The sequence below is a fragment of the Lupinus angustifolius genome, chromosome LG01 (assembly GCF_001865875.1).
Source record: "Lupinus angustifolius cultivar Tanjil chromosome LG01, LupAngTanjil_v1.0, whole genome shotgun sequence".
Taxonomy (NCBI): domain Eukaryota; kingdom Viridiplantae; phylum Streptophyta; class Magnoliopsida; order Fabales; family Fabaceae; genus Lupinus; species Lupinus angustifolius.
The window spans coordinates 18,640,744-18,747,195 of NC_032009.1; the positions used below are offsets into that span (position 1 = coordinate 18,640,744).

At 31.5% G+C, this 106,452-nt stretch overlaps 11 protein-coding genes and 1 pseudogene across 15 annotated transcripts; 4 read left to right on the plus strand and 8 right to left on the minus strand.

Annotated features, from left to right (window-relative positions):
• Positions 7,714-9,088, plus strand: LOC109342454 (glutathione S-transferase F9-like). Its single transcript, XM_019580437.1, has 3 exons — positions 7,714-7,920; positions 8,204-8,252; positions 8,499-9,088. The coding sequence occupies exons 1-3, from the start codon at positions 7,774-7,776 to the stop codon at positions 8,951-8,953; spliced, it is 651 nt and encodes a 216-aa protein (XP_019435982.1). The 5' UTR covers positions 7,714-7,773; the 3' UTR covers positions 8,954-9,088.
• On the plus strand, positions 14,329-19,743 carry LOC109350858 (O-acyltransferase WSD1-like). Of its 2 annotated transcripts, none has more exons than XM_019592178.1 (8): positions 14,329-14,362; positions 14,866-15,115; positions 15,776-16,369; positions 16,574-16,640; positions 16,943-17,049; positions 17,714-17,923; positions 18,491-18,628; positions 19,428-19,563. In XM_019592178.1, exons 2-8 carry the CDS (start codon positions 14,942-14,944, stop codon positions 19,473-19,475), a joined length of 1,338 nt encoding a protein of 445 aa, XP_019447723.1. In that variant the 5' UTR covers positions 14,329-14,362; positions 14,866-14,941; the 3' UTR covers positions 19,476-19,563. The 2 variants fall into 2 exon arrangements, with proteins under 2 accessions (XP_019447723.1, XP_019447715.1); XM_019592170.1 differs by having other exon boundaries at positions 14,331-14,362; positions 19,373-19,743.
• LOC109350875 (dihydroceramide fatty acyl 2-hydroxylase FAH1-like) lies at positions 20,679-24,793 on the minus strand. Of its 3 annotated transcripts, none has more exons than XM_019592187.1 (7): positions 24,759-24,793; positions 24,295-24,352; positions 23,340-23,432; positions 22,673-22,869; positions 22,196-22,301; positions 21,769-21,915; positions 20,679-20,971 (listed from the first exon to the last, which is right to left on the minus strand). In XM_019592187.1, exons 1-7 carry the CDS (start codon positions 24,779-24,781, stop codon positions 20,849-20,851), a joined length of 747 nt encoding a protein of 248 aa, XP_019447732.1. In that variant the 5' UTR covers positions 24,782-24,793; the 3' UTR covers positions 20,679-20,848. The 3 variants fall into 3 exon arrangements, with proteins under 3 accessions (XP_019447732.1, XP_019447739.1, XP_019447745.1); XM_019592194.1 differs by lacking the exon at positions 24,759-24,793 and adding an exon at positions 24,535-24,663; XM_019592200.1 differs by lacking the exon at positions 24,759-24,793 and adding an exon at positions 24,571-24,634 and having other exon boundaries at positions 24,295-24,377.
• LOC109350924 (probable N-acetylglucosaminyl-phosphatidylinositol de-N-acetylase) lies at positions 26,563-34,014 on the minus strand. Of its 2 annotated transcripts, XR_002108153.1 has the most exons (12): positions 33,926-34,014; positions 33,737-33,845; positions 33,057-33,117; positions 31,929-31,999; positions 31,226-31,290; positions 30,911-30,955; positions 30,727-30,807; positions 30,517-30,584; positions 28,329-28,377; positions 28,059-28,219; positions 27,763-27,886; positions 26,563-26,960 (listed from the first exon to the last, which is right to left on the minus strand). XR_002108153.1 is itself a non-coding variant. In XM_019592240.1 (11 exons), exons 2-11 carry the CDS (start codon positions 33,843-33,845, stop codon positions 27,820-27,822), a joined length of 777 nt encoding a protein of 258 aa, XP_019447785.1. In that variant the 5' UTR covers positions 33,926-34,014; the 3' UTR covers positions 27,387-27,819. The 2 variants fall into 2 exon arrangements, 1 of the variants encoding a protein (XP_019447785.1); XM_019592240.1 differs by lacking the exon at positions 26,563-26,960 and having other exon boundaries at positions 27,387-27,886.
• LOC109350905 (tryptophan synthase beta chain 2, chloroplastic) lies at positions 35,686-40,041 on the minus strand. The gene is made up of 5 exons (XM_019592218.1): positions 39,865-40,041; positions 38,722-39,078; positions 37,620-38,062; positions 37,435-37,529; positions 35,686-36,020 (listed from the first exon to the last, which is right to left on the minus strand). The coding sequence occupies exons 1-5, from the start codon at positions 40,039-40,041 to the stop codon at positions 35,845-35,847; spliced, it is 1,248 nt and encodes a 415-aa protein (XP_019447763.1). The 3' UTR covers positions 35,686-35,844.
• On the minus strand, positions 45,626-47,689 carry LOC109350895. Its single transcript, XM_019592209.1, has 3 exons — positions 46,882-47,689; positions 46,607-46,765; positions 45,626-45,947 (listed from the first exon to the last, which is right to left on the minus strand). Exons 1-3 carry the CDS (start codon positions 47,680-47,682, stop codon positions 45,654-45,656), a joined length of 1,254 nt encoding a protein of 417 aa, XP_019447754.1. The 5' UTR covers positions 47,683-47,689; the 3' UTR covers positions 45,626-45,653.
• LOC109350916 lies at positions 50,906-53,442 on the minus strand. Its single transcript, XM_019592228.1, has 3 exons — positions 52,633-53,442; positions 52,352-52,510; positions 50,906-51,193 (listed from the first exon to the last, which is right to left on the minus strand). The coding sequence occupies exons 1-3, from the start codon at positions 53,440-53,442 to the stop codon at positions 50,906-50,908; spliced, it is 1,257 nt and encodes a 418-aa protein (XP_019447773.1).
• On the minus strand, positions 57,765-61,377 carry LOC109350938 (26S proteasome non-ATPase regulatory subunit 8 homolog A-like). Its single transcript, XM_019592253.1, has 6 exons — positions 61,161-61,377; positions 60,378-60,456; positions 59,653-59,755; positions 59,159-59,422; positions 58,543-58,654; positions 57,765-58,174 (listed from the first exon to the last, which is right to left on the minus strand). Exons 1-6 carry the CDS (start codon positions 61,263-61,265, stop codon positions 58,034-58,036), a joined length of 804 nt encoding a protein of 267 aa, XP_019447798.1. The 5' UTR covers positions 61,266-61,377; the 3' UTR covers positions 57,765-58,033.
• LOC109350949 (DNA-binding protein DDB_G0278111-like) lies at positions 64,065-68,201 on the plus strand. Its single transcript, XM_019592261.1, has 7 exons — positions 64,065-64,202; positions 64,672-64,737; positions 64,862-64,911; positions 65,256-65,320; positions 66,939-67,030; positions 67,770-67,841; positions 67,923-68,201. Exons 1-7 carry the CDS (start codon positions 64,200-64,202, stop codon positions 67,959-67,961), a joined length of 387 nt encoding a protein of 128 aa, XP_019447806.1. The 5' UTR covers positions 64,065-64,199; the 3' UTR covers positions 67,962-68,201.
• Positions 79,090-87,269, plus strand: LOC109350955 (annotated as a pseudogene).
• On the minus strand, positions 94,781-96,750 carry LOC109350966 (two-pore potassium channel 3-like). Its single transcript, XM_019592279.1, has 2 exons — positions 95,609-96,750; positions 94,781-95,012 (listed from the first exon to the last, which is right to left on the minus strand). Exons 1-2 carry the CDS (start codon positions 96,676-96,678, stop codon positions 94,862-94,864), a joined length of 1,221 nt encoding a protein of 406 aa, XP_019447824.1. The 5' UTR covers positions 96,679-96,750; the 3' UTR covers positions 94,781-94,861.
• Positions 99,164-99,544, minus strand: LOC109358584. Its single transcript, XM_019602937.1, has one exon. The coding sequence runs from the start codon at positions 99,542-99,544 to the stop codon at positions 99,164-99,166; it is 381 nt and encodes a 126-aa protein (XP_019458482.1).

Consider the following 106,452-nt stretch of genomic DNA (forward strand, 5'->3'; position numbering starts at 1 on the left):
GTTCAAGAACATCACTATTTTCGGTTTTGAGAAGAAAATGAGTTAGAAAGCGTTTTAGAAAATTTCAACTGTTGAATATGTTCTCGACATGCTCATGAACAACATACTTAAATCTCATCAACATCCATTGGTTGAATGTTGAGAGATCTAGGATTGAAGATGGAAGAAGCAAATGAGAAAATGAGAGAAAAATGAAGAGAGATTCACCTTCTCCTTGCAAATTTGAAAATGAGAGAGTGTGAGAGTGAAGTGTGAAGTGTGGAGTGTTTAATGAGGGAAGGGAAATCAGATTTCCCTCTAGGAAATCATTACAACATCTCATAGGGTGGCTAATGATGATCTCATAAGAGATTTGGGTGATTGATGTGAGGTTTGCTTTATGGAAAAGCAAATTTCGCATCCCAATGCGGAATGACCACTTCACGGACACGTGCGATAAACACGTCCGAGTATTATCGGCCAATACTCGATCGAGCATTATAAATCGCCCGATCTTAATATCCGATTAAAATTTCGGATTTCGGCATTCCGAGCGAAAAATATTTAGAAAATAGGTATCGGTGCACTCAGGGTCTATATTGACTCGAAATGAAATTACGAAGCCAACGGCGCAATCGGAATTCAATTCCGAGTTACGGAACTCAAAAGCCACTTTTTGAGCCGTACCGGGTGAGATTCGGCCTCGACAGCGGTCCGAAACCGACTGTCTCCGAAAATCATGAAAATTTTCCACCAAATTGGAAATATAATTACAAGACTAAAACTCAACTAGAGTTTCGTCTAATTCTTTATCGAAAATTCCCAGAAATTCATTTTTGAAAACATAATTAATAACAATATTAATAAAATCTTATAATTCAAAATTGTAAAATTTGCGGTATTACAATATGACCTTTTGAAATTGCTACTATATTTTTGCGGTTAAAATTTAGAAAACTCTATTTTAAGCTCAAATTGGATAAAATAGTCTTTTGAACGAGAGTTATGAGATAGAGAGTCAATTACAAATCGTGGAAATGTATTATCATCTCATCTACCCGTAATAAAACAATACACAAGTTAATTGCATTTATGAAGTATACAATGATTTATTTTATTGAAAATTAATTTATTAAAAACAAATACTCATTTTTATATTTGTGTCTCACAAGAGTAAATCTTACTCCTACATATCTCTATGCATTAGGAAAGCAAGACGTAGTTCTTAATTATAAAAAAGTTTAATTTATTTGTTTGGTTCTAAAATATAATTGGTCAATTAAAATTTATTCACTTCAAGAAGGATAGTAATAGAAACTAATTTCCATAATGCATCTCATATCCAAGAGGTATTTTAAAAAGTAATTTAATTTATCAAGTGAAGAAGAATGAAGAATATGAAGCTAATATTTGTATTGCATACCCTTTAAGAAGAGGTTTTTTTATAAAAATAATTAAAATTTATCCACTTTAAGAAAGATGAATTATTAAAAACTAATATCCGTACCGCATCTAATTTCAAAAAATGTTTAAATGAATCACACCAAATATGTAATGTAATTTTTATTTTGATTATTTTAAATGAGATATATAATAGATAAAGAAAAATACTAAATTCAATGTTAAAAAAGTAAAAGTTATTATTAAAAACAAAATTAAAACAAATAATAAAAAAAGAAGGTGCATACATGTGTCTCTCATGAAAAAGGAGGAAAGGATAAAAACAAATTTCTTTGTATCTCACTTTAGAATGAAGGAGAAAAGCAACACAAGCCTCCTCTTTTGTGTGTTGTGTGTGATTCCATATAGGCTTTTCTTGTGTTTCAACTTTCTTGTAGCATATGCTCAAATCTTTATTTATAGAATGGGTTGACATAATTTTTTTTTATTCTGAATAAAATCCATAATTGATTTATTTTATTTGAAATTCCTATAAAAGGGTAAGATTGATTCCGAAATTTCCAAAAAGATTTTCTAATAATTTTACACGATGGTAGAATATTATTGCCATACTCATTGATTTGATTTTAAAATTAAAAAAAATCCCTGATGCTCTTTTGTTTTGGTAGGAATTTCATGGAAACTTTATAAAATCTAAAAAACTATTGCATTGCACATGTGCGACTAAAAGTAGTTCTTTGATTTATGAAGTCACAAAAAGTTTACTAGAATAAAATTTAATTTTAATTTAATTAAAAAATGAAATCAAAAGGGAATAACAAGTGTTCTTATGTAAAAATATATAATATTTCCATTATTAGGTTAATAAGTATCTATCAAGCAACTTTATATCCCAATTTATTTTTATTTATAAAATAAAACGAAAGTTAATGGGGATAAATTAATTTGAAATGATATCCCACCATTATTGACTCAATTAAAACCATTTTATTTTAACTTGGAAAGGAAATAAAAAATGGGGAGAATTTGACTTTGAGGTTGTATCTGGTCAATAAAAGCACATTAAACCATTTAAACTCCCATTTTTGTATCAAAAATTTGAAATCATTTTCTTCCTCAAATTATTTTTAAAATCGAAATTGTCGCTTTAATACTATTTTTTTTGAATAAAATATAATTAAGACAATTTTATCATACTAATTTGTTTTTATAATATATTTTTTCTTATTGTATTTGTAAGAACAATTTTTGGCCAAAAAAATTGGGTATTGGCAGTTTAGTTCTTGATTTGACAAGATTGAATCAAGAAAGAATTATTGTGTACTTTTCTATTCACTGTTATGTGAACCGGACCGTACTGGACGGTCTTACTGGTTTGACCGCTGACCGGACTTGAAAACAGTTTTGGTTTACCGTCTTAGAGTATTAGAGTCTTAAGTTCTATTTAGAGTCATAGCAATGTACTTAGTCGATGAAAAAGTAATTCACAAATCTTGTACTTTGACCATATATTCAACGAAATTTCAGTTTTTACATATCCTTACTTATTAAAAAAAACGTTTTTACATATGTTTTCCTTTTACTTACATTTTTAATATTTTGATTGATGTCAAAAAAGGGGAGAAAGGAAAGTTGTTTTATGTTATGTGTAAAAAGTTGTTTTATGTTATGTGTAAAAAGTTGTTTTTTTATTAGTGATTTTAATGATCATATATTTTGTATTAATGATATTAATTATCATATTTGATCTCTTACTTTATTCTTCTAATAATACAATATGATTATGATAATTCCAAGAGAATAAAGTACCTCATTGAGATAAATATCTTCTTGAGAATAAAGTATTATTTTTACCAAAAAACATTTAAAAACTAAAAACGTAGCACACATATCATAATTTTAATTATTGGATGAGATAATTTATCTTACAGTATGAAGAAATAATTTATTCTTTAATTATAATATCATATTACTTTGACACCGTTCTAAATGTTCAAGTAAAATATGCTCTATACTTAAACATATTATATGTTATGCTCTATATATATGATAATATGAGAGGAAACTTTATGTTTTATTTGTTTGATTATCTAATACACATTCAATAAAATTAGAATAAGTATTCGTCTTCATAAAAAACGATGTTAAGACCTCTATTGTTTAGAACATATTATAAGTATTAGCCTCTAATTTTGATACTTACAAATAACATTCATTCAAATATTCTAACTCTGCTCACTCTCCGTAAAATAATGAGTCACAATTAAGTGTGTTCTACTTTTTATCTAAAAAATTAGTTAATAAATAATACAAGCCTAAATTTGAGCTGAATGGATATTTAATGATGGTATAAATCTAAAATTTAAACAATTTACCTTTATTCTAGTGGAACAAACAAACTCTTTATTTAAATTCATTAAGAGAGAAAAAATGTACTCACATTATAACAATTTTTCATATTGTCATTTTATCATCTATTATTTATAATTAATCATCACTATATCTTCTTTTAAATAATAAGTAATATAAATAAACAGTGAATAATATATTAATTATACTTATATTATATATACTTTATGAATTTTGGTAGAAGTTATAGTAGTATTGGGTAGAAGATACAGAAGGAGTGAAATTAGATGAAGGAGAAATTCAACGAGATAAAAAAGGAATTGATAAAAAAAAGTTGATATTGGGTAGTTATGGAAGTTTGTTAGGATTTGAATTGATGCTAAATTACTCTTTTTTATTTATTTTTCAAAATATTTTTGAAGTTTATATGTAGACTAGCGTGTGGAGACCATCATTCTTATTTTATGATATTAAATATTAAATTTGTATTTTTTATTTTAGAGAATTATAATGTTTTTTATTGGATGTACTTCATGTTATAATTTTTGCATTTATTATAATATCCAACTTAAAGTGAGATGTATTAATTATAGTTATCTAGGATTATATGGTTTTACTTTAAAAATTAAAAATATTAAGGGCAAAATAGAAAAATAGAATCATGACGGTAGTTATTTCAAGTTTTGGCTTTATATATACTAGTGTGTCAGGCACTTCGTGTCTGCCGGCGAATATTATGTGATACTACATATTCAATTTTTATATATTTCATTTTTTTTGAATTAAAATGTATTTGTTGTATTCAGTGTACTTTATATTATTTTTTGTGTGTGATTATGATAAGGTTTAATTTGAGGTGAGACATATGGTTAATTAATGTATTGATGGTAGTTGCTTAGGATTATATAGTTTTTTTGTAAAAATTAAATAATGTTAAGGGCAATATAAGAAATGAAAATTACACAATGAGGGAAGTTATTTCAAGTTTTGGCTTTATATATAGTATAGATTATAGATTATAGATAGATATATAAGTATATATATAGTATAGATATAAATATATGAAAAATAATAATAAGTGGCATTATGGTATTGTTAAGAAAATAAAAAATTATTATTTTGTATTGAAAATAATGATTTTATATATTCATAATTGTTAAACTTAGATTTTCAACATTAATTTACATCATTTCTTTTCCTTATTGAGTGCCACAATCGTAAATATAATATTGGAAAATATTTTTTTAACTATTATTTTGATTATAAATGCAAATAATATCATTTTCAAATTTATGTTATGTTAACCTTGAACATATTTTATTTAGTTTTAGATATTCGTTTAAACCTTCATTGGTTAATAAATATTAAGTTATTTAATTTTTAAATAAAGTAATTTAAAAACTTATTTTTATTTATTAATCAGATACGTTGCCACTTGAAGTAGCACGCAATTGCGGAACAATGGAAAAATCCTCAACAAACGTAAAATAAGTAGTAGAAAGTTTAAGTTTTTAAAACTTTTATTTGAGATTTTATATACTACTAATTTTTTTGCTTAAAAGTCATTCTCACAGTATAAAAATAACATCTGTTTATGTGAATATAAAGTAACACATGTTATAGAAATTTTAGGCTCATTTATCATAAAAACATGCCTTAAGAGGCCTGTGATTCAACAAATTTAAAATAGTTTCTAGAATCACATGATTTTTTAAGATGATTTTTTTATAATATTATACTATAATGATATTTTTTAATTAGTGCAAAACCTATACAATACGAACACGTTTGATACCCCACGTTATGGAGAAAAGAGTGGAAAATTGAGAAAGAAAATGTATTAATTGGAGAGAGTGGATTAAATAAAGAAGTAATTATAACTAAAACATCTCGTTTAATTTGTCAATGAGTTAATATTCATCTTATCTTAAAACATTTCCCGTGTATTAATTTTGTTCTCGATAAAATAAAAGTTCAAATTAGTACTCAAATATCATAAATGTAAGTCAAATGATCCACATCAATGGTCATAAAAATACTAATCAAGACAAATTTGACTCATTTTTTGAGATTTTTAGAAAATATTTTGAATTTCCAATTTTTCAGAGACAAAATTAATATACACAAAAATTTTGAAGGGCCAAAGTGAATATTTACTCTTAATAAATTTAACCGGTTGTTTAATATGTTCTACCCCATGAATTTGACACATAGGTTAGAAAGAGAACATATCTACTATCCCAAAAAGTATATCATTTTTACTTCATGTGTTACTTATTGTGATTGGTTAAAAAATTGTATTTAAGTTAAAATATTAGTACTTAAGTATTTTTTGACTAATCATAACTGATAGTACATAATATAGTATATTTTGTGGGATAATAGATATACTCGCGATTAGAATATATATATATATATATTAGCTCCAAATTTTTATATACATTAAATGTTTTGATACTAAATTTAAGGAAATTAGTGAAAAATCAATAATATTTATAGATTCCTAAATTTGCATGATATTGTCCAAATTTATTTTATAAAAATCACCTTTATATAATGATATTTTATTATACTGTGTTAAATGGTAAACATTTAAGATTTTAATATATAGGCATCGATAATATAAATTTTTTTTATATAATGTTCACCATTCATTATTTATTATGTGTTAATCTCTATTAAATAAATATTATAAATGAATTGTGAATAACAAATCCATCGTGTAAAAAAATTCACACTAAGAATATGTACTTATATAGATACTAAATTCATCTTCATTTTTATAGTACCACAATGTACTGAATTGGTCTAGATTCATAGAATACTGTCTTTTTCTATAACTTTCTTGTGGTTTATTATGGTGGATATTAGGGAGTTTACCTATCCAAGAATAAAATTGAATATCGGCCTAAAATAAATAGAAACTACAAATCCAAATATAATTAGATTGTGTTACATTGATTTTTGAAAAAATAGATCATTCGAAATCGGGTTTTGAATCCAATTCTAGAATTAGACCAATCCAAACTTGATCACATTAATTTAGTTTATTAAGAATATGCACAAAGTTATGAGTTTAAGTGTTTAACACTTCAGTTCAATAATGTTCTGAAACAAACTAAAACTTAAATTTAACACTTAATTAATCATATGATAGATTCAGTAATATTCATTTTATATGACTATAAAATATGTGCTCGTTAAATAATATATTCTTTCACATCGGTAAAAAATTTAAACTGCATAAATTATATTTCTTTTGATAAATATAATTAAGTTTTTAGATTTGTTTTCTTCTAATATACAATCACAATGAAGAAAGAAATCGATACAAACGACCCGTATATATACTTTTTTTCTTGTTTTGAATGAAAACATCTTCTTATAAATATAATGTTCTTATCGATTATCGTAATTCTAATTATGTTGGTATTTGATATAGTAATTTTTAAATTTACACAATATTGTTTAAATTAAAATGGGTTGTAGACATGTAACATTATGTCTTTGTGTATGTAAAAATTATTGTGACAATATTAGGATTAATGCATTTAAACTTATCACTTTAAAATATATTAAACTTAATATTTTAATCATGTTTATGATTTTTAAAGCGTGTGTAGAGTTTCAATCTTTTATAAAAATCAGTCTATATCACATATAATATATGGATCAGATTGGATTGGATTGAATGTCTTAATGTAACACCTCAGCCCTGATATGCGACATCTTAGACCTATGAATACACCGAGCGTGTCACCTATTAAGCTTAAATACCCTACAATATTTTATTCCCCTCCAAGGGGAGCCTTCCACGACTCGAACCTCATGATCTCAAAGATAAATAGTCACTATACCATTGAGTTGCTACCGTTAAGCTTTAATGATACCGAATCACAAATTAATTATGCGTTTAAGTCAGCTGATTTTTTACTTAAAAATTGATGAGACCTAATTGCCAATACCCCTAGTGGACACTATAAGAAGCAACCCATAAGCATAATAAAAAACAAATTCAGAATCTTGTGTATTTTGCTAATTACAATGGTAGTGAAAGTTTTAGGCCAACCTCACTATGCTTGCCCTAGAAGGGTGATATTGGCTCTTCTTGAGAAGGAAATAGAGTATGAAATAGTGCTTGTTGATGGCAAAGTAGGAGAGGACAAGGGACCTGAGTACCTCAAGTTACAGGTACAATCCCCTCATAGTGAGTGAGATCTCGTTAAATTAAATATCGTAAAAAGTTAAAGTTAGATATATGAGAATAATCGTTATTGGGAGGGTAATGATATACTTTGAAAATGATTAATTCCTTATGATAGCCTTGGCGATAGAATGAATTTAGCGAATTCTTAAAAAAATCAAAATCAAATAAGAGATAATTGTATTTCTTATTTTTATTTCCTTTGATCTTCCATTTTTTTGTCTCGATTTCAAAGAATTTATATAATCCATCTTTCATATGCATATGCAGCCATTCGGATTGTACCCTGCTATTCAAGATGGTGATTTAACACTTTTTGGTTAGTCCCTTTACTATTTTTCCACTTTATCATTATATTCCATGTAATTAATCATCACTAATTTGAGGCCTCATTAATCATTGTATCATCTATTATACATTTCGATTACTTTTCTTAAAGAGTCAATGATCATTAAACATGAATATTAGATAACGCAGTAACAAGTAACAGTGTATAAAACTTATACACTATCCATACTACATTTTTATCTCAACTATTAACACTTTTTTGATACAAATTATGCAGAATCTAGGGCAATAATTAGGTACTATGCAGAAAAGTATAAAAACCAAGGAACAAATTTGCTGGGAAAGACACTAGAAGAAAAGGGTATTGTGGAGCAATGGGTAGAAGTTGAAGGCCAAAACTTCAACCCACCACTGATGCAATTAGTTATACATATTCTAGTTAACCCAGTTTTGGGTCTTCCCTCAGACCCAAAAATGATTGAGGAAAGTGAAAAAAAGCTTGTTAAAGTGCTCAACATTTATGAAGAAAAGTTGTCCAAAACAAAGTACTTGGCAGGAGATTTTTTCAGTCTTGCTGATCTTACCCATCTTCCATTGACTTATTATATTTTGGAGCCATTGAAAAAACCATATTTGGTGAGAGATAGGAAACATGTTAGTGCTTGGTGGGATGATATTACAAGCAGGTCCTCTTGGAAGAAAAGTGTTGAACTTTACCCATTTCCCTTTTGAGTTCTTAGTTTGAGGAAGTGTTATTGGCAATTATAGTGTTTTCTATTACTTTTCTTTGAAATAAAATGTTGCCTCATTTACAATGTTTATGTCATGTTTGTTTTCCTAGTTTGCTTTTGTGATCTTATATGTAATGAGGATCATTGTTGTTGAATGCATCAAGAAATTAAATGTTCTTGTCATTTTCACATTTTTAATTGATTTGAGACTTTGAGATTATAGTAAACTCACAGTCTTTACAAAATATAAATATAAAATATTATAATTTATGATTGAATATACTCGATATGGATTATATCTGTTTAGTTGTCATGAGTTCCTCAATACATTCGTCATAAAACATTGAGTTTTTTACACTGTTAACATATCATCCATCATTAATTTGTATTACTTTTGTTTGAGAGTCAATGGTGGATGATTTACTGACAGTGTAAAAAACACTTACACTGTCAGTGTATACATATTAAATCCTAAAACATTAAATAAATTATACATTCTGGTCATAAAAACATTCTTGTGTCACAGGATAACACCAAAGTTTTAAACATAACTACTTTTAAAAAATATATAACAGTGAAAAGTTGATACAATTTGAATATTTATTTTATTTACTAGAAAAAAATAGATTTACCAAAAGTTTTTTTTATAAATAATGTTCGATACATGATTTTATGTAAACTATATGGATTCGTTTATAGTCAAGGAACATGACAATGAGATGATGTTCCTTCAACATTTACAACAAAATTAATAATATTAGATTAGTGTATATATTTTAAATATTAAATATTTTACATATGCATTTATAGAAACTTATTTGATATACCAATGTGAACCAAATGTGGCTATATGTTGGGTTACATTTAATAAATTGAGGTCTTTTATCCTACATGCAGTTTAAATTATTTTTATTATTTTTAATAAATCTTTGCAATTCTTATAGGTTGTTGTCTCTTTTGGAAAAGACATGTAATAAGGGTTCATTTTATGGGGATATGAGTTATATTGTTTACTTTCTTTCAGAAAGCCACTTGAATTCATGGCCAAATGGAAGTTGCTTGTGAGCCGCCCAGCTTGGCCTGATAGGGCACCAGCGTGCCAAACAAACTGTCGAGTGTGCCAATTTTTCTACTTGGCTGGGTAGCCAAATCTGGCTTGGCGCCCAACGTGGAAAAATAGGGCAGGCCAACGTCGCAATAGGGCCGCCCAACATGTTGCTTGATGCTAAGTTTCTTCAATTCAAAGGCAAGGAATTATTCATTTCCATATGAGACAAGTCATGTGGTAATTCTTTTCATATGAAGAGGATTAATGAGATTTGGCCATTTCAAATTATGGAAGGATGTCAAAACATTAGGAGCCGTGTGGATTTTACCACCAAGGAATTATCTGCATAAATTCTTTCTTTTCTTGGAGGGATTTCTTTGAATGCAAAAGAAACCATATGGTAAGGCTATTACTTCTCATATATAAAACAAACCATGTGCCTCCATTAAAAGACATGTAATTATTTCTTTCCATAAAAAGGTGCAAGCCATGTGATAATTTCCTTTCCAAGAAGCAATATGATTCAATTCAATTACAAGGGATTATGACTTGCCAAATGAAGAGTCATTCCGAATACAATTAAGGCATGTGGTAGGAAATTCAACTATGTGAAATTCCCACCTTTCGTATATGGATTAGGCGTGTAGCTTGCCTTGGGGAGGAGCAATGAATCTGAACATGGTCATATCAGTCAATTTTGGTAGTGATGATCAACAACAAGAGAATATATGACTACTTGCCTTATTTGGAGTCATGGAGATGTTCGTGGGATCCATTTCAAAACAAGAAGTTATGGTGATTCTTGCCTTGTGAAACCGTGAGATATTATTTCCTTTTAGGGAATCAATGAACCAAGACAATCCATAGGCCTTATGCGTGAGAATTGGATATGTTAATGTTTTAACTTTGTAGCTTATTTTGTGGAGCCATATTGGCTAGCCACAACCATATATGTAACTGAATTACATGATGAATAATAAGTTTGAATTTATTTGGATTAATTTCTCTTTACTTGAGCTTAACTCCTAAAATGAGAACTTATTCTTGTAACGTTCAAAGACTTATCATCATTGATGTGATGCCTTACCTTTAATTCTTATCCAGGATCCTTCTTGTGACGAACCTCACCAGCTTATGAAACACTTGTTTTTGTGGCGCCATCATTTTCATATCTTTTATCCCCAATGTAACACCTCAGTTCTGACATGCGACCTCCTAGACCCATGAATATACTAAGCGTGCAACCAGTAACACACCTGTCCTAACATGCGACCTCACCGACCCATGAACACACGGAGCGTGCCAACCACCAGCTTAAATACTCATTGCAGTATTTTATTCCCCACAAAGGGAAGTCTCCCGCAACTCGAACCCATAACCTCATGGACAAATAACCATTAATTCCACGAGTCGCTATCATTAAGCTAATAATGGTTTAATAAATTTTTGCAATTCTTATGAGTTGTTGCCTCTTTTGGAAAATGCATATAATAATGGTTCATTATAAGGGGATATAGGTTATATTGTTTCATTTCTTTCAGAAAGCCACTTGAATTCATGGTTGTTGCTACCCCACATTCGTGGGCGCGACAAAAAATATGCTAATAAATGCAATGGAGTCGACATCGATGTTTTCTATAGGGAAAACATGAAAAATCAATTTAAAAAAATATTGATCTGCTTGCATAGAGAAATTAAGTTCAGAAGTCGGTTAAGGATGAGAAGAGTATTAGACACCTCATATCACCGTTATAAAATGGTACCTAAATCAATTATGTGGATATTTACTCAAAAAATTAATTTTGTCATCACATTATTAAACAAAATAAAGAAAGACAAAAAACATTTTTTTTATTTTTTTGTCTCTGACAGAGAAATACCCACTCCTACGTATCTCTACCTGCAATAGAGAAATCAAGGCTATATAGTTCTTTCAGAAAATAGTTGATTAGTCGATATATTTTTATTTTATTTTTTATTTTTATTCATTTAAAAATTAACAAGACAAGGTGTCGCGACAATGTACTAGTCCTATAGTGGAGTCACCTCACCTAGTCTAGACGACATAAAGTAGCGCGACAAAACACTCAGCCTATAGTGGAACCACTTTAGGTCACTTTTAAAATTATTTGAAAATTTTATTTTACAAGATAAGGTAACACGACAAGACACAAAGCCTATAGTTGGATTACCTTACCTCATTTTAGACAAATGAAATAGCGCAACAAGGCACTCGGCCTATAGTGAAACTACTTCATATTATTTTTAAAAAATATTTTTCTTTATTGCATTTTACACGTCACCTTTAAACTTATTTAAAAAATTTATTTTACAAAATAAGGTAACACGATAAGGCACTAGGCCTATAATGGGGTTGCCTTACCTCATTTTAGACGACATGAAGTGGCGCGACAATGCTCTTGGTCTATAGTGGAACTACTTCATATCATTTTAAAAAATATTTTTTTTATTGCATTTTACACATCACCTTTAAACTTATTTGAATATTTATTTTACAATATAAGGTAACACTACAAGACACTAGGCCTATAGTGGGGTTACATTACCTCATTTTAGACGACATGAAGTGGCGTGATAAGACACATGACCTATAATGGGACCACTTCACATTGCTTTTTTCAAAAACATTTTTATTATATTTATACACACACATATATATATATATATATATATACATACATTAAGGCAATAAAAATGTATTTTCTCTTGCCAATCTGTCACGCTATGAGCGAATAAAGATCACCCACACGTTGTGCATCAAGTGGGAATCATAGAAGTTTCGAGCAATGCGGAATTGAGTAAGAAGTTCTGGAAGAATCAAACAATGTTAGCACGATGGTCCAGTTATTCGGCTATCTCATAAGAACGATTGATGGGTGAGCAATTACCTTATATTGGGGCAAAATTTTTGCAAAATTTTGTAACTTGTTCTAGTCTTACAAGACATAGATGGAAATGTTTTGCCTAAACCTATAAACAAATACGCAATCAAGAGTATCTATGCCTAAAAATAGAAACTTGAAATAAAAGAAAAGCACGTTAGGTTGAAAACAAAAATGAGCCTAAGCAAAAATCAGGGTATGAATGAGAAATCCGTTAGGTTAAAAACCCGAAAGGGCAACCTAAGCAAAAGTTAGAGTATGAATAAGAAACTTGTTAGGTTTAAAACCTAAAAGGGCGACCTAAGCAAAAGTTAGGGTATGAATAAGAAACTTGCTAGGTTTCAAACGCTATAAATAAGAAACTTTATCATCATTATATATATGCCACGCAATTAATCATCACTAATTTGATGTCCCCATAATTTTTTTATGGTCCTAAATAGGAGTGACCTAGGAAAAGGATCCTCTCAATACCTAAAAAAATTTAAAACTTGAGTGTTACTTTGCATGACCTAACCATTTATTTAAATTAATAACATATTTTATTATTACAAAAATACATATATTGAATGGTTAAGATGCACTGTACTGCTTTTAGAGATTTTTATACGTAGGTTTTTGAAGAAAAAATATAGCTTAATTACTCAATTTCTAAAATTAAAGTTTTTTTGTAAATAACTTTAAAAATGTATGATTTTTTTTACCATGATAGCATTAAATAATATATATTCTTTGTTATTTACCTTAGTAAAATAACAAAGATGAGCATGGTCTGAATTGACGTGAGCCCATAAATTGGTTGTTGTCAATTAAATTGTGATATCCATAATTTGTACAAGAAGTTCTAAATTATATCCCAAAAGGATGTAAAGTGACATTTTCCTTAATGACATCACAATTGAAACTTGAGTTAGAAGCATGCTTACCTAATAAACTTGTTGGTACATTTACCTAATATACTTTAAAGTTGTATAAACATTTACCTAATATAAACATTTAATGCTGAAGAAATGAAGAGAGATGATATAGTGAATTTTTTCAAGGCCACTTATATTTTGAATGGTGAAGAAATGCATTTAAATAGTAATGATTCAATTAGGTATTCCCTCTTTTATTTGTGTTTATATTAAAAAAATAATGATAATTCTAGTAAAAAATAATAATGATTAAATTATGATAATAATAATGTAATAATTAAAAAGGGATTAACTCTTTATCCAAAAGTGAGGAAATATCCTTAGTAGTCGCGAAAAAACAGTGGTTGACATATTTTAATCATTTGTGATGTGGTCAAACATGAAGATGAAGCAAAGTCAAATGGTTAATCTACACACAGATTCAATAGAACATGTGAAGATCTATATATATTTCAATGCAAAGCATGAAGCCAATACACTTTTTGTCTTCACTTATCATCCATGTACTTGTTCTGCACTATGCTGTGGCAACTTTAGTAAAAGTAAATTCTCTTTTCTCATCTTCTTTTATTCAATCTTATACCTGTAAATAATAGCTAATTAGTCTTATATAATTGAAAATTCTTTTTGCTTTAGCTGAGATGAAAATCCAAAGCTATTATAGTCAACGTCTTGAATGATTTATGGATATCAAGATGATTACACAGAAAGATATATGTTAGATTTAATTTATACTAAAGGGTGATCCAGTATACGAGACTCATATTAGTTGGTATGGTGAGGGTATATGTATGCAGTCTTGGCTGGCGTCGTAAGCGACGAGGTTATCTGAGCTCATGACTTCCAGGTCAAAAGGTAAGCAGCCTTAACGTTGAGCTGAGGTTCACCCTTGTATAAAAATTTATATAAAATCGGCAAAATTATTTGAGAGGTGAAAGATGAATGATTGGTAAGATCATCAAGAGGATATAAGTTAAGTGAACTAATTTGTTTGATAGAGAATAAAGTAATGATAAGTGTTTCGTCACGCTTTTACACATTGCAGAAAATTCCCCACTGTTGCCTTGTGTAGGAGTTCGGGCCTTGTCTCAGTCCTAGTCTGGCTGATCATTCTATCAAAGATGGTATCAGAAGGTGATGAAGCATTGAGTCCAGCAGCAAAGTTGTTCCATGCACCATCCTTTAACTGTTATGTGATGGCCATAATGGGTTGCAGCACAAGCATCAATCCTCAGGTCATTAAAGATGGTTTATGCCAAACTCTGCTTAAGCATCCAAGGTTTACTAGCAAGCTGGTATGTTACTCTCCTAACCTTTATCTTCTAAATCGGTTATGTTGCAGTCCGATGCAGCCAAATTATTGTGATGTATGGCATATGAAATAGCTTAAATCTCTTAAACACCCCATGTATAATCTCTGTGTTCTAAGTTGCGGTTGCGGTTACTTCGTTTGTGACTGTTATGGCATGAATGTTTTTGTGATTATAAAATATTTTGAATTCGATGTGCCTCAAATGAAGTTCGATGCAGTTGCAATACGACTCGATACAGCTGTATCATTTTGATTGAGTGGCACACCACAATTATGATGTGATGCGGTCACCAAAGCTATAATATTGCGACTGCATCACGTGATGATGCAGTCCGCAATTTGCAACAATGTATAATCATTTTATGGATAACCAAAATATACAAGAGTAGGCCTCACCCCATGTGAACATATCTAAGATGGATTCATTAAACATGCACACATTCATTGCTTTAAATTTAGTGCTAAGAACTTAAGATTGTGTTACTAAATTACAGAAAATTGTGTGAGAAATGTGACTGATGCAATTACAATTGTAGTATTGCTGCATAAACTTCTAAAAAACGGTAACGCGATCGCAATAACCATGATTTAAAACTATAGATTTTACAACAGGTCATTGATCTTTCATTTGGATCATGTTCAGGTTAAGAAGGGAAGAAAAAGTAGATGGATAACAACAACAGTTAACATAGAGAACCATGTCATAGTTACTGAAATAGATTCCAAAATAGACTTACCAGATAGATTTGTTGAAGACTATATATCCAACATTACCAAAACTCCACTAGACCTTTCCAAGCCACTATGGGAACTGCATCTCCTTAACATCAAAACCTCTGATGCAGAAGCAGTTGCCGTTTTTCGGATTCATCATTCGATGGGAGATGGTGCTTCTCTCATGTCACTCCTCCTTGCTTCAACTCGCAAAATATCCGACCCTCATGCATTACCAACAGTGCCATCCAAGAAGAGAGTCAAGCTGGATAATCACAGTTTGATCCCGGACCATGCAATAATTTCTCGATTTTGGTCGCTCTTGTTGGCTATTTGGTGGGGATTGGTTCTGATTTGGCACACTTTGGTGGACTTGGTGCTATTTGTTCTGTCCATTTTTTTCATCAAAGACACATGGACTCCTTTAAAAGGTGCACCAGGAGTAGAGCTTAATACGAAGCGCTTCGTGCATCGCATAGTGAGTATGGAAGATATAAAGCTTGTGAAGGATGAAATGAAAATGGTAACTTCTGCCATATTTTCTTATGGAAAATGATCTGTGAGCATTAATTCTGAATCTTGTTTTTGAGTTTCATGAGTTTAAGGGATATGCTTCTGAGTATAAAGTTTTTTCTAATGTTTGCACATGATCGTAATTCATGTGTTACTTTTTCCGAAGAGCCAATAGTTACTAACATATAAATGATGAATAATGTGTATTAATTAGACTGTCAATGATGTTTTGTTGGGGGTAACACAAGCTGGTCTCAGTCGCTACTTGAATCGGGAACGCAGTAAGTTTCTATTTCTCTATGGGGCACTAATTCAGGATACCAAAGTTCATGTTTTGCCTCAGAATATATAGATGTACTCAATGCAAGAAAATCTTAAAAGTTGTGATTTTCAATATAGAGTTCCATTTATACTTTCTTATCTATAATTGGTTTTCCATTTTCATGCAATATTCAAACTACTCAATCTCTCTTGAACTTGTATAAACCTACCAAAATGTTTCAACTTGCAAGTCATTTTTATGAAAAAGTAGGACTAAATACACAAAAAAGTGTTCTTCAAAAGCTTTGTTTTTCCAATTCAGGTGTGGATGCAAATGCTGGTGCTGAGAAGCAGAGATTTAGTGTCCCGAAGAACATTCGGATTAGAGCATCAGTTCTTGTTAACATTAGACCAGTTGCAGGAATCCAGGTGAGTTTGGTTTCCAAATTAACACTCTCTTAAGGAAAATATAACAACAACAACAACCAAGTCTGGATTCCACTAGGTGGAGTTGGCTACATGGATCGAACGACGACATAATACTCTATCATAAATCATGTTCATTAACAAAACATTAAACTTTAAGTCTTTCTTTATATATATTTAAGATGAAGAAAATGCATATATTCATAACAAGTTGTTTTCTATGTATAGCTAATATACTTAATGCAATATATATATATGTCTATCTGTTATAAAGTAGTTCTAATTAAAGTGGTGGTTCCACTTTAATATACTACTCTATCTTTTCATTATTATATACCTGAAAATATTACACACAAGTAGTAACATAGTCCCTCTCATTTCATCTTTCTCTTGATTGTTTTGCATTTTATACAGCAAAGAGGATATGTGTTACGTAAAAGACTTGATTTTATACATCAACAAGACACATTATTTATACAACATAAGAAAGAAAACTGATGCAGAAAAAAATAAACTCCTACTTGAATAGCATAATGAGCATCACATATGTCGAATGTGAAATATTCCTAACAGACATATCGACTCTTTATTGTCGAATGAATAGAAATATAACAGTTTCTGAGTCATACTAATCAACAAATATCTCTTCAAATATTATGTTAATTAGGATCTGGCTGACATGATGGCTGAGAAATCAAAAACCAAATGGGGTAATGGGATAGGATATATAGTCCTTCCTCTTTCCATTGCTTTACAAGAAGATCCATTGCAATATGTTCATCAAGCTAAGGCCACAGTTGACAGAAAAAAGCACTCATTGGAAGCTATTTGCACTCATGTTTGTGCAAAATTGATACTCAATTTATTTGGAGTCAAGGTATATATACACTGAAAGGTTCATTTGCTATCTTTTCTTAACTTGATCTTGTAACTAAATATAACTTGATGAGTAGTTCCTATCTAAAACTAGTAGAACAGATAAGTATCTGCATGCTAAACTAGTCTCCAAAAATCTACCAAGGTTTTATTAAATTGCAATTTGCAGCCGCAATTGTGTAACAATAATTAGTTCGTTTGTCATCCATGGTCTAGACCAATCGTAATCAGACACGTAATAGAAGGAAGTATTCTTTCATTTTTTTCCTCTTACATTGTAACTAAATTTTGTTACGCGTCAGATTATTACTGATCGAGATCACTGATGACGTGATGGCTTAGACCAACTAACAACTTCTCGTAATCGCGGCTGCAATGTCAGTTTTGGCAGTGCCTACATATGATCAGATTTGCTTGCAATTGTGGAAAATATAGAGAGACCCCAAGTGTAATTATAACCACAATGTTACATTGATCAGAATAGTTATCTTGTATTTTTTATCTATGCAATCACAATAACAAAGAGCTACATTGTTTATAGTAGTACCCTTGCATTTTTTACCTGCAGCTAGCTGCTGCTATAACAAGAAGAGTTCTCTACAACATCACTGTGGCCTTCTCTAATATGCTTGGTCCGGTCGAAGAAATTGGCTTCTATGGTCATCCTGTGGCATACATTGCTCCTAGTGTATATGGGCACCCACAAGTAAGACTTCAATTAGTCAAAAGTTATTACTTACCAGGTTTTTAAATAGTGGTTGCGGTCGGAATTTTAGAAGCAATTGCGAACATATGTGGTCAATGTGGCCACAACCACAATTGTGGTCTCGATATGGTTTCGGAGACTTCCAAAACCTTTACATGTCAGCGTCTGTAGTAATCGCATATCCAAGTTTAAAACCTTGCTACTTATTACTAACATATATATTGCAACTTCATAGGTTACTAAAGATTTAGCAGACATCAATATATGTAATGGTAATATGGTTTCGAATACTTCCAAAACCTTTACATATCAGCGTCTGTAGTGATCGCCAACCCAGATTTAAAACCTTACTACTTATTATCAACATGCATGTTGTAACTTGCTAGGTTACTAAAGATTTAGCAGAGATCAATAAAGTAATAATAATACGATTTCGGTGACTTCCAAAACCTTGACATATCAGCGTCTGTAATCATCATATACCTAGATTTAAAACCTTGCTACTTATTAACATCATGCATGTTGTAACTTGCTAAGTTACTAAAGATTTAGCAGAGATCAATAAAGTAACAGTGATACAACTTCAGCGACTTCCAAAACCTTAACATATCAGCGTCTGTAATGATCACGGCCCCAGATTTAAAACATTGCTAATTATTGCAATCATGCTTGTAACTTGCTAAGTTACTAAAGATTTAGCATAGGTCAATAAATTAATGCACAACCATTTGATTTCTTTTTCAGGCACTAACCTTCCATTACCAAAGTTATGCTAATAAGATGACTATTTCTATATCAGTGGACCCCAGTGTCATTGCAGATCCTTATATCCTTTGTGATGATTTAGAAGAATCACTCAAACTCATTGTTGATGCTGTTCAGAAAAAGCTCATCATGAATGCAGTAGTCTAAGAACAAATAATAATTACATGATTATAGTTAAAAAATTAATATATCATTGAATTATTTTGACACTGTATTCATGATAATTATAGTTATATATAATTACAAATTTGATTCTAGAATAGTACCATGCACTATTGATTTTAACAAAAAGAAAGTTGTATGAGTTGGGTATAGATTTTTTATTTGAATAAAGGGGTGTTGTACAAATAATATTATCGATTCTAAAATGTGAGCTTTCATCTTCCTAATAAGATAGAAATAAGAATAAGTGTTAATTTTGTCTAAAATGTATATAAGTAAGGTTTTGGCAAAAGTTTGGATTTTGATATAAGTAAGGTTTCCACTCTTTAGAAGGACACCACTTTTGCCAAAAATAAGAGATTCTCCAAATTACCATATGAAATAGAATGAAGTTATGTGCATCTGTAAAACAAAATAATTGGGCAAGTAGCATTATTCTATTGCCTATCATGAAATTGAATATGAGTGAACAAGATCCGACTTTATCCACTCATCCGATAAGACCTAATTACGATATGGTCCAAAGAGGGTCAAGTTTATTGGGTCTAGGACCATGTTTGGGTTCAAAAATTAGACTCGATCAATATTTAGGACCGGGTAGGGGACATACATAACTCGTCTCGTCTCATGTCATTCATTCATCGTGTTTGTATGTATCTCTATTCAATTATGTATAGAATAACAACATGTTTTTAGTCGAAAGTATCACTAATTTTCTAAATTTTTTCATCATATAAACATATATCATTTTATATGTCAAATTATATATACATAATAATAAGTAATATTGAGAATATTTTATCTAAAATGAGTATGCATTATATTTAATCAGGTCTAAGGTCGGATTCAGGTTCAAAGGTTGACCCGATCGATATTTAGGGTTGGTTTAGCTTGGGTCTAGGGTCGAGTTAGCTTTGGATCTAGGGTGGGTTCAAAAAATGATTTAACCAACGTTTAGGGTCTCGTAAGGATCAAGTCTTACACGTCCCAACCCGATCCATGCTCATCCCTATGATTGAGGTAATTGAATCTCTTGATTTGTTTGAAAGTTTAACAACATCCCAAGCAACAAGGATGTTTAGGGAATAAAGCTACATCAGAATGGAGTAAGCAAACTTAGGAGTGTTCTGCCATAAATTTGATACATATTAACCTCAGAAACATCAAGTTGAGGAGCAAATTAAATTAGACAATATCAAAGAGCATAAATTCTTGATATATTTTGTCTGAACTTCTGAGTTTGCTATAATCTTAATTCTTAATGAATGACAAAATGAAACCTTTGACAGACAACTATTTACATTTGGTACCCGCCTTTGATGGAGGAGGAACCGTTCCGAAAACAAAATCCCACAGCGGTGAAGTGATTCCAAAGCCGTAATTCCAAAGCTGGTAGTGATGATTCAAGTGGTATTTCTGCAAAATATTGAAGGCAAGATTTATTTGCATTTTGTAGCTTATAGGATTTAGATAATTGCTAATATCATATAGACAGGTGCAGCATAACAAGAATATGACAATGTCATGTTTGGAAAAAAGGACACAAACATCATGTTCTGTGTAGCTGTTTGTCTTTCTCAAAATGATAATCTTATTCCAAGGAAGATGAGAGCATCCAAATCTCTATAAAAGAGTTGAGACAAGAATAGTATCATGTTTTGGGAAGAGTAATTTAAATTGCAGACCACATCACGTGATACGGCCGCAATATTGCAGTTGAGGTGATCGCCGCATCACACCGCAATTGCGGTATGATACCAAATCACAGTGATGCAGCCGCAACCGCGTCGGATTGGACCTTTTCGAATTCAAAAATATTTTTTAACCACAAAATAATTCACATCGCAACAGCCGCAATCCGCATCATAGTGGCAGCAATGACCACAATCGCAGTAACCATACTGTGACCACAATCAAGACTGCAACCACAATTTAAAACACTATTTGGGACCAATGTTTAAGAGACTCATAAGTAAACCGAAAAAAGAATGACTCAACATTCACATATATGAATTTAATGTCCTTCAACCAAATAAAATATTCATAAATACCAAAAGAATAACATATTTGATCAACTAATACATCAAGTATAGTAAGTTAAGCTACTAAAAATTTCTTTCTTCACAAAACAGTTTTGCAAAGCAAAAAGTGGTGTAAGAATTGTGACTTAATTTTATTTACATCCACTGTTAAAGGAAGGGAAGTGCATTTACCTTAAGATTTTTGGGCATATTAGTCTTTGGTTGACCATGGTGTAAGTAGTAGTGGGTGCAATCATACATTACATAGCCCAATAAAATACCTCCAAAGATGGCAGGAGCATTTGAAGGAGTGCATATAAGCTTCACTAAGTTCCAGATCTGGATATTGCAGACAAAAACACTAACATCAATTTATTGAACCTCTTATCATAAATTATACTATTCGAAAACCAATTATAGTTTGGTACAGAAGTAATACAACAACAATAAAGCCTTTATCCAATTAGGTAGGGTCGGCTACATGGATCGAACGACACCATAATGCTCTATCATAATTTATATTCATTGATAAAGCATTGATCTCTAAGTCTTTCTTTATCAGAGTTAATAAAGGTACGAAAAATGCATTGCATAGTACAATGTGTTAGAATATACATACCGGAGTAGCTAATATAGCAGCTGCTGCTGGGGGGAAAACAAGTCTCAGGCCATCCATGGGGTGCTTATGGTGGCAGCCATGGAGTAGATAATGCAAAGTATTCCCCCTAATTCAACAGTAAATCATTAAAATAAATAAACATAGTTTCCAGTGATATTCAAATCAATAAGTAGTTAATCAAAGTAGATATGATCAAAGACAAATACATGCAGAACTTAACATATTGTTTCATAACAAATTTTTCAGTGTTTCAGGATAAAAATAAATTTCTTGTCATGTATTATGTATTGTGTATGACCTTAGTTATGCAACGATACAATTATCGTAGTTTAATTACCTTTTTAACGCTATAACTTATATGTTACATGCTAAATGATACACATTGGAGTACTTGAGAATCTCAAATGGTGCAGAGAAGAAGAGAGGCAATAATATGTAATGACTTCACATCAGGTAAAAGTAGAACAGAAATCTAACCAATAGCTCTTTGTTTTAACATGGAAAAGAAAACGGTGCAACATGTATTCCGCGAACGTCCAAACGAAAATGCCAATAACCACGGACGAAGCTACTTGAGGACAATCGAGGCCCATCTGTACAGAGCTAGAAATAAACCAACTTGCAACTGGCACCCAAACAAGTGGAATCACCCACCACACAGTGCGTGTGAAGAACTGTTCCAGGTAGCAACAAGTCAAGAACACACAAAGACTTTTAGAAACCTTTACAATAGGAAAATGATGTTTTGATGAAAGACTCATTATTCCAACATCATAACTTCACATCATTCTCGGACGCTGCGTAGAATTATTACATTCTCTCGCATACTTTCTTCACTCTTTATACATCTTCAGTTGCAAATCTCAAAAGAAAACATGCTTCTGGTTTCCACATTCTAATGTTCAAGCATCATTATTGTTCAAAGAAACATGTCCTGAGATTCTTATGAAACGGTCTTCTAGTAAAATATGTGCAGTTACTTTCAAAATTACTTTTTTCTTCAATCACTCTTGTAAAGTATGCATACCCTTATCCGGTACTCAATTCATTCATGCTAAATAGCAGTGCTCTATACAATTTTCATGTGTATCAGATCATGTGATAAACTAAGAGTTGAAATTGGTTTGGTTTATCAAATATATACCTCCAAGATATTGCTTTCGAAAAATCGAGGGCCTTCCTTACTCACAATAGGCTGGTGAACCCAGTCATCGTAAGCTTCTCCAAGATGCCCAACCTGTAAAAACATCAAAAATACTTGTCAAATTCAATCAGATAGCATACATATATAAGAAATACTATAAGGAAAGGAATTAATTCATTCGATCGTGTGCAAGATTAATGATTTAATATAAGTGAAGATTGTACAAAATCCTAAACATGCAAGATTGTACGATCTTTTCAATATGTGTTACCCCAACTTTATCTCTAATGCATTTATTCATATTCATATATGAAACATATATTCGTATATTACAACCACAATAAACTGCAAGACAAGGCATGGTGAATATAGATTTGAATTCTCTACCCCTTGGACTTAAATGATTTTGGTGACATTCAATTGATCTGAAACACGATCGACCAAACTTAAACTCAATTTACCAAATCAGGATTTCGCCACATGGCAATTTGTTTTATGCATGGTCAATTGAATTGAAGATTGGTCAACCATGTTCGAGGGCAAAGTTACATGGTTCACAATACCGTTCCAATGCACACTATCCAGTTCTATGCGGTTCATCACCTCATACATTGGTATTATAAGACTTCTTTAATAAGAAATCTAGTATGTGATACACAATACGCCGAAGCTGATATGTGGTACGTAGGCAGCTAAATGAGGAAACCGTGTTCGAGCATAGTTACATGGTTCACAGTACCGGTTCCAATGCACAGTTTCCAATTCTATGCAGTCACCTTATACGTTGTTATTATAAGACTTCTTTAATAAGGAATCTGGTATGTGGTACACAATACGCCGAAACTGTGTTCGAGCATAGTTACATGGTTCGCAGTACCGGTTCCAATGCACCAAAATCACCAAAATCATCAAAATCAAATGTTAATTACAAGACCTTAAAGCAATGTGGCTTTACCTGGTAAACAAGGGGCTTATTCAAATCAACAACATATTTCTCTGCAACCATCTTTCCACTGAACACAAAAACATGAAACAGAAAAAAGACCACAACAAAAAAAGGAAATTAAGTCTAATAATTAGTAACATTTATCATTTGTTTTTGGGTCACAAAAAAGATTCAATTTTTATTACAATCAACAATTAAGAATATAATTTCTGAAAAAGTGAAAATAATAGTAGAAAGAATGAAACAAACCGTGGAGAATGAAAAAAAAGAAGAGGGTTGGAGCAAGTTGAACAAGGGGGAGGTGGGTCCCCCTCTTGGAGTTATTATGAAAGTGAGTTTGAATCAATGAATGAATGTAGAAAAATGATGAGTATTTAGAAGACAAATTGGAACACTATTTTAGTGGCATTTGAACCTTACATTTTTATTTTGAACCATTGATATGCAAATAACTCATAATAGTAAAACATCACATGTTTTCCACTTTTGGTTTCATGACCTGGATGGATACTTTCATGGGGTGAGCAGCACCGGCCCTACCACTCACCCAGTCTGATTATGATCGGGTCTGAATAGGTCGGGTCTGATCGGATCTAGGGCTGTGTTCGGGTTTAAAAATAGATTATATTTAGAGTCGGGTATGAACCAAATATGACCCGACCCATCCTGTCTCAGGGTAACTCGTTCATCATGTTTGTATGTATTTCTACAGTAATGATACCTTCTTGGTCAAAAGTATCATTTATTCTTTAATTTTTTCATAATATATACGTGATTAATAATATTTATATACATATATCATTTTATATATGTATATAAATATTCAGAAGTCTTTATCTAAAATGAGTATGTATTATATTTAATCGGGTCTAGGGTCGGGTCGGGTTTAAAAGCTGACTCGATCGCTATTTAGGGTCGGGTTAGCTTCGGGTCAGGGTTCAAAAAAGTGACCTGACCAATATTTAGGACGAGTAAGGACAAGCCTTAACCCGTCTCATGCTCACCCCTACTTTCATGTCCCTTATAGCTATTAGGCTTCAATGTGTTTAGAGCATATACAATGGAGATCAACATTTTTATTTTTATTTGGGTCTCACATATTATTTTATAATTTATTACAACTTTCTATGAAATACGAACATCTACTTTTTATTACAATGACAAATATCATTGTTATTTTTATTTCGATCTCATAACATCTACCTTTTTTCACAACATCTACCTCTCTCTTCACTTTCATTTGGTTAACAACAACCAAGAATTGTTCTTATTTAATAACAAAAGTCAGGAAATAAGAACAACACCCTGAAAAAAAACAGAGTAAAAAATATTCTTATTCCATTAAGAACAACCTTGAGAACAACCATTGTGGTTGCTCTTATGCCTAAGAGAAAGAATTATATATATATACCGGTTCAATATTGATCGGACTTAAAAATGGTTTTGGCTTGCAGTCTTAATCAAATACGAGTTAGACTGCTTTGAACCAGAGAAATTCTGGTCCAACCGTGAAGTTTAACATTTATATATAATTATATATTTATAGATAAAAATTATTAATTATATAAAAAATCATTTGGTCCAATCAGACGGTTTAACTGTTTAAACCGGTTAAACCTAATATGAAACATTTTTCTGTTTAACATATAGCTTGGGTTTCACAACATTATCATATAACATGTTGTATATGTCACTATAGATGTTTTTTCTCTCATGAATAGGCTCCACCGCAAACTAGTTTGCAAAAATCAATTGGTGTTTTTTTTGTTTTGTTTTGAAAGTCTAATCAATATATAAAGTCTTCTTATGAGTCTTCTTTAAATAAAAATAGGGACTTTATTTTAAAAATATAATTATAGAACTATTTTTAAAGTGTTTAGATTAATCTATTTAATTATTTATATAAAAATATAAATAATTTTTAATAAGGTGAAGTAATGATGGCGTATGAGTTTTATATAACGTAATTGAATCATTTATCATTCATTTTAATTATCATTAACTCTTTAAAGAAAAGTTGTACACAAATGGATGATGGAATTCATACCTATTAGGATTATGGGAGCTTTGAAAGATGGTTGTAGTCTATTAACTATAGTATAGCCTTATTGCAAAGGCTAAACATAATGATTGATATGACAACTGCATTGGATTATCTGCATCATGGTTCTTCACTAACAATGATTGATTTCGGAGTCTTGTGCACAGGACCACCCACAAAATATAAAACTAGAAAAGGCAATCCATGCATATAGTTTTGGGAAGCAGAGATACTTTACAGTGTTCATATTTCCATATTGTACCAGTATCATGAAAGTATAATTACACTGATGACTTAATTAGCACAGTGAAACATGAAAATGAAAACCCTTAGCATGGACAAATCATGCCATGGATGATAAATGTGCTAATTTAATTTGACTGATTTTAACAACTCAGCATTTATATAATTATGGAATTCAATAATAGCATCCAAACAGTTTATCCTTAGCATGTATCAACTTAATTGCAATTCATGGTTTCAACTTGTTCACCCTCATCTGTCTAAGATTTCCTAGTATCTTTAAACCTTGAACATGGCAGCAACATTAAGCAGGCCCACCAAATCAGATGCTAGTGAGTTTTGTACGGGTGTAACGGTTCAGTTTGGTTCAGTATTTAGTGAAATTCATGAACTGAATAGAAAGACATGGTTCAGTTAACGTTGAAATTATCTATGACAACCAAACCCAATTGACCATGAACGATTTCATATAATGTATCAATGATAAGATCAATACATTTTAAGGAATCAAGCTCCAAACATGAAATATATTTTAGTTAATATGACATTTCCTTTATTCATTTACCTTATATGAAATAATGAAAATATTTTTTAAATGTGGTTTGGTTCAAATGATTCTTGAATCTCTAGAACCGTTAACCGATCTTAAAAGGTTCCTTTAAAAAAGAACCGAACTACATATTTTGGTTCAGTTTGGTATGGTCCTACCGGTTTCACAGTTTAAACCAGAACCACTTACAACATTTAGGTCTATGCATGTGCAATTGCTCATAGATGTTAAGTTGCACATGATTGAAAGAAGGATCATAAAATATAATTGCAGAACATTTACAAGCATTAGCTTGTGGGTGTGATTCAAGATTGATAAAAAAAACCACAAAGGATGGTCACAGCCATTTGTGAGAGTACATCAGTAGTAAACAACATTTCTTGTGCTACTTTACCAGCACAATCAATTGTACAAGAAAAAAAGCAAAACCTGAGACAAATTCTATGCAATGTTAATGAACATATGCATCTAGGATAATGTGAAGAAATATTGCGGCGATTTCGTTCGAAAATGTCAAGAGGAAGTGAAAGGTTGTCTGAGCCACAGTGCCATGCATTGTTTAGCTTTAACCAAGCAGAAAGTTTGATGTACAATCATGTAGATACCAAACAGGGTTGCAACAAATACAAGTATGAATGCTTACTTGATCTCAGATAATCACAAGCTACAAGCAAAATCTAATTCTTTCAGTGTCAAAACCTTACTTGATCTTTCTAAGAGTGTTCACATAGGTATAACTGGACAAGGTCACAAAAAGCTTGCGGAACCTGCATAAACAAAATTAGTTTTCAAATTGTCGAAATCTGTGTTGTTGTGCAAGGCTTCCTGAGATAACTTACATTGAAGTGTCTAAATATCTATGACATAGATGTCATGTGTAACAAAAATTGAACAACATTTGCAAATTTCGAAGCAGAGATATTTGGGATAAAGCTATACCACACCCATTGGCTTGCGTGTTGGGCCATAGCAAGATAGCTTCTCCGTGGATGTTCATTTACGAAACACTGCATTGTTTCATTTGAGAGCAGTATTGGCCAAAGCATAGACAACCAGATATCGACAGGGCCACTATACTTGCGAAATATATTATTGCTAACCTAATGATAATGAAGACAGCCCAGGAGAATATGTCAATTCAAATGAGTTCTAATAAAATCATTGGTCAAACAAGAGATAAGAAAATGAAGTTAAGAAAAAAGAACATACAAGCTCCCAAACTTCAATATCTCTTTGTAAAGTATCATATAGTACCTTGCTGCTTATAACATGGGAAAAGTATCGGTCAGACGTATACCAGCATAAGTGATATCTAACTAGTCTACTGACTCAAATTTAAATAGTTAAATCATCAATCATTATCTTGGATCCTGTGCTAGAGATCACACTAGACGAAGATTAAGAGAACTATTCAAGAATCCACAAGGATAATTGTAACAATAAGCAAGACAACAGAAACATTGTTGACAATGTTCAAATAATTACTATAAGAAGTTGCACACATGGTCAAGTATCAATACTATATTTTAATAAGATGGCCATACTAATGGGTTGCAGCATAACATAACATAAGTATTGTGGTTGTGAGGGAAACAGGAGGGCAAGATGGGTTACGGTTAGAAGCGAGTGACTCAAATGAAACAATTCTCATATAAAAAGTTGTGAGAAAAATAAATCTAGGACATGCAATCATACATGGATAGTTAAGATTAAAAGTTAGTTAAGGGTCATGATACTTAGAAAAATCATTTGCATTTACCTTTTAATCTTAATCATTCAAACAAGATCCAAGGGTGCATATTTATTATTCTCATTTCTCATAATAACAATTGTTCTCACCTGAGTCATTTCCCCTTTATATACATACATAGGAGTTACCCAACGCGCAACAGGTGGGTCTTGGGAAGGGTATATGTTTGCAACCCTAACCGCAAACTATGAGGTTGAAAACAATCTTACTGCTGAACTGAGGCTCACCCTCCTAGTAATATATAGGGGCCATATTAGGTGAGAGTAGAGTGGTTTTGTGAGAGATGAGAGGAATGAACCCTTGGATGAAAATGAATGGTTCTGATCAGTTCTGAATAAAAAAACTATCACATGTCTAGTATTTCCGGAACTCACATGCGCATCCTTCCTCTCACTCCCTCCCCGTCTTTTTCACTTTTAAATCGTCTCTTCTCTCTCCACTCTCTGCAACTTACCATTACTCTTACCTACGGAGAGTTAAAAATTGCAGTATCAATTAGAATGACTTTTGTGCGGTGTAATGAGAGTTTGTTAGAAACACAAGACATATCTATTACAAAAGCAAGCATTTCAGAGAGACTACTATACTGAAGGGCCAAACCTATGAGTGGGGTTCATAAAAGAACAAAAGAACGCAGTAGAAATGGCCATCGGATAGAACATATAAATGGGGTTCATAAAAGAATCCAGAATGATAGAACAATTAGCCCCATTCATTGCAATGGCTTGTAGATCGTTACAGATGATTAATTTTCTAATTTTGGTCCCTAAAAAGAACAAACACCTAAATATCGTTCGTATGAGAACAAAGAATGATAGAGTATTTTGCACCATTCATTGCCCATGGCTGGTAGATTGCTACAGATATTTTATTTTCCAGTTTTGGTTCCTAAAAAGAACAATTGAATAAGTTACTTTAATTTATGTCAAGTAATGTCAAATCTTTTTTTTCAGTTTTTAATCATTCTAATTGATGCTGCAAAAAATATAAGAAAAGTTGCAGAGTGGAGGGATAAGAGCGGGTTTTTTGTGAAAAGGAAGAGCATGTGACGAAGGAGTTGCGAGTGGGTTGAAAATAATGCACATGTGACAATTTTTATTGGGAATTGATCTTAACCAGTCATTATTCATTCCTCTTATCTATTATAATAACCATCTCATGTCACTTGATTTGGACCCTAACAAAAGTGAGGTGTGGGAAATTAGTGAGTGGAGGAATTTGGGGTAGGCCTCTCCTAAGGCTAGGGCCTCAATCTCAAGGTTGAGTCATTTTCTTTTCTTATTCTCATTACAGTTCTCAATGTATTCTGAAAATATCAAGAATCAATATTAGAAGAGAGTGATACAGCACATGCATATCCGATTCCTCGCATGTCTATTTCTTCGCATTCCTATTACTCCATTTTTCTAGTACCTAACACTGAAGCACTGCATGGCAGCCTAACAGGAGCTTCTAAAGCAAAAACTCCAATACATTTAAAAGCTATTGATCGGATTTAGAAAGGGAAGTTCAACTTTATTTGAGTATTGAAGTACTCTAAGCATGCAACGAAGCTAAGTACAAAATCTACATGGCTGAAAATGGAAATCACTATATATATCATGATGACAAATTGATGAATATCCGTATAATAGTAGTTCAACTTACCATACTCCATAATGCACATCACGATGATTACAATGACCTGACACACCGTAGTTGTCAAAAGTAATAACCTAGGGGAAAGAGGATAAGTGAGAAAGGGGCCACTAAGAGATAATTTAAACATAAAGTACTGGCACAAATGGAATCTTCATGACCCTAAGACTATGTTCACAAGCCAAAAATGGCAACAGTTGTACAGAGGCATGACCTTACCATATTAATGGAGTGAGTGGTTATTTCTTCCTCAATAATATTTGCCAATAAGCTATGGTTCCAAACTTTACCAAAACCATCCTAGGTATGAAAACATATCAAACAACGGTAATATGAGAAAATAATGATAAAACTTAAAGCAATACTAGATTTTAGATTTTCCAGAGACCTATAGGATAAAAACCTGCAGATCTGGATGGTTGACAATCTTCACTTGCTGCATGGGAACCTGTGCTCACAATTTCCAATGTCATAGAAAAGATAGCCATTTTAAATTTTTACAATCTATCATCTTCAACTTATGCAAGGAAAATTCTGGATGAAAGGGTCTCCAGTTTACCCAACAAATTCGGTTCTAGGATAGGAAAGCAATGACCACTAAATGATCAAAAGAGAAAACTAAAAAATAATTTCACGTGAGGGCAATTTCTAATATTTGAAGACAAAATCTTAAACTATGTTGCAACCATAACTGTTTTAGAACCATTTTATAAATCACCTTGAGAGCTACACAAGCCTGAAAAAGCTCTTGTTTTCTTATATTTCCTTTGCCATCCGCATCACCTACAGAATAATAATTAAATCAAAAAATATATAGCTATCTAATGATTTTTAATATAAATATTTAATCTTTCTTAGAGACAAAGCTAGAAGCTTTGATTTGGTGACATTCGAAGATAGAATTATAGGAAGAGAAAAGGAAGGAAAAATCTTATTACAAGCAAACAGTAAAAATTGATAACAAGAATAAACCTGATTTATGAAGGTCAGGCTTAAGCTATATTGTTAACGCTACAGCAGTTTATTACTTTCCTAAATATAACATATATGTCTATTATCATCTAATCAATAATACTGGACTCATTTTTACATTTTATCTATTTTAGCTAAATATTATTGCGAATGTGTGCTTATTTTTCACTACATTCAGGCGACGATGTAATGGCCCTTGCTCTTTTGACACAGAATCTAGGTGATACAATGTGTTGCTTCTGGGCAACAACCTAGCATTAACATTATCACATCATTGATCTATTTCATAGAGATTCGAAAAAGTTTTAGCCATAGGAGAAAGAAAAACATGATTACTTTAAAATTAATAAAAATGAGTAACAAATGCAAAAATAGCAATCAACAAAGCACATATAACATAACTTCTATAAATTAAAAAAACAAAAAAAAGATTATCAAAAGTTAATCACCAACAGATAAGCAAAGTATTTGAACATTATGCCCCCTTGAAGTCAGAAAATTTATAGCTGGAGTGAAGAACCTGCGTAAGTGGAACAAAATTTCATGACAAAGTGAAATCATAATACAAACGTTTGAATATATGCTTAAGACAGCCTTCATTACACTACAACTCTAGCACCAAAAAGAAAAAAGAGTGTAAAATCTATACACTGATAGTGTAAAGATTTATGCACATGCACTTCATCATCTACCATTCATTTAGATTACTTTTTTTAAAAAGTCAACCATAATTAAATATCAACGGTGGATGATGCAATGATAGTGTATAAAACTCATACACTGTCAGTACATACATCTTTTTCTCAAGAAAAAAACCAGATTCAATTTCCTAAAAGTTACCAGAGTCTCGCTCAAACCATGTGAGGTTCACATATAAACAAATTGTGGTTTAACTATGACATAAAATGCTCTTTTGTACAATTTACATTAGTATCTTAGTCTTCAAGATTATTATTTTTTGGGTACTTAGTTTTCATGATTAGCGTCAATGCAATGATGGAAACTAGTTTTCAGGATTAGCATCAGTGCATTGATCGATAAAATTCTGAAGATAACCTGGTATTCCACCTTCTAGCTATTAAAATAGCATTTTGTATCAAAGCATCTGTTTAATCTTATGGTATGAATGAAGATCTAAAATAAGCCATACTGAAGAAACTATTGTGCATCAAACTTGAAATAACATGTTTGAGCCATTGGCTATTAACTTTAACCTTTTCAAAATCAGATAACTGATAGCTTAACCAATACTAAAGCAAATTGATGTTTTATATGGAATTTCTGATACGAAATAACTAAAATATGTCTTCAAGTGTCTGAGTAATATACAAGGAGCACGGGTGCCTGATCGAAGTTAAAATTTAATACAAAAACACGACGCAGAGGCACAATAAAAAGAACTCATTTGACCATAGGCTTTAAACCAAAAGAAACACAAGCAGCATTTGTCACAAATAAATTAGCATAAATGTCTTGCAAATCTCAAATTAGAGAATTACCCAAGTGATTAATTAACCTGCCAATATATCATTAACAACCAAACATTAGAAAGCATAAAATAGTAGGATCCTACTTACATGGATTCATCATCCGGGTGAGCAATAACCAGCAAGACGTTTCTCTTCTGAAGAGCTCTACCTAAAAAACAAACAAGCAAAAAAGTTGAAATCAAAGGGCTGCCCATTGTATGATTTTTGGGATAGTAGATGTATGCAGCCTTACCCCACAAGTGGAGAGGCTTTTTCCGAGATTTGAACCTGTGACATCTCGGTCATTGGGGAGCGACCTTACATTTGTGTCAGGGTTCACTCTCTTCGAAAATAAAATTGAAATAAAAAGTGCTTAAATTAGCTTATTGTGTGTTGGTGCTTCAATTAAGTGTTGCAATCAAGTAAAGGAGCATAAAATAAATAACTATAAAATAAGACAAGAGAATTTGTTAATGGGGTTTAACCAATTTTGTATGCGTCCCGGAACATCGAGAGACTACCAATATATATCAAGAGAATAAAGATTACAAGTTCTACCACACTCATAGGCCCAAATGTCTATCGGGTGTTTCTAATTTTTGAGGTGCAACTAATAAACTGGGGAACTGAGTCTAATATATAACATTGATATTATCCTCTATTTCAAATTTCCAACATGTTGTGTTCAAATTCACTTATAAAAAATGTAACTTTACCGAAAAATTGAGGTAAACTAAAGATATATGAGAAATATAATAGAATCGAAGTAGTGGATGAAGAAAACTGACCCTTATGGTTGAAGTGTTTAGCAAAAGGGATGTGAGAGAAAAGAAGGAGTTTGAAAAGAGAAAGGATCCATAGAGAAATAAGAGAAGCAATGATGAGAATCCATGCCATCTGAACAACAAAGAAATTACGTAATTGCAGAGAATGAAAAGAAACTAAACATGATTGCAGAGAATGAAAAGAAACGAAACCTGAATGCAGAGAATGAAAAACACGATTTACAAAGAATTTAGGAGAACGTGATTGGGGTTAATGACAGGACAAGGAATAGAAACAGTGTCATGACTGAAAACAAAATGGTAATTCTCGATGTTTGATCTAATAGTATATAATGTTTACCAAAATTGAACTGTTCTATCTCGGTTAATGACACGTTAGTACAAAAATTAAATTAAATTTCTATTGTGAAATAACATTTTTGGTTTTAAAATATAAAGAATTTGAAACAATTGTTTTTGGGATAATTATATTGTTGAATTACTAATACCTCAAAAATGTAATCTTTATGCACTATTGATTTAAAATTTTATAAACAAATATTTATCATTCATTTATATTATGGATTTAATATATATATATTGATAGTATTAGTTTTTTTACACTGTCATGACATCATTTATCATTTATCATTGATTTGTTAATTATTATTGACTTTTAAACATAAGTAATACAAATCAATGATAGATGATGGACTGACAATATAAAAAACTTTACACTATCAATACACATATTTTAAACTCTTATATTATATTTTTCACAATAAGATAATAATAATTAAATATGAATAGACACATACATTTTTTTTTCTCATAGCTCAATAAGCAAATTGTTGTGATAACACTCAAAATAACATTGTATCATATAGTTGTTACAAGGAGAAGAAACCTTCCTCAAAAAGACAAAATTATTGACCAAAGAAAGGATAAGAGTCAAAAGTGGTTTACATAGTGACAATAATATCAGATGAGTTAGAATAAAATACAAACTGTTAGAAATTTTCATTAATATTATATTTATTTCACCAATAATTAAAGTTAAATAAATAATTATGAAAAAAAATAATTTTGTTATTATTTATATTAGTGTGTACAGGCACTTCGTACCTACTGACGAATATATATTGTGTGATACTACATATTCAATTTTTATATATTATATTTTGTCTATGTTTATGATAATGTTTAATTTAAGGTGAGATATGTGGTTAATTAATGTATTGGTGGTAGTTCCCTAAGATTATATAGTTTTTTTTGTAAAAATTAAATAATGTTAAGGGCAATATAGGAAATGAAAATTACACCATGAGGGAAGTTATTTCAAGTTTTGGTTTTATATATAGTAAAGATATTATGTAGGGTTTATAGTCTTTTTATAGCTATTTTTTCCTTTTAATCTATGACTATAACCCTCCATGAGATTATGCGTTTGAGTTGGAGGAGACTCCCTTTATGTAAATAAACTGTGTAGTTCATGTCTTTCATCTTTTGTTTATTACCCTCCAAAAATTAATTCGTAAACTAAATTTTTTAAGGAGTTATGTTAAAGAATGTTCTAAAAACATTGTTTAAGAAACATAATAGAATAAAATTAGTGTTAAAAGTTAAATAAAACAGTTTTTTAAAATATAAAATATCATTTTTGAAGAAAATTTCTTATTTTTCCCTTCCTCATACTTATATAATAGTGGTTAACATTTTCCTTTATTATATCTATTACATTTTTGTTTGCAAGTTAAGTTTAGAAGATAAATGAATGCTCGAGAGTCATGAAATATAATGATGAGATAGCTTTGAATCCTTCCTCTTCCCTTTCTTCTCCACCAAAACTCAACTTCCAATAAGATTTTGATAGCATTAAAAGCAAATTTCATCTTTTTCCAACATATAAAACAAATACAATAATATCCTTCAGTTTTCTGATACTAGAAATTTTAAATTATCCCAAAAATTGGTTTTCAAGAAGTAAACTATTCCATATCAAGTATTTCACAAGTGATCCTTCCTAAAACTCAAAAATTCATAGCAATCTCAATAGGAAGAAATATGGTGAAGACTCAATCATGTTGTTCATAGCAGTGCAGAAGAATAGAGAGATCCCTAGATTCAAAGATTCAAAGTTTCAAGTACTTGATAGCAGTTTGAACATCTTTATCTCCTCTGCCACTGCAGTTAACCACAACCTTAGTTCCATTTGGAAGGGTTGGACATAGCTTCTCTAAATAAGCTAGAGCATGTGATGTTTCCAAAGCTGGGATTATGCCTTCTAGTTGGGATAGTTTCTTAAAAGCTGCACATATTAAAACAATGAAACAAGATAAAGGGTATAACAACAACTTCAACTTCTAAACTAGGGAAAAAACAAGCAAGCAATTAAAAAAAGGCGACTGAATGCACGAGACTCTCACTTGGTGGGGTCTGGGAAGCAGAGAAACTGTTTCCAGGATTTGAACATGTGACCTCATGATCACTAAGAAACAACATTATCGTTGTGCCAAGCTCACCCTCTTAAAAACAAGTAAGCAATTATGTATGCCAATTACTCTACATGATGATAAATGGCATGATGCCAAGAACAATACATTAAGATATATGGGGTTTGTTTCAAAATAAATAAAACTTCAACCAGACTCTCTTTGCTTGTGAGAGTAAAGCTCTGTATATTTATCCTTCCCAGACCCAACTAGGTGGGAGTCATGCAATGGGCCACCCTTTTTAGAGTTATACAAGCCGACATGTGGCTGATAGAGAAGAAGAAAGAGAAGAAGAAATCAGCCGTGACATAAATTACGAAACTGTCATTGTCAGTCTGCCACTTTGATAAAGCCCATAACTCCATAAGGTCTGTTTGCATGGCAGTAAATGGTGGCAAACATAGTAAAATTTGATCTTATTAATTCATTCCAGAAAATAACATAATCAATGAACATAATTATGGTAATGTTAATGTACACGCAAATACTAGAGTTAATCAAATGCTCACACTTCAGATTTGTCTGAATAAAATGTTCAAAAACACTGGAATTAATGTACATGCAAATACTAGAAGAAACTATTATTCAGAACAGATATGGTGTACAGAACCACAGCAAGATATCATCTTCTCAAACAGAAACAGTGTATATATTGGACCCTGCGCTTAATATATTGCAAATCAAACAAATTAAGGAAACACATGAGTGAGAATATTGGGATAGCATAATGAAATGAATATTGAACATGGAATTATGATTCATAGCAGTGGCTATCAGTGATGTATATTACCATCTGAGCTATAACAACAAGCAACCTTAATAAAGGTGGAAAATAGGCATCATGTGTTCAAATTACTACATTTTTCTAGTGGTGTAAGGCTTCGCTAGATCCCCATAGCGACAAGGGTTCGATCCCTGAGAGCGACATTAGTTGGAATGAGCAATCATGCACCCCGAATGGGATTAGTTCTTTTACCAAAAGGTGAGGGGATACCCTTGGTAGTACCCAAAAAACTACGTTTTTCTCCACTTTACATGTTTTAGTTTAATTGAGTTTTTTGAAGGGATCATTCCCTCTGACCATCTTAAACCAATCCTTATCTCATGTATTTGGAAATCAATAAAGAGAAAAATGTCATAGGATACCAAATCATATGAAACATAAACCTGACAGATAAAATCCAACACTACTTTCAACATTGAAAGGCGATAAATATATGGCAGTCCTACCTTCCAGTGCTTCTTCATCAGTAACACTGTAGTATTCGGCACGCCCTATGTCTTTAAAGAAACTATGCTCTGGTCCAACCCCGGGGTAGTCCAACCTATATAATGAAAACAAGATTTGCAATATGGAATGAACATCTAGATAGACACGAGAAACTCGGTAAGCAAGTATGAACCAGATGAATTACCCTGCACTGATAGAGTGAGGCTCAATTATTTGTCCATCATCATCTTGCAAAAGATAGCTCATAGATCCATGCAAAACCCCAATTTCTCCTTTTGTTAGTGTAGCAGCATGCTTACCACTTTCTAGGCCACACCCAGCAGCCTCCACTCCAATAAGCCTAACATCTTTGTCATCAACAAATTCATGGAAAAGTCCCATGGCATTAGAACCTCCACCAACACATGCTACCAACACATCTGGTTTAGATCCCCATTTTTCCAAGGCTTGCTTTCTTGTTTCTTTTCCGATCACTGCGTGAAACTCTCGTACCATCATAGGATATGGATGTGGCCCGCAAACAGAACCCAAAATATAATGAGTCGTTTCCACATTAGACACCCAATCCCTTATAGCTTCTGATGTAGCATCCTTCAGCGTCGCACTCCCAGAATGAACTGCTCTCACCTAAATCACAAAATTACCTAAGTACAAAGCCCAAAGAGAGAAGCGCATTGACAAACTTGTCAAACAACAACAAAAACATCAAGCAATGTTATCCCACTCTGCGAGTTCACTAGTTCAGCTACATTGCTAAAATGCACCCTGTATTCGCAATAACGTGTCCTTTTCCCATGTCAATCTCTATCTCTGTTGTTACTACTTTAAGCTTAGTCCTGATAATTCACATGAACAAAGAAGTATTCAACATACAGGCAATTTCTCCTAATTTTTCATTCTCCAAGAGACTACATCAAATGTACCATCCTAATAAAATACTAATTAGCCAGCAGGCTAAGGCACTTACAAGATCATTTACTTCAACAATTAGTATCAAATCAATGTGCTATCCACAAACGAGAACGGATAACATAACTGTTTTCCCACTGGGTGCATAGTGGGTTCATTTACAACGATCAAATGACGCAATTATATTCTGCCCAATACCAAGTCTTCATGAGACCACCAGATATAAGTCATTTTTTTCATAGTATTTCTTAGTTGTTATCAACATAAAAGCATCTTATAAATATTTCATTCTCCAATAGACTACACAGAAAGTACCATCCTAACAAAATGAAACACCAACTACAATCTACAGGTACAACCAAATGGCTAACACATACCTCAGCACCAAGAAGGCGCATTCTGAAGACATTAAGTGACTGCCTTTCCATGTCCTGAGCACCCATATAAACAACACATTCCAACCCGAATCGAGCACAAACAGTTGCAGTGGCAACCCCGTGTTGGCCAGCGCCAGTCTCGGCAATAACCCTTTTTTTACCCAGTCTCTGGGCAAGCAGAGCCTGAGCAACTGCATTGTTGATTTTGTGAGCACCAGTGTGGTTAAGATCCTCCCTCTTCAAATATACATCCGGCCCTTCACCATTGCCTCGCCTGTAATGCTCTGTGAGCCTCTCAGCAAAGTAAAGAGGGCTCTCCCTACCGACATAGTCCCTCAGAATCACACTCAGTTCTTTCTGCAAAATTCAGAAATTTTTTTGGTCTCAGATACCCATTTGTGTTTTTTCCACACACAAGAAAAGGAAACTAGAATAATATAAGAGTGTGTTTCTATTAGCTACAAAAAAATAGAGTATTTCATATTCGATTAGTTAAATTCTAATGATGTTACAACTGTTACTCAGCTACTATATACAACAACTTGGTTAGCAAGTTACACATTCTATTGATTCCTATTCTGTAATTTTTCCAACTCCCACTCTTATATCTCTCTGAATCTTTTCTTCAATAATATCATTTCAGATTCCTTCCCCTCATATGAATCCCCATTTCCTCTCAAATTCCATGCAACTCCTAGATTCACTTCCAACCTTATCACAATGACATCTATAATAAATTATGTGTGTTTACCAACACGGCATTGGCCTAATAGTGTAAGGTCTCGTTAGATCTCCAGGATGACCAAAAGGTTAAGGATTCGATTCTTGGGAGTCATACTTATTGGGAGGGACAGTCACACACCCCGACAGGGATTAGTTCTTTACCCATAGGATGAAGGATACCCTTGGGCCTTGGTGGTACCAAATAAAGTTATGTGTGCATCGATATGTCAAGGTTTTGGAAGTCGTCGAAACTATATAGTGACTGCAAATGTGACTACATCGAATGCAACTAACCGCAATTGTTCTAAACGTCAAGTTTTTCGAAGTTTCCGAAAGCGCTATTTAAAAGCATTGTAGTAGGTATAAAAGTAATGATTCAATAATTGAATTAAAAAAGAGAGAATGAAAAAGGAAGAGAACTTGGAAAAGTTGATCAGAAGTGATGGAGTGAAAGGCTTGTTGAAGTTGAGTGAGAGCATAGATAAGAGTTTCAGGAACGTACTTTCCACCGAACCGCCCGAACCGCCCGAAGGAATCGGGTCTCTCAGATAGAACCGAACCATTGTCTTCGGTGCTGCTCTTCTGCTTCTTTTCCATTGGAAATTAATCAAGAACACGAACAAGTGACGATTTTTTTTATGTTAATATGACTAAAGAGTGTTGGTTGAGTGGAGTAAGACTAAAGTAGTTAAAGATCGAGGTTTCGATTTATGTGAACATACTTTTGGAACAGCAATAAACTTGTATGAGATTAGCTCTTTGACGGAAAAAGAGGTGATGGATGTATAAAAAAAATGACTAATAAGTACCAAAAGACAAAAAATATGTTGTTATAGTGATGTAAAGCTCTATCTAGGTTTATCAAAAAAGTAAAAGTTTAATTCTCGAGAATGATATGTGTTGAGATGAGTAGTCATAAACCCGAAAATAATAACTCATTGCCAAAAAAGTGTAGGGACAATGCTTTAAGAATCAACAAAATAATTATTATAATTTTTATTTTGATGTTTAGTTTTATTATATTTCCCTATAAATCCTACCTAATATTTTTTTTAATATTCGTTATACTTTTTTCTCCTCATTTCTATTATATTTCTTATATAACATGTATATTGTCAAGCAATAATACTATATTGTCCTTTTTAGAAAATACGATAAAATAATTTAGTGTAATTAATGAAATTCACCTTTTGCAAACCGCATATAATTATTTATTGCCAAATTTAATGCTAATTTCATTTTTCTCAATCTACAACTCTCTAAAGTGTCTCACAGAAAGAATTAGATGAAGTACTGTATATATCTAAATCTATATTTTCACTACTATATATAAAGTCAAAACTTGAAATAACTACCACCATGATTCTATTTTCCTATTTCACCCTTAATATTTTTTATTTCTAAAGTAAAACTATATAATCCTAGATAACTATAATTAATATATCTCATTTTAAGTTGGATATTATAATAAATACAAAATTATAACATGAAGTACATCCATTAAAAAATATTCTAATTCTCTAAAATAAAAAATATAAATTTAATACTTAATATCATAAAATAATAATGTGAGTCGGCAGACAGAATAATTATATATAAAATCAATACTATATATAAAGTCAAAATATAATGTAACCATTATCATGGTGTAATTTGTATATTCTTATTTTGCCATTAATATTTTATAATATAAAAAATTATATCATCATAGGTAATCACCTCAAACATATTAATATTAAGTTGGGTATTCTAATAAAAATAAAAAAATTATAATATAGAGGGCATACAATATAAAAAACATTCTAATTATTCAAAATGAAATATATAAAAATTAATTACTTAGTACCATAAAATAAGAATATGGGCCAACATACACAAAATATCTATCACACTAATATAATATAAATTAAGTATATGTCACATTTGGTAATCAATTTTGACAGTTCTTAACACCTAATTTTCTCCCATCTAATTTAAACAATAGCCTAATAGAAAAAAATACAATATCAATATTTTAAAATATAGAATATTCTATGAACATGTTAAAATATAACAAATGTTATTAGTATCTTTACATTATTTATTAACTAATGCTAGTAGTTTTAACTATAAATAGATTCAGATAGTTGCCAATAGGATTACACTAAAAAATATCATTCAAATGTAATTATAAGATGTGCTAACAACAAAGGCAGAGATATAAATTTTCATTTTTATTTAATTAACTTACTAATTTTAATTAATTATAATTTATGAGAAAAAACTATCCAAATAGAAATCATAGAAATTTAATAAATTGTATCTTTAGAAGATTCATAAAGGCAATTCCTACTTAGGCCACTATCATCTTTGAATTCAAATTTCAAAGCAAAACTACAAAATAATAATAAAGGCAAAATGTAATTAAATAATTGTGATTGAAGAGAGCTCCTAATGTTATATTAATTAACGAAAATGCATCTTTTGGCCCATGACAACCGGAAAGAAGTTGGGTTGTGGCTCTGATACTTTGTTAAGGTTTCATTTCAAAACCAATTGGTAATGAGATAGCCGATATAAGACTTACTTTACACATGGAAACTATGTGATACCTTCTCTATAGCCATCTCTGCTGCACATTGCTCAGCATCTTTCTTTTTGCTAAAGGTCCCTGATACATGCATAATCTTTCCAAATTTCTTGAAGGATACTAAAATCTTCAACTGAAATATGAGCAGAATGCATTACATTAGAATTTAACTATGGTTTTTAAACAGTATTTGAAAAAATAAAGGGAAACTAGTGTATGAGGCTTCCACCCGATACCGTCTGAGGAAGCTTAATATATACAACCTTACCCTACCAAGTCAAAAAATCGTTTTCAAGATTTAAAACATAAAATCCATATCAGAAGATGAAAACAATCTTACCGTTGCATCTAGTTACTCTCTGTTAGAAAACAATAACGAAAACAAAAATAATATCCTCAATTATAAAATTGCAAGGTTATAACTATAATAACAGTGAACCCAAGCTAATATTTCAACAAATCTCCTAAATGTAACTTTCAACCATTAAAAAAACTGAAACCTAATAAACATAATTTATATAAAAAAAACTTTGAAAAGCAAGTCATTTTAAATTGCCTGATGCATGAAGACCTATGTTACTCTCATCAATTGTTTTAAGATGAGTGCAGTGTGACTCCGAATCATAATAATGTGATGACATTGGGCTGCAACGTAACCATATTGGACCGTATTTGAACTATATCAAGCTGCATTAGACCGCATTAGGCAGTAACAAATTCAAAAATATTTTTTAAATCATAACATAAGTCACATTGCAAAAACTGCAATCTGCATTACAATGAGCAAACCGTTAAGATAATTGCGACCACAATCTAAAACGCTGCTCTCATCCAATTACATTTTTCATATTCTGTGATAAAAAATAAAAATTAACAAGCTCCATCTATAGTCAAAGTTTATCAACACAAGCAATAGTACTTATACTGGCATCAAAACTGGAACCAAATAAATAATTTTTAAGAAAAAAAGTGATTTTGCATCCAAATTCTTGAAATGGGTAATTGTTATGAAAATACATGATGGGTAAGAATGAATATGAAAAAAGGTGATAACTTTAGCAATGATGATGCATAAATGATGGTAATTTATGAAGCATAGATATACTGATACTTGTGTCGGATACGATATGTATGTATTAAAAACATAAATTATGATAAAATTATAAGTGTAAATTAAAATATTCAAAGTAAAAAACATAATAGAAATTTAAAATCATTACCCTCCTTAACAAATCTATTTTATCTTATTTTAATGAAAACGAATTTATCTTAAACCCTAAACCTTAAATCCTCCATAACAAATGTATTTTATCATATTTTAATGAAAACAAATATCTCTTATTCTGTTTTATTGAAAACGAATCAATATATCCTATACTTTACTGAAAACAAATCCATATATTTTATATTTTATTGAAAACGAATCGGATACGTGTCTTAATATTTATTTTTTTTATTTTTAGATACTTATCCTTCGCGAATCTAAACGTATCCGTATCAGGCATCAACACTTGAAGGTGTTTGATAAATCCGTGATTCAGAGATGGTAATAATAATATGCTATCTTGATAGTTGAGGTGAGTAAGTAGAAAATGGGGTTATGGAAAAGAGAAAGAGAATGTTAAGGTTAGAATTGAAATGAAAGAAAGATTGTAAATTTATAGAGAAGAAGGAGCGATGGGAAATGGGAAAGACACAACAACAAAAGGGTTTTGGAGTGGTTTTATTACTAGTTTAAGAATGATGAGTAAGTTTTTTAATACTTATTCTTTATTATATATAGCCATCAATTTTGGATAAATATAATGATTTAAATTTATCTATTAATTCAAACCATTAAATTTTCTTATAATTAATAGTTGTGATATAGATTAAATTTAGGGAATGAAGTATCTCCTTACATAAGGAGATAAGTTATCTCCTCCTACCAGTGAAATCATGACATGTGTCATGTTTCACCATTTTCTATAAAAATATTTTTAAAAATAATCAAAATAGCACACATGTCACATTTTTATTGGTTAGAGGAGATAAATTATCTCCTTATATAAGGAGATACATTATTCTCTTAAATTTATTAGAGTATGTAGATCTCTCCTCTTAGTTTAAAAAGAGATTTCTTTTTTCTTTTCATTTTTTAACATCTTTCACTTTTTTTAAGGAAAGATAATCACATGTTTTTGTTTAATTTATGTGCTATAGTATAAATTAATGAGAAAATTGTATACTTGATTTTGGGCAAGTGTGATAAAAAGTTAGAATTATTAAAAGATATGTAAAATTAATTAGCTGAAAGTCAACACTTGTTTATTAAAACAAATAATATAATATAATATATAATAAATTTAAAAATGTTATTCAATATTAATTATATTTTTACTTTCTCTAGGGACAATTTTGTCATTTTATACACAATATTATTTCTCTCTTTTCTTTTTCTATTTAACCAAACAAATGAGAGAGAAGAAAACAACCACTTCTCTTATATTTCTCTTCTTTTTCTATCATACCAAACAATATTAAATTCTATCTTAATTCTCACATATTTTATTCTCTCACTAATCTTTTATTTGGCTGGACAAAAGGTGACAAAAGAAAGATGATGTTATATTTTAAATGACAAAAATATATTTAGATAAAGAAAAGAGAGAAAAAAATGTTGTCTTATTATTAATTAAAAATAAAAGTAATTTTAAAATTTAAAGAACACAAAAAATAACAAGAGAAAGACGATGTTAATCTTTAAATGATGTGGCATGCAATGACAACTTCTAAGATAATAGATTTGTATCATTTTCTCTCTTTATACCCAAACAAGAGAAATCAACTTTTTTCTTCAATATCATCTTTTCCTTTATTATGAATTTGCATCTTCTGTTTGGAAAGGTTTTTATACATGGCTTCAACTGTCTATTACAATTCCAAAAAATTTAATTGAAATGTTGAATATGCATGAAAACATTAGAACTAAAGGTTTAAATTTACAGAGGATGTTGTGGTTTGTTGATGTGTGATCTATTTGGATTATGAAGAATGACTTGATTTTCAAAGAGAAGGCGGTGAGTTATGTGAATATATTGGACTTGACCCAAGCTAGATCTTGACGTGGTTTTTGTCAAAAAATGCTCATACTCATCTAGTTTTTGCTAATTGGTGTAATAACTCAGTAGTTTGTATTTTTTATCTTCTTAACGGATCCTACTTTTGATCTTTTTATTATATTGGGTTAGCACTCTTATACTGATTTTAATGCATTTTGCTTACCAAAAAAATAGATTTGCAACAACAAAAAACAACATTATTTGAATAATTGAAATAAAATGTAATAAAACTCTTACATATAATTTAAACTTAAAAGGATTTTGCCATTTCCATCTAATATCATAAGTCCTAACTTGACAAATGAGGTAGTGATCAATTATCAATTAATTAATAATTTCTTACAAGGCAAGGTCCAAATATGATGATAAACATGATCAAAAGTAACTAATGTCACCCTTAGTTTATTTCCAATACATATATTTTTCGATTACACTTTCATATACTCTAACTTATTTCTTTTGATTATAATATATATATATATATATATATATATATATATATATATATACACCACACATCACACATTATTAATTGATAATCAATAAAATAAATTTTTGATGTATAGAAAGAATGAAGAAAAAAATGAATTTCTGAAGTATTGGTGTGGCAATTGTTCTGCCACTAATATGTAGAAAAGTCCCATAACTCCAGTGTGTCCTCTATTATTGTTGCTACTGTAGTTTGATACAAGAGTTAAAGTTTCACCATCAAATATCTTTATTGAACCTGGTTTAGGATAACATGTTGACATTCCTACAATGTATCCTTCTTCATTTCCTGCTTCTCTTCCATTTCCATATCTTGCTATTGAAGAACATATAACCCTTCCATCCTGAAATAATCATGCTCAAAATATTAGTCGAGGTCTCGAAAACTTCCAAAATATTAATATTTCAGACAATTGCAAACATATATATAGTCATTGCAATTGCAATAGTGATACAATTTCGACGACTCCCAAAACCTTAATATATTTTGGTCATGGACCCAGATTTAATTACACCACAACATTTAAGATTATTAAAAAAGAAGTATTAATAATGTAATAAAAAATGAGCTTTAAAAGTCAGCAAGAAATACCCTCCATGCCTACCAAACTATAGATGTGACCAATAAAAGAAAATGATGCAATTACTAATAAATTGCCATTAATAAGTCATCAATTTTTTAGGAGTCGTGGTGTGGTTTGATGATAAAGAGGGTGGTCATAAGGAATATAGTGTAGAAGGTTGTGGGTTCGAGTCTCACCATCTCCAAAAAATAGGAGTTATAAGGTGGTTTGATAGTAGGGTGAAGGAGATTGAGGGTGGAGTCTCATCCACAATAAAATACTAACAACTCTGTCATCTAACCACCTTATAACCTCCTGCACTCCATTCTTTACGACCACCCTCTTCACCATCAGACCACCTTATGACTCCCCAAATATAATCTATATTGATTGAGTAAATAAGCAAATATTTGAGAATGATTGTAACTGTTAAACATAACCTGTCCATAAAGAGTTGAACCAATTCCACCTGAATGTTGATGAGCAACACCATAGATTACATATCCACCATTTTGAAAAGGAACACTTGTTCTATTCACAATAATACAATCATTTTCATCTTTATTGCTTGTGCTGCAAGCTTCAACTTCATATTCAATCTGTAACAAACAAATCTTAATTAATTATTCACTTGCACAAAGTAACCAACTATAGTATAATGTTTTGAAATAAAATTGATATTATTGAAACAATCTACATAGATAAATTCACATACCTGGCAATTATGAATTGGGTTTATTCCTTTTGAATCATGTGATATTTGCAAAGTATCAGTCACATCAAATATATAAATCTTAACAGGCACTATAAAACTATCCCAATCAACCCATTTTATAGTATATCTTAGGTATATGCTTCTTTTTCTGCCCTTAAAACCTTCCTTCAATCTACACTGAGTTAAATCATAACAACAATTCAAACCTCCTTTATAATCTGGACTCAAAGGTTCACCATTTTCATCTGTTGTAACATTATATAGGTTACACCTACACTCAGTGCAACCCTTCTTATCTTCTACACCACGTGTATCAATTGCATGAATATTTGCTAGCCATTTCTCTTCATACCCTTCTGGAATTTCTTTAGGGTTTCCTATTTCTATACCAAAAGGGTCTTGAATATATGTAGATGTTCCTCTTGTTTCAGAACCAAGTCCAAAATATTGTCCAAGAACATCACCTTGACATAAACCACTGTTTCTAACAACATTTTGTGATGAGTTTTTATGAATATAGTATCTTGCAACAACCCAATGGTGTAGATAAGTTTCATAAAGAGGTACTGAAATTCCAGATTCATCAACTACTTCAGCATCAAAACTCTTTATTGCAATGTGGCCTCTTGGAAAATCAAGATCATAGTAAAATTTATTGGAAACTGATCCAGGTTCAAGTTCAATCTTAGGGGATAGAAAAACAGCTGATTTTATATTATTTTCAGTACATGAGCATGGTGTTGCTAACACTAACACTAGTATTGCCAATGAAAATATTAGATCTTGAAATACAAAACACATTTTGATCTGCATGTAAAAAAGAAACAGAAAATCATTATTATTAATTAACTATTACTAATTAAGTAAGGATATTAATAAATAGCAATTGGATGAATATATATATATATAAATAAATGTATATATAAAAATGAGAAGAGGTAGATATAAAATGTTGATGTAAAAATGAGAAGAATTACTTAAGAAAATGAAGCATGGTGGCATACCTTAATAGAGAGACACAAGGTACTTGGATTTTGAGGAGAGTATGATACTTAGACAATATAATAATATGATTATAAAATAAGATTTATTTATAGATAGATAAAGTGTAAAGAGGTGCCTTCTCAAATTGGATGTCATAAATATCATTAAGGCACAATGGTGATTACCTGTCCCAACTTGATGTCTCTAATCTTGTCTCACCCATTTATATACAAACATTTTGATTTAATGAATTATTTCTATAAAATTAAATTAAATTGAAGTATTATTTTTATTTGTTGGCAAATACTGATTGACTTGACATACTTCAATAGACGATCCCAATTCCATTAAGGCATTCATACTTTGAGAAAAATGTGATTTTTCTTTTCATTGGTTACATGGTTTGCACGTAGAAAGAAAACCGACTAAAATATTGAAATAGTGTTATTAAAAATATGTTTTAGATAATATTATTCCAAAAATTCGCTTTTTGTGTTTTTAGTTCACAAGTTATGTGAGCTCATCACGTGTTTTAATAATCAAATCATTTCTTTTTAATTTTACTTCAAAATTCGTAATGGGTCATCATATCTTTTTCTTATGGTGATGTTGAATTATATTTTTATTAAGGGATAATTTAACTTTTATCTTTTTTAATAAAATAAATACTTTTTTACAAGTAAAAACATTTTTGGGTATTTTAGAGACTAAAATCTACAAATATGAACAATTGAATATGATAAATGGACTAAATCGTTATATATCAATTAATAAACATAATTGTTGCTTTTATGAATTTAGTTTTGCCTCTAAAGTACAAGCAACATATTAGAGGAGGAGGAAGAGCCACATGCAAATTATAAAGTGCTTTATTAAAAAGAACTATTAATATCTTTTAGCTGGTTGCTTATAAAAAGAAGTATCAAAATTTTCAAGATGCAAATTATAATGCCTTATGACATAATAAGAAAAATAATTTCTTTCAATTTTTTTAAATGTTAAATGTCAAATTATTCATTCAAAAATATACGTGCCACTAAAATTGTTTTCATAAGAATATTTATCACCACTTGAAAAAAAATTGCTGTAATAATTTGTAAAAAAAGAATATTATATTGGTAAATCATGGCCTCAAGGTACAATTTAGCTATTTTGTTTGGTTGTCAAATATAATTTATGAGGGACATTTAAAAGAAAAACTCAAATGCAAGTACAAGTTTCCTTAAAAAGAAAAACTAAACCAAACTCCTCTTCATAGGATACCACTTTCTTAGTATACATTGCCGTGCTAATATTTCTAAATGTTACATCAATTTAATTTCACCCTTTTCAAAAATAATTGTTTATTTATAGAATAAAATTTTGTTTTAAAATACTTGTCCACTTTTTTTTTCGGCAAAAGAAAAGATTTTATTAAGAGAGGAAATAATTACAAGAGAGAAAGAAGCCGAAGAAAGAAAAAACTAAAAGTCATTACAACATAAGACAAAAAATGAAGTTTGTTATTCGGTCCGAAAAAGAGAACTGTATTATCCATTTAAACATACATATTGTCTAAAACTACAGTAAGGCCAACTTCTTTAGTTTTTGTAAATTGAAATATTGATTCAAAAACCAGTATTAATTTAGCCTTTGAAAATATCATTATTTGATTTTCTCTTTGTATTCTATAGATACCCCTTATGCTTTTATTATTTTCATAAGAATAATATTTACTTTTTCCTACACAATAACAAATATCATCCTCATATTTTCATTTAGATCTCACAATATTTAGCTTAAACAATAAGTTAAAGACAAAATATAAGAATGGCATAAAGTAGTATAAATATAGTGAGGTGCTCAAAATGTATGGTTACTATATATATATATATATATATATAGTAATATTTGCAAGTTTTTTAATAGAAAATTATTAAATTTTAATGGAACAAATTCAATGAAGTTGATTTTGGAACTGCATGGGATGTAGATTTGATCTAATTGTGTACCTAATCAATAACTCAACAAAACTTGGAACACAAATTAAATTGATTAACTTTGACATCAAAATCATCTTCACTTATTTAATTATTATTGACTATTTAAAAATAATAATACAAATGAATAATAGATGATATATTGATTGTATATAAATCTCTATACTCACAGTGTATATATATTACATTCTTATTCTATTTGGATATGATGCTAGAAAAATATGTTAATTTCATGCATAAATCTGAGTACAAGCTCTTGAAATCTTATTACATGAGTACTGATTTTATGTTATAGTGCAAAGTGTAAATGCAATCAATGTGTAATAATCTACATTAGAAAATATAAACTTTTAACTTTGTATGATAGATATTTTAAGTGTACGTCCACACAACACTTAGATATATGCATATGTGTTAAAATGTAGTAAGTGACATGGAAAATGAAGCTTCTTGATGAATCAAAAAGTGTATAAAAGAAAGTTCAAAGAAGCTTAAAGAAAGAAGAATGAGAAACATAGATTGATATTAAATGATTGAATTCTCATTACAAAATTGAATGAATTGAGTTGATTGAATAAGAAATGAGCTAATATGGCTTATTTATACAATAGAAAAGAAGAAAAGAAAGGTTGTAAAACAAGTAATTAACGGAAACTTAACTTGCTAATTCCTACCTTTCTAACTAACTGTCATCTTCCAAAATAACCTATCATATATCTTTAATAATAGTTCTCATTCAACTAACATTTTCATAATATTACAAATATGATACATTACTTCATTCAACATTACAAATTATCACCAATACATGGAATCAAATGAATCTATGACAATATTCTAACTAATTTCTATTCATCATAATATATAGATAACAAGCATATAATTATCGGCACAATGATAAGGTTATTATAATAACAGTACTAGATAAAATTGTGTATATCTATTATTGGGCTACCCTTTTATAATATATAGAACACAATCCACTTCTAATAAATTGTCATTACTTACCTATCTATTAAATTGTATACATAATCCACTTATAATACATTACTAATGAACTATCAATAAAATATATTTTTCATATCATGAAAAAATGAAGAACTAATGGAATCTCTGAACTGATTCTGTGGCAGCTTTTCAGCTACTAAGAGGTAGAAAAGACCCATTACTCCAGTGTGCCCTAAATTGCTACTATAGTTAGATTCTAAGGTTAAAGTTTCAGCATCAAATATCTTTACAGAACCTAGTTTAGGATAACAAGTAGACATTCCTACAATGTAATCTGACTCATTTCCTGCTTCTGTTCCATTTCCATAACTTGGAATTGAAGAACATATAACCCTTCCATCCTGAAATAATCATGCACAAAATTTTGAGAGTAAGAAACATTGAAGTCTATTATTTAACATCTTGTAAATAATATTGATATAAGGACCAAAGACTATGATTAAAAGTTTAATATCTATGTATTGTAGGTGTAAAAATTTATATATAGTCAATTTATCATGCATGATTCATTTGTATTATTTTTTTCGAAGAGTTTATGATGATCAAATACGAAGGGTGGATGATATACTGACTATATACAAACTTCTTCTAGAATGTTTACATTTTTTTATCTATGATTAATCAAAAGTAAAAGAAAGTTTGATAGTAAAATAAAAGCTGAGGTTTATAAGTCACCTAGCTAGACATCCTTCTTAATAATCAAATTCAAGATGTACATAAAAGAAGGAAAATCGTGATGAACAAGTGTTTTAAATTGCGGTTGCGGTTATTGCGATTCCGGTTATTGCGACCGTTGCGATGCGGATTGTGGCAATTACGGTGTGAATTATTTTATGAGAAAAAACATATTTTTGACATCGATGCGGTCTGATGCGGTTCCGTTGTGACCCGATGCAGTCCAAATGCGGTTGCATTGCGGCCTATTGCGGTCGCATCACTGTGAATCGGGATCTCATCGCAACCACAATATTGCGGACACATCGCGTGATGCCGTCCGCAATTTGATACACTGTGATCAAATTAAAGTTGGATATAGTTTTACATTTTCATTTTAGAAACATACTCACTCTAGAGGAGCCTTACTCTCCAAGTTTAGTTTTTATTTAAAGTCATGACATTACAAATTAGAATAAATACTCATTTCAGTTCTCGTATTTTTTAACCTTACTAGTTTGATAATTCAAAAATTGAAAACCCTACAATGATACCATAAATTTCAAATGTAGGTCATATTAGTCATATTATGGTCAAATTAGTCTCTACCAGATATTATAAAACATGCTAAAAATGACTAATTTGACATATTTTTAAAACTCTTGGGGACCACTTTGGATTTTTTAATTTTTAAATGACTAAACTAATCAAGTCAAAAAACATGAATAACTAAAATGAATAATCACTCTCAAAACTATTATCCAAATCATTAACAATTATTGTATTCATATCAAAATATAAAGAAACAATGAATTACTATAAGTCTCTAACTATAGAAAAATCACCTCTCCATATAGAGTTGATCCAATTCCACCTGAATGCTGATGAGAAACACCATAGATGACATATCCACCAGATTTCATAGGAATCCTTGTCCTCTTCACATGAATACAACCATTACCATTCATATGATTTGTGCTGCAAGATTCAACATCATATTCAACCTGTAACATAAGAATCTATGTTGCTCACTCATATGTTACAACAAAATAAAGGACTTATAATAAGTTTTTTGAATTAACTAGAATATGATACAATCTACATGATTCTTAACAAATTCAATTACCTTGCAATCATGATTTAGATTCAGTCCAAAAGTATCAGTCACATCAAGTATATAAATCTTAACAGGCACTATAAAATTGTTCTTCCATTCAACCCATTTTATAGTGTATCTTAGGTATATGCTTCTTTTTATGCCCTTAAAACCTTCCCTTAACTTGCACTGAGTATAATCATAGCAACAATACAAACCTCCCTTATAACCTGGCATCAAAGGCTCACCATATTCATTCTTTGTAACATTATAAAGATCACACAAACACTCAGTACAACCCTTCTTATCTTTGGCGCCACGAGTATCGATTGCATGAACATTTACCATCCATTTCTCTTCATAACCATCTGAAATTTCTTTAGGGTTACCTATTTCTATTCCAAAAGGGTCTGGAATATATGTATCAGTTCCTCTTGTTTCAGAACCAAGTCCAAAATATTGTCCAAGTTTATCACTTTGACATATACCACTATTTCTCAACAAAACAATACATTTTTGTGTCACATTTTTCTGTTGATGGTATCTTAAAACAACCCAATGATGAAGATAAGTTTCATGGAGAGGTAAAGGGTTTCCACCTTCATCAACTACTTCAGCATTGAAACTTTTCAGTGCAACATGGCCTCTTGGAAAATCAATATCATAGTAATATTTATTTGCAACTGATCCAGGTTCAAGTTCAATCTTAGGGGATAGAAAAACAGCTGATTTTACATTATTTTCAATCTTACCAAAAGCACCATAATTTGGTGTGAATAACACCACCAATAGTAGAAGTTTTGTTAATGAAAGTAACAAATCTTGAGATGCAAAACACATCTTTATCTGCCATAAAAATATTTATTAGTAATGGATTAATTACTAATTGAAGAAATATTTAACAAATGTGTATGGTAAAGAATGCACAATCTTAATTATAAAGTTCATATGACAGTGTAACAAAATTGTGACTGTTATATTACAGTTCTGAACTTTTCTGGATTTCCACTACTAGATTGCTATCAAAAATTCACAATCATATTTTTCTACTACTAAAACTTGTTAAACACAACATAATCATAAGTGAAACTATAACACAATTATAGTCCATCCAACAAAGCCTTTAAGGAATTCAATGAACTTTGTCTATGAAAAGCTCAGCTACTATAAACTAGCCAAACAAAATTTGAATGACAATATTAAAAAGGCAAAGAGGAGATACGGTGTTCTTGAGTTTATTCAAGTGTGAAGTCTCACATTGGATATGAGGGATGTGAGTAAGAGTTTATAAGTTAAAGATTTGGTATCTCATTTATGTCTCTTCACTCTTCACACATACCGCTAACAATGAGACTCCTCGATAGTTGGAGGCTCCCCGGTCGCGGTCTGGTCTAATAATATTAGTTTAGAACTTCAGGCTCTGAAGAGGGTAGTCTAAAATCTATAATTAGAACCTACAACTTTCGGGATCCAAGTCACAAGGTAGCAACCTTACTGTTATGTCGACCATCAAAATTATGATACAAATCTAAAGCAAAAAAGAGTATGAAGCAATAGAGAGTAAGAAAGTACCTACTGCTATTACTATGAAGCTAAATATGTTATAGAAAGTACCTTAGAGAAATCAATGAAACTTAGATATATTGTGTACTTCATCATCAGTGGAGATTTATTTTCTTTTATAGACAAAAAAAATGGAAAGATGTAGCTCCTCAAATGTTGATTAAGCCTTTCACACTTGAGAAAATGTGAATTATTCTCTTTGGAATTATGCATGATTTGTCAGTTCTTATGAGCTAGGATAGGTACCTTATGTTATGCCTCATGTGGCTTATGATAGAGGCCAACATATCAGCAAGTTCGAGTGTATAATGCTCTCACCTAGTAACCGTAAGAGATTATGTAGTTTTATTTTTATAAGCATATAGATTGTTTTTAGTATTCTTACTCTTAGATTTTTAAGTCATTAAATAATCAATGAGGTTTTCATAATGCTCAAAGCCATGATATCCAACCCTTTTATGCATGGTTATAAAAATCGTACCATTTCTACTAGTTTAATCAGTTAATTGATCTTTTAAATTAGTACGATATAATAATTATATAAGACATGCAATTAAACCAGTGACATAATATTGTAGAGTCAAAATTGGTTTGCAAATTTTATCATTTTCAAAATGATAGATTAAATATCCAAACCTTAAATATGATAGTTGTTTGTAAGAACCCACTAAATTTAAGTGTTTGATTGGTAGGAGGTATTAATCAAGTAAAGTAAGACACTGCTAGATCTACAATATTTGAGGAGAACCCGTCAAAACATAGGCCTTCACCTTTGGTTGAATTTACGGGTGAAAACGAGCTGAACCGAGTTGAATCAGAGTTCAGCTTGATAGGGATTTGTTTAGCTTGAAACTCGGCTCGAGTTCGATACGAATTATTCTTTTAGCTCGAGTTCGACTCGGTTAAAGCTTGCGAACTGTTCGGCTCGGTTCAAATTGGTTCATTAACTCAAATAATTAATTCATTTTAAAGAAATATTGTTTATATATAAATATACATTGTTTATATATATATATATATATATATGATAATATATATATATATCGAGTTATCTCATGAACCTAACGAGTCAAACTGTATACAACTCAAGTTTAGCTCATTTATTTAACGAGCTCAAATTCAACTCATTTGGTTCATGAACCAAGTTTAACAAATTGAGTTTCAAACGAATACTGTGTTAGTTCAGTTTATTGTCAGCCCTAGTTGAATTGTATCTATCGCCACAACAATATAAACAATTATTCTTTTTGGCAATAAACAATTATATTTACGAAAAAGGTAAATTTTAAAAAAATTATTGAGATTATTAACCATTTATCATTAAAAAATTGAATTATCCTTTCTCTTTACATGAGCTTACATTTTTTTTTAAATATAATTGCATCTCTTACATTTTTTATTATATATGTTACTGCTTAGGTCACATGTCTCATTGTCATTTGGTTATAAGATGAAATACATTAGGGTAGATAAAAAAAATGTATATATATATTAACTGTGTAAGAGTTTTTTAAGTTGTTATTGCATTGTCCACTATTCATATTTTATCATTATTGTTAATTAAATAAAAGTAATACTCATGAAATATCGATGATATATTGATTGTATATAAATCTTTATATTGTCAGTGTATATATTACATCAATCATGGTATACCTCTTAGGCATGATTTAAATACTTGTACTTGTTAAACTACTCACTCATTATCATTTGGTTTTGAGATAAAACATTCACATAATATTAGAGTCAAATCCAACTTTTCCTCACAAATGAATATAGAAAATATTTAGAGATAAAGGATTTGTTAATGAACATGAATTATGGTAGAGTATCATCATGCCATTTGATTCATGTGATCAACCTTACCAGACAAACTAAAGTTTCATTGTTGTTGTATACTTATTAAATAAATAAATTTAGAATAATATATTTAGTTTGAAATGTGTGGAAAAAACACTTTTATATAGTAAATTCATTAATTTTGGAGAAGGGTGTAATGATCTCATAAGTGTGAAAATAGATTCTCACCAATGACATCATATTTAAGAGACTCAATCATATAAGACCTCTAATCATAATTTCTAGCCCTAAAAGAAAAAGGTTGATTGTGTTTATAGGAGGGCAAAAAGGAGAGGAAAATAGGATGAGGTATTATTGGGAAGATTAATAAGAAATGTTTTAGTTTAATTTAGGTAGATTATCACTTTGTCCCTAGTTAAGTAGGTTTGAAAGTGTTGAAGTTTTATTTGGTCCTACATCCTTGTTCCTTCCCTTAATTGAAGAAATGGAAGAAAGTGTCTTTTAAAGGAGTGGAAAGGCATGTCATAAGCAAGGACAAAACAACAAGATGCATGTGAATTTGACTCAAGTTGATCTTAGTGAGAGTGAGATATAATAAATTGACAAAAATATGCTCACAATTATATATATATATATATATATATATATATATAATGATATATGCACTAATTATATATATATATAATGATATATACACGGACAATGTAAGACTTTTGTATACTGTTATTACATTGTCTACCATTCATATTTAATTATTATTGACTTTTAAATATAAATAATAAAAATGAACTATGAAGGGATGATATATTAACTATATATAAATTTTTATAGATATTAAACTCATATTATAGAGTATAAATATAGATATATAATAGTTATTTAGCCACAAATTAATTATTCAAACCCACATTTGAAATGACCCTTCACTATGGGAAGAAGAGAAGATTAAGGATTTTGGTTTTAGTTACTATGTATGTGCAACTACTGTATGTGATATTGACCTATATTTGCTTGCAGTCGTAAAGGTTAACGTCCACATTAAAAGCTCCAAATTTATTTTTTTAGGAATTGGAGACTATTATTAAAGATTATTACTAAAATCAAAATAACTTGTAAAAATAAACTTAATTCTTTGCTCAAAATCTTTGGCTAATCTCACAAGTTAGTAACTAAATGAAATAAATATTTGCTATGATTTGCTTCACAATTCACACCAATGTTAATAAACTAAAGTTGGACATTAAAACAAATGAGATATATAAAATTAAAACTATAAAACTATTTCGACCAGACAAAATATAACATGTAATTAATAATTATTAATAAATATATAATTATATGTGGAGAGATTCACTGACTCTAAGAGTAAGTTTTTTAAACGTACTCCTCATCGTAACCATCAATTCTATAGAAATCCAATTGTTTAAATTAATGAGTAGATCTAAACCATTAGATATCCCTAAAATTGATAGTTAGGATGAAGAGTAATGAATCCCCACTCTAATTATATATATTATGATTAGTAATTATATTAAAGTAATATCTACTCGTTTTTTTTTACTGTAGTGAAGCATAATATTGGAGTAGTGTCTCTTTATTTTTTATTTTATTTTAAATGAATAGTCTAATTCGCTACTCATGTTATTCCAAATTAATCCAATTCGACCAGAATTTATTCAAAGTTGTCCAACTACTCATTTGGTTAAAGGGCCAATGGACCTTATCATTGGACCACACCCTTCAGGCATGCAGAAGGGGCCAGTGGACCACCCTAGAATATTAACCTTTGAATGGGTTTGAATTTCTAAATTTATACTACAGCATCATCAATAATCTAATCCTCAAGGCCTCAACATAGAAAACTCATAAGTGGGCATGACTTTTTTCCCACAGCAGAAAAAAGTACTTACAAGAAATAATACACCAACCTAGCTGACCAAAATACAGAGATGAACAATTTTATAGTTCCATATTGAATCAGGAAGAATATAAAATTCAAAAGACAATGTTAGTAATCAACATTCAAACACCTGAATATTTTGGAAATACACAAGCATTGCATTTCTTTTCAGACAATCCTCTCCAATTCCCTTGCATAACTTAGTGTCTGATTGATGAGTTGCAGAGAGGGTATTTCTTTGCAAGGTGCAGATTCTTTTGCCCTTTGGAAAAAGACAAAACCATTCTTAATCTCCCACTCTGGATGCTCCTGCAATCAAGAGATGAAAATAACTCCATTTTGTAAATGAAATAAGAGTTTAATAACTATGCACTATCAGTGTAAAGATTTATATACAATCAGTACATCATTCATCATTCATTTACATTACTTTTTCTGAAGAGTTAACAATGATTAGACATGAATGGTGGATGATGCAGTGACAGTGTATAAAACACATACATTGTCAGTGCATACATTTTTTTCTCATGAAATAATAGTACTATACTTGTTACTAAGTATAAGAAGAAGAAAAATCAAACTCCACAACCAGACACACATGCACCAAGTCAAATAAAATGGCATATAAAAGTTAATGGATACATTTAGATAAATTGGTAAGTCACAACATTAATCACCTCTTTAATATATTCCAAGAGTTCCTGGTCTGAAGAGTAAAGCAATATTTGCTTAGCATCCTTAAGTGATAGAGAGTCATAAGCCTTCTCACTGCATCCAGCTATCTCATCTCTGAAAGTTTAAAAGCAGATACAAACTAATTAGAAGAGTAATTATCATTATAGATGCACAAATGGCAAAATCCTATACAACAACTAAAAAAACCAGTTTAACATCAGCAAATTTGCCATTGCAGGAGGAAAATTGAATAGAATTACAAGAACATAAATAATCACAACTTTTCATGGCAACACTATAGAAATCAAATCAGTTCAACAGACCAAGAATCCAAAACAATTAAACAAGGCCCAACTTCTGAAGTAAAGAAATCTAGCTGGAGTTCAAATTTCTTCTAATTTACACTTCAGATATTTTTTTAAATCTTTGACAAAGATATCCCTGCAAGCATCGCCATTAGACTAACCCCTAAGGCACTAGGAGACCCTCCAAATAATTGCTTTATCCATGGTTTGAACTTAGGCTTGGGAAGGCGGCTCACTTACCACCATACCCAACCCTTGACGGTAATTTATCACTAGACTCCATTCAGTTAGACTATTAAGGGGAATCTATTACCTCACAGTCTTTGCCAAAAGATCCATGAAATAAACATATGTTTCATGTGGCACTGTCTGTCGAGCACTCAAGACACGATTGTAAGCCCCTTCCATAAAAGATTGCTCCAACTCCACAGCATGTTTAATGCAAGGATTATCAAGAGCGGTAGATGAAAGCAATTCCAACTCAGTATGGAATTCAGCAATCCTATTCTGCACAAGTAGTCTCAACAAATTGAGACCTAGTATTGGGTACTCCTGAGGAGATGGTGGAAGACGATTACTGCACCACAGGAAAAGTCTCCATAAAATACAATATCTTGACAGTAAAAAAATTGGGCATAACATCACACACCAATATAGATATTATTTTTCAGTTTCTTGGTATACACTACGCAGGTTTATGTTAAACAAGTGACCAGGAAATGTCCATGGTCTTGTTTGAATAATCAACTGTCCCTAAGTGGAAACAGATATTTTGTAAATGAATAAAGGGAGGCAAGAATTGGTTACAAGGCATCTGTATAGTAAGGTTTCAGCTGGAAGAAATCCCTCTCGAAGGCATCTTGATCCTCAAGTTTCACACTAAGAACAACAGCATGTTCATATATATCCCCTGAAAGTTTCAAAAACCAGCAGGAAACAAACATCTCAATTCTCAAACATAGGACTTCAAGTTTACAATATTCCCTTCATGAAGAAAGTAATTAGTACTTTATTTGATTTCATCAATAATGGCTCATCTTTTCATCGCTTTCAAGCATGTAATATTTTCCAACTTTAAAAACCATTATACTCTTCTCTTTCTCCTCTGATATATAGTAGATCACATCAACCATCTTTCATACATTAAAATAAAGGCTACCTTGTACTTCGACAACATCCAACCATGAAGTTCATAGCAAAGTTATCCTACTAACCATAGTTGAAAGAACCGAAGAACAAACATGATTATTACATTTCAGATCTACTAGTGACTGCCTACTGTGATCGCAGACATGGAAAACAAATTCCAGTTTCAATGACAGAGCTTAAAGCTAAGCTACTGAGTAAAAACTTTCTTTACAATATAAACTATCCAACAAATTTATGATTCACTGGTGTCGTTGTTGATTAAGAGGATACGCTACTACTACTTAAATAAGGAAACTTAGCAATGATAATAGAAAAAATGAATGAGGAAAAAGGGGAGGAAAAACAAACAAGACAGAGTAAATGATTGGAGTGAAGAACGTTACTTGCTATTGTTAATTCATGAACTGCATTAGGTGTATCTTCAAACAACGGTGGAAGGCTTCTGAACTCTGTCAGTAACACCTGAAAGTAAACAATATCACTAAACTAACAGCAAAATACTATCCTGTAGACCAAATCAATAATACCTATGAATTCATGCTTTTTGGCAGAATTATATAAGCTCAATAACTAATTAGACAGTATGCTATATTTTAATCTAAAATCTACAATCAATTACTTTCTTCTTGAGTATCAACTATCAAAACCAAACTCTCATAACAAAATCAGACCTCAAATGCATTATTTCTATAACCATCTGAAACTAAAGCAACCTAGACAAAACCCCTCAATTTTTGAAGTACATGTACATTTTATGCCTTCTTAACCATCCTACTAAACAAATTTGTACCAAAAACTAAGCAATTTAAGGCCTTGCAAAAATACTGTCTTGTAGACAATATGAATAATAGCAATGAATTCAATCTAATTGCAGAATCATATAAACTACATAACAAATAAGACACTCTATTTTTATCTAAAAAAACAAAATCACCATTACTTTGTTCCTTAATATCTATGCCAGAACCTCATAAATCAAATTAGACCCCAAACACAACATTGCTATAACCATCTCAAACTAATTTTTTATACATATTATAGCTTTTTAATCACTCTACAAAAAAAACATTTCAATTTTACTTTAAAGAAACTCAAATTTTCGAAAAACAACTGAATTGAACTTCAAAAACAAAATTTAGGGTTTTGTTTGATTGGGAAGGAAGTACCTTGAGTTCGGAAAGGTGATTGGAGCAGGTTGAATAATCGTTCCTGACAAACGCAGCCTTAAAGCGATCGAAGAATTGAGAAACTTGTGTTAGCTTTGGATCCATTTTGTGCAATGAAATTTCAGTGTTTGGAACGACAATTACCTTTTGCGTTGCGTTCTTCCCTTTGCATCTCTAAGGAAACTTTGCCTGGGCCTTTTCGCCCTTGCCCAAGCCCAACAGAATTAGTTATAAAAGATATTTGGAAGGTGTTGGTCTAGTTGTATAAAGTCTCGCTAAATTCATAGGATATCAAAAAAGTTAATGATTTAATTCCCGAGAATAATATTTGTTGCGATAAATAATCAGGCACGCCGAAAATTATTAATTCCTTATTCAAAAGGGTGATGAATACTCTTATTAAAAACATTTAGTTGGTTTCAACTTTTAAGTTTTTAAAAGTTGTTGTCAATATTATAATTTCTTTAATGTTTCTTTATTAGTATACAAGTTTTACTACGGTTATTGTCTCATGGCCTCAATTGATGCATAAGGTGATGGTAATTATGGTTGTAATGATTAAAGTGATGGTGTTGGCGGCAAAAATGGTTATGATTGGGATGGTGATAGTTAGGGTTGACAACGAACTGAACTAACTCGATATTCGTTTGAAACGAGTCGAACTCGAACTAAAAAAATAAATCGTCTCGGACTTGAGTCGAGTTTCGAGCCAAACCAATCCTTATCAAGCTAAATCGAACTGATCTTTGGTTCGACTCGTTTCCAGCCCTAACGATGACTCCTTTTGAGGGTATGGTAGTCATGGTTGGGGTGATGGTAATGGTGGTCAAGTCATGAGGTTGGGCCGATAGTAACGAAAATAGGAACACTGGTCGGTGTTATATATGGCAATAGTGAATGGTTGTCGAGATAGTTATAATTATAATAGCAATTATAGTGACACTGGAAATAATGGTCGAGGTGATGATATTGGTAGCGGCATTGATCGTGAAGATGGTTGGGCAACCATGCCATATAAAATGGATATAATAATCATTTACCATGATTAATATTTTCATTACAAATTTACTAAAACTCTTGCATGAACATGTAAAGTATCTATTTTTCTTTCTCTTGTTGTATTGTTTGGAAGTTTTTTTCGTAGATTATTTGTGCCTAATAGTACAAAAAATGCAAAATAGTAAACAACCATATAGATAGGAAAATCCCATCCATGTGGATCTTTATGGATGTGCTTTTACTTTAATATTTGTATATTGTTTTATAGAAGGAAAAAAGTTACGTAGACATATATATATATATATATATATAACACGTTATATTATGAGACAAGTGAACTTTATTTTTTTATATTTATATTATCCATAATAATTGTTTAGAATTTAATTTTAATTAAAAATGTTTTTTTGATGTGTTGTCACTATTTGATTAGTTTTTCTACATATGTACATTCACATAAGTTTTTCTAAGCAACAAAGAAGTTTTTAAAAAATCTTCACAAGAATGTAGGAAAAAAAAAATATACAACAGTATAAGAGTTTTTTTACATTATTATTTTGGGAAATTCAAAACCAATTTCTCTCCTCTGCGTGTTGCGGAAGCGGCAAATGGATAAATAAAATAGAGAAGAGTAGAAGAATAACACCAAAAATTTTAACGTGGAAAAACCTTCTCAATGTGAGAAGGGGAGAACCACAGGACCTAGTCCAGAAAATATTTCCACTATATAAAGTATGATTACAATATTTGACTCTTTCTTACAAAGAGGATAACACTTAATCTCATCTAAAAAAGATGGAAATACAAACTCTCTAGTATCTCATACTATGTGGATATAAATTCTCTCACTTTCTCTTTATGTTGTTTTTCTTACTTGCTTGTTATATGTCTTCCTCACAAGTCCCCCCTATATATATAGTCAAGGGGAGGAAGGGTTCATCATAAAGACATAGTGAATGATTAATTGATGTCATACTTTTCAAGACACTTTGAAAAGTGCTAGTCCAACTTTATAAGTTAAACTTCATAATCACAAGACTCAAGGAGTAATTTCAAGACCTTCGAATAACAATCATTGAATTATTCAATGGTTCATCTACCAAGATTCATTGGTTTTGCTTCTACATCAATTAAGACGGATTCCCAACAGTTATAACATTATTTATCATTCATTTCCAATTATCGTTGACTTTTCAAATAAATAATTCAAATAGATGATGAATAATTCACTCTTCTTATTGATGTAGAGGGATGTTTAATTTTTTGATCTTATATTCACAGGGTACAATGTACATATATACAAATATATATGCAAGAAGAAACTTTCATGCAAAGGTTCATCTCTATCTTTTCATACAAATGACCAAATCTTTTTTTTATACTCATTGGTAGACTTCGACATGTAAATTTTTGTTAGGATATTCAAAGTGTAAATCCAAATAAATACTTAAGGAAGAAGAAAGTTACATCAATTATTCATCCATATAGTCTAATTTGCATAATATCTATATTATGGTATAAATATTTATTAATGATTATCCTCCGCCATTTATTTATGTATTTTTCTTTTATTTAAAAATTAAAAAAATCCTACATTATTAATTTATTATTGTATATACTTTTTATGATAAAAATTTATTTTATTTCATCTATTATCCCACAAATTGTATCACTACATGTATCATTAGTTATAATTGGTCAAAAAAATAATTATTTATTAATTTTTAACTTAATATTTTTTCAATTAATCATAAGCGTGTGGTGTATAGCACAATTTTTTGGTTGAAACTTGAAAGATGTTTTAACAAACAAAAAACATGCTAAAAAATCAACCGCTAGGATTGACTAAAATATCTCTTAGGAACTTTGCACCGTTGATGAAAATGCATCACCATCTTTTTTCATATATGAAAATCGAATATTTGAACACAATCGCTTATTGCAAACGCGAACCCTTAATTTGTGAGTGGTGATTCAGAAGAACCCCAAATCTTTCAAATCAGCTAGGGTTTCTTCTACTCACTTAACCAACAAAAAAAAATGGTATGTTCATATTCCAACTTACTCTTTCTTTCTCTAATTTCTCGAGAAACAAACAGAAATTAGTGGTTTTGATTTCAATTATACTTTGCCTATAGTATAAAGTTCTGTTTTTTTTGGTGTCCCAATGATTTCTAGTTCAAAAAGTTATGCATTTGAGTATATTTTTCTGCTTAAGGGCTCCTTTGTTTCCGATATAAAAAAGTGATTTTTAGATATTCTAAAAAAGTTATTTGACAAAAAAGTGATTTTTCTCAAAAGATGAAAATTATGGTTTCTCATAAAAGCTGAATGTTAGTTTGTTAGTTATTAGTGAAAGATCAGCTACACAAGTATGTGAATGTCAGAACTCAGAAGTGATTGCTCTATTAAATCACTTTTTATTTATTTATGAAAAAAAAGCAGAAAAAAATGATCCCTTAATTTTTGGGTTTCTGGTGTTTATGTTTCTATATCTAACTGCAAATTTCAGGCTGATCCTGAGTTGGAAGCAATCAGACAGAGAAGGATGCAGGAACTTATGGGTCGGCAAGGCACGGTTAGATATCTTTGCCTTATGTTTTAGATTTATTTTTTCACAGTAGAGAGTGAGATTTTTCTTGTAATGATGTTTGATAACTTGACATTGCTGATCAGAATTTTTTTATCAAAAAAATTATTAGGGAAATCAACAGAACTCTGAACAGCAGACAGCGCAGGAGGATGCGAAGAGGTTAGTTTCTGATTATAGATTTATTGAACTATTGTATAATTGGCATGCCTCTTGTTTCAGAATTACACTGGCCTTCGTTAAGGTTATGTTGTAAGTTTTGTCACTTAATGGCAACATAATATGGGAGGTCAATGTAATTTATGAAAAAGAAAGGATGTTAAGTGTGATTAAGTTAAACCTCTAGGGGTGGTAGTGTAATTTCCCTTTACATAAATTATTCTTTTCAGTTGCATAGATTTTACCTTAGAGATTTGTTATTCCATTTATCATTCATATGCGCTCTTTATATATTGTTTGATGGAATACGAATGATGATTGATCTAAATATCGAAAAAATAATTTAGGGAAGCAGAGGAACGAAGACAAATGCTGCTTAGTCAGATATTGTCTGCTGAAGCACGAGAAAGACGTAAGTTGACTACTAAGTTCAGAGCATAATCTTGCCTTCTTAGATGCTAATTTACTTTTTTATCTATCATATTACTCTTGTTTTTCCTTGAAGACTTAGTTGGATTTATGACTGTATATAAAAATGACATGATTTACTTTCGTTTTGGTGCATTATACTGTCGTTAGAAGATAAAAGTCGAACTTTTGTTTTTCATTTGCAATTGAATAATATTTCAATCCTATATTCAATGAACACACTAATGAATACAGAGAATTATGTTAGGCATCAGGGCATAGTTGTTACTTGTTTATTAGTATTGTCATATTGTGTTTTTTGTACTTGTTGTATAGCTATGTTAAACTTTCGTATATCATATTCACATTATGTGGTGTATTTTGACAAACTCAATGTATTATATATAGAAGTAAATGTATTATCATAAAACATATACATTAGACATGATAGTAAATAGGATATCATATTACTAGATACCTGTGACTTGCTGTGACTGTAAACTTTTTTCCACCAGAATATATACAAAAATGAACCCTATCAAAAAGATATTAATTAGTATATATATCAGTATGCGGATACAGGTATTGTTCCTAGATAGCTTAGTTTCTGTCGTGATACATACCGAAGTGTAACTTTGATGAGTGCTCTTGTACTGGTAGCAAATAAGTAGCAATTCTCTCTCTCCCTCCTCCCACTCGCTGTGTTTGTTTTTAGACATACTTGTCTAAGCTCGATACATGCCCTCTGAGTCCGAGGATGTCATAGTTTGACTGGAGTTGCTACAGTGCTTGTTAACTTCTTCACTGTAATCATGTAGGATTTGAGTAGCGAAGTTTGAAACATACAGATTTATTTTCGTGAATATTAATTCTAACATATTTAGTCCTACTTCATGAGACAATTAGAGAAATGATAATGAATAATAGTTGAAAGAACAGTGTGTTATACTATACATCAGGCATCATGATGGGATTTATCTGTATTAATTGGGTCTTTTATTGTCATCTGGATTTGGAGTAATCTGGGTATAATCAACATATGTTAAGTAAATTATAATTACAATTACTTGGTTTTTAGTGATTTAATGATTGCTTGGTTATAAACGTAGAGTTTAACTATACAAGTTTGTTTCGGAGACTTAGACCTGATGTAAGAATTTAAAATGTTCCTAAAATTCCATTTCTCTCTACTAATTGTAATTCCCTTTCACAATCCGTGTTTCTCTCTTCCTCACTGTCTTGTTCACTTCCCTTCCTACCTTTTCCCGTTCCACATTAAATTGAATTGTTGATTCACATTTTTGCCTTGAGATTTATTTGCTAATTTTAATGAAATCAGAAAGGAAACATTGTACATGGATCTAAGAGGCTGAGTTATGAATATATAGTGTTGAAAAGTTGACCAGGGTCATTTTAGCTTATAACTATATTTTGTTGGCAAGGAAGCCTGGGGCTTTGTTATCATCACTTAGCATGACATGCAGAAAAGACAAACAGATAGCTAAAAATATCATATTTGCCAATGTATCTCAATAATCCAATGAAAAATTGAAAGCATGAAGCATTTGGCTATATGTAATGGGCTTTCTGACATTTTTTTAAACTTCTCCCACTATATGTAGTTGCTCGAATTGCTTTGGTGAAACCTGAGAAAGCCAGAGGCGTTGAAGATGTTATATTGAGAGCTGCTCAAATGGGTCAGATAGCTGAAAAGGTATGTTTGATCCCGTCTTTCGCTGTAACTTATCAGAAGCTGATGTTGGTAACATCCGTAATGAGCTTTTTTTGTATGATGTGTAGTATACTTCTAGTTTCACCATTTATTTGTTCAATCAATATATCCAGCAAAGGTTCTTAATCCATACTTGCATGTCTTCACATGGCAAATGTTAATTAGGATTTATAAAATTTGGCTACATGCCAAACAATTGGGAAAGAAATCAGCTATGATGTACTTGCATGTAATTGGGAAAGAAATCAATTTGTAATATGCATGCAAGGAAGTTGGTTTCTGATGATCACTTACTTGAATTAAATTTTGGTTTCAGTTTATTTGACAGTTCTAACGGTGATAATATGTATATAATATGTCGGACGATGATTTTAGTCATGATTCCTTTAAAAAAATGGTTTTAATCATGACAACCAATACCATCCTTTAAATAAAAAGGGGTTACCCAATGCATAATGCTCTCACTTAGTAAGGTCTGAGGAGGATAGATGTATACAGCCTTACACTGCATGTGGGGAGGCTGGTTCCAGGATTTGAAGGCAAATAAAACTCCCATTCCAAAATGCGAAAAACTCTCTCCCCGCGTGTGTGTATATATATATATATATATATGGAATTGTAGAAAAAAAGACATTGTCTATCTGTAAAGTTGAAGTACCTGGCCCATGTGAGGCATTGTTGTATCTACTCTGCCTCATCTTTTCAATCTTATTATATTTAGGTTTCTGAAGAAAGACTCATATCACTGTTGGAGCAAATAAACAACCAAACATCAAGGCAGACAAAAGTTACAGTAAGATATAGAATCTTGATTATAATCCCCTACTCTCAAACTTCATACATTCATGATCTGATTTATTTTCTGCTTTTGCAGATACAGAGGCGTCGAAATGTTCTTGAGGATGATGATTAGCTTTCATTGTCTCTTCAAGCAATGTGTTGAGTACCAATTTCATGCTTTGTGATGTAATTTACTTTCAGTATAACATTAGTGGATTTGAAGTATATGTTTCATTTTTAAGGCCTCCTAAACTATAAAACTTGAAGAACTTAAAGCAATATTCTGGCATAGTCATTTGTAAAACAGTTTCTAACTTTTTATGATGGCATCAAAGTTGAAGATATACCCTGAAAATAATTTATTGCTTGAACCCTTTGAATGTAATGATCACAAGACATCACTGTATGTGAATGCTCATTCAATGAGACTTGGTGTTATAGCTCAAGTTGATTTAATGTTATCTTTGTTATTCATGGTTTGGTGATTGGAGTTATTGTTAGTTAGTTGTATATTGAAGAGTGTAATACTAGGCTGAAACAATTATTAGCAGTTAGTATATCATTCAACACTCAATGATGATTAAAAGTGAAGAGTAAATATTTAATCTGATCCTTCCTTCAAAATTTTCACGTATATTAGTTTAATCTCTCAAAAATAAGAAAATGGTCTCCAAAAATATTATGTGTCAAAAAACTATTAGAGGCGTCCGGTAAACAAAAATTGAAGGTAATTTATAGTTTTTAAAAAGGGAGCTTGTAGTGGTAGATTTTAAAAAGTGAAAGTAATTTTCAATAATTTGTTTTTCTATTGTTGAAATTACTATTTTTTATTGCTTAATGTATGATAGTCATATTTATTGATTTCATTCTTTTCAAATTTATCTAGGTAGGTATTACTTGGTGGATAATGGATATTCATATAGGGAAGCATATATGGTATCATATCCAAAAATAAGGTACTATCAATCATAACTTTAAACAAAGTCATCTAATAATGCTTAAGAAGCTTTTAATCATACACATTCATAGTTGTATTGATAAATTATTTGGAGTCTTAGAGAAAAGATGGAACGAAATGTCACATTATAGCATGAAGACCCAAATCAATATTATTATGGATGTATTTACATTGCATAATTATATTTGCATGATATACTCTTTAATAAGTTAGAACAACATTAAAATTATATATCACAAGATGAATATGAAGATATCAATTATAAAACTTCGAATCAGACAAATTCTATAATGATAAAAGAACGTGGCATGATTTCTCGCTTATTATGAGAATTAATGAAATAATTTATTTTCTTTTCAAAAAAAATTGCAACGAATAAATTGTTTTTCAATAGATTTTTTGTGATGTATATCTTTGAACTATATATAGTATCATTGATAGAAGAATATTATAAGCTTATGTACCTTAATTTCATTTTTGAAAAAATATAGAAAACAAAAAATCTTAAAATAAAATAAAAATAAATAAAATATTACATATCCAACTATAACTAAAATATAAAACTAAGTAGCTATTTTAAATTATCTATGTATTCAATTACTTCAATTAATAAATGAGAAGATAGATAGTAAATAAATAATGTATATTATTTTCTAAATTTCAACTAGTTACAAAGCTTGTTTTACCGAACAACTCTAGTTTAATAAGCTATCTCCAAGCTTCCGGCTATTACTACCTTTACAACTACAAGCTAGTTTTCCCAAACAAAATTTGATATGAACTAATTTGACCATAAGTAGGATTAATTTGACCTATACTTGATATTCTTATTATCATTTTGGGGTTTTCAAATTTTGTAATACATGTGAAAATTTTGAGAAACCAAAATATGTATTTACTCAAAAATAAAATGTAAATAATACATTAATAATGTATAAATCTATTATATTGTTACTGCATATATTTTTTCAATATATAGCAAAAGGGGATGACTTAATTTGTGGAAAGCATTACAATTTCTTAAAAAAGTTATCAAGGAATACTATTAAAAATTAATTCAAAATATCATGTCATAGATAAGATAATTAAAAGAGAAAAACAGTCATAACCAAAATTTATGTCATATAACTTTAAAGAAATAATAAGTTGTACAAAAATACTTACACTTTTGCTCACTTATTTTTATCATTTTATACTCTTATTTTTTATCTTATTTCAACCACTTAACTTTTTCAAGTTACTCTATTTATTAAATTTTTGTTATTACCATAACTTACAACAATTCTAAATGGTATAAAATGTATTTATTGGTTGAGTCATGACCAAATCGCTTTCTTTAAGACGTTTTGTAGCACTGGAAAAAATGTCCAAGCAAACTATTAACCACATTGTCCACAGAATAAAACAAATCAGTTCTTTGTTATCGAATTCTCGCTCCATTATAAGAATCAATCTCGAATACATCCACCACAATATCAGTCAGTGCCAATTCTTGAAATGCCCACAATATGGCTCCTCTGTCAATTTTATTTTCTCACAATCTGATTATCAGTGTCACTTCTCAAAATTCTCAAATTTCACAACCAATGCCAATTCTTAATATCACATAAAGAAAGGGGGAGAAACATGTCAGAAATGTGTCGATAGAAATTATGAGGGAGAAATTTTTTGAATAAGAACATACTCAACTTGGGACAAGAAAATATGAGGGAGAAAGAATTTGAATAAGAACATACTCAACTTGAGACAAGAAAATATGAAGGATGAGACTTCTATTTATAACATGATATTTTTTCAATTTCCTCCACCATCCAATGTGAGACTTGAGAGTATTTTTTCCAAGTTCCTCCACCATTCCAGAATTTATGTGGTCTCAATAAGATTGTGTGCAAACAAAAGTGTTACGTGACTTGAACTTTTTCACAGTGAATAAAATCTAGATTTTACTAGAGCGATTCATAGTTTTGAACTTTATCTCCAACATCAAACCACACACAACCTTTTCAATGGTGGATTCTGTAAAGCCTGTACTTTAGAGGTCAAGCATGTCTTTCTCAGTATAATGAATGCTCTAGAAATTTATGCCCCTAATTTATTGTCAATGATGCTAGCATACTCAGTTTGTCTTACACCTTCACCATGTTCTTAAAAAGTTTTACACTTTGATCATATAGTGTGCTAGCAGGTTTATAGACAAAATATTTATATTTCTTTAACATCTTTTCCACATAGTGAGATTGATCCAAATAAATTCCTTCTTTTGACCTAGTAATTTTTATACCAAAGATTATACTTGTCTCTCCAAGGTCTTTCACGTCAAAGTTGTTACACAATAATGATTTCACATTATTCACAATATGAATGTTGAAACCAAATATGAGCATGTTATATGGGTAGAGACATATGATAGTGCAAATATCATTTTCTGATTTATAATAAATGTATTTGCCGCTTTCATTCACCTTAAACTCATTCGAGATAATTAAGTTGTTAAACTTTTCATGCCATAGTTTAGGTGTTTGCTTAAGACCATACATCGACTTGTCTAACTTGCAAACCTTATTTTCTTGCCCATGTATTACAAAACCTTCAAGTTATTTCATATAGGTTTTTCTTCTAATTCACCATTTAAAAAACGGTCTTAACATCCATTTGATGTATTACTAAATCATTTATCACAAAGAGCGATATTAGTACTCTAATTATTGTTATTCTAGTAATAGGTGAAAATGTGTCGAAGAAATCTACATTATTCCTTCGCTTGAAACCCTTGGCTACAAGGCGAACTTTGTATTTATCCACCATGTCATCGAGTTTCAGTTTCTTTTTCAATACTCACTTACAACCAATAGATTTGTAACCAGGAGGCAAGTCAACTAAATGTCATGTCTTGTTAGACTCTAGAAAATCCATTTCATTATTTATGGTTTCTTGCCACAAATCAGCATCTGAAGAAGTCAAAGCTTCTTGGAGAGTTGATGGATCCTCCTCCAATGTATAGACCATATAATCAGGTTCATACTTATTAATAGTTTTTGCTCTCTTATTTCTTCTAGGTTTTATTTTCAACTCTTCATTTTTATCATTATCTCTAATCACAAGTATGTGGCTAGTTGATGTGCCCATAATATTCCTTAGTTTAAAAAATAATTTTTTTCATTGAAGTCAACATCGTCAAACTCAATGATCACTTTGGCATTAAGGTCATAAAACTTGTACATCTTGATGTTTACAACATACACAATGAATACACATTTATAGGCTCCACTTGCGAGTTTAAATCTTTAGAGACATACTCTCATGAATGATTTCATGAACAATTCTCTATATCTCATTGGATTGAGACTTTACTGATTTATCATCAATCATATAATATTTGAGGTAATGACTAACAACATACTTTTTAGTCTCAACTTTCTCAATATCATATTTTCTTTCTCAAGTGTGTACCAAGTTAACTTGGCAGACTTGTATAAGGTTGTAGTAATCACCAAGATCATGACAGAACACATTCAAAATGAAACTCTTGCAAATTTAATCATTTTCATTCTAGGAAGCTATATCAATAGCTAGTTTATCCTTCTCATTTTCTTTCAGCTTTTTCTGGCACAACTATACATTAGTTTTCAAAATGTGGATAACTTTTCTCATTTCATCTTATGTAGTGACCGTTTGAAATTAGCCCCATCAAACTGAAATGATTTGTTAAGGTCAAAGGTGCAGGACCTAGTAATATTCTCTACGAATATTATTGCAGTAAGAAACATCCTAAAATTGTTGTTACTGTAGCGTACAACAATTTTAAATGACACGAAAGAATACTTACTACCTTAGTCACAATCAGATCGCTCTCTTTAAGAGTTTTGTGGCACTGCTAAAAACGTTTCAAGCAGACTATCAACAATGAAACCTCCAGGATAAAATAGTTCAGTTTTATGTTATCGGATTCTTACTGCACTGTAAGAAATGGTCCCAAATACACCCACCACAATATGACTAACAATGATAATTCTCAAAATGACCAAAATATGGCTAACCGTGCCAATTATATTTCCCCACAATGTGACTACTATAGCACCAGTTCTCGAAATTCTTACAATTTGGCAACCAATGTCAATTCATATTGCCATAGAAAGAAAAGGGAGAAACATGTCAGAAATGCGTTAGCACAAATTATGAGGGAGAATGAAGAAGTCGAGTAAGAACGTACTCAACTTGGGACAAGAAAGTATGAAAGGTGACACTTCTATTTATAACATGAGATTTTTTCCAAGTTCCTCTACCATCCAATGTGGGACATGGGAGTATTTTTCAAAATTCTTCCTAAATGGGACTTATGAGTTTTTTATTTATTTCACACCCAAAAGCTCTTACTAATGACTTCAAACAAAATAAATTCCGACATTAAGTACTATTATCTAATCATAGGCATTTTAGTAATTTCCATGGTGTCACAAAGATATTGTTGTATTTTTGTCGAATTAGGTGTATTATGTTAATTTCCATGTCAATAAGGGCATTCAGCTCATTTATCACCTCCTATCATATGCATTGCTTGTTATAGTCTCTCATGAGTCAAACTACTTTCCATTACATGAGAGTATGGATGGCAAAAAAATCTAACTTGTAGGTATATATGGATATACCCATAATGAGTACCCACAATAATAGTTAATGAGTGAGAACAAGTTTTATGATCACGTCATGTAGATACTTGCATATTTATAAAAGTTATTTCCCAACATTAAACATCCTTTACATGTTGTCTTATCTTATACTGCACTATCCAATGCACGTATGCACCACAACCTATCCATTGTTGCCCACATTGAACCCAAAACTTATAAACAAGTTATTCAATCACCTTCTTGGATCAAAGCCATGAATGAAGAAATAGAAGCCTTAAACCTGAACAACACCTGGACCCTTGTTCCTTTCCCACATGATAAAAGAGCCATCGGCTCTAAACGAGTTTATAAACTGAAATTCCATTCTGATGGAAGTATTGAAAGGCACAAGGCTAGACTTGTTGTCAAAGGTTACACTGAAACATAATGATTAAATTACTATGACACATTTGCAACAATCGTCAAACTAACCACAATGAGGCTACTCTTGGCACTTGGTGCTACACAAGGGTGGATATTACAACAACTTGATGTGAATAATGTATTCCAATATGGCTACCTTGATGTAGATGTTTACATGAATCGTCCTCCAAGTCTCACTACCACTACACCTAACCTTGTGTGCAAACTCAAAAAATCCTTGTATGACTTGAAACAAGTAAAATGCAGTGGTTTGCCAAATTATCCACAACCTTATATTTTATAGGTTACACACAATCCCACCATGACCACTCACTATTTTATAGGTTACAAACAATCCCACCATGATACCCAGGAAATCTCTCATGTGAAACAATACTTGCATAATCTGTTCAAAATTAAAGACTTAGGGAACCTGAAATATTTGCCTAGCCTTGAGGTTTCAAGATCCAAGCAAGGCATATCTTTGTGTCAAAGGAAGTTTGCATTGGATCTCCTTTCTGACACTGGCTTCCTTAGTTCTAAGCATGTTCCCACCCATATGGTTAAAACCATTCACCTTCACCATTAAAATAGTGCACCATAAAGTTTTTCTACACTGTCGGCACACCATTTATCACTTATTTATATTACTTTTGTTTGAAGTCAACAATAATTAACATATGAATGGTAGATGATTTGCTGACAGTGTAAAAAAATACTTACACTATTAGTATATATATATATATATATATATTAAATCCTTCATTTAAACACATATAGATTAAAAAACTTGTAATTGGCTTCCTTGTGTGACTCAACTATGGTAGCTTTTGATTTTCTCTTTTTCTTTTGATCGACAAAAGAAAATTATATTAATAAAAAATAATTACAAAGGAAAAGAATAAAAAATTAAAGCAAAACAAGAAGACAAGAACCTATTACAAATTAGAATTAAGACAAAATATTGGGTTAGAAACCCAATCTGAGTAAGAAAAAGAATTATTGCCCATCTGACCATTAACCCAAAGCCAAGAGTTAACTCTTGCAGCTTCAAAAATCTTCCGAGGAGAGGGCCTGACAGTGTTGAAAACAAAGTCGTTCCTAGAAAGCCATATTGCCTAAGTTGAAGCTAACCAAATGATACTCCAAAGATTGAAGCGACTATTGTTTGAAAGCATACCTATGTGAGCAGTGAAGTGGGCTATGGATTGGGTAGGAAGCGATGTGCTGAAGTCTAACCAATTATAAAGAAGCTGCCAAACCGAATAAGTGATATTGCAAGTGAAAAAAAGATGATCATAAGTTTCTGCGTACTCGTTGCAGCAAGGGCATAAAGGGACCTCCTCCATGAGATAAAGGGACCCCCTCTTGTGAAGAGCATCCATAATAGGGAGTCTGTCCTAAAAAAGTCTCCATGTGAAGGTAGTGACTTTTAAGGGAGCTTTTGATTTCCAAAGAAGACGGAGATGGTTGATGTTGGTAATTGATTGTTGGTAATGCTTAGTGAGCAGATCGTAAGCCGATTTTACCGAGAACTGATTGGATTTGTCATGGCGCCATTCCCATGAGTCAGTAGCATTTTCCTGTAGCACACCTTTTTGAAGTTCCTGAAAAAAAGAATCGATTAGTTCAAGTTCCCAAATAAAAAGATTACGCCTTCATCTAAAATTCCAAGTCCAAGTTCCTTCATACTAACTGCCTAATTCGTTAACGTAAGCGTTTTGGTGAAGACTGAGGGATTACAGTCTTCTAAACCTATTTGAAAGATTGATAGAACCAAGCCAATTATCATGTCAGAACCTAGTATTAGACCCATCCCCAACACAACGAGAGATACCATTCCAGAACCAAAGATTATTAGAATTTCCCCTAGAAGAAAGAGAACAAAAATCCCTAGCCCAAACAGATTTCTTAAGGTGAATCGATCTAGACTTAACCCCCACATTAATAGCAAAGTCATGACCATACTTCGAACATAAAACTTTACACTAAAGACTATCTCTCTCATTAAGAAGACGCCAATTCCATTTGCCAAGAAGAGTAAGATTAAAAAAGTGAATATCTTTAACATCTAGCCCCCATAGACTTAGGAGTGCACACTTTTTTCCACCATACCCAATTAATTTTCTTATGAGTTTCTGTTCCTCCCTAAAGAAAATCCCTTTGAATTTTTTGGATCATATTAGTGATACTAACAGGAGCTTTATAAAAGGACAAAAAACACACAGGGAGAGCAGAGAAGACCGCATTAATTAAGATGAGACGACCACTAAAGGAGATAAAATTCTTATTCCAATAAGAGAGTCTATTCTTCAGTTTATCAATAAGAGGCTTCCATGTATCCTGTCTTTTATGATTCACGCCCACATGGATACCCAAGTAAGAGAAGGCAGTAGAAGAAAGCTTGCAGTGGAGATAATCAGCCAAACAATTAGTGTGATCCTCGGGAATATTTAGACCCATCAGCTTACTTTTGGAGAAATTAATTTTAAGACCAGAAGTGAGTTCAAATAACTGTAGAATACTTTTCATAGTCCAAATGTTCTGATCAGAGCAGTCGCCGATTAGGATTGCATTATCGGCAAATTGAAGAAGAGAAACTTCAATATTGTCCCGGCCCACCTTGTAAGGATTGAAAAAGCCCTGGGGAATAGCTTGACGCATGAGGCCAGAAAGACCTCCAACCACAATAAGGAAAAGAAAAGGAGAAAAAAGGATCCCCTTGACGTAGACCGCACTAAAGATGGATCTCTTTCCTGAGACAACCGTTAACCAGAATAGATGTGGTAGCCGTAGACAGGCATTCCTTGATCCAACCCCTCCATTTACAGCAGAACCCAAGCCGAGACATCATATAATCAAGAAAACTCAATGAAACCGAGTCAAAAGCTTTTTCAAAGTCAATTTAAAAAATACCACATGGTTTACCAGTTTGCTTAGCATCGTGAATGATTTCATTGAGAATAACCACACCATCCAGAATATGACGACCTTTAAGAAAAGCAGATTGGTTATTACTAATAACGTTCCCGATAACTTTTCGTAATCTGTTTGTGAGCAATTTAGTAAGAATTTTATATAGACAACCAATAAGGGAGATAGGTCTATATTCACCAACGTGTTGAAGATTAAGATTCTTCGGAATAAGACAAATGAAGGAAGAGTTGACACCTTTAGAGATTTTACTATTTACATGAAACTCCCGGACCATTGATATGATATCATCCTTCAAGATATTCCAGAAGGCTTTTATGAATTTAAAGTTAAAACCATCAGGCCTAGGACTCTTGCCACAATCACAATCCCAAATGGCATTTTTAATTTTCCTCATCGTCAAAACTCGCAGTAAGAGAATCATTGTCCTAAGGATCTAATTGATGAAAAGGAACACCATGCAAAGTCGGACGATTTCTGCCATGTTCCTTAAAAAGATTCTCTAAGTGATTAAAGATCCCCTATCTGACACCCTGAACATCATCAATCCAGTAACCTTCTATATTGAGCCCGTGAATAGAATTATGACGATTCCTACTATTAATAAGACCATGAAAATATTTGGAATTAGAGTCACCTTCCTTGAACCATCTAGATCTAGACTTTTGAACAGTAAGATTGTGGAGAAGCGACCGAGCACGCCAAAGATCCGCCCAAGCCACAGATCTTTTAATGTTTTCATCAGCACTAAGACCTATAGATTCATCCTTCAGGTCAAAATCATGAATCTCGTTTTCAGCTTTATTGATTTTGTTGTTAATGTCCCCAAAATGCTCTTTGTTCCACTTCTTCAAAATGACGTTAAATTGTTTGAGTTTTTCCTTGAGAGCGAACATAGTCCAACCATGACAAGAAAGGTTAGCCCAATGATTCTCGACAAAAGTAGAAAATTGCTTATCCTCCAATCACGCGTTAATAACCCTAAAAGGCCTAGGGCCCGAATCTTGAAAACTGTCACAAAGAACAACAACACAATGATCAGAGACATGACGCTTCAAACCTTTCTAAAGTAAAGACGACTCATAGTTTTACCATCACCTTTAACCCAAGTATATTTTCTTCCAACAAGGGGGAGATCCAAAAGATTCATGTTATTTATGAAACTATTAAAATCCTGCATTTCCTTAAGACACCCATGATACTCGCTACCCTTTCGCTCCTCAGGAAGCCTGACAGAATTAAAATCTCCAGCTAAACACCACAAATCAATGTTAGAATCAAGTCTCCATTGTTCAAGATCGGACCAAACCTCCCGCTTCTTACTATTGTTACACGAACAATAGATATTAATTATGGCACAAAGCTCATTCGAATTAGAATAGTTGCCAATGAAACCCAAGTAACATTTCCCACTTTTAATGGAGACCTTCTCAAATTTCTCTTTTCTCCAAATCCTGAGAATACCACCAGAATTTCCAATCGAAGATTGAAACCCCAATCAAAATCAGAACCATCCCATAGAGTTTTACAAAGATTGTAGTCTATTAAAGTCATCTTAGTTTCTTGGATACAAAGGAAATCAATTTTTTCCTTTCTAACAAGGGAACTCACTGCTCTCTTCTTCATCGTACCACCCAACCCTCTCACATTCAAAGTTGCGAGCTTCATGGAGAAACTACATCTTTTCCCATCCTAAGAGTTTCATTGCGAGTTGTTGCATTTGGGTTTCCTTTTAAACAAATTCCACCTTTGTCACCGTGAGAATCCAAGCCCATCAAGTTCGAAATGTTTTCATCTTCATATAATGACCCAACCATTCCTAAAGCTTGCCCAAATTTCCAAACTTCCTTTGCATTAGCCAATCCAGAATCAGAATTATTAGAAGCTCCAATGGTAAAATTAACTTTAGGGTGATCAATTGGAGGACCATGAAGATCAATCCATAAGTCTAGTTCACCATGGCGAGAATTTTCGGTTTGAAGATTGACATTTGTTTGGGATAGACAGATTTGATTTTTCTTTGAGTGATTGGATTTTTTTTGGGGAAGAAGAGGTTTTATGTTCTGGTCAATGGGTGTGGTTCGGTTAGAGATAAGGGTGTTTTTGGTGGTTCGGATTTTGATGGCTAGGCTGGGCAGGGCGGTGATGGAGGAGGTTGAGGTGGACAGATTGGGTGGGTTTTGTTGGATTGGGTTAGAAGGGGCTGGTGGGTTTATAATAGGCGAGTCTGGATTGATTGGGTATGGGTTTGTTGGGTTTGGGTCAGAGCTTATTAAATGGGCCATAAAAGAGACCTTCTGACCGTTGGGAGCTTGTCCACGAGAGGTAATTGTGTCAGAATTAAATGGGGGCGGCTGAATTAATTGCATTTCATTAAAAACTTCCACTTGATTGCTTAGGGCATTGAATGCCGCTGCTGAAGCCTCTGGACGGTGGATGGGAAATTCATGCGGTTCCAAGATGGGTTTCGCACTGGATGGGTTGGCCTGAGACCCGCTAACCCGAGAGGGGCTTCCTGAAGCCACGTCCTCATCTTCAACCTCTGCCGCCCATCCATCTTCTTCCATATCCAGATTCTGTGCCAACCAAGACGGATCAAAATCAGAGGAGGAACTGTCGCCGAACGACTAGTGGGAGGAGGCTGGTTTCTTATAATGATGGCATCGAACTTCCCTTTCTTCAGAGATGTGAATATCAAAGAGAACCGCGTTAATCTTCAATTGAATTGACTTATCCACCAAGGTTCTAGAAGAAGAGGCAATGAGGATTCGAGAAAACTCCAATTGGTGTTTGAATCTAGTTCCATCGTCGAGGCCAATGAATTCTCTGAAAAGAGTATCAATTTGCCGAAAGAAATTCTCCTTCCAAGCATGGAGAGGAACACCATAACACCGAATCCAAAAAAACCTGTCTTAAGCCACATCAGTTGGTTTCCATCTGCGGATGGTGGTGAAGCGACTATCAAACCATTCCTTCTCATCCTAAAGAAGAGATTCGTTTTCTCCTTCCTCCTCAGCACGAAGGAGGACTGATCGGCCTCCAAGAGAGGTGATGTGAATGGAGTAGAAGCCATCAAGATGAAGTTTTTTCCTCAGGCTTACACAATCAACTTGCTCAGAAAGAATGCCAAAGTAACTAGCATGTAACCATTGATGATTCACCTCAGACGTCTGAAAGACGAACTCAGGAGATGAAGAGGAACAACTCGTGTTCTTGTCAGTGATGGCAGGTTGATTGGGGACAGTTGAAGTCGGAGGACCATTTTTGACTACTTCTGCATAGTTCTGGTCATCCTTCAGGTTGGGTGCTACCCTGTTTCCTAGTGGATTTTGATCTCTATTATGGGATTGAGTTCTGATTAATCCTTATCTCCGTTGGAATTTTGGGATATTGACCCATATTTTGTATAGACCAATCCAAATCTTATCCAAGTCGTACACCATTTGATTACTGTTTATCACATGTTGAAAACGAACGAATCCAAACTTCTTGCCATACTTGTCGAGTCTTGTAGGAATGACTACATCAACGACCTTTCCCCATTTTTTGGAAGATTTCCCACATTTCCTTTGCACCATAGTCTGGTGGAAAATTAGTGAAGAAGAAAGTAGTAGTGTTTCGCAGGAAAGGTCGGTCGTAGTTGCTCCTTGAAGAGAGGTTGTTCCACTTACTTTGTCTAGGAAGATCCTCCCTCCAAATCTCTCTGCCCTGCACTCTCACCCACTCTCTACCCTGCTCTCTCTCACACTCTCTCATTTTTTATTAGATCAGAAGTTAAGTATTTTGAAAAGCTTACCACTATTATTTTCTCTCTCTCTTGTAGTGGCTCCTTATTTTAATATATAGTTATGGTGTTGTTGCAAAAAAAAAACATCCTTGCCATTTATAATCTAAAATATGTACAATATAAATATAGAGTTTATGGGGTGCCCCCATTACTCAGCTCATGTGTCCCTTTAGCTGATAAATTTAGAAAACATATTTTAACTAGAAGCATTATTCACCGTTTGACAAATCAAGATGCAATTAATGGCGCATGCAGGCATGCATCTGCTACGTTTTCCTTACAAAAAGTTCGTTTCAATTCCCTATAATTTTATTCATACCATAAACAACATTGTTGAGACAACTAAAAAACATCATAACTTTCCATTTCCTTTCAACTTTTCCCACTTCTACTATGTTTAAATCACCCATATAAACTAAAGACTAAAGAGTAGTAGTGTTTACAATTTCTTTGTATCTTCCTTATTGTTGAAGCTAGTTGAATATATTATGTACTCACCTACCAGAATGGAAAACTTTAATGGTAGAGATTTTGTAGATGAAGTGTTCTCTTGGTCTATCACCGATGTTCTCAATGAAAATCTCTATCACAACAAGGTTCTATATATATCTTAACAGCTTTATTAATCTCCTTTAGTCACTTTTCATAAGTATAGTTAAAATTTCTGCTTATAACACTTGGATTATGTTTACTTAAACAGGTGCAGAAAATCCCAGAGACTTTTCATCAACTTATGTTTATATGGATTCATTCATTTTACCACTCATTGAGGAAACTCATGCAGACTTATTATCATGCATGAGCAATGACCTAGCTCATGCACCTATTTGTGAAATAACAGATATCAGTAAAACAAGGAAGTTTCAACTTGAGAAAAATCTTTCTTATGATCTATTTTTCCCAAGGGAAGAGAAAAGAGTTCGTGGTGCATATATGCCTGTAGTTGGAGACCTCATTGCTCTAACAAATGTGAAACCAAAATGCATTGATGACCTGAATAGACCTTATGTTATTGCCTATGTCCACAAAATGGAAGAATTTGAGATTATTCCCTCTGTCACTGTTTTATCATCAAAACTTCTAATGGCTGATGGTGATTATCTTATGGATCACAAAAAGAATGAAACTATGTTTGGTGTTTATCTTACTAATTTGACTACAAATATACGAATATGGAGGTCACTGAAGGGACAATTGAAAGGAAGGAATATGAAGATCATACATAAGGTTCTTCAAGGCCATTCTTCTGTAAGAAAATCTCAATAATTAGTTCTTACTTCTGCATGCAAAATATTATAATTTCTTATAGGAGTGAACATGAGTCGAACTTGGCTCAGTTTGCTAAGAAATAACTTGAGTCGAGTTTTGATCTGAATTCAATGTGAATGATTTTTCCATTCGTTTCATTACAGTTTACGAACTTTAAATTAAATTAATAAACTCGTAACTTATATTGTCCACCATAAGTTTAAAGTTCTCCAAAGATTTGCTACCAATTAAGATGTTATTGTGAAAATGACTCAACGAGTAATTGTTTTCGTGAAAAGTTATTTGATCTTATTTGAATGCTTAAATTAAAATATATATATATATAAAAAAATAACATTACTCATTTTCTTTTGACTGATATTCCGCAGGGAAATTCTTACACTTGTGAGGAATGCATTGTCAAGGAATTGAGCTCAGAAACTGGTGCTAATACAACATATAATGATTTAAATGATTCACAAAGAGATGCAGTTCTAAGCTGCATAAGCTTAGTAAAATGTGATCATATGAACACCATAAAACTAATATGGGGTCCACCAGGCACAGGGAAGGCAACAACTGTTAGTGTTATGCTCTTGTCTCTTCTCAAACTGAATTGTAGAACACTTACATGTACTCCAACTAATGTTGCTGTGATTGAGATTGCAAAGAGGGTCTTAAGACATGTAAGAAAAGATAGGGTTCCTAGATTTGGTTCTTGTTATGGTCTTGGTGATATTGTCTTGTTTGGGAATGAAAAGAGAATGGATATGGAACATCATCAAGATCTTAAGGATGTCTTTCTTGATTATCGTATCGAAACCCTAAGACTTTGTTTGGGAAGTTGGAAGTATAACTTATCTTCAATGATATCTTTGCTTGAGGATCCCAAACTATTCTATAATGAATACCTCCTACCTTTGAAAATTCAAAACATGAAAATTGAGGAAGCTAGAAAGAACAAAAAGGTGGACAAATCTACAATTCAAAACATGAAAATTGTGGAAGCAAGAAAGAACAAAAAGGTGGACAAATCTCAAAACAAGAAAAATGAACAAGCCAAAAAGATACAACCTTGGACATTTGAGGAATATATAAGTAAGAGTTTTCATACCTTACATGAAGAGCTCACCTCAAGTATTGTGAATATGTACAAGCATTTACCAATTTCTACAATTTCACAAGAAGATATGGAGAAAATGTTTCAAGCCCATGATCTACTTCAATCTCTCAAGACATTTTTTGAGTCAAAGAATATAACTGAAGTGTTTAGTGATCTTAAAGATAATGATAGTGGTCTTGGATGCTTTTCAAAGTGGAGAATGGAAACTAAAGATTGCCTTCATGTTTTAAAGCAACTTCCCATGAAATTTTATTTTTTCAAAGGAAAATTAAGAGATTTCTGCTTGGCAAAGGCATGTTTCATCTTTTGTACTGTGTCTAGTTCTGCAAAACTTCACTTGGAAGAAATGTCTCCAATAGAGTTATTGGTTATTGATGAAGCAGCTATGCTTAAAGAATGTGAATCAACTAATCCTTTGCAGCTTAGAGGAATACGCCATACAATTCTCATAGGAGATGATAGACAATTGCCTGCTATGGTTCAAAGCAAGGTTATGATAGCACCTTTTTTTTTGCATCTAGATACTTTATGATATATATATATATATATATATATATTTATATTTATATATGAAATGACTCAAGTGAGAACAGTTCACATATAAAAATTGTAAGAATAATATATCTCGACCTTACGATCAATCATGAATAGTTAGGATTAAAAGTTAGTTATTCATCACATGACAGTCATGTGCCTGTATCTTTTAATCTTGACAATTCAAATAAGATTCATGATCTAGATTAACTATTATCATTTCTCATAATCACATAATTTTTTCATGTGAGTGACTCCACATATATATATATATATATACATTTTATCATAATATCTAAGTATTTTTGTAGGTAATGAATTGTTTTATCTTTATACAGATTTGTGGAAATGCTGAATTTGGGAGAAGTTTGTTTGAAAGATTGGTACAATTAGGGCAGAAGAAGCATCTTCTTAATGTGCAACATAGAATGCATCCAACCATAAGTTTATTTCCAAATATAGAATTCTATGAAAGTCAAATAGTGAATGCTGAGAGTGTGAAAGAGTTAAGCTACAACAGAAGTTTCCTTCCTGGTAAGATGTATGGTTCATATTCTTTCATAGATGTGCCAATGGGAAAAGAGGAATTTGATGACAACCATAGTAGGAGAAACATGGTTGAGGCTTCCATTGTTTGTGAGTTACTCAAAATCTTTTTTTTTTGATCTGAAAACTTTATTAATCAAGAGATAAAATATTAGGAGAACAAGTGGTACTCCTATCCACTGAATCTCATAAATTAACAAAGAGAAAGACAAGTTGATGGATGTCTCATCCAATCAACATAAGAGTAAGAGAAGAAAGGAAAGCGGGCAATAATAAGGTTCCAGGAATGCAGAAAAATAAGCTCCACCATCTCCTCTATTTGGAACCTCAAGTTCTCAAATATAACTTTGTTCCTAATGTGCCAAATAGTCCAAATTGTTACTCAAAAAACTTGATGAAGGTATGTGTGTAATTGTTGATTGATTGAAATTTTCGAAGTACAAATCTTGTCTCATATACCAGCTTGACCTTATTATTCGATTAATGGTTTCAAAATTGACTCTTTGGTTATAACTTGAATCGTTGATCTTATACTATATAATAATTTGTTGATTTTACTTTAATACATATTTTTTTTCCTTTTTTTGTCTAAAGAATGTGTTAGGAGAAAGACAAAGGTAAGAATTGGGGTCATATCACCATACAAAGCTCAAGTATTTGCCATTAAGAAGAAAATGAAGTTGGTTTCATTTAGTGGAGGCTTTGAAGTAAATGTTCGTTCAGTTGATGGATTCCAAGGTGGTGAGGAGGATGTGATAATCATATCAACTGTTAGATGCAATGAGAATGGATCAATTGGTTTTCTTTCTGATAGAAGACGAGTGAATGTCGCATTGACACGTGCCAGGTAATCTTGTCGATCAATTGTTACTAGTAATAACCGCAATTACTTTCATAAAACTGTCGCGTTGATCCGATTCTCTGTACTATTATACATGTATTTTCCCACGATTGTAGTAAACACAATCATAACTATAACTTCTACTGCAATTTAAAACAATTTAAAGCGTATTAATACTCTATCTTATATAGTTATTTGTTCTTATGAAAGCTATAGCTATTGTGATACAAGTATGAAATTTGTTTTGGATCATGTAGAAGTAAATTGTTAATTTTGTTTTGTTTATGTTGTAGGCATTGTCTTTGGATATTAGGCAATGGAACTACTTTACTTAATAGCAAGTCTGTTTGGAAGACATTGGTGATAGATGCCAAAAACCGTGGTGTTTTCTACAAATTTCAAGAAGATAATTGCTTGTTAATGGCTCTTTTATATTCCTTGTTTGAGTTCAAAGAAATGGATAGTTTGCAGAATTTGGTTTCTTCTTTCTTCACTGATGCAGTATGGAAGGTTTGCTCTATTTTCTTGTTTTATTTAGTTCCTTATTGTACTTCAAAATTGTTGCCCTAATTACATAGGAATGATAATGTTTATTAACTGTGTGACACTATTAGTAGGTGTTATATATATATATTTTGAGTACTATAAACTAATTTTGCAGGTTCTTTTAATTTAACCATAATATTGAAGATTCAGCCCCATTCATCATTTTACTAATCATATGGGCATGATACCATAGAGATGTTACTTGAACTATTGGAATATTATTTGGCTTGCTACTATTTGGGCTATCTGGAGGTATATGAATGACTTTATTTTTAATTCAGTGCATCCCTCTCTTGAGAAATTTTTTGAGGCTGCTAGGGTTACTTCTTGGCTTTGAATTAATGGGAAGAGTGACAAAGATCAGATCTCTTTTTCGGACTAGATAGCAAACCCCATTTTTTGTCTTGAGTCTATGTTGTAAAGACTTATAGTTTTTTCTTTTTTTCTCCGCTTTTTCTCTCTTATAATTATTTTTTCTCTTAATAAAATATTTCCTTTTGCCGATAAAAAAAAACTAATTTTGTAGGTTCTTTTAATTTATACATAATATTGAAGATGCAGCCGCCATTAGGGTTATAATATTGTTTTGAAGATTGCCAAAACCTTAATATTAAAACCTTAGTTGTGGTTTGGACCCATAATTAAAATGTCTTATATTCTAAGTTTTCATATATTTCCATTATGTATAAATTTCAATTTTTTTTTACACATGACTGCATTTCCTAGATGATGATTTAGTGAACTTTTTCTTACTGTGATCTTGTCCTTATAGGTTTGTTTCAATGATGAATTTTGGCACTCTATGGGAAGATTTGGAAATAGAGATACATTGAAGCAAGTGATTTTTATACTAGAAAAGCTCTCTAGTGGTTGGAGAGAGATTAACAAGAGAAAACAAAAGCTTTTCAATGATGGAATATCTTCTCAACTATTACAGATATATAATGTTAATATGAGTCTGAATCTGATTTGGACTGTGGACATTATTCAGGAGAATTTACAATGCATTCAGGTTATTATGGTTTGGGCTATTGTTCCTTCTTCTTCTGAGATTAACAAGATTGCAAAATGTGTTGATTTGGTGTATAATAGTTATATCACTTCTGAGATAGATTGCTGCAAATACAAAAGTCTTCAAGGGTAAGAATAAGCACATTTAAATAAAAAACTTTATAGTGGAACATTTATACATTGTTAGTTTAAAGATCTATGCACAGTCAATATATCAGTCATCATTGATTTGTATTACTTTTATTTAAAAGTCACTTGCAATGAAATATGAATGGTGAATGATTTATTAACAGTGTAAAAATCTCTTACATTATCGGTGCATACATCTCTTTCTCAATTTTTTATAGTTATCTTTGCTATTATGTTTTCACACAAAAGTGTAGCACATGCCAAAACAATTATGGTTATTTTATGTTAAACTTTAGTAATTTTACATTAGATTTTTTGTCTAATCAAAATGAGTGGCACACATGATTTACTAGCATTGGTAATTGGCTCCTAGAGACATGAAAAATAATCGAATATTAATGTGTTAAAAAAGATGAATTGGTTTATATCAACCCTAGTATTAATTTTATGTTAGATTAGTATCTCACTATTTGTTTATTGTTTCAGGAATGTTGTTTATCCAATGAAATGGCCAATAGACTCAAACAAGTCTTCAGAAGAAGCTTTGAAGTTGTCAAAATCATTTGCTTCACTTAGCATAGCTAACTTTTTAAATATAGGTAAAGAGTTGTGCTTATTATGGTTAAAGAAACTTTGTGGATACAACAATTAAGTTTATTGTGAATTTTGTTTCATAAGAAGGTTCTCAGGCTTAACAAAGTTACATATCAAGGGTTACATTTTGTATTCACATATTTACCAAAAACTATGTATAGGGACAATTTAAGGACATCAACCTTTAACACTTTATTTCAATTGATCCATAAAAACTATGTTAACTAAGTAATTTTCCATTTTAAAAAATTAGCAGCTTTGCTTTACTTTGTCAAGTGGTACATGCTTGATTCCCCGTAAGTAAGGTCTTGGGTTCGAGTCTTGTGGATGGAAAAATGTCCGTTGGGAGAGTTAGCCTCATGTACCTGTGGGTGTTTCCAGCTCGGACAAGATTGTCTCCGGTGCGAGGATACATGTGGAAAACGAAAAAAAAAAGTTAATATGGTTAGGCATGTATGTTTTAATGACTCATAAAGGCCAACATAAGCTATATAACTTTAATAGTGTATCTTCATCACATCAACTACTTGGGCTAATTTTTGTGACTTCAATAATATTTTTAATAATGTAGCTGTTGTGACATACATTATATAATCAACAATATTTGGTTTGGCAATCAAGCCCTTAGAGATATTTTTCCGAGATTATTTTTGCTCGCTATGGAGAAGGAGGTTTTAGTTGCTGATTATGGGACATCTAGTAATGGGGTGTGGACTTGGAACGTTCTGTGGAGGAGGACCTTGTTTCCTTGGGAGGAAGAAGCAGTTAAAAACCTTTATGATCTTATCCAGAATCATTCTTGCAAAAGTGGTGTTGATGATAGATGGAGGTGGAACCTTGACAAATCAGGTTGCTATGTGGTGAATTCTGCTTATTTAGCTCAGTTGAGTCCAGTTAATTGTGCTCCTTCTAAAGTTTGTTGTTTAATTTGGAAAGTTATTAGAGGAAGGATTGCAACAAAAACTGAGCTTCATAAGAGACATATAGTGGGGGAGGATGATTTGACGTGCGCTTTATGTCTGTTATATGATGAACATATAGATCATCTTTTTCTTTATTGTCCTTTTGTTTCTAATGTGTGGAAAAGGTTCTATTCTTGGCTTCAAATTCAAATAACTCTACCGGATACGGTTTTGGAATCATTTAAGATGCATGAATCTCTGTGTAGAATTGTAAAAGGGAAAGCTGTTTGGAGAATGATGTGGTTTGCTGTAGTCTGGTCTATTTGGAAGATGAGAAATGACATCATCTTTAGGGGGGAAATTTTAGTTATATTCAGATCATGGACTTGATCCAAATTAGATCTTGGTTTATAAAAGGGAAAGTTGTTTGGAGAATGATGTGGTTTGCTGTAGTCTGGTCTATTTGGAAGATGAGAAATGACATCATCTTTAGGGGGGAAATTTTAGTTATATTCAGATCATGGACTTGATCCAAATTAGATATTGGTTGTGGATTTCCAAAAAGTTGAGATCTTTTTTCTTTACTTTTGCACAATGGTGTATTGATCCCTATACTTGTATTCTTCTTCTTTGTAAGATGTAATTGGGTTGGCACCCCTTGTACCTGTTTTTAATATACTTTTGCTTATAAAAAAAAAACTACTTTTTTTTTTGTTTCTCCAAGCCTTTATTTGGAAGAGTGGAGTTAGAGAAGAGAGCAATTGAACTGAATGAGAAATTTATTTCATTTGATTGAGAGGAGAAAAAGAAGGGAAAGAGCAAAAAAGTGGGCGGACCGACAAAATTTATTTCTCTCAATGGGGAGAAAGTGAGAAGGGAAAGAAAATTTTACCCAGACAAAAATATGTTGTCTCAAATGGTATCCTAAACTATGTCCCAAACCATATCAATTGAAAATGTTAATTATAATTATAATAAAATTTATAATTTAAAATTATATCATTTATTTTTAATTAATAATAAAACAACATTTTTATGTCTCTTTTCTTTATTTTAGAGATATTTTTTGTAATTTGAACCACCATAACATGACCATTCTCTTATCATTTTCTATCTAACCAAACAACAGAGAAAGAGAAGAAAATATTTTTTTCTGTTCATTTTTTCTCATTATTTTGTTATACCAAATATCAAAAAAATCTACTATATTTCACCTCTTTCTCTTTCTCATATTTTTCTCTCTTTTTATCTTTTCTTATCAACCAAACAAAGCTAAAATTCCCCATGTCTCTCTAAGAGTCCCCTTAATGTACTTTGTTTATTTTTTCAATGAATTAGGTCTTTAGCACCCAAACTTTATTTAAAAACAACATGCATCTGTGTATGGTCTATAAAAAAAAGAATAGGAAAATAAGATCTATATTAGTTGAGATACAATATTATATACTAAGAAACCTTTTTTAATTAAAAACAAGATCTCCCTGAGTAAAGCAAATTCTTTCGCCCACCCCTATAATTGAAGATTACCGTTGCATTAGGAAGTGTAATGAAATTGAACATAAGAATATGTGATTTTTTTTGCTTCCCACATGTATCCTTGTACTGGAGCAATCCTGTCCGAGCCGGGAATATCCCGTTGTACCACTTGAACCAACGCTCGTTGGTATAAAAATAGGTGATTTGAAACTACGCAAACTTGGATTTGTCATGCTCATTTGTCAATGAGAGAGTCAACACACTAAACCTAAAATTAAATGGAAAAATATGAAGACTTGATGAACAAAAACAAAACATAAAGAGGATGAAGTATTACCCAAGAATCCTAATTAAGTGAAGCGTTGTGAATACAGTGAACTAAACGTGTTGAGCATTCCCTTACTAAAGTGTATATATGCTAGTTTATGCGCACAAGAGAAAGATTATATAATAATATATAGAAAACGTGGCTTAAGGAAATGAAATATGGAAGGTGTTTTGATAATTTATATACATACATATAACATAACTATACTACTAAGTTATCACCTGTAATATTATTCAAGTAGTATATCCATCTATTAACATTAGTCTATAAATATATATTATATATATGATATAGTTAGAGATAAAATGGTTAAAGGATAAGAATATAAAGACTGTAATATGATCTTAAATATGTTATGATAAATATTATGATAACCATAAGTAATTTAATCAAAAGTCACAAGAAATATAATGTTATAATAAATAATATAGGAGATATTACTTATAAATTATTATCAAAAAGATAAATTCTCCAAATATAGTATTTCTAAGATTATGACTAATTCAATGTAACGATAAAATAATACTTCTAACACAAATTACATTTTTAAATAACATTATTTTCACAAAACCCATTACTAGATGATATATGTTCACTTAGATGTGAGGTATCTGATATAATAGTTGTTTTTCGAGTGTAACAAAAATCATAAACATATTAAATAAATAATAAAAGATCTACAATTAATCAAAAAATATAGATAAAACTATAAAAATAAATCAAAAAATTTCACTCAAATATAAAAAATAAAAAATTACAAGTGTCACACCATGAGGAGCTTTAATTCGAGTCAATGATTCAAACTTTCCATATAATAAATACATACATTTTTTGGTTTAGGAATGCAATCCCAACAAGTGTCCGTTACTAGCACTGCCATTTCACTATATCCTACACTTACAGGAATCACTCAAATCAATAATAATTAACATATAAACAGTAAATAAATAATATGGTCTTGTAAAAAGTTTAAAGATAAAAATAATATTTTAAGACAGCAAACTTGAGACATGTTTTATTAGCAAATAAATCTTTTATTAAGCAACTATTTCATATAAAAGAATTTTTTATTTTAATAAATAAGAATAATTAATATATTCAATTGAATAATTATTTATGAAAATAGTACAAATGTACCCAAAACATACTCGATTAACAATTTTTAAAACACTCAATGGGGTTTAACACCCAATTTGAATAAGAAAACTTTTGTCCTAAAATTTGAAAATCTAGTTTAACAAGTAATTTAATATAGACGTTTGATGTTGTGGTTGGTATATAGCAATATTAATATTTTGGTTGTGGAAGTATTAGAGATGAACATTATTGCACTTTTTTGTTGTTCACCTTAATTTGGCTGCTTTTCTCCTTTTCAGTCCCTTCCTTCTAATTATATTCGTTTTCCTTTTTGGTACTATTATGATTAGGGATGGCAATAAAAACTGAACCCGTGGGTACTCATCCGAACTGAATCCGAATTTAACAGAAAAAACTCGATATGATAGAGTTCGGGTTTTACCCGGGTTTAAATTTCGGGTTCGAGTTTGGTATATCAAAGACCTTAACCCAAACCCGCCCCAAAGTAATGTAATTCAACTTAAAATTGAAATTTCTATCATCTACTCATTGTTTTTAATTTCTAATTTTACTTTATATACTATTGGATCTTCAAATATAAAAGAAATGAAATAATATAAGAGAAAATAGAAATCTTAGAGAAAAATTACACGAAAATAATATCATATTTTTCTTAATACATTTTAATTTTTGGGTTTTTTCGAGTTCGGGTTACTCGAAACCCGATAGGTTCGAGGATGATATTTTTATTTTCAACCCCGTTAAATTTGGGTTCGGGTTCAGGTTTTGATTTTTGAATTCAGGTTTGGAGATGTGCAAACCTGACTCTACCCCACCCCGTTGCCATTCCTAATAATGAAAAAAATGGTGACCAAATATAACTAAACTTTTGGCCTTGATAGCAAGGATGCCTTTTTGTAAAATAAAATGATGTGAATGTAGCATTAGTATGGAGCCTTCACAAATGTTAGTAGTTGTATCTTGAGAAGACAAATTAGGAGGAAAATTTCTTACATTTTAGAGCTCCTCTAAAAGAGTTTTAAAATTATCGAGGAGTCATAGTTAGAGATAAAAAAAAGGCTGCCCAACCCATTATATTTGTGTCTGTAAATGCCCCGAATGCAGACAAGTCTAAATTGATTTAATGGACAAAATTCAGTACACTACCTGTTTGAAAACGGGCTAATGAGTTTATGGGCAGTTCATGTGTATTGTTGAATAAATAAAAAATTAAAAAATTCATATAATAAATAAAATAAAATTCAATAAAGTAGTTTAAAAATCACATTACATCTTAACTTATTTTAATTTGTCCTAATTTTTCCTTAAATTATATTTGTCGGCAGCTTGCGAGCTGTCCACATTGCATAATGAAAATGTTCGCAGGCAAAACAGATCGAGCATAATGGGTTTATGGACAAAATTTGTATATCATGCCCGCAAAAAATATGAGTTATGCAGGCGTACCAAAGACATTATCCATTTTGCCATCTATAGTCACATTCCTCTCAAACCCAATAAAGATAATACTTATTATTAATATAGATAAGTAATGTTTGGATGTGCAAGTCCAAAATGTTATATTTTTATTAAATAAAGGTATTTCTCCTCTATGAATAAGAAATTAATTTCTTTCAAAATATGTAGTATCCTTTAAGACTATTGTTGTATCTTGAAATATATTTCACTCTTTTATAAATTACACAAAATATATAACAAAAAATCATATTTTTTTTACATGATTATCAAACAATGTCTTAAGAAAAAATGTGTCCCCCAATTCATTTTTTGAAAATTGCAAAAGTTAAACTTAATCTCTAAAAAAATCTCAAACAACAATTAAATTGGTGAAGAATTTTAAAGGAAAAAAGCGATTTTGAATAATCACTCTTTTTTTCTTTTGCCACAAAAGCATCTAGTACCATCAAAGTACCACCAAATGATGATAAAAATCACAATGAGGTACCACATAATCTACACTAATCTTTTAATCACCACATTCATTAGTTTTAATTTTAAAATGAATGATGTATATCTCTTCCTCCCTCCCTTATTTTTCTTACAATATTAGTGTTTCCTAACAACAATATTTATTTGAGCATGTATTAGGCCCTACACTTGATGAGATTTCATTTGCTTCAATTAGGTGTAAGTTGTTTCCCAAATAGCCACAAATTATATAATTCTAGTTTAATTTGTTAAGCAAAGGAAAGACAAGTATAGAGGATATGAAGTTTTACTTTCCCATTCTTTGAAAGCTTGACGAGTTTAATTAAGAGTCTATCATCATCTTAAAATAAACTGAAATTGACTTGAAGAGGTGATGTTATAATTTGATAATTGCTTAAGGTTGATGATGATATCTATTTGGTGACTAATTTCACTATAAATCTTGGAGTGTGAGCAAAAGTAAAATGATATTTTTTTATTATAAAAAATGGTTGTTATTATCCACCAAAATTATCACCATGTTAAAAATTATCTTCTAATAATAATATTATAGTAGTTGTGATTTTATCTTCTTCTAAAAATGTAACATTGTCATGAATACATGTCATAAACTTTGATTAATTAAATCTTTATGTAGTTAATTTTTAATATTATAAAGTAAAACTTTTATATCAAATTTAAGTTTTTATTTAACTTACATGTGATATTGACTTCAATGATATGTACCCTTCTAAATGGATGAGTCTTTGCCTATCAACTTAGAGAACCCTTTAACATACCCAAAATAAACAAGCATAATTTTTAAAACTTCACTTTTGGGCAGTGAAATCATCTAATAATCTAATTATCATGGTTTAGGGATATGGGAGAATACTCTACTTCATTGGTTCCAGTATTATTTGGAGAAACAATTTGGAACTTTTGGGTGAAATAGTTCCCTTGTATTCTATTACATTCATCAAATAGCATAAGTCCAACAATGAAATCTTAATTTTCCCTTGTATTCTATTTTCTTTTATTTCATTCATCAAATAGCATAAGTTATTCTTTTATCACATTCGAAGATCAAAAAATCACACAACCAAATTCACATATTTAAGCTTAAATCAATAAACAATATTTGAAAGGCTATAATTTTGGTAATTCTTTATGTAGACGATAAAAAAATTATTTTTATATTTATTTATGACACCGAATATAATATTTTTACTCATATTTACCGGTTAGCAATAATTAACCACAAAAAAATGAATTGTAAGTATCAAAAGTTACAATCATGAGTAAATAAGAACAAAAGTATACATTAAATAGTAATAACCATACATATGAAATTCGCATCGAATAGGATGGTTGAACCGAAAAATGGGTAAACTGAACCCAAACTAGTATGATATACCATGTATATTATATTGGTCATACAATAATATCAGTTAAAATTGATTAAAGTTAATTATACCAGCCCATTTCATTTAAATTATACCGGTTATACTAGTCGATTCTCATTTAAAATTATTTTTTTGTGAGAGTGACTTATATTTATCAAAATGTTGTTGTGGAGGATAAAAAATACAACCCCTATATTTATTTATACTTATAAAACATGATATACCATATAATCAAACATTTTGTTTTAATAAATAATAGGGTATGTAAAAGTATATATCATTTTTTTAAGTTCTTAAGTTCATTGAGAAAACATGAAAATAGAGACAAAATGGTTATAATTCTTAAGTTCACTCAGAAAACATGAAAATAGAGACAAAATGGTTAAAACTTAGGTATGTTGAAATTTGAAATTTATAAATCAATAATTGATTCAATCAATATAACTTACACATAAAATGCAACAACATGTAATTACAATTTCCCCAATCCCATAAAAAATAAATTGTTTATAAAATATTTTTAATAAATTTAGGACCCATATCTTTTTACGAACACAGAAATGCAAGACCGACCGGCCCGGCGTGGTTGACATCACATTAGAAAACAGAATCCCCTTGCACTCTAATGCTGAGGTCATGAATGATGAGTCTCCATGAGATCCATAAGTTTTATCTTTCCAAAGTTGCCAGAATCTAATCTGTCAAATGTTTCACTAACCTCCATAATGTCCTTATCTGATACTTTACCCAATTCCTTCAGCTTGTATACAACATATTCTGATTTACTGCATTCCAAAACCATGTATAAGTCACCAAATCATGAAAATTCAATGAAAAGTGGAGTCGGCTACATGGATCGAACGACAGCATAATATTCTATCATATATCATGTTCACTGACAAAACATTGAGCTCTAAGTCTTTCTTTATCATTTTCCCTATAGTTTTTCTTGCTCTGTCTCTTCCTCTAGGAATTAGACTAGCTTCCATTTGATATTCTCTCCTTACGGGGCTTCTAACAGTCTCCTCCACAACTGTGTAACTGACAATTCTACCATAGCTAAGGCGCAACTCTACCATAGCTATTCAAACTTTCTCTCTGATGCATTCATTTCTATGCCATAACTGTGTAACTGACAATTGGCTTAACTAACTACAGTTGTATAACAGATTTGGGTCCCACCAGCTTAACCCTTTATTCCCTATTCCATCACCTAACAGATTCTGGATTCAACTACATTAATTGTTTTGAAATGAATAACAAACATTTAACAGCATAAAATCTTTAAAAGAAGGAAACTTACTTTTTCATTAACAACAACATTGATTCTAAAAATCACTCATTTTTTATGAGATGGAAATGTAACAACAATGCATCATACCTCACAAAGCCATCATTGTCAATGTCTGCAGCAAGAAACTCAGAAACAGTCATATCCTGACCGAGAATCCACTTCGCCATCATTCTATGCCTCTTATCAATTCTCGCCTCGGCCAAATAGAGAAACGCCCGAGCCACAGCAAGAGTTGACACAAGTAGCCAAATTGCAGCGAAGATACGACCATGAATGGTCTTAAAGGCCTTATCACCATACCCAACCGTCGTAACCGACATAACCGAAAGATAAAAAGAATCCAACCAATCAAGCCTTTCTACAAAATGCAGAACCCCCACACCAAATCCAATACAAAGGACAACTACTCCTAGAGCCAATGCCACTTTCAACCTAATCCTCATCCTCCCTTTCTTCACATCAACTAAATATGACCCTCCATTTTTCTGACCCCTACCCTTAACTGTTTGCAACAAATAATTCTCTTGCAAATCAAGGACAAAACTAACCATCCCACTTAACAATATGTCTATAAAACCGAAACCGATCAACACAAACAATATAGCAAAAAGCTTTGTTGTTGTAGTGTTAGGAGTAATGTCACCATAACCTATTGTGCACATTGTGACTATGCAAAAATATAAACCATCCACTATAGGGTGAGTCTCACTAGATGAAAAATTATGGCGATTGAACCAATAAATCACTACCCCTAATGACAAATAAAGAACAAGAAAAACAAAAGCTTGGAGAACAATACTCTGAGTACCAAAATGGGGTCTTTCCTCAGATTGATGCTGATTTAAGTCATTTAAAATAGTCCTAGCCGGCGCGGTTTTAGACCGGTGAAGACTGGGTTTTTGGCATCCATGATCAGGGTTACTAAGGCATGAAGATATGTTTTTTTGTTGTGGATCAAATAGAATTTCTTGGTTTGGATAAGAAGGTTTAAAGGAAACTGTTTTGGCCTCAACCAAAGGTGGTGAAGAAGATGAATCTTTTGAGGAAGGGCCAAAGATGAGTCTATCTTTGAACTCCATTGGGTTAACAGAGATATTGATTTCATCGCTCTTTGCCGATAAGAGACTCAAATGTGGGAGTAGAGGCTCTTTTTCCATAGCTTTTGGGGTTATGTGGGGATGCAGAAAAGTGATTTAATGCAAAGAAAGGAATCAACTTTGTGTTATGGAATTGATAATACCATTTTTATTCTTATCTCCCACAACTAATCTCTTTAAAAGATTTAGTGTGCGAGAGAATCTTTGGAAAGTATTCTAAAGAAATGATTAGAGAAGCGTGGACTTTTTATTAATTAATTAATATTAATAAGGTTTTGACTTTATGGAAGACATTGATGAAGTTGTTATAGTCATGTCTTTGTTGGTCGCGAGAGTGAGAAAGGAATGGTTCCAAATGAAAGTATTTGATGAGATTTGAAAAAAAATAATGAGGGTACGAAAGATTCATACACTGTCATGTTATCTACAATTTATTTTGATTATTTTTTATAAAAAGTCGAATATATTAAATATAATGGTGGATGATACAGTAACATTATATAAAACTCATATATTGGTAATGTTTAGATCTTTTTATAAAAATTAATTAATGGGAGTATGATGTGTATTCTGAAAGTGGTATTTTTATATTATTCCTACATCATTCATTTTAATTATTATTGACTTTTTTAAATAATATAATACAAATAAATAATAGATTATATACTAATTGAGTATCAATGATGAGTATATTTCTTTCTGAATAAAGTAAAGGTGTTAATTTTTTTATACTATAAAAGGTATATTTTTATCTTTTAGGTAAGAAATTAATCTCTTTCGAAATGTATAATTGTCTCTTTCAACAAATATTATTCTTAATGATGAATATTTATACTTTTTGGTAAGAAATAGATTTTCCTTTCTTTTAGTAATATTAAAGATCTAATAAAATTTTATAATACTAAATCAATGTCTTATCTTCTTCCTTTTAGTTGAGATGAATGTTTATACTTTAGTTATTATTTTATTTAAATAAATTTAAAATTGTGGCACAACAACTTACCTATATTAAAAACACAGTTTATTTTGGAGAAAAAAGTCAAAAGTTTCTAGGCTATGGATTTTTAGTTTAAAGTTGGCTTAACAACTTACCTTTATTAAAAACACACCTTATTTTTGGACAAAAGTCAAAAGTTTCAAACCTATAGATTGTCTACTTATTTTTCCAATTAAAATATCACAATTCTAAATTTACTCTTAAATTCAAGGTTATGTTCATTCATTTTTATTGTTCTGCGAAATTTCATATTAAAATTTTGTGACATGTTTTATTTCATGTTGTTTTTATATTATCTTTTAATTTAGTTTTGTAGCAGTTGCAACTGAGTAATAAAAATTAAAAAAATTACAGTAATATAAATTTATGATAAATATTAAAATATATATAATAAAAAATATGTTAAAACAATAAAAATAATTCAAAGATTGTCAAATAATATCATACAATTTTCTTCAATTTACTATATAAGAATAATACTTCTACATTATTAAAATAAACTAAATTAATTAATATTTGACTTTCAAATAAGATACTCAAATATAATTAGATTATAATTTTAACATATTATAATTCTATAATTTATAATCTCATATTTTATAAACTAAAATTAAAAACATAAAAGATGGGGTAATAACAAATATTATGTTTAACTTACGAATGTATCACATGTTGGATTAACCTTTTCTTTATTTTAATCCACCACATAAAGAGCTGAATCAACCTTTTATTTCATGTTTCTTGTAATAAGTTTTATGAATGTTTCGTTCTAAATAGACCTTTTGTTGCTGAAATTGGTATTCGCAAAAGGATAATATTAAATTACTAATACCTAACCTGAAAATCTTAGTCATAATAAGAATAGGTCTATCATTATAATAGTGTATATTAATATTAGTCCACCTATGACTAAAAAATCTATTGTCAAAATACAAATTAATTGTAAAAGAAGATAACTAGTAAATTTTAGAGTTAAAATAACATAATAGAGTAATATTGATATAAAAAAAATTAAAATTAAATAGTAATAATGATATGACAGTTGAAATTAAAAAAAATATAGTGATAATTTTTATTGTTAGTAATTTAATGTAATTTTTATATATATACCAATTTTATTGAGAAATAAAATTGAAGGAGTAAATATAATTAAGAAAAAGAAATTAGTTTATGATAGTTGCTTGAATAAAAAACATACATATGAGCAGATTTTGTGGACTTTTCTGATAATTGAAAGATACATGAGTTTGACTTCTATAATTGAAAGATTTTTAATGGGAATTTGGGAAAAATTCTTATTGATATAACAATGGGTAAAAAATTACAATGGTGATTGATGCATCATAACTAAAATATCATAAAATTGTTCCATTTTTATCTATAGCTTTTTCTCTTCTTTTTTTTAAGTCGAGGGTGCAACTACACCCTGAAATATATTAAAGATAGAACCAAGTTACAAAGAGAGGATCAATGAGAAACAAATCTATAGCTAGGAAGGTGATTCCTATTTCTAAAGCAATCATTGGATATAAAGTTAGGAACTGAAGATCAACTAGAGTTGGTTTTGGAATTGATCCCATAGTTTACCAATTTATCCGCACACGAATTCCCTTCCCTATAAATATGAGAAACAATGCAATCCATTCCTTCCATAGTTGCTTTAAGCAGCAACCATTTGTTTAGAAGCTTCCAAGGAGGTTTATGTTTACCCTTGAAGATGTCAACCATAATAGAAGAGTCATATTCAAGCCAAACCGCATTCCAACCATTTGAATTAGCAAACTGAATTGTTGTTATTGCTGCATTAAGCTCGACAAAAAGGGCATCTTGATTGCCATAGAACTCAGCAGTATAGACCAGGCAGTCACCATTGTAGTCTTTGAATATAGCTCCCCCCAGCAGGACCAGGAGATCCTCTAGCAACTCCATCCGTGTTAATCTTGATCCTATTTCTTAAAGGAGGATACCAAACCACTTCTAATATAGAGGGAGCCTTAAGATAGTGAGTTGAAACATTGAAGGCTTTAAGAATACAAAACTCTTGCATAGAAGGTTTTGCAATAGCTTTAGTTGTGTTTCCAGATAGAGAGGTGGCCATTCTAATTCTATTCAAGACAATAGTCAGATTGCGGCTTTTGTTTTCGAATCTAAACTGATTTCTGCACCACCAAATTGTGCTAATAGAACGGATTATGCAAGTAGTAAACAGGACCTTGACTTGGCCACAACAATCATTTCTACGGGCAAGAAGAATTGATATGACTGAAGAAGTGTCCAAACTGATATTGAAGATGCATTTGATCCAATTCCAAATGGCAAGGACGAAATGGCAATTTAGAAAAAGATGAGTAGATGTTTCATCTGATGCTAGACATAGACTGCACATTGAAACCATGTTGCAGCCTCTCTTTTACAAGTTGTCATCACAGGGCATTTTGTTATTAATTAATCTCCAAATTACAAAGGACTTTGATGGAGGGATGGCCATTGACCAAATTGAGATGTACCAATTTATAGGATTGGAAGCTGGAGAAAGGCATTTGTAAGCCTCTTTAAGAGTGAGAACTCCATCAGAAGTGCCTTTCCAACAGAGTAAATCCTGACCACTAGAAGAATTGGTTGTGGCTATTTGCTCAAGCAGAAAAGGGAAACGATTCACCAACAGTTTAGGAAGAGACCAAGATGAATTGTGAAGGAAGTCTGCAATTTTAGCTTTTAAAAAGACAATGCCAATCTTGAGGGATATTCAAGAGGTCCACCAAGGGTACCCCAACCAATTGTCCTTCCAGAAACTAATGTTTTGCCCTTTCCATATGATCCAGATAGAGTTATCAAAAGCAACATACCAATTCATCCTAATGTCTAGCCAGATGGATGACTTGAAGTATCTACTTGAAGGATTATTAACATGGCCAAATCTCTTTCTGTATAGGATAGCCCAATCCTTATTAGAACTCATCATGTCCCAAGCAAGTTTAGTGAGAGCAGCCTGGTTTAACATCCTTAAGGATCTAATACCAAGACCTCCAATATTTGTTGGAGAGAAAACTTGAGACCGAGACACAATGACAAGTTTTCTATTATTGGTATCCCCTGATCAAATAAAGTTCCTGATGCAAGAGTCCAAGTTCTTCAGCAATTGAATAGGCCAAGCATAAACATGAAAACTGAAGACTAACATGTTGTAGATCACATATTTAACCAATTCAACTCTGCCCATAATTGATAGAGAATGACCTTTCCATTTGGAGAGTTTACTTGGGATTCTGTCAACAATAGGTTGCAAGTGAATCTTTCTAGGCTTGCCTTTGAAGAGAGGGACCCCCAAGTAAGTGAATGGGAGAGAACCATCATTAAAACCCAAATAAGAGGATAGATTAGCAATTTTCCTAGGAGATGCATTAGAAGTGTAGAATTTGCACTTACTAGGATTTATGTATTGACCTGAAGCTTGAGCATAGTCATTGATAAGTTGTCTTAAAGCAAGTAACTCTCTCTTGATTCCTTTGCAAAAAATAAGAATATCATCCGCATACAACACATGGCTAGGAGTGTTAAGACCATTAGGACCAAAGATGGTACTAAGTTTATTATTAGCCACCATATTTGAAATACCCATACTCAACACATCTTCAGCCAAACAAAAAAGCAAAGGAGAAATATGATCTTCCTGCCTCAAACCCCTAGAACACTTGAAGAAACCAACATTTTGGCCATTCACATTAATGGAGAGCATAGCTGAATGAAGGATAACCTTGATCCATTGGATGAATTGATTATGAAAACCAAAAGTCTTAAGAGTTTGCAGTAGAAAATTCCAGTCCATAGTGTCAAAAGCTTTCCTAACATCAAGCTTGATTGCTAAATTGCCACCAAAACATTTGTGATCCAGGAGATTAATAGCTTCAGATGCAATGCAAATACATTCAGAAATATTTCTATCCCTAATGAAACCTTTCTGATGAGGAGAAATTATTCTAGAAGCAATGTAGGATAATTTGTCTGCTAAAACCTTAGTGATGATCTTGAACTAGAAGTTAGCAAGAGCAATGGGCCTAAAGTCTTCAATCTTGTTAGCATTAGCAAACTTAGGAATCAAAACCACACTGTTTGAGTTCAGATTAGGCAACAACCAACCTTGAGAGAAGAATTGTTGGACAAAAGAGCAAACATCCTTACCAATTGTGTTCCAATAGCTTTGATGAAAACTCCCTCCAAAACCATCAGGGCCAGGGGGCCCCTCACCATTGAGGGAAAAAACATCAGCTTTAATTTCCTCCTTAGAAGGTATGTAATGAGGTTAAGGTTTTCCCGAGGGAGCACAAGCTTAGGAATGACTTCCTGAATCAAATGATTAGGGGAAGAAACATTAGGAGTAGCAAATAGAACAGTGAAGTAGTCCAGAGTATGAGTGGCTAATTCATTCTAATTTGATATGATTCTATCACCATCTTTAAGCACTGAGATGGACTTAGAGACCTGTCTGATCTTAGTAATTTTGTGAAAGAAACTTGTGTTTCTGTCACCACTCATATGCCAATTGATTATAGACTTTTCTTTCCAAAAAATATTCTTCCATATTCAAAGCCTTCAGCAAATTGAGTTGAACAATACCCTCTTGATCAAGCAAATCCTCATTAGGACCATCATTATTGATGCAAGACTGAATATTTTCCACAGTAGACAAAGCCTCTTGAACTCTATGATGAATGTTGCCAAAAACATTCCAATTCCAATTTTTGAGCTTAACCTTAAGCCTTTTAGCTTTTCAGACAAAATAAACATTGGGCAATGATGAACAATATATTACACACTATTTATAACCTTAATTTAGCATGATTGATGATTCTTGGTGCCTAATTGACTTTGTTTCACATGATTTAGTGTTTTAGACTTTATTAAACTAATATTCCTAAAATGAGTTAATTTGAGATTATTTGGCTTGATTAAATCTATTATCATTTTCAGGTCACATTTGACACCAATGTCATTTTGGGCATTATGGAAGTCGAGGATATGTGTTGAAGTGAAGATTGTAATTTTATTTTAGGAGTTGTTTTTATTGTAATTTAGTCTTAGGCCCATTGTTTAGGCCTAATTTAGTTTTATGTATGTTGGAGGGGTTAAATTCGGATTCTCCACTCCAAACACACACACTTTACTTTTCCTCACTTTGAAACATAAAACATTTTCGTTTTTCCATCTTTTTGCTCTGCTAAGGTTTCACTCATTCTTCATTTTTCATTTTCAGTTTGTTCTTCCATTGCCATAGAATACTAAATTTTTGGACTAAGTTCTTTTGGTAATGTATCACAACTCTTGAGGTTTTGTTATTCATGCATTTTCGATTTCTTTATTGTTGATATCTTCTATCTTATTTCTGAATATGGTTTGCTTAATTCCGTTGCTTAGAAACTGGTTGGTTAAGTTTATCTTCACTTAGTTGATTTACTCTCTCTAGTGCATGAATGCTTAGTTCGTGTGAATTTGTTAATCTTTTCATGTTTATACTGATTTCGCCTAGTTTGAGGTTAAAGTTCTGGAACTTTGAATTGATTATTGCTTGGTTAATTGAGTCTCAACAAATTCGGAAGTTAATGGTTGGAATATGAAAATAATCTTTTGAAACTGATGATTGAGTTGTGAACAAATGAACCAAAGGGATTTAGCCGTGTTATTACATTGCTTAACTACTGTTTCTGAATTTGATTTATGTTCATACTATCCAACTTGTGTGTGTGTGATTATAAGGTGTTTGAATCTTTGCTTGAAAGGTAATCCTTGGGAATCGACCTAGGAGTCACTTCCTAGTACTGCAATTTTAATTGTTATATTATTTGTATCGGGTACGGCTTCGATCAAATTTGGCGTCGCTACTGGGGATTATCGATTCTTGTCAAAGGTTCTTAGTATAGTTTAGTGTGTGTCTTAGAATAACCATTCTGTTTGGGTTTCAAAATCTGTATGTAGCATTCACTGTTTGTTGTTTGTTGTCTTGTTTAGCTATTTGCCTATTGGTTGATTCGGGTGTATGTTAGTTAATATAGTTGTGGTCAGAATTTTTGCATTAAATTTTATTTCCACACTTCTTTCATGACATATTGAATATTGGATGCATCATAGTCAATCACAATGCTGCTGGTTGTGAGATACAAATAAGTAGTGACTAGTTTTACTGTTGATTTTCTATTTTGGGCATAACTTTGGAACCGTTAATCAGAATTGAACATATTATATATGCATTTGGGGTAGAAAAATCTAAGGATTATTTCTCTACACACTGCGTCTATAGAACCCACCCTTAAAATTCAAAAGAGACTGTTTACTATTTCTTTTTTATTTTACAAGTTTATTTTTCCAATTGTTTTGATTTTGTTGCATTTAATTAAATTAGTTAGGCTTTGAGTTTTGTCCTGAAATTTTTTGTGGATGTTTCCTATTGTATTAGGATTTTATTGATGCAAAGTCTTGGTTGATCACTGAAATTTAACATGTATTTTACTTACTGCCCTACATGGTTCTTACTACTGCATTTAGTGCATGACTAGGAGAAATTCCAACTCTTTGCATCCAATAAATCCTGAAATTGATAGAACATTTCATAGTTTGGTTAGACAAGTTAGGAATTTAAATTTAGATAGTGAGTCTTTTCATCTTAGTGTTAATCTACTTGATAGTGATACTGATTCTACTATTTTGTGCATTCTGCTGCATACTCTAAAAATATGGCTGAACCACCTCCAATCCCACGTGAGAGGACATTAAGGGAGCTGTCTGCACCTGATTTCACATACGAAAGCTTGTGTATCTAGTATCCCAATGAGGATGTGCCATATATGCTCAAAACTGGACTAATCCATTTGTTGCCTAAGTTTCATGGACTTGCAGGTGAATGTCCTCATAAGCATCTTAAGGAGTTTCACATTGTATGTTCCACCATAAAGCCTCGTGATGTCCAATAAGATTACATATGTTTGAAGGCATTCTCTTATTCACCTGAGGGCGCTTCAAAAGATTGGTTGTATTACTTGGCCTCTGGTTCTATTACTAGTTGGGATGATCTGAAGAGAATCTTCCTTGAAAAATTCTTTCTTGCCTCCAGGACCACTACAAACAGAAAAGATATTTATGGAATCAGAAAACTACATGCATAAGGTTTATACGAATATTGGGAGAGATTTAAGAGACTATGTGCAAGTTGCCCCATCATTAGATCTCTGAACAACTCCTCGTGCAATATTTCTATGAAGGTGTGAACAACATGGAGAGGAATATCATTGATGCTGCTAGTGGTGGTGTATATCTCCTCATCCTCATCCTATCCTCATCCTCATCCTCGTCCTCATCCTCATCCATGTTGATTGAGAAGATGTGTTCCAACTCACAATAGTTCAGTGCAAGAAGTAGTGATGCTATAGTGGTCAGAGGTGTCCATGATGTTGGGACAGATTCGCTAAGACAAGATAAACTTGAGAAAAAAATTGACTTCCTTGCTACCTTAGTCAGTCAACTTGCCATGAATCAGCATAAACCTCCACTTGCAGCACAAGTTTGTGGCATTTGCACCACAACTGGCCATTATGATGATGTTTGTCCTTCTCTCTTGGAGCCCAAAACTGGTGACCATCCTGAGGCCTATGCTACAAATATTTACAATAACAGACCTCGATAACAACAACAGAATTATGATCCTTCATCAAGCAGATACAACCTTGGTTGGAGGAATCACCCAAATTTTAGATGGTATGATCCTTCACAGCCTATCCAGGACCACCATTTCAGAATAATAATGTTGCACAAAATAGACCACATGTGTCTCCTCCAATCCAACAGTAGAGGCAACAACAAGTGAATAGTAATCATGCTCCTGTATCTAGTGAACCTTCATTAGAAGAATGGGTGAGGCAAATGACATTGCAGAATATGTAATTCCAGCAAGAGACCAGAGCTTCCATTCAGAGACAAGAGTCTTCCATTCAGATTTTGACCACCCAGATGGGACAAATGGCTACTTCATTAAACACATTGCACTCTCAGAATTCTGATAAGTTGCCTTCCCAGACTATGGTCAACCCGAAGAATGTGAGTGACATTACTCTAAGGTTAGGCAAACATATTGAAGTTGATCTAGCTACATCAAAAATGAAGCAACCGGTTTTACAAGAGACTGAGAACACTAGTGAACAAATTCTTGCTAGTGAACCTTACACAAGTGCTACACAACCATCTTCCATTCTTCTTCCATTTCCTCCAAGAGTCATTCAAAGTAAGAAGATGGAAGAGGTAGACAAGGAGATCTTGGACACATTTAGAAAGGTAGAGGTGAACATACCTTTACTTGATGCAATCAAAAAAATTCCAAGATATGCAAAATTTCTAAAGGAGTTGTGCACTCACAAGAGGAGGCTCAAAGGTAATGAGAGGATCAACTTGTGCACTAATAGCACACTAATAGGTAAACATGTTCCTTACATTCCTGAAAAATGTAAGGACCCAGGTACATTAGCTATACCTTGCATAATAGGTAATAACAAATTTGAGAATGTCATGTTAAATCTAGGTGCTTCGATTAATGTTATGCATATGTTTGTCTTCATGTCTCTTTCACTTGGACCTATGCAACCCACTAGGATAGTGATTCAATTAGCAAAAAGGAGTACTGCTTATCCTGTTGGTTTGGTAGAGGATGTCTTGGTTCGGGTTGGTGAACTTATTTTTCCTGCTGATTTTTATATTCTAGATATGGAAGAGAGATCCTCCCGTAACACATTTCCTATCATTTTGGGGAGGCCATTTTTGAGAACAGCCCGAACCAAGATAGATGTCCATGCTGGAAC

Coding starts and splice junctions, on each gene's coding strand:
- LOC109342454 (XM_019580437.1), top strand. CDS start 7,774: ATGGTAGTGAAAGTTTTAGGCCAACCTCACTATGCTTGCCCTAGAAGG. Junction 7,921..8,203: donor CTGAGTACCTCAAGTTACAG/GTACAATCCCCT, acceptor ATGCATATGCAG/CCATTCGGATTGTACCCTGC. Junction 8,253..8,498: donor TGGTGATTTAACACTTTTTG/GTTAGTCCCTTT, acceptor CAAATTATGCAG/AATCTAGGGCAATAATTAGG.
- LOC109350858 (XM_019592170.1), top strand. CDS start 14,942: ATGGTATCAGAAGGTGATGAAGCATTGAGTCCAGCAGCAAAGTTGTTC. Junction 15,116..15,775: donor CAAGGTTTACTAGCAAGCTG/GTATGTTACTCT, acceptor GATCATGTTCAG/GTTAAGAAGGGAAGAAAAAG. Junction 16,641..16,942: donor CTACTTGAATCGGGAACGCA/GTAAGTTTCTAT, acceptor TTTCCAATTCAG/GTGTGGATGCAAATGCTGGT.
- LOC109350875 (XM_019592187.1), bottom strand. CDS start 24,781: ATGAAACCAAAAGTGGAAAACAT. Junction 24,353..24,758: donor AAACCAAAAGTGGAAAACAT/GTGATGTTTTAC, acceptor TTTTGTGTTCAG/TGGAAAGATGGTTGCAGAGA. Junction 23,433..24,294: donor ATAAGCCCCTTGTTTACCAG/GTAAAGCCACAT, acceptor ATGTTTTTACAG/GTTGGGCATCTTGGAGAAGC.
- LOC109350924 (XM_019592240.1), bottom strand. CDS start 33,845: ATGGCATGGATTCTCATCATTGCTTCTCTTATTTCTCTATGGATCCTT. Junction 33,118..33,736: donor TAAACACTTCAACCATAAGG/GTCAGTTTTCTT, acceptor TTTGTTTTTTAG/GTAGAGCTCTTCAGAAGAGA. Junction 28,220..28,328: donor ATATTGAAGTTTGGGAGCTT/GTATGTTCTTTT, acceptor CATTATCATTAG/GTTAGCAATAATATATTTCG.
- LOC109350905 (XM_019592218.1), bottom strand. CDS start 40,041: ATGGAAAAGAAGCAGAAGAGCAGCACCGAAGACAATGGTTCGGTTCTA. Junction 39,079..39,864: donor CTTCTGATCAACTTTTCCAA/GTTCTCTTCCTT, acceptor TGAATTTTGCAG/AAAGAACTGAGTGTGATTCT. Junction 37,530..37,619: donor CCTCACTCTATCAGTGCAGG/GTAATTCATCTG, acceptor TTCATTATATAG/GTTGGACTACCCCGGGGTTG.
- LOC109350895 (XM_019592209.1), bottom strand. CDS start 47,682: ATGTGTTTTGTATTTCAAGATCTAATATTTTCATTGGCAATACTAGTG. Junction 46,766..46,881: donor ACCCAATTCATAATTGCCAG/GTATGTGAATTT, acceptor TGTTTGTTACAG/ATTGAATATGAAGTTGAAGC. Junction 45,948..46,606: donor GTTCAACTCTTTATGGACAG/GTTATGTTTAAC, acceptor TGATTATTTCAG/GATGGAAGGGTTATATGTTC.
- LOC109350916 (XM_019592228.1), bottom strand. CDS start 53,442: ATGTGTTTTGCATCTCAAGATTTGTTACTTTCATTAACAAAACTTCTA. Junction 52,511..52,632: donor ATCTAAATCATGATTGCAAG/GTAATTGAATTT, acceptor CTTATGTTACAG/GTTGAATATGATGTTGAATC. Junction 51,194..52,351: donor GATCAACTCTATATGGAGAG/GTGATTTTTCTA, acceptor TGATTATTTCAG/GATGGAAGGGTTATATGTTC.
- LOC109350938 (XM_019592253.1), bottom strand. CDS start 61,265: ATGGATCCAAAGCTAACACAAGTTTCTCAATTCTTCGATCGCTTTAAG. Junction 60,457..61,160: donor ATCACCTTTCCGAACTCAAG/GTACTTCCTTCC, acceptor GTTTACTTTCAG/GTGTTACTGACAGAGTTCAG. Junction 59,423..59,652: donor CCTTACTATACAGATGCCTT/GTAACCAATTCT, acceptor CCTGTGGTGCAG/TAATCGTCTTCCACCATCTC.
- LOC109350949 (XM_019592261.1), top strand. Junction 64,912..65,255: donor GCGCAGGAGGATGCGAAGAG/GTTAGTTTCTGA, acceptor AAAATAATTTAG/GGAAGCAGAGGAACGAAGAC. Junction 65,321..66,938: donor TGCTGAAGCACGAGAAAGAC/GTAAGTTGACTA, acceptor CACTATATGTAG/TTGCTCGAATTGCTTTGGTG.
- LOC109350966 (XM_019592279.1), bottom strand. CDS start 96,678: ATGGAAAAAGAGCCTCTACTCCCACATTTGAGTCTCTTATCGGCAAAG. Junction 95,013..95,608: donor GACAATGATGGCTTTGTGAG/GTATGATGCATT, acceptor TTTGGAATGCAG/TAAATCAGAATATGTTGTAT.
- LOC109358584 (XM_019602937.1), bottom strand. CDS start 99,544: ATGGAGTTGCTAGAGGATCTCCTGGTCCTGCTGGGGGGAGCTATATTC.